We start from the raw sequence: 129,018 nt of genomic DNA on the forward strand, positions 1-129,018 counted from the left end.
AGGGTCTCTTTTAATCTAGAATTTTATTGACAAAGGCACCAGGGCAAATTCATCTCTGGCATAAGCTTGCTGAAGTGAATGGGCTGACACCTAGGACAAAGTTGAGCCATTGTATTGTGGGCACTGTGTTTTTAAAGCATTTGATTAACTTGGGACTTTTAAAATTACATTCCCTTTCTGCAAAATCTGTTCATTTTAGTTGGATCCAGGAACAAGAGCTTGCAAGCAAAGTCTGTCAGGGGGCTGATAACTGTCTGCAGTGGCAATGCTTTCAGGCTCTGCGTGTGTAGTGCTGGGACAGCTGAACAGGGTGATACCTCCCTCCTCCCTCCTGCTGCACTACTGCAGCCTCACTGACACAGACTTAAATGGGACTCTGCAAGTAGAAATCCTTCGTTCTTGCAAATGCCCCCGTTGTCTGAGGCTGAGGGTCTGACTGCTCACTCGGGCTGCCCTGCTGGGGAAGGCAGTGCTGAAGGGGATGGGTGGACCTGACATGCTGTTACCAGGCAGTGGGGAAAGCACGACGCTGGAGGGGACAGAGAGCTGTTTTGGGAAAACTCACAGCAAAGAGCCTGCTCTGAACGCTGGAGCCAAAAGGCAGGGATCAGCATGCTGAGGGAGCTGGCACCTTCCCTAGAACACTGGGAGCTGGCAGGAACACATCCCTCCCTGCATGAAAGGGGCTCTGTGTTTTATGGTTTCAAACACTGCACAGGTTAAAAATAGGCTAGCCTGGGAACAGAGCAACTTAAAGACAATGATATGGTTTAGGGAAGGGAGAGACAATTCTTTTCTCTACAACGTTAGGACAGAAGGCATTGCTGCTATTTTCTGAGCAAGCACAAGAGCAGCTTTAGCAGCAGCTCTGCAGCCATGGTCCTGTTTGTGGAGCTGCAAAGGCTGCAAGGAGTGCGGGTGAGACATGGTCATCTTGCAAACATAGAGGCAAAAAGCAGAGGCACTAGCCATAAAAATGACACTAGCTGTTTTATGGAGATGGAGGGCAGAAGTGGGAGACGTGTCTGCATCCTGCTGCTCTGCAGCTGTGCCAGGATCAGTGTACATCTCCCATAGGCAGCTGGAAACATCAGCACTTCTACCTGGAGGTCACCTCTGTGTGGGAGTTAGCCCTCAGACCTGTGCTGAGGGCATAACATGAGTGTTCTCTCCCTTCAAAATCTCCCAGGCTATACTGTTTAAAATTAAATTGTGTGCTTGGAACAATTTGAGGGAGCTCTGAGAAACCATTCCCCAAATCAACAAATGGGGCTGGAAACCTCCAACAGGGGGTGGTAGCAAGCAGCTGGGCACTGGTGGCTTGTGGATGGGGCAACAGCTGCCTGCAGAGCAGACACCTACTGTTGTCTGCAGAGGCTGCAAAAAGGACATGAGGTGGTAGCTTTGATGCAGCATAAGGATTGGTATATTGCCATAGTTGGCCTCCTTTAAAAGAGACTTGCCTTGCTGAAAAATGGTTATGATGATGGTGATAAGAAACCTGTAATGCAATTACCAGCGTTGGGGGTATCAGAGAGGGATTCTCTCTTCTGGTGTCACTGAAATAAGTTCAATCTCACAAGGTATTTTTGAGCCTGAGGGAACATCTAATACAGTTTACCTTTTAATTAGCAGACTAATAAATTCTAGTATCAGCAGTGATAAACTGTGTTGCTCAGATCTGGATCATACTCGTTACTTCAGAGGTGCTAATTCTGGGTCCCTGAAACACAGCTCACCCAAAACCAAGCTGTGCAGGTGTGCTAACTTATTAATGACACTCCTGCTTTTTCAGATCTGAAATCTCCTTAATGTTAAGGATAAGGCCTCAGAGTAAGAGTAGATATGCCTTAGATACCAAGAGGTACAAAGTACAGCATATGGGCAACACTGAGGCTAGACATCATTTTGAAGTGATGCATATTGGCCTTATAAATTAACAGTTTGCAGACAGAAACAGTAATACTGTTAAACTGTTCATAAAGTAAAACAGTTAAACTGTTCATAAGTTTCTGTCCTGGTAAAGGGAAGGAAGGAAACAGGTTTGTTTTTTTTTTCTCTGTGTGTGTGTAAATGGAATGGTAGAAGTCAACCTGAGAAAGAGATAGCAAGGAAGGACATCAGATAGAAATGTTCAATAGCTAGGAAAATGTACAGTGTGTTAGAAGCAACATATAAGTTATTTACTGCAGCTTTTGGAATTATTCTTGTCTAAACTTGTCGTCATAGTGGAAGGGTGGTGTTCCTGAGGTTCCCTCTAGCAATAAGGTGGCAGATTATGGATTATGAATTGCAGATTATGGAACTGAGAGGTTTTGTTCATCCTGTTCTAGTTTCCTACTCATGTGATATCTGAATCTCGTACTGCAGTCAGTGGTGTCCTGCATGATGGCGGAGAAGGAGAGGAGCATTTACTGGGTTCCTGTACCTGCATGAGGTCAGCAGCAGCGAGGTGCTTGGTACTTTGTGTGGGATTGCAGATAACTTATAGTGTTCACTTGGGACTCAGAGGGGTTTTGTTCACTGCTAAACATGGATTAGAGTGTAGAGAGAATCACCTTGCAGTGTCAGACCTTCATAACAGAAGTAAAAACCTTACAAACCAGGACAATAGAAAAGAGCCAACTGCTTTTTAGCGTATCAGTCAGTTCAACCTCTGGGCTGTGCCTTTGCCCCACGCCCCTTCTCCCAGGATGCTTTCCCTTTCCACTGATGCCAAAGGTGACCATGGTAATGTGAACATGAGCAGAGCAGTGATAAGCTGTCACATTAAAAGAAAAAAAAAATATATATATATAAAAAAAACAAAAATCCTGTTCTCCTGTTTTCTGTCTCATGCCCCCATGTATCACTGTACAGGCTCTGAGCAGACAAGCCCACTATTACAATGTTGTCAGGACCCTGCTAGTTTTCTAGTTCAAATCCTTGTTCATGCTGTTTGCTAAGTACTTGTTCACTGTGACAGCTTTCAGCCAAACAGAACACACTGAATGCTTCTTTCCAAACAGCTCTGTCCTGCTGGGCTTCAAGTGAAACAAGCCCTTCAGACTCCATCATGTGAACTTTTCATAAGGAACAATCTCCTTTAGACAATTCCTTTCAGAGATACTATCCGTGAAACTGGGACTTGGGGATGAGGTGACATCACAGCCTTCTTCCTCTGGCCAGGGTCATGGCCACCAAAGTTGTATTTGTCAGGAGGCCTCCACATGGCATGGTGCATGATTTTCTTAATTACCTCATGTTTCCCCATTTAAAAAAGAAATCTACAACAACTTTAAAGTGAGTTTTAATATGTTTTCTGCTGAAAGAAAAGCACATGTCTTCATGCAGATAGTCAAAGCCTGGGTTGTAAAATCAGCACTGATTAGTGAAAATGTAACTCACATGGAGTTAGATCTCACGGATAGCTGTGCCAAAGCTGGTGGACCAAAGCGGAGGGTTCTCTGCTATTTCAGTTGGTATCTGTACCATTCCCCTCTGTCAGTGCTCCTCTTGGTATGAGTCATACACAGAATTAACAGGAGGTTTGAGGTTTGGTGGACCAGGCAAGGTGTTGTCACCATCAAGTTAACTGAGGCAAAATGGGATGTGCTAGAGAGCCTGGGATAGCTTGTGTGCACTTCAGTGGCAAGGACTTAGCTCCTTGGGTCTCCTCCCACCCCATTGCTGAGAGACCTTAGGAAGGTACCACCACCTTTCCAGGAGGTGGAGGTTGAACCCAACTGACCATGACCCCAAGCATCTGCCATTCCTGGTCAGGAGAGAAACAGTAGCGTGGCAAAGCACAAGGCACAGACATATAGAGAAAGCTGATGGAGAAGAAGTTTGCAGGGGTATGGTTTGGAGTCCAAAACTGTACAGCGTGCATGTGGCCAGTGATGAATGGAGTATTTATGTGGACTTATGCTTTTTTCTCTCTTTGGTTTGGTAAGTTACAATTCAAAAACCCCACATGAATGACTTGATGTATTCTACTGCTATTTTTTTTTATTGGCATATTATTAAAGAGTCGTCCTTGTGCACTGCTATGTTAAAATAAATATATAAGTACATATATCCTCAAACTGCATTGGGAAAGCATTGGCCTGAAATATCTTAAATATCTACTGGAAAACAAATGCAAAGAAACGTCTTTCACACCCAAATGGTGTCTGGTTCTTCATGAAAGCCAGTTTAGCTCCCCACAGTTGAAATTGATAACAGGAAATGCTGCTTCTCCCACCTTCCTTGATGCAGTTGTGAGCTCCAGAGGGCCTCTTTTCTGTACCATCGTTGTATATGAGGCTGCTTTCTAGTAATGGGTATAAATGCTAGGAGTTCAAAGAGAAAGGAGTCTGACGTGCACGTGAGAATTGTTCATTAGAAGGTTCTGAAATCTCAGTGAAAATTTGGTATTGGAGCACAACATTTATGTCACTTTGCTCTCAGCTAAGGTGTTTGGAGAAGACATCAGCTCAGGGCTGTGAAGGACGTGCACAGGCCTTCAGGTGTCTCTGATGGTTGCTCCTTAAATGGAACATTTTCCCTCTGGGCTTCTGTAAATGCTAGTTTGTGAGCAAGGCTTTATTTATTCAGCTGACAGAGTCTTTCTGTGGGTCAGACAAAGGAAAAGTGGTTTAGATTAAAATTTAGTCTTCAGTGTGTGCTCTTCAGGATATTTTCTGTTTATTTTATTTATTTTTTATTTTTTGTAAGTTCGCTGAGAAATTTTGCTTTTTTAAGCTCAGAAGTAGCAATTTGGTTATTCTGACTTGTAAGTTATCACCCCTTTTCAGTCAGATCATGGAACTGCACCCACTGATATGAACCTGGCCAATAATTCAGCACTTTGTGATACCTGCTGTGAAGAAGACAGAGACAGCTGCCAGGATGTGGTTCAGCAATGACATCTCTGTAGGAAAGCCCAGAGCGTGGGTTTGCAGATACTATGGGTGTGGAGACAGGCAAACCCTTGCTATAGCATGTTCATACTGTTCCTTTTATTCCTTTCCCTGAGGAATCTGGACTGTCCCAGATCCACTCAGTTCTAGATCAAATTAGTAAGAGATTGGAGTTTGCAGTAACTTCACACACCTGTGTAAATGAGTGCACAAGAAGGGTTTTCCTGTTGCTGTTCCCTATTGTGGAAGCTCCTCTTTAAGACTATGTGCTATCTTAACAAGATCACTGCCACCTGCAGCTTCATGGCTATTGCCATGCCCAAATAACAAATGAAACTTTAAGGCCAATTTTTAAAGACACTGACCAGATGATTACTGTTACATTTTGTGAATTCCTCATTGACAGAAGATAAGAGACCATCTGTAGCTTCAATTGTTCATTTCTGTTTCTTTCCACAACTTTGGACCACGATGCTGCACAATTGCCATGAGGATACTGGGAGCTTTCCATATGCTTTAATTTTGTAGGACCTCATTAATAACAACCACTTTCTGCATGTTCTTTGCCTTTTCAATTCATGTAAGTTCTTAAGTATACCCAGAGGAAAGGAGAATAAGAGGAGGGATGAACTCCAGATAGAAGGACTTGAATGTAGAGAGAATTAACTACAATCCTGTATTGTATTTGTTTATGCTGCTTAGAGGAACGTAACTTCTTTGCTTAACTATTTTTCCTTCAGAAGTACGTATCACAGATTTCAAGTGCAGGCTGTGATAAATGCCAACAAACGCTGTATTCATTCTGCCGTGGTTCTCTCCCGTCCGCTCCTCTCCATTCTCTCCTCACTCTCATAAATGAGAAATGCACGTTTCCAAGTGGAGGGGGAGTGAGGGGGCACTGGGATTGAGCTTCTTCTATGCAACCCTTGCTTTTTCACGATTCATTAAACCTTTTCTCCCTCGCGTGTAATTGGACCCCTCTCATTTACATGCATGGGGGATGCATAATTCTGAAGGTGGCATGGTCCAAAGAGGGGGAAACAGGAGATGGGGAGATGGTCCCTGGGCTGGGATGCAGGAGACAAACTGTGAGAGTGAGCTGTGTAGCAGTACTGCGTGTCTGGAGTGGGTGAGCTGGGCATGGTGTGCAGCTTGCAAGGCAAGTCTGCGCTCACCTCGGCACCAGGATTTGAATGCTGGCCATTGGAGCTGAGACCCTCCTTTCTCTTTCCCTGCACTGTGGAAAATAGCTCTCTGTATTATTGTTATTACTGTTACTTTTTACCTCGCAATGCTGTCAGATTTAATAGCAAAGTCCCTCCTATTTGTGGGAGAAAGCATCCTGGCAGAAGGTGAAATATTTGAGTTGATTTTGTGCTAAATTTATTGAGTTTAGAAAGCTGTATCCCATGCATGGCACAACTGCTTCTCACTGCCTTCACATGGGCTGTGTTGCTCAACCCTATGCAGCTCTTGAAGTTGCTGGGCCCTTGCTGGGCTCTGTGAAACGCAGCCACACTTTGTGTCTCCCACCAGTAATCTATCAGTCACACAGGGACATACTCCACGATGAGCAAAATCCTCAATAACAAAGCTTATTTTTAAGCTCTGGTTTTGAATACCAGCACTGTTTGCTGACTGATGCTATGGATAAAGTATTTCATGTTTTGGGCACACGTGTTGCTGGAGGATCTGCATGGAACCTGAGGGATTCACTTCTGGAGAGAGCTGTTTCCCTTATGTGTCTGAGAAGATGGAGCTTTGTGGTGGTCACAATTTGGTTATATTCAAATCCTTAAAAAGAAAAAAAAAAAAGAAAAAGTGAAATATTATAATGTGGTGTATGGCATGGGCTTGTGTCTGTTGTTAGGTGTTAAAACAAGCTTCAGATTTATTTAAATATATATTTTTTTCTAATTACTCTTTGTAAACTGTGCACATCTGATGGGAGAAAATACTTAAAAACTCTCATGTGTAATGTTGGGAAAAGTTTTAAAGGAATGAAATTAGAAAAAAAAAAAGCACGCATATAAATATATTAATGAGTGTTTCTGCTAAGCTCTCACTTGATATGCTCCAGCCCATCTTTTAGCTTAACTTCTTTTTAGAAAGTTGAAAGAGGCTCGGAAATCCCCACCGAGAGCGGCCAGCCACACTTCTGCATCTCAATGCCTCCTCCTGCAGCAGCGCCTTTGATTTTAAATGGAAACGTTGTTGCTTTAATCGGGAGACAATCCTATATATGAGTTGTACTTGCTTATAATTGTAGGAGCTAAATGATACACAAAACTGGGTACACATCTTTGCATGCCGATTAATGGGGAGGACTGAAAGCAAAAGCAAACACAAACCTTGCAAAATAAAAGAAGTTAAGAGATAAGTGTTAAGGATCTTTTCCTCTTTTTTTTTTATGAGAATAAAACAAGATTTAGTAGCTTTCCACTTAATTTAAATGAAAAGAATCGCTACCTTACATATTGCAGTGATAATGTGAGGGAGAGTGGAAACAAAACCCTCTTTGTGGCACTGACACCTCCTATAGTTGTTGTGAAGAAACTTTTCCCCTCGGTATCTGCTCACCAATTCTAATTAATGCTGCACATTCCTCCACTGAAATCATTTAATGCATAACAAGGGGTGGAAGGAAAAAAAGGGAGAGAGAAGGAGGGGGGAGGTGGAGAGAGAGGGAGAGAGAGAGAGAGAGAGAAGAGAAATTCTCAATGCTCACGATTGCCCTGTTCGAATTATGGGAGTGAAAGCCCGGGCCCCCTAACCTACTGTCTATAAAGCAGAGCTTTGAAAGAGAGCTGCAACCTACAAAAGCTGTCAATCTTCCTTGCCCCGAAAGCCTGGGTTCACATGGCTTCAAGTGACAGCCCTCCTCCCCCGCGCACAAAGCATCAATCTGGCTCTCCCCCGAGCACCCACAGCCCATTGTGCGGCCGCAGGTGCCTCACACAGCACCCACAGCCCCCAGCACCGGCACAAAGGCAGAGGCAGGAGGGTGGGTGCCAGAGCACTCACCGCACCGATTCCTGTGCTTTTCAGCCTCTTTTTTTTCCTGCGGAGTGTTTCTGCTTCAGAGCCTCCTTGGTGGTTAGAGCAGGCTGGGGGGGGTTGGCGCTTAGTTCCTGGAGGATTGAAGTGTCCCAGGTTCTCTGCAGAGCTCGGGTAATCTGCCTTGTCACTTGGCGCCTCGGTTGCCTCTGTAAAATGGAGTGATGGTTTTTCTCCTCTACCCACACCTCTCCTTTTTTCAGAGGAACTGCATGTCTGAGCAGATGGAGATGTGTTTGTCTGACGCCCCATGCCCAGCACGGGGTGACATTTCTGTCATCAAACAAACTAGTGGTAATGGTAACGAAGGGGGAAGATACAGATTATATATTAGATATTAGGAGGAAGTTATTTACTCAGAGGATGGTGAGGACCTGGAACTGCTGCCCAGAGAGCTGTGGGTGCCCCATCCCTGCAGATGCTCAGGGCCAGGTGGGATGTGGCCCTGGTCAGCCTGAGCTGGTGGGGGCAGCCAGCCCACAGCATGGAATGGGGCTGGATGGGCTTCAGATCCCTTCCAACACAACCATTCTGTGATTCTATGCTGTGCCACATCATGCAGTTCTGAAAGTGGCACTTTTCATCTCATGCCATTTCTCATATCTCAGTTGTGAATCAGATCAGCAGAACTGAGTTGTGTTTGGAAAATCTAGAAGGCAGCTATAGAATTTATGGCATCAGGAGATCACACAAGGAAACTGGATGTGAAGAAGAGGAGGCTCACCCATCCACCCGTCAACAGAAGTGCTGTGTAACTGGCTATTGCTATTAATTCTTTTCCAACACTTATACCATAGCTCTTCTATTTCAATCTCTTTCAGCAGAAGTGCATCGTTTGGTGCAGGGCAAGCCAAGAAGCCTTGTGAGCTCACAAGTCTGTCAATAGCCTTATTTTTACTGAGTTAAGATTCCACAAAACGAGCTTCTTTCAACTTCCCTTTATGCGTCATATCAAAAACAAACAAACGAGCTCCTTCACCGATCATTTCTGCTCCTTAAGGTCTCAGCAAGACTCCCTTCGTCACTGCAGTGACACAGCTATGCTACTTCAAAGCTGCACCCCAACCTGCAGGCCCTGCTGGGCTCTGTGGCTGGGATGCTGCTGCAGCACAGAGCTGAGCACAGGCTAATTGCAGGAGGATTCCCTTTGCTTTTGGGGAGGTTTTGCTTCAGTGGCTGCAAATTAAAGTGACACAGCAATTGAAGTCAGCGCAATGAAATGATGCACTCGGCGCTTTGATCTTGGTCCTCAGATCGCTCCTTAAGAACAATAATAATAAAAAAGGAACTGCTGACTAATTTGGTACTAAGCATTGGTAGGAGATGGAAAATCAAAGCACAGAGCATGCTTGTAGACGTGCTGATAACACCTGTAGGAGAAAGCTTGTAGAAATTGTATGTTCCACTTTTCTCTGTTTTGTTTCATATGGAAGTTTTAAGACACCAACCAGGGCTGAGAGCATCATAGAATCATTAAGGTTGGAAAAGGCCTCTTAGATCACCCAGTTACAAAAAAAAAAACACAAAAAAACAAAACCAACAACAACAAACTTTTATTTTGAGCTCATTTAAGGAGAAATCGCAGCTGCAGAATGCCAGCTCTGCAGCAGTGAAGCACAAAGCTGAGCATATGAAAGGAAGCAGTTTCATTGCTGTTGGCTTTCTCTCTGTTCAAGTGACAGAGCACCTTTGGGCAGAATTTGAGCCTCCTCCCAAAATGTCTGAGAAAAGCAAATTCAAACTGGCATTGGCTTCTTGCAGCAGTTTCTCACAGTATGTGAGCAAATTATTGTCTTATGTTACTTGTGGTTCTCTTCAGTCACCTGGAAGACAAGACAGAATGAGTGGGTTGTCCAGTGCACCAGCACATGGGAAGGCTCAGCTGTTCCAAGCCTGGTTTCCTCTACTACTGATTCCTGCAGTTGTCAGTAACAAAAATTGTCCAATTTCTGGTGTAGGATCAAGTCATTAAATTAGAGGCTTACGGCAATTCTCATCTTTTAGGGAGTGTTGCTCTCAAGTAGCAGCTTTTGCTTCCTTCTCAGGGCTGAGTCAGTCCCAAAAGACTTTAAATATATGCCATGCACAGGAAATGGCAGTCTAAATAAGGCAGCTCTTACTGAAGGTAGCTGTCATCAGCGAACAATAAATAAAAAGATATCTAGGGCAGCATATAGGGTATATCTATATGCTTCTTTCTTTATGTGAGCAATTTTCCAAATGCACACAAATGATATAATGTAAACACTTGCCCTTAAAAATCAAGCCACCAGCCTGGGAGCTGAGATGAGTTTAACTCATGTGAGATATAATTTGTAGTAACCAAACTGGAACTGAACTATGGAAGTGATTCATTAGCAGTATGTTCAGCTCCACCACAGTGTTGCAGACAGTTATGCTGGGCCTTAATTGCTTCTGTTAACATCATATTCTAGAGCTCATTAGTGACAAACAGTGTGTATTAATATAATTCAGACAAGAACTAAAGATTAACGTGGAAATCCATTTGCTGTGATAGCCATTAGTCAATGCAGAGCTGTGAACGGTGCTTGAAAATCTGAGCTGGGGGAGTCGATATTTCATCGGGCAGACTCCCTCACATTCTTGTGAGAAGTTCTTTGTCTAAAAAAGTTACTTAGTGAAAAATGCAGCTGGGAAGGGATGTGGAAAGCAATGTCCTTTTGGTGTACTAAACGAAGTAAATTATGAAGTACGGATGGAGCCGATGTGGGGGTTGACAGAAGTATGTCCACCTCAGGACAACTGTGCTGCTTGTCACAATGGTACATTTGGCTCAGTCTTGAGAACTTCAGTGTTTTACAATGTAGAAACCTCTTGGCTTCAGTTTTGTTTGCTGGCTCTGGGCAGGTTGCTAGTTCTTTAAATAAGCATGGGAACTCTCCAGATGTGTCTGACTGACAGCACAATTAATTCCTTCTTGTTCTTAACTCATAATAGTGATGCCACATGAATGGCTCAGTTTCAGGTGCGTGATGTGAGATGTGCCAGTTCACACTGCTGTGAAGTTCACCTACTCACTTCCCACAACATTTCTTCTCCTCTGTGTTCCCAAGGGCCAAAAAATGTCCATTTCTCTTTATAACATTGCTTTGAATGTATATTTCTTTGGGATATAGAAGCCATAGGTTGCAATCTCCCTACTAAAAATAATTTCTTCTACATTTTCAGAGTAGAAATGATCAAAATCTCCAACAGTACCCAAGGAAGTAACGGAAGTTGGCAGAGAAAGCTGTGCAGTGCACAAAGAGCAGCACCACTGAGGAAGGAGGGACTTGGTTTGGGCAAGGAGGAATGCTCAAAGCAAAGGAACTCTCCAGATGGCTGTACCTGTCTCCTTGGCATGTGGACTTCAGCAAAGCTTAATAGCTGCCAATATCAAATAGGAGTTCTGTTTCCCAAAAATGCCATTTCCAAGGGAAGAAAGTAAGTAAATAGTACTGAATAGATGTGATAGTTTCTCCAAATATGTTACTGCTTTGACTCCAACAGTCATTCCCCTACATTGAGACCATACAAATTAGAACCTGGTTTTGCTTTGCCTTCCTTCTTAATCATATTGTCCCACAAATGTTAGCTACTCTCTGCAGATGATAGCCTGAAAGATGATAACTTAAAGATGTTTCCACTTTTTGGTTTGATTTTGCTTTCCATCTGCTTTTTTCCTGCTGTGCAGAGGTGTGCTTGGGGGTCATCGATGCTTTCTGCTCTGTACTGCTGCAGATGGCAGCCCTGTGGCAGCACATCCAAAGGGTGGGAGGCTGCGTGTGAACTCAAGTGAATGGCTCTGCCATGAACACATCTGCACGTGATTTGTCAGCAGAGTGCTATCACCAAGCTGCAATATCTTAGTTAAAAAATATAAAATAAAATCAAGTAAAGGTGGCAGTGCCTTATATATTTCAATTGGAGCCCAGTTGTACAAATTTATGGATCTTGAACACCCTGAGTGCCCAGTAGAGTTTAACATCTGGAAGCAGAAACTAGCTACATCCAGTGCAGGTGAATATCTTGCTTGGATGAGCTCAATAGACAGTCACTGTTTGGAATGCATCTCCAAGATAGATTTAATTTAATTTCTGGGGAAAAAAAAAAAATTGTAATTGATCTTTGGAGGAGGTTTGAACAGACTGACCTCATGTTATCCCTCAGAGCATAAATTTCTATGAAAAGTGGAAAAATACAAGGAAATCAGCTGGATATATCTGTGCAAAACTGCACATGACTTTTCTTGATGAGTTTCAAATATATATTCCATGTCTGTCACCAAATAAACTTCAATTTCTTCCACTTCTTTTTTTCTTTTTTTGTTGTTGTTCACCTGAAAGAAATGACTCCAGCCCACACCTGAGGAGTCACATAAAGGTTTCGGTTATAACAGGTCACCAATTCCCCATGCTGAATGCCTGAAGTGATGCTTAAGGTGGTAATTGCTAATGACAGCACAATGATCCCATGTTCAGCTGCATTTCGTATTTATCCTCTGGTGCATTCATTTCTCCCTCTTTTCAGAGAAATGAAGAGGGCATTTCAGTTTACAGCAGGCAGCACAGCCGATCTGTTGGCTGTAGTTGCCAAGCCCCAGACTTTTCAGGACACAAAATGCCTGAAGTTTACCCTTTTCATATTGCTGTCCAAAAGGCTCTGGGTGTCCAATACCCACTGCTAATCCTGCTTTTATTTCTCTCAGCTGAGACTTGGACCCAGCCTGTGGCTTCCGTAGGAATAACAGAACAGCGAGGGGCTCCTCGCTGCAGCTGGGAAGAAAGGAAAACACTTTTGCCCAGTTTCTGGTCTTTAGCATGCACCCAGGGACTGCCTCTGTTGTATTGGCATGGGGTGGTGGTTGGACTAAATGATCTGATTGGTATTTCTTTCCAATCCTAATAAGGCGTTGATTCTCTGATTTGTAGATGGGGAGCGCCACCTGCTGCGGGCAGCGCACTGAGCGATCCTTCAACATCATCATAACTGCACTGAGGGACAATGAGGACCAAAGCTGTGCTACTTTGTACCCTAAGCTATCCATCAGTCATTCCAGCAGGTAGAGAGCAGCTGATCACCACTGTCAATCAGAAGAAAATCTTAACTGACACCACTTGAAGATATTAATTTTCTGTTTAAAAATATGAATGGCAAAAACTGACCTGTTACAAATGATCTGTTCTGGGAGCTGGGAACCCCTCGACAGTGTGCGACCTTGCAGACTTGTTAGACCAATGACTTTCAGAGCCCTGGGGCCACTAATGGCCTTAAACAGCCCCACCTGTGGCCATTAGCAACTCTACTCCAGCCCTGGAGACACTTGTTGCTGTCTTGGTGTAAGGATCAGAGTGTGCTTTGTCTCTGGAACAGCATCGATTGAACTGGCACAAGGTAAGGCACTGTTGTGTGGGTTTTATGGTGTGGAGCTGTATTTTTTTTACCCTTTTGGATTTCTTCCGTCTGATGCTGGGTAACATAGATATGTTTTTCATGTTGTGAATGCTTGAAGTAGAGCTTATCTCTCTGAGCGCTTAGGACTCTTGTGTGGACCTCTTTTATTTTACAAAGATTTCGCTTGAAGCTGGTTTGGTGCCTTTGGAATTTCTTACCTATGAGGTAAGAAACCATACATAAGCTGTAAGCTGCCTGAGGAAAAGTGTTGTTCTGTTATGTGAGTACAGCTCCTGGGCTTTTAAAGCTATTGTTTTATAGGGAGGGAAAATATCCACTCCCCCTCCAGTTCAAACCAAGCCTGCTCAACACCTCTGCCAATAGGAAGGATGTGCAGAGATTCTGTTGCAGAACTGTGTTCAGAGGCTGATCTGGAACAGATGGGTCCATGGTGTAACGCGTGTTGGAAGGGACCTCTGAAGGTGACCTCTCCCACTGCATGCACAGCAGGTTCGGCTCTTGTCAGGTGACTAAGGGCCTCATGCCACTGAACTTCCAGCTGTCTCATGCTATGAAATATTGGGACCTTTCTTTATGTTGTTGCAGCTGCATGAAGGTTAATGGGTTCTGCATGATATCTGGGTTATGTGATGGTGCAAGGTGAGTCCTTCTGCATGAAGAAATAAAACCATGTCCCTGTGCAGATGCTACAGAGGTGCTGCCTTATAGTGTCACACCTTCTCTTTACCATTCTGATTTTCTGGTGTGGCCTGGTGTTCTGAGAAGCGAGAACTGCTCTTGATCTGCAGGTGAAAACAAGTGCCTTCCCTATCTATAGCAGGTATTTTAAAAGCAGGTCTTTGATTTTTCTGCCATCGTGTGGCTGACAGAAGACTGCAGGGCTGGTTATGCTGTGTGGTAAGGACCTGATTCCTTAACCAGTTAACAGCTGAATGAATAGAAGATCTCATAAGGGCTAGTTATGAATGTTGTTCCTTTCCTCAGTTTTTTAGCAGGGAAAAGGAGATTTTCAACACTTGAATAACTCTCCAATCCCTGCTAGGGTGGAGGAGTCGTGGGAGGGGCTGCTTGTCCTGGGAAGAAGAACACTGGGGCCCTGTCCTACCAAAAGTCTTTGGCGCAGGGCGCCCACTGGCTCACAGAGTACTGTGTGTGTGTAAGTGACTTGTTAGGCAAATGTGCCAGGTTCTCCCTGGACTCTGCTGCAGTGATTGTGAGAGAGCAGGGCTGTACTGTCCCCTACAGCCAGTGCCCACCACATTCAGCCCATTTGTTTTATGTAGCCATTGTTGAGGCCACTCTGGGATGCTGATATGGCAGCTTTTGGGGAAGGGAACTGCAAGCAGGGCACTTAGATCCTCAACTCTGATGAGGGCTGTTTCCAGGCTCCAAAAGATGGATTTGCGTGACTGAGCACTAGCTGCTTCCTCCTGCCACTCCTACAAGGAACTAAAGCAGAGTCTTCAATTTGCAGTATTTATTTGTATTAAAGGAGTGATGTATGGATTTGCAAATAGAAGCTGTTAATTTTAATATAGAAGTGATGAAAGTAATAACTCTGGTTGAAGGATGGAGTAAGGTCATACAATAATGTGATTTGTAAAGGGAGTGGGAGGGAGGGAAGGAAGAAACAGTGGGAAGACGTTTCTTTCCCCTGATGTGATGCACTGAAAGGAGAGGAGCAATGCAGCTGAGAGAGGAATGTGGTTGGCAGCTGCCACCTCTTGGCTGTGGCAGCACAGCAGTGTGATCTTCCACCAAGGACCTGAGTGAAAAGCAGGGCATGTCCTACCCGTAAACGTTCACTTTTGTTGTTTTGCTTAAAACACAAGGATCAGTTTCATCTGGGACAGCGTAATGCCATAGAATCATAAAATATCTCAAGTTGTAAAGGTCCGTAGGGATCACAGAGTTTAACTCCTGGTAATAATAATGTGGTAAGTCTTTAAATAGAAGATATCCATGATTAGCTAAGAACAGAGAGTGACTTGGGGACAGATTTTGGTCCTTTCTGCTCTATGCAACATATTGATTGCACCATAGGTACAGGACACGTTATAGAAAGCTTTGCAGTCTCATTCTGGCAGAACTCAGCCTGCAGCTAGTACTACAGGCTGCAGCAGCTGAGCTGGACATGAGCGTGGAGGCTCATGACAGAACACAAGGACAGCTCGTGCATCCTTTACATGCTCTCAGTAGAGGCCAGTGAGACATACCTTAAGAAATGCAAGTATTGAGCATACTAGCTCAATAGAGCCTACTGGCTGAATAGCAGCTTAAGAAATTCTTCCTGTGTCCCAAGGTGTCCAAATTATCTTTTCACGTTTCTCTACCTTGAAACTTTCACGTCAGAAAGGGAAAAAAATCACCAACCTTGCTCCAGCTGGAATACCTCTCACCTAACCCAGGTGCTCCTTTTAATTTAATGATGCGTAGTGTGGTGAGAGCCCTGGGACGTAATCTACATCCACAGGGTAAAATACAGGGAGGGTATGACATTGTTTTCCCAGAGAGGTTGTGGATGTTTCATCCCTGGAGGTGTTCAAGCCCAGGTTAGATGTGGCCCTGCTCAGCCTGATCTGGTGCCTGATTTAGTGGTTGGCAACCCTGCTGTGGCAGGGGGCTGGAACTAGATATTCTCTGATGTTCTTCTAACCTGAGCCGTTAAATATTTCTGTGACTTACAACCAGCTGATGGTACCCTCATGCCAAGCTTTTAACACCTCTTCAGCCCTCTGCTGCTAATCAGTGTATTGTCCATATAAATGCATTTATATGGACCCATCTGTTCTGGGCACAAAACAAACACTGCAGAGCTATATCCATAAAAGCTCATTCCCCTGTTGGAGAGTTGTAACAGCAAGGTACAAGACATGATGCATGTTGCTGTGTGTTACTTTTCCTTACCCTCTCCCTTCTTCTCACTTCGAGGACATTTCTTTCTCAGTAGACTAAATATACCTATTTTCCTCATGGTCCTTCTTTCCTGACCTGGAAACTGAGACCTCTTGCATTTCCATACTTGAATTCGTGTACTTGTGGCACAAAAAGCCAGAGGTACTGCACTGTGCCTGTTATCCTTATGGAGTCATAGAGTTGTTTGAGTTGGAAGTGACCCCAGAAGGCCATCACTCCGACCCCCCTGCAATGATCAGGGATACCTACAGCTCCATCAGGTTCTCTGAGCCTCATCCAGACTGACCTTGGGTGTCTCCAGGGATGGGGTATCTGCCACTTCTCTGGACAACCTGTGCCAGTGCCTCACCTCCCTGATTGTAAAAAAAAAAACAAAACCAAAACACAAACACAAACTTCATCCAATTGAAATCTCCCATCTTTTAGTTTGAGACTATTTCCCCTTGTCCTATCACAACAGACTTTCCCCTCCTTTCTCGAAGCTCTCTGAGGCAGCAGTTCTCAGTAATTCAACTACTCAAAATGAGACTCTATAATCTATTCCTGTGACTTGCTGAAGGATATAGAGCAAAGGGGTGAGTCTGGATTTCCTAATGGCAAGTCCACAATACACCACAGAGCAGGCTGTCATTCATCCCATCCTACCTCTGGGGTACTGTCTTTGTTTTAGTGATCAGTGCCTTTCCTTTGCTCACATACTCAGGTAACTTTCAGAGATGGCTTCCATGGTCCCAAGGTCACCATAACTCAGCAAACAGATCTAAGTTACAGCAAGGGGAATCTAATCTACATAATCAAAGCACAAGACAGAAAAAAAAAATCAAATTGCCAGTTTAGACCCCCCCCAGTGGAGTAATTCCAGCACAAATACAACAGTCTGCTCTGATGCAGCTCTCAGAGAAGGGTCCTGTGGATCTGGAAGGCCCATTCCCTTATTAACCAAATGACTACTGATGGCAGGTGGGATTATCCAACACCCAGCATTGATGTCCTGAAACAAATGGACATCCCTTTTCCGAGTATGGCTGTTTGTAACCTCAGCTGATTTCAAGAAAATGCAGCAGTGTGGATTTCAAAGTGCACTTGGTATATTACCTACATTGCTGCAGTCACGTTCCCTCAGCTCTGACACTTGGGATGTATCTGCGTGAACCACAGTGTTGCTGTGGTGGATAAACCCACTGTGGATGAGAGAGAACAATCAGCAAGGATGAAACTTTGCTCTGTTTTTCAGTTGAAAAGGAAGTCTGGGATGTTGGAAGGCTGTTTTTGTTAAAAGCTGTATAATATGTCAGGGAAAAAAAAAAAGAAGAAAAAAGAGAATGAGCTTTTTGCATGTGATTCATGTCTAAAAACACCCACGCAGCTCTTCCCATTGACCTCAAAAGACAGAAATGCTGCAGCAAGCCACTTCCAGAGAGGGAATTCATGGGCACAAAACCACAGTGAACAAAGAGCTGATGAATTATCAGCTCTTCAGAGTTAATCTGCTGAGCAAATATTAATACAATTAGTGTTAATCCCTGAGCCTCATAGTTTTCAAGTTATGCTTCATTTTTTAAAGTATGGAAGCTTATCGTTAGCTTCAGATGGAAGAATAAATGAGAAGAAATGGGTGAATCAAGAAACCTAGAAACCATTTCTTCTCTCTCCCTGTAAGCAAGCAGCAACTGGGCGTGACCAGAATGGCAGAGATAATGTTCAATGTGGCTCTCATCTGGTTGTTCCAGAAATAGTGCTCTGCTGGCTTTCCAGCAGTGGGATGTGCTCAGGGCTGCCTGCTGCCGTCCCCACCCACCATGTATTGAGCAGGGAGGGTCAGAGCTGAGATGTATCCCCCAGCCAGGTCAGTCAGCACCTAACCACCCCCTCTAGTCTGCTCATACATACTCTTGCTATGGGTGCACAGGTGTGCTATTGGAGTAGGTACTAGGGAGCAGAATAGATAATGGAATTCTGAATAATAATAATAACAAAATTAAGTCCTTTGGTGGATTGATAGACCTTCTCCCTACAAGTTATCTCAAGATAAGACATTTCAAAGGCATTGTTTTTGACACTTGCTCATGGAAAAACAATTTAAAAATAGCAGAATTTCCTTTGATACGTAAAATCCATCTCCTGCTCAGTGGTGGTGTTGAACAAGCACATTCCGCAGTGCTTTTCCTCTATTGTTTCTTCCCAGAGATGAGCTCAGCGCTGTCCCCTTTCCAGGTGATGGTTGTTACCAGTGAGAGGATGTGACAGGCAGTTTAGAAGTTTCCTTTTTCGCCTACTCAAGAAAGAAGAGCTCGGAAGCTTGCAGCAGTGAAGTGATTTCTTGCCATTTCTCTCTCTGTGCTTAGCTGCAGGTTTCCACCTCTGGTCTGCAGCACCTCAGGGAAAATACATACTCCTTGTAAGCTGTCAAGACAAGGTAACTCACTGAAGAAAATTATAATCAGGAGGCTTAAATTATCCATACAAGGGCTGTGGCTTCACTGGCAAATACTTAGGTGCTGCATACTGATAGGAATTGAAAGCGGAGAAGGAAGTCCTGGATGCTGTGGTTGGCAGAGAAGCAGTATTTCTTCCTCTCTCTCCCATGACCTGGCAAAGTGCTGTTCTTATCTTTTAATTTATGCACATTTTCCATCTCTCTCATTTTAACCAGAGCAGCACAGACACTTTCCTCTTTGCATTTTTTCTTCCTTCTTCTCATTTTCCCCTTTTCTTTGCTCCAAAGGGCTCTCTTGCATGAAAGATGGCAGCCACCTGCTTCTATTGTGGGGCTGCAAATGCAAACAGCCACTCACTGAGCACGACTGCCGTTGGGCAGGAGAGGGCCCAGCTGGGACTGGGATCTACAAGTGGACTATTAGCAGCCAAGTAGTGGACTGAAGCTGGTTATTTTTATTGCTGCCCCGAGGAGATAGGTCAGACAAGGCAAAACATTAGTATAACCAGCAAAGTGTAAGCATCTGAAGGTTTCTGCAGGCTCTGAGATGCCTGTATGATGCATTTTTGCACAGTGCTAGTTGACAGCAAGATGTTTTTTTCATGATAATGTTTGTATCAAAAAACCTATTGAAGGAAAAGCATAAAGTGCACTTGACTAATTTCTCAGTGTCTCAGTTCTAAAAGCCAGTTCTGCATTTTTCTTTGCTTGATAAGTCATCGGTGCTGACCTTATGCATGAGGGGGGATTGTGGAGTGTGCTGAGCCCACACCTCCAGAACTGCCCAAAGATGTCCTGAATCACCCAGATGTCCATCCTCTGCCAGAGGAAAAGGAAAGAAAGTGGCCATGTTTTCTTACACCACTTTGGGCATCAGCAACACCAACCAGCACTGATGCTTGGCAGTGCTGGGCCGCCCTGTGGGGTGAGAACATAAGACGGAGGCAGATGTTGTGTTACAGAAATAGCCTTAAGCAGTGGATATGTCAGCACAAAACCACCATGCCTGCTGCAGCCACTGCCCTCAGCCAGACACAGGCTGTGCTTTATTGTTGGAAGTGGGACAGTAGCTACAGAACTGAACCCGCTTGCCTGAATTCTCCACACGCCGTTACGACAGCTCGTCAGGCCGCAGCGACGTCCCGCGTGGTGCCAGCGCGGCAGCTGAGCTCCCAGAATAGATGCACATAATTTTTTAAAAATCTGGTGTGATGTCAGAAAGCTTCCCTTTTTAGCTCTTGCCTCATCTATCAGCTATAACTCGCTTACGGGTGCTGAGCCATAAACGTAGGCTGGCAGTTAATGTAGGCTCAGATTTACAAAATCATTTGAGGAAGATCAGTAAGGGGGAGTCAGGATCTCCAGTGTGGCTTTTATGGCCGTGACCTTACGGCACGATGAAAGCAGGAAAGTGGGATGGAGATACAAAACACTGAATTGCAATGCAGAGATGCCATTCTGATGCACTTGCTATCCATCATCAGCAAACAGTTAAGACAGGAGTGGATAAATATTTTGCTTGGGCTATAAAAATCAAAGGCAGAGAAAAGGGACAGGCAGAAGGATTTCTACGTTACTCCTAGGGCTCACCATGTCTTTCCCTGCAGAAATAAACACTCCTCGAAGTGCTTATTTTTCTCTAAGGCCGATAAACAATTTTCACATGGAAACATCCAAAGTGAAACAAGAGATTGCATTCTGCCCTCTGGGACCTTCAGAGGCTGTGCCAATTGGCCTGGCACTGACTGTTCATCTTCCCAGAAAGAACCCACCTCGCTTCCCAAAAACCTAAAGCACTGAACATTTCTTTTGCCACTGCCAACAAATCAAAGGCATCATAAAGTCCAAACAGCAACGTGAACGTGTCTGAACGGTTGCTGCAGATGTCGTGTACTTAAACCAGAAGTGTTTGCTGTTCTTTCTTCCTGCAAAAATACCACAAGGCAAGAGCATGTGTTGTATGCATGACATAAATACAGGAGGAGAAAACGAAAGTCGGCTAGCAAATCCTGACGCACCTTATGGAAAACTCTTGCACACAGCAAGCACGTTTCTTCAGCACAGGTGCAGGGCACTGTGCTGCATCACAGGAAACAGCGAAGGTCAGAGTCAGATGGGGGCTAAGACAGGATTGTTTATTTTTTTAAATTGGTTTGTCAATGGCACATATCGATCACTTCCAGCTTCATTTCTTTCTTTGGAGCTGCAGCCTTCCCTCTCTAAGATCTACAGTTAAAGACAGGTTTACTCTTCTACCACTGTATATTTAGTACCTTTAACGGCAAAACTCTTCTTTTTTTGTCTGATGATCATATTCCTTCCCTCCATCCTGTTTTTTTTTTTTTTTTAATTTCTCTTTCACCAAACAGCTGAGGTTGCCAGGCTACTTCTTGCTCTCTCACTCCGTTTCCAGCCATATTTCCCTGGGAACCCTTTGTAAGAACACAAAGTCATGAATCTGCAGTGTGCTGCACAGTTACTTGCTTCTAGTTGCTATGATGCAATTAACCATCAACAAAATGATTTGACGCAAATCAAACTACACTGCATCAATCAACAGTGCGTGATAGGGGTTCTTGGAAGATTTCAATTTCAGATTGAGTATTTGTGAACTTCCCATCAGTTGACAATACAGAAAGTTTGCAGGTGATGTGTGTAAGGGCACAGAGTGTTTGAGGGCTGAGCTATCTTAATCTAGTAGTTTATTATTATCATTTTTAATAAATGAGGGCCATACATCTTAGAAATGCTCAGATGTACAGCTTCATTGGCAGACAGATTGAAACCTGAATGTCAGTACGTTTACTTATCTATTGCCCTTCAATAGGAGCTTTGCCAATTGCAGATTAAACCGGTATATAGATAAGGTCAAAGATGGTGCATTAGCACATTCAGAGCCCCTGGGAAGCTCTCTCTCTTCAATCTATCCCAAATTATTTTTCAGATAATTTATAGGATATTAATCTTCTGTAATTTGTTTGCTGCCTTCAAGCTATATTTTGCAAGAGGCTGTAACAACAAGGGAGCCGTGGGCTGTAAAACAAGTGTGTGTAATCCCTTTCACACGGAGATTTGGTGCTGAGTTTATGGGAAGCCAACAGCTAATGGAAAGAATAATTCCAGATGAGTCAGTGGATGGAAAACAAAAACAAAAACAAAAAAAACAGAGAGAATAATGAGCTATGAGATTCTATCATGCAACCTTCTGAGATAGTGTTTTAGGACTTCAGTTCTCAAGTTCTGCCACTAGAGGGTAATAAAAACTAAAATACTGGAATTCACATAGCATTAGCACCACCACCGACCTCAGGCCACAGGAGGGTCCCTGCACTGAACCACCTGTAATAGGGCAGCATCATTTAGAGTCAAAATGAGATGAAGTTACCTTGGACAGAACCAGAGCCGTGGCAGCATGGCTAGCAACCAAACTTGCCATCTGTAGGGAACCTCAGGGTGCTCTGACTAAACAATGTTTACCTGAACACTGCTTTTTAAAACTCTGGGTTCTTATAGAAAATTACTAGATTTGGGCATAAAAGGCCTAAAAGCCATGAGAAGCTCAAAGCCACTTCACAAGCCTTCTTTCATCACTTCATCACTAGTGGAACAATTGCTTTAGTGTTGATGCCCAGGTGGATGCACCTGGTTTGTCTTCCTCCTCCCGGGACCACCGTAGCACATTTCCACCAGCTATCCCCTATGGCCCATTCCTGGGATTCTCCTTCCATTTGTACCTTCTGGCAGGGGAGATATTTGCCTTCCCTCCCACGGAAGGTCTCCAGGAGCTTCCCTCTCGAGCTGGAGTACATAGCCAGGCAGGACCTCCACCTACTGCCACTCCCACAGAGATCACCATCTCCCTTTATCAACTTAAGCACTCTGGAAGGAAACTCTGAAGTAGAAGATTTAAAACACTGCAATAAGTGGGACTGCTCGAAGCACCGTGCTGCTTGGAAGGTGTCAGGAGCTAAATTATTCTGGAAGCACCGAACCATATGCTGTCAAGAATAATCCTATGTTAGCAACAAGAAGATGGACAAAGCATCCTGATAGATCCCTTCTTTCCAGCCTAGCATCTATAATTTCTCTGTTAATGACTTGTAATCACAACCTACATGTCAGGGCACATTTTGATTCCTTGCTTGATAAAGCACCGAGGCCAGGAAGATCATTCAATTAAGTGCATGGTCCAGTGCCTCCTCCAGTGCCAAAGCCTCCCATCCCACATCAGCCAACACTGTCCTCACATGTTTCTGCAAGGGCCCAGGGGGAAAGGAGCAGAGCAGGCAGAAACAGTCATTTTCCTCATTTAAAAATATAGAACACATTCAGGACCACATGTAATAATGTTGTAAGTCTTATTTCCATAAAGCATCTCCGGGGCTAATTCACAAGACGTTAATCATATTCCATCTTCTCCCAGCTGTTAACTCATCTGTATGGTTTTTAATAAAAGATTTTGTGTGCATTTTCAAGAGACAAAACTGTACCAACAAGGGCTGGTCTACTCAGGGCAGCGGTTTCTGTGGTCTGGAGGAACAAAGGCCACCAAGCAGACTCCAGAGCTTGCACAGCAGGTCCTGGCCCCAAGCTGAGCCCTCACAGTGCCGGTCAGGGTTACCTCACCACCATTCAATGACACCCTATGGTGATGAGGTTTGGCTAGGGGACAGGCAGTAATATATTTCCAGGTCACTTCCTTCAAGTGCCATGTGATTTATTCCCAGTCAATTCATTGGCGTCGTTCAGTGGCAGAAGCTTTAATTATTCTTTTAAATCTCATTTCCAACTCCAGGCACCTTCCATCTCCCTTGTCTCCCGGGTGCAGCTTCTTTTTGCCACACCTGTCAGAATGATGGTCTTTCCAGGAAAGGCTTAATTTCATCTCCACGTTGTGCCGAGGGGGTGGCAGTCAGGAGCTCTGGGTTCTGTTGTTCCAAGGACCAGAAAACATGATTGTCCTTAACCAGAGAATGCCACACTGAAGAGCTGCACCTCTTTAAAAAGCTGCACATAAAAGTCTTCCTTGGCAAGACAGAAAGAGACTGTTAGCAGAAGCAGAGAGGTGATTGACTGGGCCTTGGTATTTTGCATTGCAAAGTCTGCTCAACACCCTCCTCCACTCACATCCCAATGGACGGCCCCACTGAACACCCCATGGCTCTCTGCAAGTTGATCACTTTTTGCTCCTTGATTAAGCAGTCTCTCAGACTGACAGACTTGTGCCTCCCCATTAAAATCCATGCTTTTTTCCTCCTGGCTGCACTCCTATAACCAGCCATGCAGCAGGCTTGCCCTCAGCCCCTTCTTCCCCAGGCTTTTTTCTATATGTAAAGCCAGATTTGAGAGGATTGCATTGTCTTAACTTCATCCCTTAAATCAGCTTGCTGGCAAATCCTGTTTTAAGTGTACACCTTTAGGGAAACATCATTGTGGCTGAAGAAGCCCCTCTCTTGGGGCAGAATAACATTAACAGAAGCCTCAAACTCCAGGAGTCCAGGTAGCAAGGGGAAAGTATCAGAGGTTTTCCAAAAGCTGTTTCCTCTCCATTGTGAAGGCTATAAAAATTAAAGGCCAGGAACCAGATGCTTTCATCAAAAAGGGAAGAGCTAAGTGTCTTGATAGGACAAGAGGAAAAGGTTTCAAACTAAAAGCGAGGGGATTTAGATTGGACATAAGGAAGAAGTTTTTTACAGTAAGAGTGGGTGGCACTGGCAGAGGTTGCCCAGAGAGCTGGTGGGTACCCCATCCCTGGGACACTCAAGGTCAGGCTGGATGGGGCTCTGAGCACCTGATAGAGCTGTAGGTTTCCCTGATCATAGCAGGGGAGTTGGAGTGATGGCCTTCTGGGATCCCTTGCAACTCAAATGATTCTGATGAAAATCAGCAAGTTTGCATCAATTCCTCAAACTATGTCTTTAGAAAAAGGAGGAAGTAACAGCAAAAAAAAAAAAAAAGAAAGAAAATTACTGTCCTTATTAAATCTAGGGAAACCTGTATTCCATTACAGGACACAGGTAATAGAAAGCTAGATTAAGCATAAGTGGGACTGAATTGGATTTGGACAAAGCCATAGAGTAATGAGAAATGTGCCTTAGTGTGTACTGGAGGAGTAAAGTCCTAAAAGTGTTGGAATACTTGTTGGTGGGCAAATACAGGCTCTACGTTTCAGCTTGTACTGCTTTCCTTGCAGCTTTCCCTTAAAGACCAGCTCCTACCTCCTAATCATGAGCAGTTGTGCTATTAGTGCCCTTATCAACTTCAGTAACACAACCTTCCCTTGATCCTGAATGACCAGCATCCACCCTGAGCTTCTCTCCTATCTGCTGTGCCAATTTGGAGAACTCCAATGGCTGGCATAAGGCTAATGGGGTCCTCTGCATTGGCACTGGCACAGCCAATGGTCTTAGCAGCCTCATTTCTTGCTCCATCCTGCAGCTCTCTCCTCTGGAGAGCTTCCGTAGTCACTCCTTTCCTTTCTCTTCACCTGTCCTTCTTTCTTCCTGGGAGCCCACAGAGGTGACAGCCCAATCCTCTCACTATTACAGATAAGCCATTCTCCAAAAAGAGGAGAACATTTTTCCATTATTCGAAGCCTCTCTCCGACTGATTCATTGCCCTCCGTGCTCCAGGTCTCATCCTTCCCTCTTTTTACATCTCAGCTTAATCTTTAACATCATAAAACAATGTTCCAGGAATAAGCCATTAAATAGAGGAAAAACCTCAAGTGTGGGCCATCTAGCACCCTGACCCTATCATGGCTTGCAAGTAACACAGTAATAAGAAGTAACAAAATAATAAAAAAATAAATATCAACAATTCCAGTTCCTTTCCCCTTTGTTTGTAAAAGATGGTACTTTTGTTTTAGTATTTCTGTAGGTTCCCCACTGCCCCACATACCCTTTTGCTATGAGAAAATTGTCTTTCCACATCATTACCAGACAACCTTGTTCACACTCTAAATTGTTTTCAACATTTCACTTTGGAAATTACCACTCGTACCACTGCTATTATCTGTGTGCTTCTTTTGAATCATAATAAAGCCCACACCAAGTGCTGTTAAGCCTGTACCAGCAGTTATCTTCACATTTTCCATGCAATGGAGTGCCTGTACTTCCTTCCTTCCTGCCCCCACTGAAGGACTAATCCTCCTCCCCAAAAGCCCCAGTGCACCACACAGTTGGCAGCTAGCAATAATATTTCAGAGCCCCATAGCAGCAGCTGCCCAGAACCACCATGAGCTCTGTGAGCAGCTTAATTTGGTCATCTTGAATAATCTATTTGTTTTCTTAGCGTTATGTGGTTTAAATTGATTTTGCTATTATTTTCAGCTCCACAGGAAGGAAAATTGGTAAATAACTTCTTTTTTTTTTTTTTTTTTTTTTAAATTGTGACAATCATTAACTGTCAACAGACCATTGGACAATCAAACTGCTGCCAGCAGAGATCACTCTGTAGGTGGAAAAAGACCATAAGCTCCATAGGCACTTTCAGGCCAGGTTTTAGGCAGAGTTGGCACTTAGTAAACAAAGCAAAACCAGACAATGCTCCCACTTCATGCCCCACACAGCCACAGAAATCTGGTTTTCATCTGTGAAAAGAGACATTATGGGCCTGCGCATCTGCAACACATCCTTACACCTCTGGTCAAATTCCAGGCACGCAAAGGACATAGCTCTGAACATGATCCATTCATCCTCCTCCAAGAGCTCAGGATCTACCTGGCCACATCCTGCACCCAGGCATGCAGTGGGCTGCCTGCCCGCTGCCCTGCTTGGTTATTGGTGCCCACCTTCATCCCCTCAGAAACACAACTCTGAGAACTGCAGGAAAATCAAAGCCACCCCCAGCTGTGATCTCCATACTTAAGCTTACAGCCAAATCCAACTTTCCTTTTCCCCAAGCCACTTCTTTCATTTTCTTCTATGTTTTTTTTCTTTTTCCATCTCTCCACCTTCCTGAAATCCCAAGGATAACTTTAGCAGCAGTCCTGCATCTTCTGATCCTCATCTGGAATTCGTCACTAAATGCTCGTGCTCCAACTCAGCCTATAGCCAATAACACAACACAGCACACAGTTACCTGAAAGGCTGCACCAAACCACCTAACTCTCCAAAGCCCACCACCAGCCTAACCCCCTTCCTAAAGCAGGCCCTTTCTGGTGAGCTTTGCCCCTTAAGCTCAGCCGGCTGTAGCACAGGGCTGATAGAGCTGAGCAGCAGCAGGGTGGTGGACAGCCCTGTTGTAGGTGAGGCTCCTCAAGCACGGAGTGGCACAACCAAACACCATCTTTTTTTTCCTCCAAATCTGAGATTTTAGGAAGTCAGGGGGAAGTGCATCTCCTATTTAGAGAGTACTGTTCATATAGAAGTATGGCAGGGCTTGATACTCCTCCACAGAGCGTCTGCAGGTATGATACAGTAAAGCTCCTCCTGCTGCCTGTTCCCAGAATTAACATAGTTGGGGGACCGGGACGTAACTCTCCTAGCAACAAATATCTTCCTCCAGTTCCTAATCTGTGCGTTGTCAAAGCTACCTGCCATCTCCTGTCCTTAAGAAGCAATCCACCCTCCATTTCGCTCCAGCCAATCTACCCATTTCCTAGCTCAGAAGCGCACAGCCCTTGACTTGCTGTTGCAATCTGCAGCACAGCTGAACCAAGGGCAATGTTCTTCATTTCCCTGAAGACTGTATGAAGTCTTTAACCAGGCCAAATACTTTAAATAACCGTTTGAAGACGTGTTCCCATTCTGGGAATTCTTCAACACAGATGGATTGATAGATGCAGTAGATTAGTTTGGGTACAATGTGATCCAGTGTGATACTCAAGTGATTCAAGCAGGGGAACCACATGCAAAGCACTGCTTCAAGAAAAATAATATATATTCTTGTCAAGAGCATCACAACATTCTGATGCCAACCCTCCCCCTTGGATACACTTCCCATAGAAATATGCCCTGCTTTCATCCGTGGCCAGATGGTCACAAATCCCTTGGTGTTTCTTTAAGTGAACTTCATGGGGCAAATTTTATTTCCATCTACCCTGAATTTGTGATTCTGGGAATCACTGAAGTGGAGCATCTCCAGTGAGGTCAGCAGAGGACTGACTTCACAATCAACTGATCAAGGGGAGATTTGGAAGCCAGGCAGAAAGGAGAAGCAGCAGATATGAAGGCTTACTTTTTATGTAGGTTGCTCCAAAAGTAATGCCTCCTATGGAAACTGTAACAGATATGAAGAGCACAATAACACTCTTTCATAGAACAAAGCAATATTTTTCAGCGCGGCCACCACCATTAGCTATGCTTTTTTGCTTGCAAAACAAGAGCCTGCACACTGCACTAGTAGAAGTCTGCACCAATGGAAGTGACACAATATTTCACAGCTGCTATGATAGCGTCATTGCTGAAAAACACCACCCACCCCCTCACTGTGCTCACATCCACTGTTTGGTCTCCATAAACATTCACCAAGCTTCAATGAATGTCAGTCAGTACCATTTTTTCCACATGGAGGAATTCAATTCCAATTCCACGTCAAATAGTATTTGTCAGACTGCCCCTCTGCTGCCGTCTGTCACACAGCAACAAAATGTAGTTGAATCTTGGTGGTAAGGTTCAGTCTCTATTGCCAAATTACCACCATCCACCTCTGACACGGCAGGCCTACATAATAAAATAGGAATCGTTATTTTCAGAGCAGCCACTGTATGTCCAGTCAGGTTTCTAAGGTCCCATGCACAGCAGTTCAACTGACTTCATAAAGATGGAGGGGGTAAGACCTCACAGACCCGAGTGCTTGACCGTGAGCCTACAAGCAGCTGATGGAAAACTGTGTTTCCAGGGTGCAGCTCAACTCTGGTGAAAACCTCTGGTAAACTCCTACAACTTTCAGTAACATGCACAGAGAAATTCAGAAACACCAGGAGCTGTGTTGATGTAGCTTGATGGATTTGTCAAACACATTTTTGCAGTCTTACGGTGTTTTTATGCAGTGCAGAATCATGAGCTTTTTCTGTGTTTGATATAGCTTTAATGTCTTGAATCGCTTATAATGGAAACCTGACCTTTAGCGTGCTGGTGCTGTATCGCAGCACATTGAGGCAGGGAGTTGGAGGCAGCATGTGCCAAGGTTAGCAAGAGAGCAGTTTGCCACAGTGGGAATGCACAGTCCATGGCAAGGAGGTGGCTGCCTGGACACAGTGTGGGACAAACGCATCTTGCTCTGCCTGGGAAATTGGGTGCATGCTGGGATGGGAGGAAATGTATTAGCAGCTCTGTGGGTGAGATGCTGATCCCCTGGGTCCTGTCTCTGCTGGAGAGAGAAGTCCTGCACAGAGCGTAACTCAGGGTTTGATCCCTCTTGGGAGGGATTTCTTCCAACTTCTGCCTCTCCCTTTGCAGCGGGTAAGGGCTTCTTGGCCACTGATGTATTTCATGACTTAGTTGAAGAAACCCACTTTCCACCTGCCAGCCTTCAGAAGAGTCCTACTTGGAGCACTTGTGACTTTTCCCCTTAAAGTAAGACTGTGACAGCAGCTGTTCCACTGCCGCTGAGAAGTGGTAAGGAGTGTGGGGCTGAACGTGCAAGGAAAGCAGAAGGAACAGCAGCAGAGAGCAGCAGCATTGCAATGGCTGTTAGTTTTGACATCAGCTGAACTGGAAATGCATATTGTCCGTGCTCACATAGCGGGAGCTGTTAGCTGGGGACAGTCAGTGATGCCCAGGACTAGCTTAGAGTTGGAGACTCCTTCCCACCACACAGAGCCTTTTGGCTGCTCCCAGCCAGCGACCATCTGTGGCCTTGTTAATACTTGGTGGAAAGCACAAGAGGTGGAGGAGGCGTGGGTGCTCCATGGGCATCAGTGCAGGAGCTGGGCCTGCAGGAACTCACACATGCTCATTTGAAGCTCAGCCCTGGTTGTTGGACTCAGTGCAAGCAGCCTCAGACAACAGGTACACTGACAAGTGGGCTTTAATGGTCCCCAGCAGGCAGCCTCAGCCCTTCCAGGCTCCCGCAGCACAGCTAGGAAGATCAAAGCTGTCACATGCAAGTGCCAACCTGACTGATGGTGACATAGGGGAACTGGGCTCTGCTGAGGATCTGATCCACTCCCCTGACATCAGTGGGAGTTCAGAGAGCAGCTGCTGTTGACTGATGGCATGTCCTGGGTCGGGAAGGATGAGGAGAACACAGGAAAGGAGCTGATCCCAGCACACTGTGGTCCTTTCCAGCCCCTCATCAGCAGCCTGAGAGGGGGATGGGGAATTTCCCTGCGGTGATCCCTCTTCTGATGCTGACTTTGTAACAGACGCTTATCATGAATTAATTATGCATTATTAGCATCCATTATTCATTCCTATTATGTGTACATACATGTGTGGCACTGAATAATAAGGGAATTATGCCAAACAATGAAGTGGCCCTCCACCGAGAAGCAGCGTGGGGAGGAGGGAGTGCATCACAACAGAGTGGGTTTGCTGAGGGCCGGCATCAACTGGGGAAACAGACCGTGCTGGCCGAAAGCCAGGGCAGAAGGCAAGGAGCTGGAAGAGATGGATGAATTACATCTGGGTGCACAGACTATTTCTCGTCTGAGTGGCTGAACATAAAGCAGTTCAGAGGAAATTTGGGTCAACATTTTTGGCAAAACAAAATAAGGCCCTGAATATCGCTAAAGTCAAGAACCACTTAAGTGGAATAGAAACAGGAATCGAAAAGGAATAGCAAAGTTCTGTTATCTAGTCTGGTTTTTAATCTTGGGCTAAACAAAATTTGCATTGGTTTTGAATTCTCAAAAAAAGGCCATTTCAAAACATTCCAGCCTGATGTCAAAACAAAAAATGTTTCAACATGTCCTGCCTGCTTTCAGATGAATCTCTTTGTGGAGTTGACCCAAATTCACACACAGGTTATGCCTACCTCGAAAATGCAATTTTTTCAGCAATTTGGCATATTTGTTCTGATTATTCATGCCATGGTGGGGAGGGGAGAGAAAGGACTCACTCGGTGCTCAGAGGATAAGGCACTGCCAAGAGATGCACTCTGTGCACAGAGCACCAGTGCTGCAGCTGAACCAGAGGGAGGGAGCTCATGTTTTCAGAATCCATCTCAATTGATGGAGATAATTACAAGTGCCACATTCCCAATTTCTTCTTCCGGGAATTCTCTTCTTTAATAAACTCATTTTAACTAATTGATCACAGCCTCTCCGGTGCTCTGCACATATCAAAGCCATTTATGAGATTGAAGAGAACACTCTGGGTGAAAAATAGGAACCAGTGCCAGAGATCTCAGTCTACCTTCAGCTATAATACAATTGAATTAACTCACTCTCCTTGTATGCCCACTATTTAATATGGTATTGGGTGTTTGCATCTGAGCTTTGATCAGTGCTGAACGTGGAGTCTGAAGATCTCAGGAGAGGCAAGGAGTGGTGGGACTTGCCCCGTGGTGAGCACAGAGTTACGTGCTGTGGTCACCAACCCAGTGCAGGATGGAAACTTCCTGGCTTCAGTAGGCTGAGCACAGCAGAGCAGGTGCCTTCATGTACACCTGATGGAGGGCTCTGGTAGAGGACTGCTTGGTTGGGTCTTGGGTACTTCTCCTGGTCCTTTCCAGATCTAGATGGTCAGTAGAGTGTTTGTATAGCATAATATTAGTGACATAACAAGACAAAGAGAAACTTTTTCATGGAAGCATCCAACGCACTGAAGGCTTGGTGTTCTAAGACAATATAATTAAACCAGCTTCGAAAAGGAAGTCAACAAATACCCAAATGTACTTTGAACCTAAGCTTTTAGGTGCATTTCATTAGACCTATGCAAATATTGTAAGGATGCCCTTATTTCCTATTGCAGTTTAGTGTAAATCCATGTAGAAAACATTAAATTAACTATCTTGCCTCCAAGAGAAGCACTTCTTAACTCATACTGAGAGCATCTAGGCAGGCATTGTCCACTTGAACAGCTATCTGGGTAAGGGGTGCAGACAGACCGTAAGCTAGATGAAGCTTTGCTGACCATATGAAGAGCTATGATGCAGCCAGCTATGTAACCTGGCCCAAGCTCTTGTAACAGCCCACAAGTTGCTAACATGAAGCACAGTACAGAAGTATGCAACCTACTGTTGCATACTTCCCTACAGGAATACTCCCCTACTTGGAACCTGCTTTGGCAGCATGTTGGACTTGATGTCTCCAGAAGTCCCTTCCAACCCCTGTGATTCTGTATGCTGGTGACCAGATGAAGCAGTGCTCTGTCTAGCATGGACTTCCCCTTCACCCTATACATCAAGTTGGAGGCAAGAAGTTTCTGTGCTTTCCTCAAGGAGTCTGCAGAAGAGCAGCTGAGGTGTGCAATAAAAGTAATGAGTTTCAGGGAGAGAAATCCAAGGCCCAGAATGGCACCTCCGTCTGCTGCAGCTGCAGCTGGGTTTTGTCATAGTCATATCCCATGGGGAGGCTGAAATTGCATTTCCTCAAGATGCAGGAGCTGTTTTTCTGCTGCTGACATTCCCAGAGCAATGAGGCAGAGATCCCACCTTCCCCTTGTGCTCTCCAGAAGCTGAATCTTCCCTGTACCCTTTCTATGCAGGCACAGCAAGTTGCATCATTTACATAACAGGGGGTTGCAGCCAGCACAGACACCTGCATAAACCCTGTGTGCAGATCCTGAAGCACCTCGTCCTGCTTCCCAGTGATGACATCTCTAGTCTCATAGCAAGCCCAGGAAGGGGAACAGCAGCCTCAAAATCCCCCCTTTGCTGTCCTACCTCCCATGGCAGCGAGGCTCAGACCAACGTAAACATGGAGCCAGGAGTGACCCCTGCTAGGTGGCTAAAGCAGCAACACTGGCCTTGCAGGGGGCTTTGTAAGCTCCAGGAGTGTGAAACCACATTAATAAGTGGAGAGATGGATGCAGAGACGAGGCACAACGCCAGCCACCATCCCCACAAGCCCCTGGCTGGCAGCAGCCCAGCTCTGCGGGCAGGTGCAGGCAGACTGGGGAGCAGTGTGCATCCAGCAGCCAACCACAGCTTATCAGCAAGATGCTTCTTGGGGCATCCCACTGAGACATCAGGCCTTTGTGCAGATAGCAACGGTGCTTTGCAGACCTGGGACTGCAGAACTGAGCTGCTGGCAGATTGCTCGTGCCCAAAGGGATTTTGCAGAGAGCTGGGTGGGTGGCTGGCAGCCTGGGAAAGGAGCCACTCAGAAGCAGAGGGAAATAATTTTTTCCAGTTCAGGTGTGATTTAGATGTTTCATATGGATTTTTTGTTCATCCAGAATGGGGATGAAAATTTCAAATGGAAAAAAGCCTTAAAATGAACCAAATATACACATTTGAGCTGTGGAAGATATTGTCCCAGTAATTTTTGTGTTTCATTTCCCCGTTGATCTTTTAAATGCTGTGCATTTTGAGCTACGAGTTGAGATTCATTTATGGAAACATATTTGGTGTTTTTATTTAGAGCATGGCTAAGTAGGTTTTTTATGCATATTTTTTGAAAATACATAATTTATTGAGACCTTCCCTCTCCCACATCTACTTTCGGCTTTACAAAAGGCTTTTCTTCTTTTGGTCGCTAAAAAAAGAAAGAAAATGTTTTATCAAGCCATTCACAACCCCTCTCTGGATTCTTAGCAAGGCAAGGCCATAGCTGCATTCATACATTCCAAGCTTAAGAGCAGGAGGGAGAGCAACTTTTTACACAGCCTTAGAGTGATAGAATAAGGGGGGGTGGCTTTAAACTAAATGAGATTTAGGTTAAATACTAGGGGAAAATTCTTAACTCGGAGGGCAATGAGGCCCTGGCACTGCTGACCAGAAATCTGTGAGTGCCCCATCCCTGGAGGTGCTCGGGGAGAGATGGGATGGGGATCTGGGCAGCCTGAGCTGGTGGGGAACAGCCAGCCCATGGCAGGGTGTTGAGACTGGTTAGACTTTGAGGTCCTTCCAAACTCAGCCATTCTGTTATTGTTCTTCCCACTCTGCATCCTCCTTCTCAGGCCCCAGAGGACTGGATGGGGATTGTCACCTTTCTGATAAACCCCACAGGAGCCTCCAGTAAGGGTGAGCATGCAGCTGTGCCACTTCCCTTCCAACCTTGGTGCACTTTCATTTCTGTCTGGAGAGATGGGACAGGGGGAATTTCATTGTGCTGCTTGAAGTGCATGCGGGCTCATCAGCAAAGAGAACATTGCTGTGGTCATTAAAAGCAAACAGAGCATGCTGACTCCCAGCATCAACCCCGCTGCGGAGTGAGAAGGTGAGAGCCAGCAGATCTCTCAGAGAGGCTGGGACTTATCCCAGGTGGGAAGAGTGGGTCTGTTTGACTAAAGCAAAGGCACTCACAGACTGGGATCTGGATAAGGAGCCCCCTCTGACCCCAGCCAAGCTGGCCAGATATCCTCAGCCTTACCAACAGGAGAGAGTCAGAAAGCTTCCCCAAAGAAGAGCAAACCCAGGAGCTGGTAGGGGCTCTCCTACACCCCCAGCTCCAGCTCACAGCCCCAAAGCAGTGGATCTGTTACGTCAGAGATAGAGCAAGGTTGCACTGTGGTGTGGCAAGGTCCCAAATTAGCAATGTGTTAACGACAAAGCACTAGCACCATGCAGGGTCAAGCAAGAAAGGTCAAATCTATTATGACAGCTTCTATTTTGGCTGAAAATATATTCCCTTTTAGCACTAAAAAATGTTTCTCCTGGGGTTTGTGTTTTTGTGGCTTTTATGAGAGAAGCAGACTACCACTGTCTTGCTTTTCAGGAATATTTTTGGATTTTTAATGCTCCTAGGGTGTCCAGTGCTAAAAATAAAATTCAGACTCTTGGTCATTACTGCTGTCAGAAATAAATCAAACTAAATCCCCAAATGAATCCCATCAGGGGAAGTTTAAAGATCAATTTAACGTCCCTGGAAGATGCATCATTACAAGGAACCTGGCCTGGAGCTCTGCAGCCCCCCCCTCCCTGCCTGCACACTGCCTTGCCCTAGTGCCCACCAGAGCTGGGCAGCAGGGATAGCAAATAACAAAACAGCATTTGTGAATGAGGTGAGCACCTGGAGGAAAGCTGGCAGTAGGGAGGGACGAGGCACAGTGGTGGAGAGGAGCTGTGGAAGCTGTGATGGGACATCCCAAGTTCTCCTTGACGATCTGTTATATGCAGTGAAAGTCATTATGATAATTCCAAGTCTAATTCACATCCTTGAAACTATCATCATAAGGGAAAAGGTTAGACTTTTTTTGTGTGTGTTTGTTTTCTTAAGTGGGCACCTCCGATTACAGCTGACACCAGAAGGATGAGCACTGAATCTGGGGCTAAATATTTCATTGCCACAGATGCTGGCATCAAGTTGGTTTTCCTTTGTTGGTTTTGTTTTGTTTTGTTCTGTTTTTGTTGTTGTTGTTTTTGGGTTTTTTGTTTGTTTGTTTGTTTTTCCCAGGCTTTAATGTTATTTATTTATTTCATTTTACACAACTTTCTGCTAAGTATTAATTTGGATGAGGGAAAAGGTTGGATGGGATCCTGGGCAGCCCAATGTTCTGGTTGGCAGGCAGCTCATAGCAGGGGTTTGGAACTGGATGATCCGTAAGGTGTGCTCCAACCTAAGCCATTCTATGATTCTGTGAAAAGATAATGGAGTTCAGAAGAATCATCTTGGAACTGGAAGGTGCCTAGTTACAAGAAAAAAAAAAAGAAATAGACTGATGAGATAAAACTTCATTGTCTCTGCCTTTCTTGCAGTTTTCATCTACTCAGCTGATCTGCCTCATGCAAAGATCAAGGACAGCTTTTGCCCTAATTCATGTCGAGAAAGATATTTTTTCTTGAGTATCACAAGAAATAGAACTCCCATTTAGACAGAAGGGAGTGTGAACAGGGTCATGGTAGGCCTTTCAGTTTGTCATTCCCTGTCCATGACTTACATGGTTGACGTCAGAGAGCCTGCCCAGGACATGCTGGACTTCCACAATCCCAGGGATGTGCTCCTTTGTGTACTGCACCATACATAACATCTTGTTTCTGGTACAATCAGCAATGGAAAAGAAGTGATGTTAAGGAACAACAGTTTCCTTTTGTTACGTTTCGGAGGTTCACAATAAAACTTCACATGGGAAATCATGTTTATGCTTCAGTGCAGTGAACAAAAGCATCCCATTTCCCTTTTCTGCCATTCAGGCTAAATTCAGCTCTCCCTGACACTGGTATCTTTGGAATACATCCACTGAACTTATTCTGCCTTTCCACAGCGGCATCTGGGAGCAAAATGTGGATCCTTACTTATTTATCAAGGCTATATGCATTTGAGACTTGCTATTGCAGGAGGAAACTTCCTTAACATTTCTTCCTGCTCAGCTGCAGAGGATTCAGAGCTGGGCGTAAAGCAGCAGCATCCAGAGGAACAGAGCCAATTAGCAGAGAGAGGGCTGCAGCCGTCTGCACTCCGCAGTCCTCCCATGCCAGCTTCCAGGAGAGCTGAGCGGGGTCTTTCCTGGCTGAGCAGCCTTTGACGTCGGCGCTGACACTGAGGCAAGGGAGACACAGGTGGATTAAAATAGCACAGCTTTTATCAGCTTTGCGCAAAATTCTGCTTCAATTTAAATTCATTTGCTAGGAGAACAAGGAAAGTGACATTTTCTTTGAGCGGTTGTTCTCCCCATTGGCTTCTGAAGAACCTCAGAGCCAGCAACAGCCAAGTCCAAGGCCTCACAATAGAGGCATCATTTGGCTCCTGGGCGTGCTCCCAACTTCTTTCTAAACAGAACCGAGTGCTGGTGCTCAAGCTGAATGAACCATTGGGTAGCAGTGAGACACAAGAGCCAACCCATCCTACTGCCCCAGTTACTGCTGAGTTAAGGAACCAGCCCACACAAGGAGAAGTCCTATGGGCCTGCTGTGGTTAGAAGATAATCACCGAGCCAGGAACTGCAGTTCCACTTTCTCCTTCATTTTGGGAAAAGATCTTCCCTGCCTTTTCCATCCCAAGTTGTGGCAGCTGTTAACAGCACTCCTCACTTTGCAAAAAGTGTCTCTCTGAATGCAATTCTCTGTGTTTGTGTAGGATGGGGATGCTTTCAGGTTGGTCTTTAAATTACAGAATCACAGAATCATTGAACCATGTAGACTAATAATATCATCTAGTTGAACCATCAACTGTCATCACTATGCCCACTAACCATTTCCTTTGGTGCCACATCTCCACGTTTCTTTAACACCCCCAGGGACAGTGACTCCACCACATCCCTGGGCAGCCTGTTCCAGTGCCTCACAACTCCTTCTTACAATCAACGTTTCCCTAATATGCAACCTGAATCTTCCGTGGTGCAGCTTAAGACCATTATCTGCTGTCCTATCAATCACTGTTACCTGGGAAAAGAGGCTTACCCCCACCTGGCAACAGTCCCTTACAGGTACTGTGTACTATGGAGCTTGAGGACATCCAGTGGAACACTCTACCTGTACGTTGGTCTAGCCCATATCAGTGACCCCAGTGTAGTCTCCTCTTCCCTGCTCTGTCCTCTGTTCCTGTTCTGGAGGCCAAAGGGAAACAAGAACTTTATGCACAATGACAACTTTCCTGGTATTACCCCCTACCTCATTGCATGGGGCTTTTTTTCTAGCCCCAATACCTGCTCTGTCTGATTGTAAGCATTGGTTGTGTCACCCCAAACACACATGCACTCCCATGCCAGAGTCACCTTGCTGGATTGCAGGTGTGCTCTGGATCTCAGCTCTCCATTGAAAAGCATAACCCCTTGTCAAAGTGCTATGATGGGCACAAGCAGAAGGTGACTGAGGAGGAGCATTCAGCTGCCTTAAAGATGAATTCAGCAGATGGCAATGTTTTTATGCAGCTCCTCATCAATCGTGGTCACAGCTTTCTGCAGAGCAGAGCTAACGATGCAAGTTTTTGTGTCAGAATAGCTGCGTTTGCCCATGATGGCACTTAGCTCCTCTCTTTTTGTGTGCCAGTGCTTCAGTGTCCTTGAGTCTTGACCCCACCATAGAGCTGGTTCCTGCTGGGTGTTTAAGTGTGATGCAAAGTAGCGCAGAAGGGCATGGGTTGAACTGGCTCCATCATTACCTGCAGTGAATCTATGTTCAGAATTCTTCCCCATACACCACCTTGTGCAAGAACAAGTCTCCAACCTATGTTCTTTTATGTATTCACTCAGGTAACCCAAGCAGGATTTCCCCCTTCCACACACAAGAAGCATCACTGTGGCTGTAGGCAATGTTATTGTGTTAATGGCTGTACTACATCTACTCCATGAATACCAGCCATGGGCTGCTAGTTGTTTGTATGAGAGTGTATGTGGAAAGATCATTGTGATGGCTCTTGGCTGCCCTCTCCGAAAATTAGGGGACATCTTTGACCAACCCATCTTGTTCAATCAAATCCCAGAGTTTTTGTCCAGATGGAGACTGAAAAGTAACCAGAGAGGAAAGCAGGGCAACTGCAGCCCTTTGGAAAGACTCATTCCCCCTGAAAGGAAAGTTAGGGAAGCTTTGGAGGAATTGCCCACATAATTTTGTTTTGGCATTTCTCACCTCCCTCCCTCGTCTGAAATCCTTGGGCCTGCCACACCTTCCACACTGGAAACAAAGCTTTAGAATAAATTAGAGCAGAAAAGGAAGAGAAATCACACTGATCTCCCAATTAGCATGGAGTACTTAAGCAGTCAGATCTTTGCATTTTAATTGTAATCACTCCAAACACAAAAAGCTGAAGTGACAAACCCCACAGCTAATTCCTGCTGATTAAGTCACCCTTTAGTCCCCATTCCATCTATGTGGTTTCTGTTTTAAACCCTTGGCCTCTGGACACAGGCAGCTGATAAAGGCAGTGCTTTATTTTTACTCTCTTCCCTTCAACTCATTTTGCTTCACTGAATCCTGTTCCAGAGCTACATTTGCATAGCCAGGTTCTTTGCCCTGGCCTGACACATGCCCACGGGTCTTGTGGTGCTGGGACAGCCCACACCAAAGGACAGCAAGGCTAAAGCCAGCATAGGGTTCACAACATCATAGAAACACAGGTAGGAATGGAGTTCTGCAAGTCCAGTCTGCCACCAAAGCAGGACTACCTGGGAAGCTGACTTAGAAGTTCTGGGCTGTCCTGCCAAATAATGAATATTTCCAGGTGCAGAGGCCCCACAGCCTACCAGAGACTATGTTCTGATGACCGGATGCTTTCTCAATGGGAATGTTTTCCTTTTATCTAATGGAATTTCCTCTGTTGCCATTCTGCCTCTCATCCTATTACTGTGAAAATTAATTAGGACCAAATTAAATCAGAGAGGGAATATGCTGACCTAAGAAGCGCTCTCAATCCTCTGCAATAAGCAGAGTGCACAGCACAAACTCAGCTTTGAGCTGATTCAAACAATGACTTAGAGGCACGCTCCCTGGAGATTTAGCTCTGGATGAAGACGTGTGCTCTAACAGACATGACTCTCCACAACATACCCCTCTACTGAATGGGCTCCTGACCCCAGTATTCTGTGTAGGCACAGAAACGGTTACTGAGAAATAAATGAGGTCATGATGGTGATGGGCTGGTGGTTAGACTAGATGTTCTTAGAGGTCTTTTCCAATCTTAATGATTCTATGATTCTGTGATTGAGAAGAAAAAGAACTAGGAAAACCGTGAAAGATTAGAACAGAGGCTTGAAATGTATTTATTAAAGAAGAAAATAAAAAAGCAGGTAGGAGATATAAATCTAATGAGACATTACATGGGAAACTCCTTCTGAAGAGGAGTGTGAAGGGCAGAACAAGTTACCCCAGTGCTTCATGGCAGGACGCTGTTCTGCATTACCCATGGCCCAACTCAGGAGAACTGCTTGTTGAAGGATCCACAGCACTGAAGGTCCACATGAACTCAGCTGGCCTCCATTATTCCTGTTGCTTCAGCACAGGAGCCAGCAAGAAATGTCAAGTTGGTCTTTTGAGCTTAGTAGCAATGAGGGGCTGCGATTGTTGTGCAAAACTCAAAGCAGAGTTTTCTTTGCTTACTGTTGCTTTGTAAATAAGCTCTTTTAATCGAAAGCAGGAGTGTTCTTTACCTAAGAGCAATTCTTGGAAGCAGAAATATAAGTAGATTTGAGGGCTTAGTTCTCCTCAAGCACATCCCACTCCTATCAGGTCTTGCAGCCAGGTGCAGAGGGCCAGCACAGCATGGAAGCCAGTGAGTGAGGGAAAAGCAGTGTCTTCTCTCTGGTCATTGCTGCCCCATAGAACAAGAGATGCACAGTATCACCTCAGCTCTGCCAGTTCACTTCTGTAGTTGCTCTTTCTCACTCAGGATTATGCCTCACGTATTTGAATATGCATCTCAGTTATATCCCCCTCTCTGTAGAAGGGGTGGCTCAGACTCTTCTATTTGTATATTGTGTTCAAGAACATGAAAGCACAAAAATGTGGGTGATGCTGAAGTCTCATTTTTTCCTTTATTAGAGCTATGCATGCACAAGCCCACTATTTTATTATCAATCAAATTAAGGAAATTCTCAAAGAAGGGTGGGAAAAAATTGTATGGCATTACACTGAATCAGACATTCCATACAGAAAGCTTAATTCTTTTTTTAGCCCTTTAGGAAGAAAAATGGAGAAACTTGCAAGTGGTGGACGGCATCCCAGGTTCTTGCCAGGTCCTTTTCTGCATATGTTCATATACCAAACAAAGCAGACATACCAGAGGAGAAAGGACAGGACATGAAGAGTCCAGGAGCATGTTCTGCAGCTTTGTGCCTAGGAACAAACTTATACATGGTAGGAAGCAGGCAAGCTCTACACTGTCTCTATTATTCAGTTGCCTATCTTCAAGGCCTTTCTGGCTGTGTATTACAGGTGAATTCTTCACCTCAGGGAACCTGGTTAACCATCCCCAGCACCAAGCTCTTGCAGAGCTACTCTCACTCTACCTTTCTTCCTTTCCTTTCTTTCTTACTACCTCCTTTCTATTTTTGCTTTCTTCCTTTCTTCATTCCTTCCTTCCTTTTCTTTTCTTTCTTTTTTCCTTTCCTTTTCTGCCCCATGTCGTATTTTTCCTCCTCTGATGACTATGCATCTGCTCTTTGTTTCATTCATACTCCTAAGAGCCTTTCTCTTTTCTCATATTTATATCTCTTCTGTGTTTTGTTACTGTATAATGTATCCTGTCTTCTCCATTTGCCTTCTGGCTGAAAAGTTTGCTGAGGTTTCTCTCTCCTAAGGTTCCCCCTCCTCCTTGAAAGCCTACACAAGTGCTGAGGCTGCAAACTGCAGGAAGGTGCACATAGCACGTAGGGTTGCTGTTCTGGGACTGTGTGGGGAATCTCAGGTTAATTTGTGAAATTAACTTCAGGCTCAGCAGCAGTTGCTGCTGTTAGTACTTGAGAGAAGTAAAATGCTGATAGTAACATCTGCCTCTGTGATTTATGAGTGGTATAGGAATGTCTAGCAAGCTCCAGAGAGCTGTACATGGAAGGGGATTTTCTTGTGAATGACTTTCTCTGAGAAAAGTCACATGGCACACATTTGAGGGGAAATTCTAAGAGTCCCACAGCAGTAAGCAGTTTCTTCTTTCTTTTGCCTATGTATCAACCCTTGCCCACTGTAAGCAGTTGTGAGACAGCAGTGATCTGAAGACATATTTAGGAATAGAATCCTCTTCTGTAAAACATTATTTACTCAACACTAAGGTTCGTGAGAAGATCCTTTTCTTCGTCCTAATTTCTACATGATCTGTGGAAAGTGAAAAAGTATCTGTGCAAATACAATTGGGAAGTGAGAAAATGGATGAAACATCCTCTTCTGTTTTGCCCTCCTTGACATCATTCTGTGGATAGCTCACACGAATGCAGGTCTCACGCTGTTACAATAGGTTGTTGTAGGAGTTTCTCCCTAACTCGCATAGCAGACACTTTATCCCATCTCCTCAGAAGCGCACTGCTTCCACCTGCTCCAGCTGGACAGCTTCACCAGGAAAGAACAGATTGACGAGATGGCAGGCCTATCTCTTCTTCCCACACTACCACTGAAGGGGGAGTAGGCTCTTTTATGTATCACAGTCCTTACGAACTCCCCAGTGAGACCAGAAATCCTCTCTGATTCTGTTATGCACCAGTGGTTACAGCACTGCGCCAGGGAATCAGAGACCTGAACTCCATGTTTCTAATTTTCTTGTTTATACCGTTCCTGGGTGCTCCCTCTTGCTCTGCTTACATACCTCCCGAGGCATTCACGTGATCCTGCAGTGTGAGTCATCACTGCTGTTTCATAACTTGAAGCCAGGTGGAAACTTCGTCCAATAGAAATATAAAAATGCACAAGTGTGCACTTCTCTGCCACCCTTGCTTCTCCTTGCTTCATTTCCTTGTCCAGCAAAGCTGAGCAGAAGTGTTGTTCAGAGATCTCGGATGAGAAAGTTAAGTTCTGTGGATTGTGTACACATATGCATTACATTGCAGTGGAAAGAAGTGTGGGAGATTTTGGAATAGAATAGAATAGAATCATTAAAGTGGAAAGATCAATTTCAACCACCAACCCAACCCACATGCCCACTATACCACGTCCCTCAGAGCCACATCAACCCTTTCCTTGAACACATCCAGTGATGGTGACTTCACCACCTCCCTGAGCAGCATGTTCCTCTGCATCACCACTCTTTCTGAGAAGAAGTTTTTCCTAATAGCTAACCTGAGCCTTCCCTGGTAATAGAACAGAATGGAGTAGAAAATAGAATAGAATAGAAAATAGAATGGTTGAGTTGGATGGAACCTTGAAACATCATCTAGTTCAAATATCGGACTGTGTATGAGCTAACCAAAAGTTGAAGTACAGTACTGAGGGAACTGTCGAAATGCCACTCAAACAGTGACAGTCATGAGTCTGTACCTTCAGGAACAGGTACAGAAATGCTCCTAGACACATAATCGGTACTTATTAGCTATTTGCCTTTTCACTTCCTGAAAATTTTGATTTTGAGCTAAAATTACATTGTTAATAAACATTTATTGTCAGATTTCTTTAATTTACCTTCTAATAACAGGCTCCAACTGTCATATTTGTGAGGGATTTTCTCCATGACAGAAACTTGCTTCTTGTTTTTAATTGCAAACACAGCCTTGGATGTATTCCCATGAATCAAAGAACATGTTGTTGTTTTTTTGAAGAAGAACTTAGAACTAGGCTCATGATTAATTCACCAAATTAAATTAAACCAGTTGGCAACTCTGATTTAAAGCTGGCTCATTTTCACCCATCTGACTTCAAAATGGCAGAACGGATTTTTATCAAACTTCAAAAGAAAAAAAGACAAGTTTGCCTTTGGAAAAAGGAACAAAGACCAGAAATAGAAATAGGAAACAGCAATAGTATTTGTGTATCCTCCTTGGCCATTCAGTGTTACATATGAGAACCAGTGGCTGCTGGTGTTGTCTGTGACTGCTTGGCACTGATGGGATGCCACTTTCAGAGGATGACATCCAGGTGCAGAAATGAGGCACTAGAGTGATTCTTCATCCAGCAAGAGTGCAACTGGAGCAGCTCAGCAGTGCTAACTTTCTGACCATCTCGTAAGATGAGGCTTCAGCTGTACATGTAGTTCCCACATACAAACTGGGCAGCAGTTCCTGTTGTGATCTTCACAGCTCCCCGAGGAGGGTGCTTGATTGCATAGCAACTGAAGGATGAATCCAGTTGAAAATGTGTCATTCACCAATAAACCCACAGTGAGAGAATATACAGTGTGAGGATGTGGGTGGGTGAAGATGGATCTACCCTGTGGGATCGGGTACACGGTAGTTGGGCCATCTCAAAGCGGTATTTCTGTGAGCTCTGCATCATGCCATGAGGGGTTTTGTTCCAGTCAAGATGCTGAATTTTTCTACATGCAGCAAGTTAGAATCATAGAATCAACTGCTTGAGTTGGAATGGACACTTAAAGCCCATCACTCCAACTCCCCTGCAATGATCAGAGACACCTACAGCTCCATCAGTGCTCAGAGCCCCATCCAGCCTGACCTTGAGTGTCTCCAGGGATGGGGCACCCACTACATCTCTGGGCAACCTGTGCCAGTGCTACACTGCCCTTATTGTAAAAATCTTCCTTATATGCAGCCTAAACCTTCCCTCTTCTAGTTTGAAGCCATACCCCCTTGTCTTGTCACAATAGACCCAGCTGAAGATTCTGTTCTCTTCTTTCTCATAAGCCTCTATTTAAGTACTGAAAGGTTTATACAGCAGTGATTTTTAGACCACAAGCATGGAAAGGACAGTCTTCTATCTGCTATATCTGCTGATATTGCTTCTCATTTCAATGAATGATTTTTCTAATTGGTCTTGCATGTTTACATGATAACATCTCCTAAGACAGTGTGTGAGGGATGAAGCTGAATTATTTTATCGTCACACACTGCAAGTACAGGGGAAAGGGACAGGAAAACCTTTCTACCATATAATGATCTACCATATAAAAGATCTTTCCACTTTAATTATTCTACCATATAATGGGTACAGGTTGAAGTTAGGATCTTCCTTGATACAATGCAAGGAGCTTTAAGGAAGCTCTTCTAAATCCTGATTTAGGGCCTGTAAGCACACAACATGAATGAGAGTGACATATAACATCCAGTTTATCAGAGCAGAGTTTTAATTCCTCAGACTGAGGTGATCATCCAAAACCAGCACCAAGAACAGCTAACATAAATCACTTCTTAAACCAGGAGCTCCTCTGGAGAATTTTTTGAGCTACAAACCTTGCTATCACTATTTGTGTCTTTGTTATTGCAGTGCCAGACTCCTGCATCGTGCTTAGCATGATGCCAAAGCTTCAGGGAACCCATCAGCCAAAGCTGGTGCAGACCCTGACGTTGCACTTGGCAGCTGTGTGTTGCTGGCAAGTTTGATCCTGTCAACCGTACTTACAGTAGCTGCCTTGTTTGGGTTTTGTTTGTTTCTGGACAAGATGTCAGAAGTCCCAAACCTACCTGTATGTGAGGGAGCACATTCCCACCTCCACGGAGGAGATGCCTTCAGCCCTCCAACAGACACACCATGGGATGCTGAGTTTCTTTTACCTCATATCTGCAGCAGCCTGCCCAGGAAAACCCCACAGTCACAGGAGAGGCCTCCTTCCTACACAGCATCTTTGGTATAAGGAGCAAGGTGACAGAGTTGGCTGTGGAAGGCTGTGCAAGTTATCTCCTGGCTGTTTGCAACAGAACAGCTCTGCTTGGGGGAAGAAGTCCATGCGAGGTATGTGAGTCCATGCTTCAGTGTCACCCTCTTTTGGAGAAATATTTAGGGGAAAGCCATATGACCCAAACAGCCAGCACAAAACATCCAGGCTCCTTCAGTCTGCATGGCTGGGCTGCAGCTGGGTCACCTCTGCTCTTTCTGCCCAGATAGAGAGTGACTTCCACTGGTCTCTCAGCACAGGGTCTATTAGATCAGACTTTACAAGGCAACTGTCTGGACAACGTTTTTGACTTTTTCCTGTTGTTTTTTCCCTTCAAAAATTCTAAAAAAAGTGAAGTTGTGGTGACTCCAATGCTTTTCAGCTGCCTGAAAAGTAAATTCTTCAAGTTCAGTAACCGTTTTGCTCTCAGTATTTCTGAATTTCCCTCTTTCCTTTGCCTGCCTGAAATTTTGCAATGCATATTTTGTTGCTACGACTCAGAACATAATTTATTCTTGGACATGAATGCTCTAAAAATGTGTCAACAAAAGCTGAAACCTTCTTGACACTGACAATTTCACGTGTTCAAGAAATTAGTCTGAAATTTCTAAATCAACTCTTTTTTTTGAATCTCTTCTTTCTCCAATTTAAGAGGGCATGTGTTGACTTTAATTCATGGTAGCTGGCAGAGCAATGCACTGAGCTCTGCCCTCTTGCTAACTCCCAAACTTTTTGAGGTTGACCTGCAGTTGCATTTCCTGTAAATGTGTTAATGTCTTCTAAACTTTTGGATAATTTTATGATGTTATTTAAGTGCCCAAACCATTGAAAACTTAGAGACGTATTGAGTTTAATGGGGTGTTTGACTGCTGCTGTAAAGCTGCCTTATCAGGACTTCCAGGAAAGTTGGGTGTGGCTTACTGTGGACAAGGATAAATATAGTACAACTGGTAGAATTCTAATCTAGACAAAATATTCCCCATAACAGAGTAGAGGATAGGTATCTAGGGCAGTTGTGACCCATGTCTATGGTTATGAAGGGTTTATTAGCATCTTCTGTTGAACCACAACTGGAAGAAAACATTAAATGCTTTTCCCTGTTGCAGCGTGATATCTTGCCATGGAAACCCAGGGTACAATAGATTTAACAGAAAAGGAAGGCAAGGTGAGATTAACAGAACTAAAATCTCACTTCAAATTAAATGAGACAAGAAGATGAAGTAGTTTTTCCAACAGCTAAATGTATGCACTCTTTAATAAAATGAAGGCAGGAGGAAAAAAGCATCACAGAACCACTCCAGAGTGGCAGATTAGCAGGAACTGTAATGCACCACAGCTAAAAAAAAAATTATGTTGTGCTGCTTCCTTCTGCTTCATTCTCCCATTGTTTAATTACCAACTCTGCAGACACTACCCACTTGCCATTTCTCTTTTAAATCAGTCAAGTAGTTGGTTGTTGCGTTCCTTATTGGGTGGGAAGTTCCTCTAGCTTGAGCTGTCCATCTTTGATTTTGGTGAGCAAACCACAGAAGGCTGAGCCCCTCAACTGTTTGGACCCATGAGACTGAGGGCTGGTTGTTTAGCTTCAAAGAGCTTCAGCTTTAAGGAAATATGGGGACAGTGGGAAGAGAGTTTCCACAGCCCTGAGAGACAAGTTGTAGCACCTTGGCCTCTCTACACATACTTATCTGTGCATCCAAATCTTCTTGGTGACTTCAAGAGACCAACTATTTTAAACTAAGACTTTCAAACTAATCCTATTGCCTTGCATCAGTCAGTTCTGAAAATGAGAGTCTCAGCTACTTTTGGTTACCATGAAAAGCTCCAGCAATGCTTGAGTACTTCATTCGCTTATGTAAATAAGAGCTTATCTTTTTTACTCCTCAAAATCAAAGTAAGTTACTCACCTCAGAGTAGAAAAATAAGACTCAGGATTTATTCTGTTTTCCCCCTTTTCTCTAGGCGACATCATAGAGCTTGTGTGCATCCAACTTTTGATACCACCCAGTAGGATACTTGGATATGTAGAAAACTTTGCTTGAGTCATGGCAAAGTCCTTTGGACACACATTTTAAATGACATAACAAGAGTTCTGTTGTGAAGTTCAGGACGAGTTTGAGTGCTCTGGATGGTAAGTACATCTGTTTTTTCATAGCCCAGTAACATGAGTTTGGCCTAAAGACAGTGCCTTAAAAATGGAAACCTCTCTTATTCAAACCAGCAGAGAAAAAGTTCTCCTTTAAGGTTCATATTTGCTATGTGTTACTTTTGTTCTGGGTGGGAAAAAAGAAAGCAAACCCAAAAGACCAAGAAAGATTCCTAACCAATTGATAATTAACTTTCAAGTACATTTATGTCCACATACATCATTTGTTTAAAAAAAAAAGAGAAATATTTTTAGTGCTTGAACACTTTTTTTTTTTTCAAAAAAGAAAAAAGGAAAAAAGAGAAAAGAAAGAGAAGAAAGCGATGTACACATTACATTATTTTGGCACTGGTATGGATCATTTTAAAAAACATTTGTTGTTAATATTTATAATGGTTTGTACAAAATTGTAAACTATTTTCAAGTTTGCTTTTACTTTTGTTCGTCATCACCTTTCAAAAACTGTCACTGGAGGAACAGAAATACCCCAAACTAAACCCCAGAATGAAAGCAGGGCAACTCCCCTTGGCCCTGCCCATCCTTCCCCCTGCCCTCCTGCCCACTCTACCTACAAGAAGATGGAAGGAGACAGTTTTTGAAAGCAGCCAGCAGTAATTGGTGAGCACGCTCGTCCTGAGAGCGCTCCCATGGTACAGCATGGGCTCCAGCTCCTCTCCGTCTGGCACAGGACGGCTATGAGAGCAGAGACTGCCACCCACCAATCACACCATCCCACCTCTAGAGTAGACAAAGATGGCTCTTTAGGTCATTTTATTTTATTTCTTTGTTGTTTTTTCCCTTTTTTTCTCCTCCCCACCCCCCCCCCCTTTTTTTACAAAAATTTCTACATCTAAATCACTTTGCTATAGAAACATTATTTTCTTTTTTTTTACATTAGTTAAAGCAGAATCTGCTTTTGTGAAAAAAGACAAGGATCAAGGTCTTATTTCATGCAGAAAATGCAAATTAAAGAACATAAAAAATGGGTGGTTTGTTCTTTTTTTTCCTTTTTTTTCTTCTGTTTGTTTTTTAATGCTGTACAGGATGCAACGCAGCCACTCAGAGTATGTCAAGATGGTTCACAGCAGTCCCTTTGATAATGCATATTGACATTGCCATTGATCTCCCTGTTCTGTTGTCACTGTTAGGATTTTTTTTGAAATTCTGGCCACAAAAGACACCCCCAGTTAGAGAAGATGTTGCCACTTCCTCATCTTTGAAGGGAAGATGGATGAGTGCAGTTTGAAAGGATGATAGATTGGCATAAATGGTCTAGCCTTTCCTGGGAAGGATGCCCCAGATTTAGAGGTCTTATCTTGCTTGCTTTCATACCTTTTTTCTTAACATCCCTGTGGTAAGCACATCATGAGTGGGCATTTGTTCTTCAGAAAACAGTTGCACCTTTGAAAGGGGATGTGATTTCACACAAAGACACAATATTATGACATGCCAGGCAACGGAGAGAAAAAATACTGTAGATCAGACAATGGTCATTCTACTAGGGTCATGAGTACTTGCCAACAGGTGATATTTTTTGGTAACTCTTGAGTCTCTCTGTTCTCAGATTTCCCATTTTCTTCTCTAGTACCTGGCTATTCATCCTTCTAAGTGTTAGAAACTCTCCTCTGTGACATTTGCTGACCCTTTCTAGGGATTTGCTCATCTCTTTTGGTCTGTCAAGAAGATCGGCCCCAACGCTGTGAAGCTGTCAGATCCAGGTATGATTTTAAACAGATGAGTAGTCATCAGGACTGATCCTGTGCTCAGAGGTGAGCACAGGATTGGGCTTTGCTGGATTGAGGCACTGTGTGGGTTTGGTCCTACCCCATTCCTCTACTCTGCCCTTCCCTTCTTGATTCAATGCTTTTGAAATGTGGGAAGGAAAAATCTGGGGCAACCTCATCTCTCCCATGCCAAACACTTTCTTCTACTGCACCTACCTTTGAGCTGAATCTCAGATTTATACCTACTATCTCCCTGAGAGATGCTCTGGGATGTATCTCCTCCATTTCCACCTCCATATTTGTGGAGCCTGAGGTTGGTGAGATCTCTAACAGCCTGGAAACTGCACTAGCAAAAGACTAACTCCTATTCAAAACATCCCTGAGTACTCAGCTGTCCCTGTAGCATGTGGCACAATGCCCAGAACTCCGGGCCTGTTGTCCTCCATCTTTGAAGAAATAAAGTTAAGCATCACCAGCCACAACAGCACAAGTTCTCTCACAAGGTGTGCCTCCTCTTTGGAGTGCCACCTGACATGTCATGATATTGTGTGGCAGTAACTGTTGCAGCAAGGAATCACCACTGGACCTCACTGGGCTCACTAGGTCTCATTGGGAATGGCCATTACCTTGGCAAGGCTTGGTGCTGCAGCAGCACAGGCCCCACAGCCCTGGGCACAGCCAGAGGCTGATGACGAGAAAGGAAAGACCAACAAAGCACATAATTCTCTGATGGAACTCATAACAAGGATCTGCTCAAGGACTGAGGACTCTGCCCCACTGGGACAGAGCATCTGTCAAAGAAGAGGCAGTGCCAGTTCCCTTCTCTGCAGAGACAAGAGGGGATTAACCACAGAGAGAAATGCCTCTGCCAGCCTGAGCCAGTGCATTCCTCATGCTGAAAAACAGGCCATTGCCTGTCTCACTCCCCAAACGCTATCTACATGACACCAAAGGCAATCATGTTTTCCTCCCTTGCTGACCTGGCTTCACCCAGCCTGTCAGTCCCCAAATCCTCCTCGCTTGGCTCAACAACACTCAGGGCTGTTCTGCACTGCTGTTCTGTGCAGCTGGGAAGTGGGAGCTGCATGACAAGCTACCCAGAGAAGCACACTGCAGTCAAAGACTCTGGCACTGGCAAGCTGTGGCTATCTCAGATGGTAGCAGGGCAACCCTCAGCACAGAGCTGAGAACATGAGGTGCTGGATGGCAGGTTCAGTGTCTCCAGAGTGGGATGATGGTGGCAGACCTTCTTGGATGGAGCCATTCTTTTCCCCATTATTTTCTATTGTAGAGTGCAGTGTGGTGCAGGAACTCATACTCACACAACTTCTACTTGCTTTGTCTCGGCAAAACACCTGTCCCTGTGTACCCACAAATCCTGCCTGCACTGTTCACCAGCGGGAATGACTGAGTCAGGGCTGTGTGGCCTGCATCATACTGATGCACTCTAGCTGGAGTGGCAGTTGCAGTGGAGAGCAGCCTTACTGTTGAAGAATGGCCATTCCTAAGAGAATCAAGACTTCCCTACAGTCCACCTTCCAAAGATTTTTCTTTTATCATCACTGCAGTAATACAAACAATATATTTGTTGGCTACAGAAACCACACTCTTCCCACACAGGAAAGACTGTCCTCTGTTTTCCCAAAACACTAAGATAAAACAGACAAGCGGTTTCTCATCTTGTTTTTCACCCTTGGCATTCTTCCCAGCCCAGACAAAGATTGGTTATAATACAGAGGGTTACCTATAGGTCTCAGACCAACTACCATTACAATCTATGGCATTCCCCTATCACTCATTTCTGCTAACTGGAAGCTGCATGGAAACCAAACGCCCCTTGGTCCAAAATCTGTCAATGCCATAAACTTCAGCCTGCTTATTTGCACTTCTGACCTTCAGTGCTTCTTCTGCTGAAGAATTTTTCTCCGCAAGTCCAATAGCCACTAAAACAGATAGCTAAACTTAACTCAAGGTCTCTGCTTTGCACTCTCTCTCTTCCAAATCCATCCTTCACCATCTCTTTCCAAACAACTAGGAACTTGCAGGCAAAGGTCTACTGAATTGCAAAGGCTCTTAAGAGAAATCTGTCAACACTGACGTCTTTCTTTGTAACTCTTCTCAGCAGCTGGGCTCTTCCTAACACTTGTAACCCTAGACCAAATCACAAGGCAGAAAGCAGCTTCAGCAATGACAGTTTCTCCAAGACTGTTCAGGCTCATACTGCCTTTACTCCACATGCATTATTTCATTATGCAAGTGATATCTGATATAATTTTCATCCCTTCACTACTACATCCCAGGATACAGTAAGGCATAGTACAGTTTGGCTCTCCAGGAAGAGCCCACATGTGCAAGAGATTAGGGTCTAATACACAGCCTCCTCTCAATGACCTCAGGGATGGTGGGATCAAACACTGAATAGTTACTTACATAACATAACTTCCACCACTACTGCCCACCTCTTCCTTACTGCTCTTGGAGGTGGATTGGGGAGCCAGCCCTGAGGTCACCATCTTGGTGGGCTGCACTTCTGTGCAGGCACAGGCACAGGCACAGGCACAGGCACAGGCTCACCCTCCAGTCCCTGTGGGAAAGTCTGGGAAATTGTATTGTCATATCAACCTGGAGGACAGTGCTTCTTTATTACACTTGTCACCTTTCAGCTGTTCTTTACTTCTGAATGTACAGAACCATTTTTATTTGGTTTACATCAAGACATTAGAAACCAAACATTTATTTTTCAAAAATAAAAATAAAAATCCTCAACGAAACCAACCAACCAATCAAACAAAATAAAACCAAATGAAAAAGAATAAAAACCAAGCCCCAATGCTATATACATTTTCTTGTTCCCGGTCTCCACTCCCCTCCCTCCCTCTTTCCCACCCCTCCTCCCTCCCTCCCTCCCAGCATCTGCGTTAAGTCCTGCTTCCAACACATAGGTTTCACATCTCTCACCCAACCCATACCCCCAACCCAGTTTCCATGCCTACTGCAAAGACATCCCACCCTGCTTGATAAGCCCAGTCTCATCTCCAAGAAAGCGTTTGGTAACCTGCACAGCATTTCTTGCCTGGTTATCTCTTATCTCTGACATCAGGGCAGAGCCCAGGCATTGCCCCAGCTTGGGACAGCGGTAGCTCCTCTGCGTATCCCAGCCCAGCTCCTGCAACATTGTCCAGATGCAAATGATTGTCCCTGCCTAGAGGGACTAAGCTCATTCTGAAGGCAGAGCACCATGAGCCTCCCTCTATTTCCAAGTTCCTGACTTCACCAGCTCCCAGAGTCTGCATTCTCTGTGCACCAGAGGCTGCTGCCACGGCTGGGTTTCCTTGAGTGCTGCCTGCAGCTGCACCCAGCCCATCTGGCTCACTGCAGGTCCCCAGTTTCCAGTGCTCTAGACTTTTCAAACCTATTGTATTGCACATATATTTTCACTTCCTCTCTCCTATTCACCTCTGAAGTTCTAGCTTGTTCTCACCAACCACCTCTTCCTCATCCCATCCTCTCCACTAGGATTTCACTAACTACTGTCCTTTGGTCTGCACAGCTCCAGAGGTTTCACTTCTGCTTGATAACAGTTCAGAGATTTAAAACCCCTTCACCCTCGCCATAAAAAGGAAAACAAAACCAATTCCCTCCCCCACCCCTTATCTCCTCACACCAGAGCCTCTGGAGCAGATCTGGTCAAACAGACCGGCCCAATCAGGTCCTCACGTGGCTCTGTTTCTGGGAAGTGGATGTGCTGTCCATTGGACAGAGGAAGCGCCAAGCCTTGGCAGGTTCCCTACTTATTTGCAAGACATAAGCTGCTGGCATGGTGTCAGATGTGCATGCAAGAAAGCTGGATGCCAGTTAAGACCTATAGTCCTGTTTGTTTCATGCACTGTGAACTTATCCTATATACACTATGGGCTGGTTTATGCTTGAAGACATTAAATATAAAGGTATACATTTTCCTTTTATCTTAGTAACCAAAGCTTTACTTTCACCCATGGAATAGCAGGGGTTTGCTACCAGGGCTCTTATTTTCCTCTTCTGCTCTTTCTCTCTTCAGTTCTCAATTCTGAAGGTGAAGGGGGGATAGGAGGGGGACAGGTAGGATTACAGTCCCAAGGTCCTAGTTCCTAAAGGTCCCTGAGTGACAGCACTATACAGTATCAGAATATGAAGCAATAGGGTTGTGTTGGCCATTTATATCCTGAGAGAGATTTCAATTCTATTTCTCCTTTTCCTCCTCCTCCTCCACATGCCTGTGTTGGGCTGTTACGCATGGGAGAGGTGCAAAACATTCTCCTCTAGCCCAGCCCCCTCAGGCAGCCCAGAGTTTCCCTCATGCTCAGCTTACATTCTCTGACAAATAAAAAAAACAAGACCCAACAAACAGCAACCCTGTCTCAAGCAACAAAAAGCCAAGCTCCATTCCAAATTGCCTCCTGCACCACTGCAGCAAAAGCCAGATGCAGCTCCATTTTGGAATAGCACTCACACTTTTTTCTTTCCACTGCTCTCCCTTCATGAAGAGAAGGTGGACAGCAGCATGCACACAAGCTACAGAGTGGAAATCTCCTCCAGCTTCCCAACATTATCTTTGTACCCATCCCATTAAAGGCTCATGCCTTTCCTTATGCTTGTGATGGCTTGAAACCTCTCAGCCTTGAGTTTGATCAAAACTCTTTTTTACTCCACTGTCTCCCTTCTGAATCACTGGACCCCAAAACAACCCTTGGATTTGTTGCCTTTCTTAGGGTGGACACGGATTGCTATGGAGGGGGGAAATGGAGGTGCCACCTCGGTCCTGGGGGAGAGCATTTCTAAAGGCCTCCAGCATTCTTCCCTCTCCCCTGTCCAGGACCACATTTTCTATTTCTCATCTGACTTACAGGACTTGATTGTTCTCCATCCTGCCATGTCACCAGAAATTGTAAGGCAGTTCCTGAACTGTGAGAAGTCCTGACCGTACACTCTTTGGCAAAGATTATTGTGTAGGACTGAGAAGTCCAGATGTCTGGATATACGAAGACAGACTCTATGAAATAAAACTGGCCTGGCAAGGACAGGTCAGAAACATTCAGAGAGAAACAAGGATGACTCCTGATAAGAAAGAGAACCCAGCCAACAGAGAACCGGGGCAATAGCAAGAGTCTGGCTCCAAATCCCAGCAAGTGAAGAAATCATCTGAGCAGTGCTTTTTCCCTGGAAAGCTTTTGGATTGTCGCTATGAAAATCTGGGCTCAATCTCTGATTGAAGCCTTGAAAAGTAAAAACAGACCCCCTGCCCTGTGTCTGATCTCCAGTTGCTGGAGGCCCTGGGCTGTACCTGCTGTGATGGACGGGGTTGGTCAGTGACCAGCAGGGACCCCTTCCATGCAGGGCTCACTGCCCAAGAAGCAAAGAGCAGTGGTGGGTTTTTCATCATATCTGTGTGCTGATGCCAGTGCTGGCCCTTGGGAGCAGCTGAGAGCACTCTTGTGCTCCCACCACAGACTTGTCAGGCTTCTACTACAGCTAGCAAATTGCTGGAGTTCCTGAGTCATCTCCCTCAGCTTCATCATTTCTTTCCACGTGGCTATTTGTTCTCCCTCCAGTCTTAACAAGCTTCTTACAACTGCCTCTTTTTTTTTCCCTTCTGTCATTCTGACCACCCTTTATATTGCAATCCCATATATAAAGAGTGTTTTGATATTGTATTTACTGATCAATCAGCTGGTTAGAAATCCTTCCCTGAAAGGATCAACCTGCTGATAGGCAGCCTCCCTCTGGAATGCCTACTACCACCACATTATACTGCCGATGTCATAAAATACAACTTTATGACTTCCACTACAACTTTTAAAAGCCTTTTCCAAATTGAATCCCACTAGAAAGTGTAACAGTCTCCTCTGGACAACCTTTAACTTCCTGCACATCAGCCACAAGAAGCTACCTGATTCAGCACTAGTCCTACCATCCAGTTCTGTTCACTCTTCAGTCTTACTGCTGAACAGATCCATGTCGAACTGCAGCATCAAGAAAACCTGTTCTCAGCAGCATCACTCCTGACTGTGGAAACCAGCAAGAGACTGTTCTGCAGGGCAGCTGGGAAGCTAAGCTTGATTTAACAATTGTGCTAAAACCTTGGTGAGCCCAGCGAGTCCTGGACTGAATGTGCATGCATGAATATGGGAGAGGGAGACAGAGATTGGGGGTGAGTGAGAAGGATGGATGCTCTCTGTTTATGTTTAGGAGTCTACCAGTACAAAATGCATAAAGCGCATTACTGATAAAAAAATAACAATACTTATCACTCTGATGAGCCCTGATCCTGCTTCCTCCAAGCCAAAGCAAAACTTTCCATGACTTCGGTATTTCTAGGTCAGGTCTATGGTAATTCACATTTTCATAGCACAGACACAAATCAGTAAATGAAAAGATGTGCATTAGATGCATATGTTCTTTGAAAAACAGGAGTTTCCCTGGTCTCAGAGAATCACTTTGCTCTCCCAAACAATTGGAAATTAAGAAAAAGGAAGAGGATGCTAGCAGGAAAATAAAGGGGTGTTTGGATTCAAGGCAGTGTGTGTGTGTGGCTGATATGTGAAAACCTCCATCAGGTAAGAAAAAGGTTCTCATAATTACTTCATGAATGGCAGAATGACCCAAGGGTTAAAGTTTTGCACTTGTGAATTTATTATTTTCATGGCTTTTATTAACATTATAAGGGAGATTATCAATCATCAGTGATTGCCCAAGTGGCCTATGTGATTTTTCTGAAAGTCACTGGCTCCTTTGGAAAAGGAGTACCCTTTTGTACCTTAATAACATGTGCCTGCAGATGGAAGCTGCTACAGATTTAAGAGCTTCCACAAGCACTGATAAGCTGAGCACTTTCACTGCAACCTTCATCCTGCCCAGTCTTTGAAGACCACTGTCTTCCAGAGGGATGATGCTCCATAGAACTCTACTGCATCCTTAGTTGCATCTTCTGCAGGAAGGGACACAAGGTGCTCTTCTCTGCATGGTTTAACAGACACAAAGCAAGGCCAGATAAAAGCAGAACATATCAGAGGGTGGTAATCACCGTTTGCTTCTAAGCTCTTAGGAAAGGGAATAATTATCATTTCTGGATATTTTCATCCTGAAATACAACAGAGTTAAAAAACCTCCACCCATTCCTGCACCTTGTTGTAGGCTATGGTCATTTGGTGGGCTGGAGTGTGAAGTCCCTTGTCTGGCACAAAGAGCAGGCAGAGAGAGGAAATGGCTGAGTTTTCAGAGTCCTGTAACTGCTTTTCTCCTGAAACTCAGTAAGAAAGATGCAGGGTGGAAATGATTAGGAACAAGCCCTCATTTCAGGACTAAACCAGCTTAGATCAGATGCCAGCAGTGGACAATGGCATCGTCCCATTGCTGATCCCCAAAGCCCTCTCTCTCCTCAGCAAGTGTATTTGCACAATTTATTGTCCCCAGCCCTGTGTCTCTAGTACAAGCTAGGACTCCAAGTTCGCAAAGTTGCAATGAGCAAACAAAACCCTGCTATCCCCCCCCAAACATTGCCAGTTAAATGTCATCTGTGTTCTCTTTCTACAAAAGACATTACAAAACCCCCCTCCCCTGCTCCCCTCCCCAGAAAACATGCTTGCACACACTCATCCACATCTACATACACACACGCTCCCAGATGTGTCCCACACACACATTCATTCACACAGGAAAAACAGCTTGCAAACTCCTGAAGGTGGAAAAAGGCAACTTGCAAATGTGCCTTTAGGATAAGCTCCCTCCTCCCACCCCCCCATGCCCCACATTGCCCCTTCCCTCCCAAATAATTGCCCTGTCCTCCCCCCTTCCCAGCTCTTCCAAAATAAATATTCTTTTTATTTGTTGGTTTAAAAGATTCTTTTAGGCTTGTAAGCAAGAGAGAGGGAGAGAGAAAAAGAAAAGAGAAATCTCATAGTATGAGAATGAAACCCCACTATCTCATGAATCCATGAAGGAATAAACATGGAGAGGTTAAGAACAGTGACAGAAGAAAGATTAAAAAAATATAATATTGAGAAGAGAAAGATGAAATTATGAAATTCAGTAGTGAAATGGAAGTGAGTGCATTAGTGAGCACAGCCAAAGATAACCTATCCCCCCACACCAGGTTTTGACTCAGTTTCTTTATATCTCCCTCCCCCCCTTTTTTTTATACTTTTTCTTTTTTTTTTTCCTTTTTTTTTGTTATTTTTTTTCTATCCTTTTTCTTTTTTTTAACTCTTTTTTTTTTTTTTTACAATGGTTTAAGTCCTTCGGCAGGAAACCAAAATCAAGACGAACACATCCCTCCCTGAAACCAAATCCCCTCCCGTATACCTTTCTTTCCCTTCCCCCCCCCAACACTCCATGGTTCTATATGTGCTGAAAAGAGAAGAGTAAGCTTAGAATAAATCTAATGAATCAAAGGAATAAATGATAACGATAGTAAAGAATAAAACCCAAACCCAAAAGACCACAACACTCCTGTGTTGTCATTGTCTGAGTGTCTGTCCCTATCTCTCTCGGAGGCTGCAGGCATCAATTTACATAGTACAACCAGTAAACAAGGTTGAAGAATCCAAAGGTGATTGGAAAAATGATTCTTGACCACTTGTCAATGGTGCTGACATCTGTTAGGTCTGGGATTTTGAGCTTCAGCTTAGATGACCGCCGACGGAGACGGCAGTTGGCGCGGTTGCGCGCTGCGGCATGGTGGGTCAGCGAGACATGGCGGTCCAGGGTTGGGTGGTGACCAAATCCATCCCGGGAGGCCAGCTGCTTGCGGAACTGGATTCCTGAGCCTTCAAAGGACATGACAGAGTTTCGAGAGTCGCCAACGCTGCTCATCATGTCCGTGGCCAGAAGCTCATTGTTCATCTCCAGAGTGCTGAGGAGGATGTTACCATAAGGGTCAACCTAGAACAGGGGAGACAGAGAGAAAGCTAGCAAGGATGTTTTGTGCACTGTGTGTGCAGCTATGCCACCAGGGATGATTTTGAATTGCTTTCTGTGTATCAGTACTGCTCTTTGGGTTGTAAGTGGGCTCTGAACCCAGACTTGTGCATTTGCAAAGGTCCATTAATGTTGGTTGCCCACAGGCTGGAGCCTGTGTTTGCAGCAAACTTGTGAGTGGAGTAACGTGTGTCTGCCAACAGAGAAGGACCAAAAGCTACAAGGGTACCTTAGGGTACACCTGCCCTTGCAGGAGGATGGTCCTGATACAGCTGGCTTGAGGAAGATGATCAAATGATCAAGGAGAAAAATTCCCAGTAAACACTGGGAAGAGGTCCTTCTTGGCATCCGTCTGCAAACTTCAGTACACCTATGTTTATCAGAGTTCCTTGTGGTGAAGAGATAGGATGCTCCACAGCTCATCCAGGACTGAATGAACAGTGGAGAGTTTGAATTCTCCTGCCACAATGAAAGAAGGGGACAAACCTGTTCTCTCACCCTCTTTTCTTCATAACGATGGCGCTCATTGTTGGCCTTGCTGATCCGTTCACTCTGTTTCTTCTGCTGCCGGGGGCCTCGTCCAAAGAATATGTAGTTGACAAAAGCATATTCCAGGAGTGCCAGGAACACAAAGACAAAGCAGCCCATGAGGTAAACATCAATAGCCTTGACATAAGGGATCTTAGGGAGAGTTTCCCGCAGATGAGTGTTGATGGTAGTCATTGTGAGTACCGTGGTGACCCCTGTAAGAAGAGGGTAGATATTCTGTTATCAAGGTGGGGTGGTTTTCTGAAATGCCAATCTTAGCTTCCCCATCCCTTCTCCCATCTGGACTGAACCTCAGAAGGGTTGGAAGCAGCAAAACTGCGAAGAAAATTGTCATTATTCTAAGATTAACTGCCCATTGCAGAAAATAAACAAGCTATCAATAGTGAGAGAAAATGTAAAAGCTCAGTAGCATCAGGACAATGTTGATCAATGTTCTCTGAATCTCAGTTCTCTGATTCCTCCCTGATCATCCTTCTTTCACTCACTGTGATAGGAAATACACAGTCTTGCTTTCAGTTTCTCAAATTTTCTCCTCCATATTTTTTACTTCATGAACTCAAAGGGCACTACTGAATGCCTCAGTATCCTTGACACGAATTTCTAATATACCGTGTCTTTCTAATTCCATAAATATAAGAAAGAGCTAAGAGACTCCCACTTCGTGAGTCTCTCTTCTTTTAACTGCCTCAAGGCTTCTATCTATTTCCTTGACTCCATCAATTCCTACCTTTTTCTCACCAGCTTTACCACTCACTACTTCAATTATCTGAGCTCCTTCCGTGGCTCTCATGTTCTCCTTTTTATGCCTACTCATATTTCCTGCATCTTAAATAAACATTTCTCACTCTCATTGACCACCTTTTTTTTTTTTTTTGACCATCTACTCAGTCTCCAAGAGCTTGGTGCTTCACAATTATACTCTCAGGTTCATTCCTTCAGTTTGTTCTCAGCCTCTGGCCTCATATTTGTCTCTTCAACAGTCTTCTACCAGCTTCAAAAAATGGCAATTGTACTTCATGATTCTTTTGGAGCAGTAACTTTGTCTGTTCCACCTAGTCTTCTTTTCCCTCTTCTCAGTCTCAGTGGTCATGTTTTTGCTACTATTTTGCTGATTTCCTCAAGTGTCCTTCCTCCTCTTCTCTGCTGGCAGCATTCCAGACCAAGTTCTTTGTCTGTACTTCTATTATTCAACATAACTTTAATTTGCTCCTCAATTTTCAGCCCTACCTCTACTGTGATTGTTCCCACATCTGTCTGTGCATCCTGGAGTTGTGCTTGTCCTGTTTCCCCCCCAACTTTATTGTTTTTAGTGTTTTTCCTGACAACAGACTTAGGGAGCTAATAGTGGTCAGATCACAGAAGAGCAGACAAGAGGGAAGATACAACGATAATTTTTGATTACCTGGAAGTCTGGTGGAAATAAAGGGGGAATAAAATGTTCTTCATGTCCACCAAAGACAGACGAACTACTATAGAGATTTAGAACAGAGGAAAAGAAGGAAATTCTGATTGTATGAGCAGGCAAATCCGGCGGTATAGTAGTTAGAGGAAGCTGCAGATTCTCCTTTGAAGGTTCTTAGAAACAAGTGAGATGGAGAGCTGTCAGGAATGGCTCATTGAGAGCTGTTCCAGTTCTGATCTACAATGTTTTTCTTCTGTTTTCTCCTTTGAATCCAGATATCAGCTGAAACTCAACAGCTGCGCATCTCACATCCACCCTTCTGCTTGTACTCTCCCTGTGAGAGTCTACTTTGTCTACTCTGGTCTCTTTTTATCCTCACTAATGATACTCTTGTCACTGCAACTTACCTTTTTAAATTACCATGTTCCTCTTTTCCCTTTCTTGCTCCATCCTCTCCAAACAAGCACAGACAGATCATTTCTTTTATATGTCTGTACAAACCACCACTCCTCTGCCTTCTCCTAAAGCTAATTTAAGCTCCCAGTCTTCTTTGTAAAACCCAAGCTTTACCTATGCTCATTCCTTCTCAGAGCCTTTTCCCCTCCACAGCTGAAATCTTCCCTCCTTGCCTCTCCTGTTTCCTCTGAACTTCCTATCATGTTTTATACCCCCATTCAGATATGCCAGCCACCCCACTTTTCTCCTGTTCCTTCCTCAAAATCCTCATCTGCAATCCACCCCCACTTCCCTTCTGTTGCTTAAAAGATCGCTTTTTTTCCTCTTGCAGGAAAACATCCCTATTTAGGGGAGCATATGTTTAAGAAAATCTTTTACTTCACTGTCCCACATTTGACTTGGTTATGAAGGTCTTCAGTCACAAACAAATGTCTGTATTGGGCCTAAAATATCATGAAATTGTGTAATCCCACTTTCTTTATTTTCTTAAACTTTTAGCCATTCACTCACCGGTCTTACTGGTCTTTGGCCATCCACTCTTAGCATTTATCATCCAACTAACCTGCTCTCAGCACACCTGTTAATCAAGAGATGCCCAGACTTATCTATTTAAGAAAACAGGTACAAACTGGAGTGAGGGAGCTGGTGGGTCCTTATCATGTCATAGTATCGTGCATCTGAGAAGCTGTGACCATTTATACCTTTGTTACAGAGAAACAAATTTCCCCCAGAAATCTATAATGCAACTTTTACTGATTCAAATAATACAGACTCAAACTTGGGAGATAACGATATTTCAAACAAAAAATGTAACACTTCAGGATGATAACTTGCAGTTTGTTCTCTGAGGAAATGTCATTCTTTTGGGATGACAAATTTGATAGAACTGTCTGTCTTGTTTAGATGCTACCTCATCGAGAAGAAGGTATTTTCTTTCTTAGAACCATCCTGTTTGATCTTCTTCAGATCTCACATTCTTCAGTGTATAATGAAAAGGTACCTACCCAGTGCCACTCGTGCAGCAGAAGCATCATAATTGATCCAGAAGGACACCCAGGACAGAATGGTGATGAGGATAGATGGCATGTAAGTCTGTAGGATGAAGTAACCAATGTTCCTCTTAATTCGGAAACTCAAAGATAAGCGCAGGTATGAACCTGTCAGTGAGATAGTAAAGGGAAATGTTGTGTGAGAGGAAGGCAAAGTTGTGTTTACAATAGGAGCTTTTACTGGGAAAATGTTCTCAAGAGGCACTGATGATGAGGAATCTCCCCTCCTTTTTTCCTTGTGTTTTACAAACTCATCAGAGGAGAGGGCCTCTTCAGAGTCTGCTCAATTGGCTTAGAATATTAGGAAGAAAGGAAGCTCTACACAAGTTACAGTATTATATCAGACATCATGGGAGAACGTCTGTTCAGTACTCAGTTGAAGCTGCTGTTATGGTATGTGCCAGTAAGATGTGGGCTTGCTCAGGAGAACAACCTATATCTGGATGCAATAAGATCTTTTTCCATTGTTTCATGTGCTAGTTTTTCCTCCAAACAGCAATGAAGATATGAATAGTATTTTCCCCATGCTGTTCTAAAACTGGGTTATGGTCAGACTGGGCAAATTTGTACACAAATAGAGTACCATTAGTTAATCTGTATATCTTTTTCCTTTTTCAAGCTCCTCCTAATCTTTTAGCAAATCTAACGAGGATAGTGACAACAATAAGTACTTTTACAGTTCTTCCACTGGAGTATGGTGATTTTGACAGGGACAAAGCAGCAACCATCTCATTGCTGTGAAACAAAGTCCAAGCCATTCCTCCTTTTCACCTCCTTCCCTAATCAACACAACAGGCTGAAATATGAGTGTAATTGTGGGTTGGCAGCTAAGCTAGCAAGAGAACAATCTTTAATGATCAGGGAGGAAGACTGGGAAAAGGTTATATTTTCTCATCACTGTGTACCATTTATGCAGTTTGAATGCAGTAATTCACCAGTCCTTTTTTTTAAGGTCATATCCATTCGGATTGCAGAGTTCTTTTGGAAGAGACACTGCTTCTTGTAGACATCTAGATTACTTCTGCAATGGGACCCTGCTCCTGGCTTGTCCCTCGAGGTGCCACAGTAACAACATCCCCATCTGCCACCCCCATGGACATACTTTGGCTGTTACTTCATGGCATTTCAAAAATCATCCCATTTAACATGCATGGCACACTGCTTAGGCAGTGAACGCCATACCAGATCAAAATGAAGTCAGCAATCAAAATCCAAACCCCTCCAACTTTCCAACTGGCAGTATCTGAATTGTCCTAGGTGTTCTCTCCAGATCTTGTAGTGTGCAGATGGGCCACAGACCACTTGCTTTTCAAGAGAAATATTCTACTGCTTACTGCTACACCTACATCGACTTTGAGAGACAGTTTGAAACCACATAAACACAAGATAAAGGCTGAGAACCTTCTAAGGAGGTTCTGCTTTGGATTCAGCTGGTGTTTCAGCTAAGAAATAAAAACAACTGCTGTAATAAAAATAAAAGTGATTCCACAAGTCTTCAAAGAGGCAAATTCAATGGGTACAGAAGATGGCTCTTTTTCAGATGAACAGGACCCTAAGCCTAGATCCTAATTTAATACCTCACCAACTACATCAGATGAGCAACCACACTGACTGAGATCAACAGAAGTTTTATGAGTTCCATCACATCTCTTGGGCAGAGACTCACCGGTGGTGAAGACCACTTCCCTGCTGACCAGTCTCTGCTCAATAATGGTGAACTGGGGCAGTTCTAGCACCTCCATCCCTGTGACAGCAGAATCATTTCCTTGCCAGAAGAAGACAATGTCATCAACCGTGTAACCATCTGCAGAGGTGGAAAAGCAGAGAGAGAAAACTGAGCTGACAAGCTGTAGCAAATGCCTACCCCATTTTCTCTAAGGTGATTTGGAAGAGGATCCAAAGGAAAGCCCACACCATTGGACAGAAAACGCAGCCCCTTCTTCCTGATATAATTTTCTTCAGCTGAGCTTGGCAGTACACTCCCCATGAGGAGAGGAGAAAATTGGTCAGAACCCCCCCTTCTGGCTAGGATTCAGGACAAAAAGGTGGGAAATGATCCATCAGGTCTTGACTCGTGCTGCATAATCTCCATGGCTAACATGATAGGGAGTTGTGCATTGGAAGCCGTTATCAAATGCACAAAACATGGCATTTTGCTTTTTAAAGCTGCCTCCTTTTACCAGAAGGGGGAGATCACAATACATTCTGATGTGGACCAGGTAAACAGAGCCTCCAAGTATTAAAAATTCCCAGGGAGAAAAAGATTTACAACAGTGTTGAGAAGAAAATTGAGCATCAGTACATCTCCCTCTTTTAAATATTCTCAGCCAAAATTTGGAAGCACACAGAGCCTCTGAGACTGGGGTCTGCCTTTGCCAAGCTCTGGCTGTAAAGAGCACTAAGGGAAGAAGAAAGTAGGGAAAATCCAGCTGGTGACAAATGCTCATTCCTTATTTTTCAGGGTAATGGATTTGTTCAGAGGTTAGCTCAACTGAGGGCACAGCCTTAAGCTTTTTAACCCTGAACAATACAGGGCAGGCAGGACTGTACAGGCTGCGGGTGCTGAGAAGCCCATAGCCATATCCCAGGTGCTTTGGCCTCATTTGGAGCAAGGCCCAGGGAATGAAAACATGCAGCTCCTCTCACATTAGTGTGAAGATCACAACCCTGCCCATTGCACTTGTGCGCAAGGATTGATCTCCACTTGCATATCGGTGCTGTTCGCAGCTAGGTAGGTTTTGCAGCACAACTGTTTTCATCCCTCCTGAGAAAAGTGTGGAGCTGCATGGGAACACTTCTGTGCTCAGACAAGCACTGTGATATGCACAGGCTTTGGTACGGCACCATAAAGCTTTGTTCAGAGCACGAGCTTCACTTATGCCCCCACAAAGCCTGTATTTACAACCTGCACTGCAGCATGGCAGTCAGCCTCAGCCACAAGCCCTGGCAGCAGTGGTGGTTGGCTAGCAACACCCAGCAAGGTCAACATCTGCTACAGAGAGCCGCCACCAATGCCAGCACTAGTTTGTTAGTGACAGCATGGGAATGAAGAGCTGTAGGATGCACCACAGAGGAGAAGGAATTATTCAAATTGGCCTCAGGGGCCAAGGATTCTCTCAGCTCATGGATGAACTTTTGAGGATGGTGTAATGCTGCAGCTCCTGGGTGGACAAAGTCCTGAGCAACCTGTTCTGGTCTCACAGCCAACCCTGCTTTGTGCTGGGGGCTGGACTGTCACACCCAGAGGTCCCTTCCAAACTGCATTATTTGATGACACTGTGGCCTCCAAGCCCACACCTTGTACTCTCAGTCATTACTGTGCTTATTCACTGTTGCTAAAAAAGTGGAAGATTGTTATCAAGTTCTATACCAGATCTGCTTTGTTATAAATCAACCAAGCCAGGCGTCTACCTTCTCCCTTGTGGCAGCTTCTGCTCCATGGATGACTGTGGTAAAGCACCCGGACCCATGAGCTCAGGGATTCAGAAGAACCCTGAAGTCACCTCACCCACTGCAGACACCGAAGTGGCACAGGTTGCTGCAGTGCCTCCTTACTCCAGCTTTGTGCACCTGTCCCATAGCAAGGCACTAAGAACAAAAGCTCCCATCAGCTGGCTCCAGTGGCTCAGACCCTTGCAGCTAACAGTGCATGTGAGTTTACATTTGAATCTATCTGACTCAGACCTTCAGACACCCGTGGCCACTCTTTGTTTTGCGACAGGGTTACAGAGCCCTTCCCACCTTCTGCAGAGGTGCACCCAGCCTGTAAACAAGTCACCTCCCCACCTCCCTTGCAGTAAACAAAGCAGGCTGAGCTATTTCAGTTCCTAACTGCAAAACATCTGCTCCAGCCCTTGAATGCTTTTTAGCATCTTTTTCTCAACCTCTTCTGATTTCTCAACTTCCTTTCTAAATTATGGAAACCAAAATTAGAAAGAGCCCCTTTCCCAGTCTCACCAGCGACACATGCAGAGGCCAATCGATTCCCTGCTCTGAGTCACTGCTCCCCTGGTTTATATAACCAAGGCTTGCTCCAGCCCTCCGTGCCAGAGCCTTGCTACAAAGCTTCCAGCAGCAATGCTCGGGGCTGCGATCACTCCATCGTTTCCCCGGGTCTGGGCTCGTGCAAGTCCCGTCCCTCAGTCTGGCAACCTGGCTCCTGCACCCAGCTGCATTTAGCTGCATTCAGATCTACTCAGGATGGATGTATTCAAATCGGGATGTATTCAGATGTGCAGCGAGCAGGCCACGCAGACTGCTATCTTCATCATCCACAAATTTAACAGCAGTGACTTCAAATTTACTTCCTGATCAGCAATGAAAATGTCAAGTTACAGTAACTAATTTTAGGAGATCTCACAGTTAACTAGCTCTCTCCCATTCATCCTATAACCTGCTGATACTGAGGACCAATCTTTTTTTCTAATGTTATTATGCAATACGAAATCAAACGTGTTTTTCAAGAAGCCATTTTTTTAAAGCAGTTTGAAAGGGAAAGGTTGCTCAGTCTAAAAATAAATGTTCCACTTTGATTTGCAGCTTCAGAAAAGAAAACCAAGTTTCCACTTCAACTTTAAAAAGAAAAACAACTTACTTTCAGAAAATCATTTCAACCTGAAATATCATGAAGTATTGATACAACGTCTTAAGATGCCAGATGAATGGCTGACCTCATCACTTTTTTATTGAGTCCTGGCACAAAATCAGGAGGGGGATCATGGAATGAGGGCTGGTTTGGGGGCAGGGGCTTGGATCAACAGGCAGCGTTAGCATGGGCTTATCCCCTGCAGGTAAGCTCAGTGCACTGCTATGGGAAGGAGACCCCAGCTGCACACTGCTGCTTTCTTCTCAGAAAGAGTGGTGATGCATGGGCACAGGCTGCCCAGGGAGGTGGTGGAGTCACCATCCCTGGAGATGCTCAGGAACTGTGGAGATGTGGCACTGAGGGATGCGGTTAGTGGGCAGTACTGGTGGAAGTTGGCCAGTTGGACTAGAGATTTTAGAGGTCTTTTTTGACCTTTATGATTCTATGATTCTACAAACCCAGCACTCCTGCACCACAACCTGTGGTGGGGGTTTCTGTTTGCTTTCATTCTGTTTTTTTTTTGAGCCAGGCATGAAATGAGCATTGTTCCAAAGTTGTGTGGATGCAGAAACAAACAAAATGGAGCCCCGCAGATTTCCAACATGCACGAATGTGAGAGATAAAGGCTCTTAGCAGTGAAACCACGAGTCTCTTCATCTCGGCGTGGATCTTAGAAATACTGTAAGGAAACGTAACTTCAACTAACAAATTGGCTTGACATATCCCATTAAGAACAAAATCGCAACATGGGGAACTGTGGGTAATTCTCTGCCTTCTGTTTTCTTGGCTGTACCGTGAACTATTCTCAAAATACGCAAGAGTGCCAGAAATGACATGCCGTTAGAGACTCCAGGAGGACCTCGTTTACATCCCATTACCCACCACGCCAAAAGCTGCTATCACTGAGCATCCCGAGCAGGACCGGGGCTGCCAGGCAGAAGAGGCTGGGGAGGCAGCGCCGTGCCTGCCGACTGCTGATGCCATGGGACCTCTTTTATGAAAAAAGCAATTCTCTGATAATCACCACTGAAGCTGCATCATCATTACTGTGAGATCTGCTGCTCTGGACCGCTCCTGCGGGGATACTGCAGTGCATTTTTATGAGGGAGAGCCAGACCTCCCTTGGCCGCAGTGGTCAGGGAGGCTTTTCATGGGCATCCAAGGAAAATCTAGGTGAGGAGGGGCTGTGGGCTCTGCTCCCATCTTCTGCATAAAGCAGGCTCAGCCACCACTGAGGGCACCTTCCCAGGGCTAACTTAGGGCTGAGAAAGGCTCCCAAAAGTGAGTGATTTTAGTGCCCAGCCTGCTGCCAGAGCTCCGTTTTCCTGAGCGTTCACCCTGGGGATGGAATTTGGATGAGGGAGCCCAGTCCTGCCCCAAGGGACATCCTTGTAAAGGGGTGGCCTTAAAAGCCCTGGGAGGCAGCCCAGGGGAGGGAGGGCTTGGTTTCGGTGGGTTGGCATTGCATGGTATACGCACAGCTCTCGATCTCCAGCGTGCAGTTCTGCTGGTCCAGCGGGTACCTCCGCAGGTCCATCATGCAGGCAGCCGTGGTGGTGATCCTGAAAGGAAGGGAGAAAAAATAATAATAACAATAATGATTATCTTTTTTTTTAAAAAAAGGAGAAATGAAAGGCAGATGTGAAAGTCAAGCAGCATTTGGGGCCGCTGTTTCCCTGGAAACCAGTGAGAGCCACGGTGGGAGGGAGGAGGGAGGTGTGTGGGGGGCTGGATGCAGCTCACCCTCAACTGCATGGCTTAAACCCTCCGTGACTCACGTCAGCAAGGCAGTATCTCTATTAGCAGGGTGGGGAGGGATTGGTGTTCCTCCCCTGTCTCTCCAGGAGAAAGACAAAGAAACTGGGAGTAGGCAGAGCTATGAGTGGAGCAGGGAGAGGAGAGACATGTCAGCTTGTAAAAGAGAGGTTGAGGGCACACATCCATAGCACAGAAAAGCATTGATTATATTGTCCTGCAATGGCCTCTTTTCTCCCCAGTTCCCCCAGGTACCCCACTGCAGCCCCCACCTATCTGTGCCCCCTTCATCGCACTCACTGCCCTCCTGCTCCTGCACTGTGGGATGCTGGCTCCACTAACAGATTCACTCCTGTGCAAGTGGCCAAGATTCACCTGGTGTGTGTGCACGTGTGCATCCCCTAGGAAAATAAATGTGGGGAAAGAAAGGGGGCTGGGATTGTTTTACGGGTGTCAGAGCCTGTGGAGGGTTCACATGCATGTGGGTGCATGTGTGTTACACAGTGCACACAAAGGGGCATTGCTCTTTGGGTTGGGGCATTTTGCAGTGGGGCAGGTGAGGTGCAGGCACAGGGCAGGGAGACAGCAATTCAGCTGCTAACTGCCAGCCCTGGAGGTAGCAGGCTGCCCCCATTTCTCAAATTTATTGCTCTCCTCACCCGTTAATGCAGTTGTCTTCCTGTGCAGTGTATGTGTGCAGAGTGCTGAAAAGGGGGGAGAGATTGGTGCATTCCCCCCCCTCTTTTTTTTCAATTAACCATCTGGAAGGCATTAATCAAGCTACACATTTTTTACTATGTAGGCATAACCAGTGAACTGTTAACAAGAAAGCTTTATCTTCTGAGCCCTGTGGATGGGAAGAGAGAGAAAAGAGGGGAAAAAGAGGAAAAAAAAAAGAGAAAACAAGAAAGCAGATAGGATGAGATGGCGAACCAGCAAAAAAAAAGAAGCAAAAAGGAAAAAGCATCAATGAAAGAAAAAGAGAGCAGAAAGGGGGTGGGTGAGTGAAGCTGGACAGAAAATCAGATGGGGCGGTGGGGGGAAGGGGGGTGCGGATGCCCATGGGAGAGCACAGTCCTGGGGGACACAGGGGTGGGGGCTGAGTGGGGCGGGCACGTGGCCCCGCAGAGCTGCTGGCTCTTTAAGAAATCTCGTGTGCTAAATTTATCTCTCTGCTGTCTGTGAAGACTGTTTGTAGGAGATGAAGCCTTGAGGAGAGCCTTTGCCACTGCCTGCCGTGCTATAAATAGATCCGAAGAGACGGAGGGAATTTATATATATCCTCGCTGGGTCTAGATACAACACTGCAACTGCCCTCTCTCAGAGCAGGGGGCCCAAGTGAGCTCTTAACCCTTTTATCCGTAATGCAGTTGAGGTGGAGGAGAAAGCGCAGAGGGGAGGAAGGATGACAGAACAGGAGCCACTTACAAATGATCACCGCAGCTTTGGGACCGCGCATATGGCTTTTACAGCCACCGCATTTGGCCCCTCTGGGTGGATGGACAGAAACACAGTGCCTCTCACACCCTGACCCCAGAGCAGAGTGGGGGGGACAGGAGGCTGTGGTGTGGGAGCAGACCTGGAGCATACCTGGGGGTTGCAGCTTGTCAGGAGAGCCCCCTCCCGCAGGTGCAGAGTCCACCCTGGCCAGGCACTGAGACCAAAGAGTCACGAATGGCTATGACTCATCCCCCTGTGCCGCACACGGCATATACTGTATATATTGTACTGCACCCATGGGAAATAGCAGCTACAAATGCGCTCTCCTATTTTCCCTAACGTGTGAGATGCAAAAAAAAAAAAAAAAAAAAAAGAAAAGAAAAGAAAAGAAAAGAAAAATAAGAAAAAAAAAGGTATTACATGAAAATTTTCCACCCCATTTGTGTGACCCCGCAGGCTAAAACCTTTCCACAGTGTCCATCCCAAAATTGCGGCCCAGCTGGATCACTTGGCCACGTGAAGGACATCCAGGGGAAGCCTCTTCTGCTTTGAGAGGGACCCGCTCGCCTCTCGGCAGGATTTGCTTGTCACCTGCAGTGCTGGTTGGAAATGCAGAGCACGACACAGTGAGCTATGGCCACTGCACGCCATGCGCCAAACCCTGCTCGCACTAACAGCCAGCATAAATCCAGAGCCACTCCAATGATTTTTGCAAGATCACACCAATTTACATCAGCAGAGATTTACATCAGGGCAGAATTTAGCCCTGTAGATTCAGAAGAAGAGAACTTCGGAACCAACAGGACAAACAGGAGAAAAATGAGAAAAAGAGGGCATTAGTCCTCAAAAATGAGATAATTTCTCTTTCCCTCAAATTAAAGGGTGGGCAACCTCTGCAGCTCAGCATATTCCAGAGGTAAACCAGTGGGCTCAAGGTCCCAAACTCCTGGTGACGTGCCCATTGACACTGCTGAGACAGGCGAGAACAGGGGCTAAGCAGCATGCAGATCTTATTATTCTCTTTTTTTTTCTCAGAGCAGGTGTAGCAGTGACACTGGGCTGTAACCACCTGCATGTCTGGAGCATTTGCACTGCAGTATTGCACCCATGGCGAGGTGCTCCCAGCAAGCACAAACACCGCGGGGACTCCTGGATCTGGGCTCCTCCAGCATGATTAGAGGTGAGGGGCAGCTGGCCTCGGGCACTGGGTCCTATCCTGGGGTTTCCTAGACCTTAATAAACCTTCTTGGGATATAGAAAGTGACAACATCAAGGTGTTGGTAAGGCACTGGAACAGGCTGCCCAGGGAAGTAGTAGAGTCACCATCCCTGGAGGTAGGTCCTCAAGAAAAGGGTCAATGTGGCATTGAGGGTTGTGGTTAGTGGGCAGAGTGGTGATGTGCCAGTGGTTGGACTAAATTATCCCTGTGGTCTTTTCCAACCTTGATGATTCTTATGATGCTATGATGTTTAATTATTTTGACTTTCGACATCACAAAATGACCCTTTGCCATGCCCGAGCAACACTGAGGCATCCCAGTGACCTTATGGGGTCACTGTGCCTCTTCTTGAAGGCCACAGATTCAGTATCCACCTCAAGCTTTCATGATTTTAACATATTACTTTGATACACTCTGGGTTGCTGCGTAAAGAGATGTGCCACAGGACAGCGTGGGGAGAACTGGTCAGAGACATCTAGGGGGTGTTCACTGTTCTGGGTGACTCCACAGAACCAATGGGCAATGATGGAGGGGGGAGATTAAGAGGAAGGAAAGTGAGGAGAGGACAAAAGAGAGATGATGGCAGGAGTGGTGATGAGGGAGACAGGAGAAGAGATGAGAGACAGGAGGGCAAATAGTGCAGGACAGAAGATCACTGGGGTAAGGGAGCAGCAGAGAGGGCTCAGGGGAAGCAAGGGGTGAATGAGCCCAGGGATGGGGAGCTGGAGAAGAAAGAGAGGTTAAAAGAGAAAGCAGAGGAGTGGTTACTCACTCCGTGCAAAGGGAGATGAAGGGACAGAGAACAAACCATCACCCTGTAAACAGCTCTAGACAAAGCATGCTGCCCACAGAGATGTGACTAAAGAAGAAGGGAGCAGGGAGCACGGGGCTGCAGGGAACGCTGGGGAACAATGCCACCTTCCCCGTGGCATTGGCACAAGGCGCTGGCACCAGGCCAGGCTGTGTCTTCTCCCTCCCTCCCTCCCTCCCTCCCTCCCTCCCTCCCTCCCTCCCTCCCTCCCTCCCTCCCTCCATTCTTCCTCTCTCGCTTCTCTACCCTTCCCTCTCCTTCTAAATTCAAAATATTTGTGTGGTGTGAAATCTCATCTGCTTTGATGGCGATTCACGGTGACACTGCCCATCGCATCACATGATGCGCTCAGTGAAGCGGCCGAGCCTGGCCAGCACCACCCACCTCCTCCTTCCATCTCTGCCACCTCTGTCTGCCTCCAAGTCAGCTCCCTCTTGCCACCACCTTCTCACCTCCCTCCCCACAAATGAGATGTGTCTGTGCCCTTGCTCTAATCACTGCTTTTCAGGTCTGTGGGCAGCTGTGCTATCCAGCAGCCAAGTCCTCACTGCCCTGCTACTGCTGCACAGCTGGCAGGCAGACACAGTTCATCTGCGGGGAGACAGAGCTGTGGAGAAAACACTGTACATCTCAGAAAAGGAAAAAGAAAAAGAAAAAAAGGGGCACGCATTCATGAGATGTCAAGCAGCTCTGGCAGGCTGACGGACATCCCCTTTCTCTGCTAGCACCAGCAGATCCAAGCAGAAGCTGAGGTAGCACAGATACCTCACTCCAGAGAGTATTCTTCAGCCCCTGGGGAGGAATGGATCATTTCAAGAAGAGCGGCCAACAGCTCAAAGTCACACCAGGCAAGTGCTAAGTCTTCATTTGTTATGATGAGGAAGCTATGCCCACCTGGAGTTTGTACTGACAAAGCAGATTCTGGCATGGAAAGGGCAGTGCAGCCTCACTATGCTGTCCCTTCACCACTGCCTGCCCTGTGACATGAGCACAAGGGTGTCCCACCACTGTGGCTGCTCAAAGGGAGTGCTCAGTCTTTTGTTTGTCATCAGTCTTCCACGAGTTCTCCAACTTGAACACCATCAGACATTTCATTCTCTCTCTGATCCTCATCATTGCTGTTTACTTATTAATGGCTTCTTCTGTCTTATTTAGAATGATTATATAAGTGCACAGACAGCATAGAGCTCTGACCTGCTATTAAAACCATGGTTGAGTCTCTCCTCCATCTCCCTCTTACCCCACTGCTTGCCTCTACATTAGCTGCTTCTTCAGCTCCTGCCCAACTCTTATCTCCTCATACAAACTCTGAAGGCCCTCAGCCACCAGCCCATCCTCCAGGTCATCTCCAGGCTGCGAGAGGACCAAATGCATCAGCTGCAAGTGTAAAGGGCAAAAAATGACTTCCCTCAGATACCACTCAGGTTCAGAATGAGCAGGTCCAGACTCTGGAAGGAGGACTGAGAAGGAGAGATGGGAAGACTCTCGCCTCTGGGGTGTTCCTGTTGCAAGCAGGGTCCCGTTCCTCTTAAGCTCATCCTTACAAAATAAACTCTATGCATCGTATCTATGTGTACACCATGAAACTAAACATGCCTGGGGCTGCTTTCTAAGCCTAGAGCCAACTGGTATGGAACAGCCTATGCCTACACTTCTCGCCCTCCAGAGAAAGGGTCTGGCTGCATGTAGAACGAGAGGAATCAGCTTTTACTGTGCCCTAACTAGGAAATGTCCAGGAGACAGCTTGTGGACACAGACCAAACCCAGGAAAGTCTGACAGTGTGGATTACCCCTGTCCAGTGCCCCTGTCCAGTTTTTAAGTTGCTGACTGCAACTTTCTGTATTTCAGATTACCCGAGAAGTTCAAGATGTTGCTGTCCCCCAGCAATACAGACTCCCAGAGCTGAATTAGTGGCAATGAGAAGGTGTGGAAGCTGCTTAAGTTTTGCAGGACACGTGCAGAGCCCCCATGGGGCAAATCAGATTCATATAGGAATTCTGGTGACTAAGAAGAGAGAAAGGCAAAATTGCTGTTTTGCTGAACGAGGGAAAAAAAAAAGAAATCGAATTTTCACTCTGCACATTCTCAAAGTCAGTCATAAAATCATGCTGGCAAATGTCACCTTCTGCCTGGCAGTAAGCACAAACTTCCAAGGGCCTGGAGGGATTTATAAACCCGTGGTGAATTTTGCCATTCTTTTAACACGGTCTGATCTTTGCAGACTCCCGGAGGTCATGTTAGAACCAAGAGCAAGGCAAGGATATGGAATATTTTCCTCTTGTGTCTGTGTGCCTAAAACCAACTCCATAAGCCCTGGCACAATCCTGCTAAGGTCACTCTGTTTCCAAAAGCATCTGTGCTCGCATGGACCTCCTTTGATAAATAACAGCATGTGCTGCGTTCAGATTAGATGGAGAGAAAAAAAAACAAGCTCTTCTCCCACTCCCTAACACAGCACCATATCAGACACTATGGAATCATAGAACCACAGAATATCCTGAGTTGCAAGGAACCCACAGGGGTCATCAAGTCCAACTCCTGGCTCCAAAATCAACTCTGTCCCAGCAGAAACCAGGACACGGTCTGGGAGAAAATTGTTCAGTAATCTCAGTGCTGTGAAAGAGCTCCTCAGTTATAACCTGGCAGGACTCTACTTCATAGGGAACCAGATAACACCTACGGATTCACTCAGGTGTAAACTGCGAACATGGAGCTCTTTGAAGTATAATGACTCTCTCCCCTTTGCTTCAAGCACTGAATGAGCATTTACACCAATAGGGACCGTGGAGCTCTGCACCCCATCGGGCTCAGCACCCTGCAGTGCCTCAGCTCCCCTGTATCCACACTGCCTCATCTCCAGCACTCCTCCCTGCAGCGGCTCTCATGGGCAGGGATGTTAAAAAAATAAATAAAAAGCAAAGCAAAGCGAAACACACGCACACCCCACCACTACCACCTTCGCAGGAGGAGATCCCTCATTCTCCCTGCACAGGATTTAGTCTCCGTCATCAAATTCCTCTGCAGCTTTCATTGCTCAGTTCACACTGCCCGGGCTCCTCGCCAGCCCGGCGCTGCATCCTGCACAGGCCTGCAGCCCCATCCCCACAGAGCGCCCGTTCTGCTGGAATTCAGTTTTTCCCTTAATTGGAATGCAATCCAAGAGCTTCAAGATTTCCCCGAAAGACCTTTTTAAGCTGGTTTCAAACACGATTTCGCATTGCCGTGCGAGAATTTCAGCGTCGTTACAGTTGTTTCTATTTTTAGGCCTCTGAAAACAGACAGGAAAATGCTGATGACATCAGCATTTGATGAGTGTCAACTACCGAATGTTTCGCTACCAAATGGAAGCTGCACGGGCTAGAGAAGGAAATCTCACCCCGTTACATACAGCTTCTATGCGTGATAATGTAAAGCTTATTGAATATTACAGCAGGGGCCGAGCAGACAGCCTCCAGAGGTCCAGAGAATTGGTTTGATGACCCTCCTGTCCACGCCAGCAGTGGCAGTACCAGCAGCTTGAAATAGCGAGGGAAGCATCAACGGGAGCGAAACATTCTCTGCATAAAATCAGGAGTGAAACATTAACACCCTCTGAAGCACTTTTTCTAAAATGAAAAATCTCTCCCTAATTTCTTTCTTTTTTTTTTTTTTAATTGGATGAAGCCAATGTGATTTCTGACAAAAAGCCATTAGGAGGAAAAATGCATTAAATCCAGCCAGTCCTACCCAGCTCCCACTCACTATTTTAGTCACCTCTCTTCGTGACACCGATGAACTGCTTTGTCTTGGTGGGCAGTTCCCTTAAGCCTCACTTCGTACTGCAGACCTAATGTGTTGTTTTAGCACTTTCATGAAGTGTGCCCCAGGTGCCTGTGCTTCATGGGCACTTGTAACCCCTGCAAGATACACATGGGCCAGAGGAGCCCAGGCACAACCTCACCACTTCATGCTTCCTAAAACCCCACTAACTTCACAACCTCGTGCAGCAGACCTCAGCTGATAGGAGCATCCCTTGGGCTGGATCTGGGCTCCAGACCTCAGGATCTGGGCCACCTGCTAGCGTGGGGGGACGGAGCTGGGAAATACCCATGGCAGCCCTGCATCGCCTCCCAGCACAGCCTGTGGCTGTTTATACATTCCTTTTGTCGAAGACCTGGCAACCAGCTTTTAATCCTAGCCCAGTGTGAATTAATTTTGGAGTAAGCTTTTGTATCGAGCGCTTTCCTAAGATGTAGCTGTATTACATCTCCTGCTCTCCCTTCATCCACTAATTCGCTAATTCTATCAAAAACAAGCATATGCTTTTCTGACACACAGCTTCCACAATGAAACAGAGCAGTGGAATAAAGGGCTTCATTTACTCATGGAAACAAGTTATCTGAGGCTTGATCTTGTCCTCGCTGAGGTCAGAAACAAAATACCCATTGACTTCCACGTGAGCTAACTTGGACCTTGTGGTCTGCTCTGGGGTTTGAGCCTGATCCTGCCTGAATGCTCGCTGGAGCTGGGGCTGCCAGGGTGTCATCCTCCCCACTCTCTGACATCAGAGACTGCTGGAAAGAAAAATGACTTGTGCCACAAATAGCACGATTGAGTCACTTTGCTACAGGATCAGCTCAAAGGAGGGGGAAGTGGCTGGTGAGAAGGTGGAAGGAGAAGGAGCAGAGCTGTGCTATCGTGCTTGGGCAAAAACAAACAAGCGGGCTGACAAAGGTTAAAAAAAAGAACCAACAGAAATGGCCTCCTTCAGCTTTCTTCTATCAGGACAACTTCATTTTAAAATCATTCCAAAAATGCAAGAGAAGACAAGACTGGGCTTTACCCTACAGGAGGGACCTGCACTTCCCTTACTGTTTGCAGGGCAAGTGTAGGTGCACGTGTACAAAGATACAGAGAGCACAGGTGAATGTTCAGCTTGTTTTCTTACCTGCTCACACCTGCTGTGCACGTGGTTTTGTATTTTTGAATACGTTCACAATTCTTTGCACCTGCAAAACTGCACCCAGTGCTCCTGTGGTCAGCAAAACCACAGCTGCAGGAGTCAGTCCAGACTGTAATCCCTAAAGGAAGCATGGTCTGTAATACTATGAATAATTTTTGAGGGACTTCAGGCATTCAGGGTACCTGGCTTGTCCCCCAGTACCCCAGAGCCTTCAGGTCAGCCACCCTAGCCAGAGGCACAGCCCAAGAACAGCAGTTGCAATTGCTCGCTGTTTCATTTTTGCAGTCACAGTTTTCTCCAGGGGCAAGAGAGAAGCTTCCAGGAAAACCAGCCAAAAGTTAAAACAACACAGGCAGTTCTTACTATGGCCCTGGAAATAACAGGGGCAAACAGCTGTCATTTTCTTTCTTTGGGCCCGGATGTGGTTTTCCTCAGCTCACCCATTTACGCAGGTGCTGGGAGGGAGCCCAGCTCCCCTGCCCATGCTGCAGGGCCCTGCAGGAGGATAAGGGCAGGAACAGTGCTGGAGGTGCTCACGCAGCATCCTAGCCCTGCAAATCCTCTGTGGACTTCCACTGCTCATCACCTGTGCGGCAGGGTTCACACTGTTCACTCTTGGAGCTGATAAAAATATTCCAGATAACAGCATCTCTGCTTCTTTTGCTGTGCAGGTGCATGCTAAGGTTTCCTACCAGCCTGGGGGAGGCAGCTTTGCACTCAGGTGGGCTGGCTCAGCAGCTCCAATTTCACAGCACTCTGTGCCCCCTCCTTCACAACAGGATGGAGTTCATGCTCCTACATACCCTGAATCAAAGCATATCTTTGCCCACTCCACTCTTCATACTTAATTTAAAGAAACAGGAAAATGTGGGGTAGACAGCTGGGTGAGTGCTAAAATCCTTTTGGTGAGTGAGTAAAGTTCAAAGCAGTATCAGCCAAGCAACACCACTGGCCCAAGGTCAAGAGATGGATGCTCCTGGGAAAGGAGAGGTGGAATTGGTGGAGGCTCACAGTTGAACTTAGCCCATCTTTTGTTGCCTCAGAAGAGCAAGAGGCATCATCAGGACAGTAAAGTGCAAACATCACAACACCTACTCCAGCCTGCTCCTTACCACCAGCAGTCACTGCTTCTCTTTTGGCTTCACAGAGCCCTGCCATACAGAAACACTAGGTACAGTCACCCCATTGTCCCTAGTAGGACAATACTCTGCTTTGCTGTGCCCACACCCAGCCCCACTCTCTCAGAATCAGCCCTGCTACTTAAAAAGGAGGACATCATCATAAAAAAGTCAGACTTTGCCTCAAAGCACGAGGCAGTAGAAGAGCTGATACTGTAAATGGGGAGGGTGGGTGTACGCTCTTTGAAAGAGAAAGGTCCTTCCTCCCCCTCTGCTGCACTGGGATGTAAGCCCAGAGCTGCTATCACAATCATTTGTGAATGTGGAGGCAGGTCTAAAAGCCAGCTGTGAATTTCGGTAGTCAAAAAAGGAAAAAAGAAAAAGGAAAAAAAAAAAAAAAGAACCACAACAGAAAAAAAAAAAAAAACCCAGAAAAAAAACCCAACAACCATGCAACACAAAAAAAAACACCCACAAAAAACCAAAGTGAACAGCTCAAAGCAGACAAGTACAGGGTTGGGGAAGTCATTGCCTAGTTCTCAGCTACAGCATCCAGAACTGTGCCACACTTCTACTTACAGCTGCAGACTTCCCTTTTAGCCCCTACCTGCCCTGGCATCTCCACAGATCCAGGTAACACAGCAAGTCAGCCTTTGCCACCTTCGCTACACTCAATTCTGTGGACAGCCAACACAAATCTGTTTCAGACACCACAAAAAGCCTCCTCGATGACCATTCCCCTACTCAATATCAACGTTCAAAGCACAATCATCAAAATTGTTCTGATTAAGAGACCTTTGTTTAAAATGGTACAAAAACATTTCTTATATTTCATAGTCAAAAATGACTGAAGTGATTTGAGTCAAATGCTACAGAAGTTAGATACTGGGGTAAGGAATTCTCATCTCCTTAAGCCAAATTGATAGAAAATTATTAGCAACTGAAAACGAGTGTTTCAAATGGAAGTGAATGCACTGAATGACAGTAACCTGAAAAGCACAGAACCAACTCTTCCCATCTCCAACACTTGTCCATAGCAGTAAGGGGGAACTTTGGAGGTCTGAAGGAAACAATTTTCAGCTTAGAGAAAGAGCAGATGCTTAAACCTGTGCAGCACCTGAGTATGGTCTGGATCCCTGTCTGTTCCTAAAGAAAATACCAGAATATCATTCGAGTGGGGGAAATTTAGATGAGAAGTCATTCACAAACTCCACCACAATCCCCCTGGCACCTACCTCAGGCCGTACAGGACAGTCCCATCAGGATGGAGCCGAATCATGCGATTCTTCACTGTCACCCCATGCAGAAAGGACTTCTTGTCATTCAGGAAATAGGTGTCTGGCAGCCACAGCTGGTCAGCCACCCTGTTGTCCAGGGTCAGGTTGAGAGGAAGGTCATTATATGCCAGGCGTTTGTCCCGCCAGCTCTGCTGGAAGTACATGGTGATGGTGTAGTCCTAGGAGAGAAACATACAGGGACATAACTCAGACCCTCTCTGCTGCCACTGCTGGGTCTCCACCTTTGCTGTCATCCAGATGCTTCTTTCAGAGCCACCACCAGCTGGGGAAGGCTGTGTCTTCTTCTGGAAAAATGAAAACAAGGCAGTTGCTAAAAGCCACTTCCAGACTGAGCAGAAATTCAGGAGGTTCCCAAAGGGCACGTGGAAAATCTCACCTCTAGGCCAAGGATTCAAAGTCAGCCCAGGCCAACCGTGGCAAGCTATTAGCGCCTGCCTTGTTGTATGAGCAAAGTTGGGAGCTCATAGTGATTCTCAGAGAGGGACATATGTGGAGGAAATCTGTCACCAGTGGAGCATGATTGACTGGGTGAGGGGCAGTGCCCTAGCCATCCCCAGCCACCAAAATGCCATACACATCTCCTGCTCCTTTCCTCTCCAACTGCACAAAGCTGAAGCTTAAAACAGCAGCTCTGTTAAGATTTGTCTAAAGGGTAGGGAGAGATGTTTTGTGGCCCACAGCCGTAGCCTTGCAGAAATGACTTTGGGTGCTCCACAGTAACTGTATATGCTGGGGAGGCCCCGAGGCACCATGATCAGCTTATTCACCAAGACATACGCAGTATTGTGGCACTGTGCTGAAAGAATAATTATTTCCTTTCAGATAAATGAGTAGTACAGGAAGGGGTCTTGTATGAAATGACAAAATATTCTCTCAACAGCTCTTAAATAGGCCAGGAGCCAGATTTTTATGGGTAACCAGCTAACAAGATGTAGATTAGGAAGTGGGCAGGGGAAACCACGTGCACAATCTTACAGAAACCAGTAACTTTTCACAAGTCCCTAAATAAAAAGCATTCTGCAAATGCATGCAAATGAACTGCTGGGGTCAGAGAGATGTTTCTTCCTAAACAGATCCTGACAGCACCACAGGAACCCTCTGGTTCATGCAAGTTTGCATGAGGGGCATTTCTGCTCTGCAGGGGTGGGTGGGCTGGTGAGGACCTTGCTTCTGCACTGACATCTGAGCTGAGCGCAGAGGCATCCTGCCTGCCCAACTTCTCCCACTTATTTTACTCAAAGCCAAGTTTGATTAGCACCTCTGAAAACAAGCTCCAATGATCCCACTGATAGGCACGCTGGGGTTTGAGAGCCTAACTCTGATTCAGAAATCTAGACCCACATGCATATCCAAAGATCATGGAGTGAATTTGTGGTGTTTGGATACAAAAGCTATTTCTGCCACCTTTGTATTATATTTTAAGGAAGAAAAAAAAAATCAGTGCCAGCTTTCTGGCCTAGAATTGTTTTGCTTTGATTTTTAAAGGACTGAACTCTTGCTTCCCAATCCACCTCTCATTCTGATGAGACCCTGCTAAAAGAAAATGTCTCCCTGCTTACCTCTCCCCGTGGCTGAGGAAAGGCAAGACCTGTGTTGGAAGGAGCGTGCACCTGCCCAGCCACCCTGCAGCCTGGTGTCTGTCTGGGGAGGAGAGGCAAAAGAAGAGCAGCCTGCTCCTCATCAGAGGCTCAGTGCAAGTGGCACTGCAGATATCTTAGGAAACTGTTCAATGTGAATTTAGATTTCAGTTTTGGGAAAAGGCTAGCTGGCATGCAGGAACAGGGCTTCTGAAGGATATGTGTGTTCAGAAGTAAAATATCCTTCTCTTCCATCTGCAAGCCTCTCTACTCAGTTATCACAAGATCTCTTGGTTTGCCCACAAGTCCTGACATGATACAGCTCAGGTGCTGCCACAACCCTGTCACTTAGGAAGGACCCCTGTGCTGTCCACCCTGCCTCTCAAAGTGGACCTCACAGCCCAGCTGTGCTGGGCACTGCAGCTCCATCCCACCCTTCTCAAAGCTGAGGTGGTACCTGAGCTTGCTGAAAGCTTCTCAGCACCATCATCCCCATGGGACCCCCTTCACTTCCATCCACTCGCTCTGCTCGGCCTAGCTCCAGGCAAGCTGTCAGCCCTAAGCCCCCTCTCTCTCAAGCTTTGCAGAAGCTTTGCTCTCTCCATCTTCTCCCACTTCCCATGTAATGCACACACAAAGCAGAGGTGAGAGCAGCGTGTGGAGCTGGCGGACGTTCCAGAGCTGCCTCCCTGCAAGGAGGGCAGCACATGTTGAGGCCACCAAAAGCCCCAGAGAATGTAGAGGAGCTTATCTGAGGGCCTCACATGTTAAAATGACAGTGCATCCTACCAGCTAATGAGGACAGGGCTGTTGGTGTACATCTCCAGACAACAGAGTGGGACTGATAGCTCAACTTTTCTGATGCAGCAGAGACCTCAAACCAAAGACAATTTAAGAGGACTTGAACAGGAAAAGGCTGGAATGTGGAAACAGAAGGGTTAGGGGTGGAGGAAGGTATCTCCTGCAGAACCCGAGAGGTGACAAATGCAGAGAAGCATGAGGGTCTCCCAGTTTTCCCAGCTAATGAGTAATTGTAACCCTCCGCTACTTCAGTGCACAGAAATACACCCTCTTTTATAAACATAATGGTTACTGAGCAGTATACAAATAGCTAAATGAACAAAAGAAAAAAAAAAAAAGAACGCAGTAGAAAGGCTCTGACTGAAACAGGAAGCAGCAAGGGAGGAAAAATATTGCACAGATTAAATACTAAATACTAAACAGAGACTTACGATGACAGTATCTGATTTTCTGCAGCGGGTTACTGTAGATGAACAGACTGAAGGTGAAGTAATGAAAATAACTTTCCACAGAAGCGATGGAACTTGTTACAGAAGCACGAGGTCAGGTGCTTAATGGCATTTTGGAAGGCCCAGGCATGATGTGGAGAAAACAGTCCTCCAGGTCATAAAAGGGAGGGACTAACATACCAAGAAAGGAGAACAGCCCAAGGATACAAAGCAAGGCTGAAGATCCAGCTCCAACACACAGACACCACAAGCATCCCTCGTGGGCAGGCTGCTCATAAACCCTCAGCACAGCTCCTGGCAGATGTGGATCATTGGAAGGTTGGGTCAGATTGGTTTCCTCTGTGCTGTGACCTATACAGTCCCCAGTATAAAACCTGACCAGAGGCAAAAGTGTGCATTCTTGTTGCAGGCTACAGTAGACTCAAAAGCCAGAATTAGAAATTGAAGGAATACTACATGCAAAAGAGTCAAATCTTTGCTTAGAATACAGTATTTCTGGCAGTGTCTCCTGTGCCCTTCAGTGTCTGGTATCCTTCTGGGGGAGCTTTGAAAGCGAAGGCAACAATTCCAGACAGCCAGTGGAGGATACATTTCACCAAGAACTTGACAGGTACTGGAAGCAATGAGGGGAATAAAAGCCACTTACCTCCATCACTAGATGTGCCACTTAATTTTTGTCCCCCGATTCCACCCCTGACTCCTAACTTTGACAAAACACCTCCCTTTGGAGAAGTGACCAAATAAAAGTCCTACCCCATGTAAGTAAATGACATATGGTCTCCTTGTCCAAGATCATAAAAGAACATTAGGAAAGCCAAGATGCTCCAGAAAGAGAGAGAAAAATGGAACATCTGACTTAGTAAAAACCAAGCTGCCACTGCCAGAGACTAATGAACAGTTTGTTGGCTTCAACTTCTTTGATGATTAAACACCAGCTCCTGTTCCCATCATTCCTGGGAGAGAAATTAAAGGACAAAATAGTCTTCCAGTATATTTTATTTTAAGGAGAGGGTAGGGGAAGGAGACAATGTGCCTGCAATCTTTTGCAAAGAAACACAGCAGTGTAAAAAGCACAAGAAAATATATGAAGGACAGAGCAAGATGGCCACAGTTCTTAGCAAGCTTGTTGAAGAAAATTGCTTTGCCCTTACAATGGATTGTCCATTTCCATGCAGATAAGACAAATCGAAGGGTTCCACATCTTAAAAAGCACCAGTTAATCTGACATTAGTAAAGACATGATAGCAATCTTTCTTTCTCCGAGATAGTCTGTTTTAGACTCTCACCTTTGCCTAGGGCAGGGGGCAGCAGCTCTTGTACTTATTGTGCTTTTCATAGGAAGAGTATTCTGCCAAAATCCTGCTTTTAATTTATCTTCTGGTGCAAGCCAGTGCCCAATTTACAAGCCTGAATTTCTGCACGACAACTGCTATACATAAAGTGACGACTATTTTAGATATTGTCCTTCGCTCTGTTCTTCAGCTTAGAAGGTGAGAAATCGAAAATCTATTTCCATCACCCCTAATTTTGAATAACCAAATATTCCCAGATTTGGGTGACAGGAGGACCATGTTGTACCTGCAGTATCTCTGTCAATCATGCAAGAGAAATAATGTGTTTGCTTCTAGGACAGGCTCTGTGCACCTCTGTGCGGCAGGTCTTTGTGATCTTGAACTCATTTTTCTTAGGACCTTGGCAGAACTTTGCATGGAGATGTTTCCCCTCACCAATCTGATCTACTTTTGTAGTAATTTGCATGTGTTTAATTGCTGAATGCATGTCCAGAAACTGGGACATATCAGCTGTATTCTCAACAACTAGAGGTGTGCAAGTGAAGTGTCATCTTGTTGCCCTATTTCTCTCCTGTCACGCTCCATCTCTGTAGCACCTGTACTGGTGCTAGTCCTGCATTATGTTAGTATGCTACACACTGCTGCTCATTTTGCACACACACAACCAGCAGCAGTACAGCACTGGTGGCTGTATCCCATTTCTTCACCCGGCTTCCCCCAGCCCATCTACTTGTACTTCCTAGGCATCACCCTTACTACCTTGCAGCATGTCACCAGTGCCCTGCTGCATACACATTCAGGCATATCTAACACAGCCATTAAAGCTCAAATATATGTATTTAATAATCATTTGTATCCAATTAAATAACTAGCCTATTAAGCTAAATTGAATTTGAGCGAGACATTTAAAAGTGACTAGTGAAGGTACAGGTTTCTTAAGCCTCAGAAGGATGAGGGAAGAGCACTGGATTATGCCAAGGAAAAGGTGAAGCTGGAAGACCAGTGATGCTCCCTAAACTCTTTCAAAGGTGCTTCACAGCTTCTGCATGCACCTTCAGAGAATTTTCGTTTTACAGTGACTTTCTTACCTCTTGCTTGCTGAGAGCTGCTCTATTCAAGTGGTCAACACTCATTATGCTTTCTAGCAGGAACAACATGGTAGCAGTAAAATGCAATTTCACTAAAACATTCCCAGAACTCTTAATTCCTCTGGGCTATTACTTTTTAAAGAATTAATATTATTTTTAATGAAATGTCCTCTTCATTGTCTTGTCAAGAGTCTTATTGGACACCAATGTAGTCAACCCGTATTCCAGACAGGAGAGTTTCTGAAGGATTTCAGATAGATGCCAACTGCCAGAGACTATAGGGAGGGAAGGGAGGAATGGCAAGGAGAAAAGGATTCTTCTAAATCCTTCAAGGGACTAAGAAGCCCACTGGGATTAGGTACTCTAGAAAACACTTCTGTGTCTCTTTCATCTCAGTCAATGGTAATTCTGTAGGATACTTTGGATGCTTTAATCTGTGTCCCATTTTCTCTTGCCAATAAAATCAAGACAGTGATGCTAACTTGTCACCATGTTGCAGTTTGGGATCCTATATCTCTAGGCAAGTGCTAAGTGTGCAGTGCACAGAAACTGCTTTATTTTTTTTTCCCTGAGAAAATAAAACTTTGTGTTAAACAGAGTTTATAATTTGCTGGGGCATTCAAGACCAAAAGTACAGTTTAGGGCTGCATGGATAGGGAATCGTGGTATGAATGAAGGAATACTACTGCGTTTGTTACATGGCAGAATAAAATGTTGTATATATAGTTCTGAGCATCAAAACCATGGCTCTTTCTGCATTATCAAGGCATGCTGTGCTTGAAAGACAGTTTTAACTTAGAGAAAGAAGAGTTGTTATTCCATGGTCAAAAAAAAAAAAAAAAACTGCCGCAAAGATGTTATTTCCCTGGAGGTAGCTGGAAGCAAACAAATATTTTAAATGATGTAAGACAACTAGCATGTCCTGGGTGGAATAATTGCCACAACTCAGTTGGCAACTCGGTGCAGAGTGGCGTGACCAAAAGGTTCCAAGGTAGAGCTAATTTCATTTAGAAAGCACAAGAGTTTGATCACATAGAGAAGGTAACTGGGAGTAGGCAGAGATGATGTGGAATCAGACACAGAAGATGCAGAATATTTTTCTGGCAACATGGGTCAGTTAGGCAAAGTGGGGAGTATCCTAAAGGGAGAGGATGGCAGCCTGTAGTTTGAAAAACAAGGCTTGCTTTTCACCAGGCCCAAGAAAACTTTTGCAAATTATTGCACTCAAAACACCAGAACTTCTGCACACACAGGCCCATTTCTATATCTGGCATGATTTGACATGAGTACTCTTCTTAGCTGTATCTGTGACCTCTATGCTGGCAGATTGCCTAAGAAAAAAAAAGCTAGTAGTCACTTGTGGTGTGGGCAGAGAACTGTACAGTCACTGTGGGACAACTGCAAGGTAGAAGAATACCAACTGATAACCCATTCCTGGCAACATCTCGGGTGCTGACCAGATGGGGTATCACACCTCCAGCCCACCTTTGCTTCCAGTCATGCCCTTGATTGTGCCTGGGCAAAGCCAAAGGCACCAGGCTGACCATCAGCAGCACACATTATATGGCCTACGCTATCATTCTCTCACTTCAGCAATCCAAGTCCTGGCTGCAGGAGCATAAATCTGATGGATGGGTGCAGTGTAGTTAACTGACGATAGCCTTCAAAATGCAGCTTATGAAACACTCCTGATCCTGCTGAAAAAGTCAAGTTTATTACAGGATGCGTGAGGCAAAAAACAGATTTCAGCAGGCTATAGAGGTCTACAAGCAAGCAGACTTGGACTTCACGGCCAACTGGATGGCAAAGAACAAGCTGCAGTCCTTGTCCATGCTGAATGAGTGCTCTCTGCAGTACCAGGACCAACAGTCCTGGAGCCAAGGAGCTCTATTTGCAGAGCTGGCTGAAAGTTGTTGGCAGGGAGCCCATGTGAGCTCGGTAAATAAAGTATCCAGATAATAAAAATACCCAAAGGCACTGTTTAATTTTTCTGAGGGTTCTGATACAGCCAGCAATATTGTGAGGGAGCAGAAATCTTGCAGACAGGAACAGGAGCATAGGGCAAAGCCGACCTTCCAGAAGAGAGGAACAAAAGACACCTGGTTGATATGATGGCACTCAGCCTCTAGAGCTAAATTCCCATATTCATTTACAAGGGAGAAGAAGATCAGCATTCAGGAACTAAACTGGGACTCAGGAAAACCAGAATCATACTGGAGCTGGTGTGTTGGAGACTTTCAAGTCTGCTTGAACCTCAGTTGAAAACTCATGATGAATAAAAGGGTCAGTACTTTGTGTATCCATGACCTAGGAATGCAAAGTGTACAGGAAGGGAGATGAAAGGCACAAGCTGCTTTCTCCTGCAGTCACAATGACGTAAAAGGAGATTCTGTGGCAGCAGGTTGCTGCAGTGGAAGAAGGAGATGAAGTCCAACTTGCAAGATGTAAACAAGTTTGGGTTTGCTTTCCTTTTCACTTGAGCCTCAGGTGGGAGCTCACAGCATCCTGCAAAGATGGAAGTGAGAGATGTATAGGAGTGCACACCCCAGCCTGGTGTCCCACTGCTCCCTGGCAGAATGAAGGCAGCCAGCTGCATAAGCCCTGCAGGCAGTGGTGTGGAAGGCAGCAGAGGCTGTAGGGTCCCATCTTTCACTTCTTTCTCTACCAGTTTTCTGTCTGGAGATGCCCCATGAGTCTGCTTGTGCCAGGACAACAGAGACTGCCTGCATTTCATCCCACATGCATGCACTACCTCCTTTCCCATAATGATCCCTTTCATCTGACTAGAAGGCCTTTCTGGATCTACAAACAGCTCAGCAGATCCTTTCCCTTTCACCATCATTTTTCCTTGAATGTTCATTTTTCTCTGTAGCCTAGCAACTCTGCACAGACTCAGAATATTAACAGCTCCTGTCCCCACACACAATCTTCTCCAGAGGCCTGAAAAATGTGATAGCAGAAAGGCTGAGAGTGGTAGGAGAGAACACGAGAGATGCAGGGAGCACGCAGGGAGCCTATATCAGCATTCAGAAACAGCAAAGCTATTCAACTGTCGTATCTGCCACCTTCACTCAACATGTACATAACATATAGAGCTATATATAGCCCCATTTATTTACATATTCAAATAGCAATATGACACGCATGCCCTTGTATTCAGAGCTAGGTTCTATATCAAGGTGCTGGCACTCTAGCGCACGTACACTCTATTGCTGCATGCTATAAATATATATATATATGACAAGATGTCAGCAGGTCAGATCCTCAAGATCTAATACAGTTTTCAATCAACCAGATGAAGCTTTCGCTTGTGGGAAGATACTTCTGCAGCAATCTTCTCCAATGCTGCAGCACTGCTACTGAAACAGGTGGCCATTTGGAACATTGTTCTCAAATGCAGACAGCTTTTTTAATATATATAAATATATATAAAGGCTGTGGGAGTTCTGCTTGTAATATAAAAGCTGAAGCAGGAAAAAATCATCCGGGACAGCCTTCTGCATAAACAATTCTAACTACTACAGGAATGCCAGAGTGCAAGCTGAAGTGGTTCATACCACTGCCATACAACGCTGACATGTTCAGATCTAAAGATAACTTGGCTTGTTCAGGAACAGATGGAGCACTGCAATACATAGCACTGTTCAGCTGAAAGCATGCTGCAAACCATATAGCCATGGACTCTCATCCTCTCCAATATGATTTTTTTCCTGCTGTGGGGTGGAGTCATCTATGAAATGCAGAGTGAACACAAGTCCCTTCAGTGAGAGCACAAAATATTCTCATGCAGGAATCACCCATCGAGCCAGCCATCTGAACTCATTCTCAGTCCTGGAAGTGGGGTTGACTAAGCCCTCCTGAGGCTCAGACCTGTGATACTGGAGGACTTGCATCATGGAAAGATGCAGAGTGGGGATGTGTAAATGCTTATTCTCAATAAGCAGCACCACCACTTCTTATTAGTGCTGGAAATTCCAGGATTTGGTCTAGGAATCAACCAGTCCATCCAACTGCTTGCCCATATCCAAGCTATTCCAGTTGCACAGTTGCACAGATAACAGTCTTGCTGCATACCCTCCCATTAGTTTATCCTGTGAATGCTACAGAATTTCTAGGAGGAAATCAGCATGGTAGAATAGAAAGCCTCAGGGGGAAGGAGTCATACTCTTGCTCAGCAGCTCCCAGTTTTTCTTCAGCTGAGAGCTTATTTCAGCAAGTCTTCCACAGCTCATTATCAATTGATCTATGTCCATGGTAAAATCATGCAATTCAGCCAACAAAAGCATTTCATTGAAGAACATCATTAATGACCAAGATATTAGACCCTTTCAGCACAAACACAGGGGACTCCTTTCTAGGGGATGCTATAAAGCTTTCCCCCACTCACATGGGTACAGCTCCAGGCAGGACTGATGCTTCACCAGACCCCCCTCTGCTACACACACCTCAAATCCATGGGACCTCTGTCTCAGAAGGAGTTGCTGGCTCCCTGTGCAGGTCCTAGCTTTCTTCTAGCCATTGCATTTGAAAAAACAGCATGGTGATCTTTGGGTTGTTACTTAGCAACGTGACTCTGCGGTATAGTGAATTCACTGGGCTGTCTCTAGAGGTAGCCAACATCAAGGCCAAGGATGTGGGGAGAATTCTGTCACTGGAATAGGATAATTTTCAAAATATTATGGAAGATAGATGAGATTTTTCCCTTCTACGAGTTGCCATAAATACAGTAAATATTGACGTATGAGTCACACTGACCAATTTTCTAGTTTTTAACCCAGGCCAATCTCTTTGTACCCAATTTCATAACCAAAAATGTGGAGTATATCAGGCTTTTTCACAGTGGTTTGCTTTCTTCTTAACTACTTTGTGCAAGATCACCACCCTGTTGTGGGAGGATCGTGTTTTGGGGCAGGAATGGGAACACTAATTGTTTGAATTTCAGCAGTCACTCCCACATCTCATCACACAGAAGTCCCCTGAGACTCAATGCTTTACTTGCCTCCATGCACTAAGTTAGTCTAAGAGCTGCCCAAAAGGACTTGGGGGGTATTGGTGGATAGCAAGCTAGATGTGAGCCAGCAATGTCCAGAAAACCAACCATATCCTGGGCTGCATCAAAAGCAGCTCAGTGAGCAGGTTGAGGGAGGAAATCCTGTCCCTCTACTCTGCACTGTGAAACATCACCTGGAGTGCTGTTCAGATGTGGAATGCTCAGTACAGGAGAGATGTGGACCTCTTGGAGCATGTCCAGAGTAGGGCCACAAAAGAGATCTGAGGGATGGGACACCTCCCTGCAAGGACATGCTGAGAGCTGGGGCTGTGCAGCCTGCAGAAGAAAAGGCTCTGGGGAGACCCAAATGATTGTATTATTTAATTCCATGTCTTTCAGCACAATCAGTAGGATTTCTGTTAGAGTGTGGTGTGAGCAGATATCCATAAACAACTGCTGGCCTTTCAAACAGTATCAGTGCTGGTAAGTCACCTTGAGACCCAGCAGTCCATTATGGGATAACAGCTGGAAGAACAGGCAAAGCAACATAAGGTCTAGAAATAGCAGAGAAGATGGGTTCCTACTATGGACTAGATGTTTTCACTCCTCTTCTACAACTGTATTTCTTCAAGCAACTCACTGGCATTAGAAAAAAATCATCAGGGTGCTGCTGCTTCCTTTCAGCTAGCCACAGGGTTGTGTGTTTATGCAGAAGTTACTTTCTATTGTTGAAGAAACGTGAGAAAGCCACCCCGGTGACTGACAGCAGCCTGCACAGGATACCGCTCACAGGCATAGAGCAGGACCTTCCTTCTCATTCCCTTTTAACTCTTTCCTTCAGGAGAATACCATTTCATATGTACAGAACTGCCACTGTTTGATTTTCCAAGCAAGCAGCCACCCAGTGCATTACAGCCCTGCACGCAAGTGACAATTGCTGCATGACCTAAGTGGTACTGAGGCAATCTTTTGGCAGAGGAAGGCACAGATCATTGCCAGCTCTGAAGAAATCTACCATCTCAGCCACATGCTTGCAGTATCGCAGTTTAAATCACAGCACACAAAATCCCCTAGCACATGGAATAAAGCATAACTCCTATTTGTCCATACCAGCACAAAATCTGGGTACATCAGAGCTGTACCATTCTTATGCTACACTATAGGAATTTGGCCCTTTTTCAGCACCTCTGCATCCTTCAGCATCCTCTGCTAGGTGCAGCAGTACCATCCCAGGAGCCTACAGCAATCCAACAGGACTGCAGCCCCTGCAGTACTATTGCAGCACACCACTCATTAAGCTCAGCACCAAAGATGCACCTTTACTGTGTTTTGTCAGTCTTCAATATTCAGCAACCTTAAATACGAGGACGTAGCATACTCACACACTCATTTAGACATATGCGAAGAGAATAGGAAGTAGTATAACATACATAGTAGAAATCTCTCCTTAAAAACTTGAGTTTTAAAAGTCAAGACATCCGTATCAATGGAAAATCCTCTCCAGGTGTATATTGTGTTTCCTGCCTGCTATTGCAGATATACAGATAGTCCACTGGAAAGGGCTTAGACACCAAGAGGTGTGCCCATGTACTCAGTAGCCTACGAAGCTTCTGCCTTTCATACAAAGTCTATCCATCTACACACTGCCTTCTTTCAACAGCCATGCTTCAGCATACATCAGTATCAAACATGTATTAATGTGTGTGGGTTATATTGATATGGGATTAGCTAGGCTACAAAGCCAGGACAGATCCCTCTGAAATTCCTCTCCAAAAGCTATTTCAGACATGGCAGATAGGTTAAATATTTGACATTTTTGACCCTTGATGGTGGCATAATGTTGTAGGATGATCTTTTCTGGGCAAGAACAGCCTTACACAACTGTAGTGAAAATGCTAAATCACAGCTTGAATCAGTGGTGGAGCACCTGGTGGGAAGGCAGGACCAACACAGAGGAGCTCAGGTGCATGCAATAAACCCAAGTGAGTGGAAGGGGTGGGTCCAGCATCCATTCCTTCTCAGACCTCATTTAAAGGTTGGCAGTGGAGGTAAGGGTATCCCTTGCTGGATGTCTCTGTGTACCTATGTTATTCTGAAGGTAAGTAGCTACATTTTTTCCTCTTTTTTGTGTCTACAGCTGTTGTGTCTGAGTGAATTCTCACTTGCTGCAGCTTGGGATCCTGTTGCACTGCTGTCTTGTTGTGCTTTCCGTTGTGTTACAACACCCAATCCACATTCTTCTTGGGTTAAAAGGAAATTCAAAACACTTGCAGCTCGTAGCTTTCCAGGGGCACATATTACATTCCTCTTGACTGGGGGAACTTATTTTCCTAACAAGACAACTTGGTTTCTTAGATTTCAATTGATCTTCAAGAACTTGGGAGGAGGCATCATGTTTGCTATTTTCCTGTAATTCCCCAAGTAATCAACCAGATGCTGGCACTCCCTTCAAACAGCAGTGTGGCAAGAGGTAATGACAAAGGAGTAGGGAGTAGAGGGCAATGAAGTAAAATATTGAGGTTAGTATTGCCAAGCATCCTGCACCAACTGCTGACCTGTCTGCGCTGCAGACTATTGCCCAGCGAAATGTATCACCAATCCCACAAATGTCACTGCTTTAACACCTTGTATATCCCTGCGAACAGTTCTTCATGGAAGCCTTGCTTCTTATGCTAGCCCTCTACAATAATCCTCTTGTAACTTTTCAACTTGTCACCAGGTTTATAAAACTTTAAAGCTAGTGCTATAACAAACTGAAACAATGTTATTGCAGATGTAGGAGAGCATCTCAGGATGAATAAATTATAGGAGCCACAAAGAAATCATAACAACAGTGGCTGCATGCTCTGCAGATACACAGGGGGAGCAGGTTTAGGACTGTACAGTTCATAGGGCAGGAAAATTGAGGCATTGTGAAGGGTAACCATCTCTCCTAAATGCATGCAATGTTTCTGGTTGTTTTACTTACTGAAATAGTTCATGAATGCTTGAAGGGAGTATTAACTTTCTAGTACTAGGAAAAATACATCCCTGGAGATGAGTGAGGCAAGGTTGCAGGTGGAAATAACAGCCCCCACTCCCACCCTGCAGCAAGTGCTGCTTCCCAGAATAGGTCCCTTCTCAGCTGTGTGCTGGAAGGGCATGCAGGGGAAGGCTTCCAGCTCCTGGAGCAGTTGGTGCTTGATACCATCAGGGCTGGATCCAACCAAGTAGGTTGGCTGAGTGAGACCACTAAAACGATGATGACTTTGGCATTATGGCCACAAGGACAAGAGCCTGTGTGTTTTTTCTCCCTGCAGAGTGACTTGAGGTCCAGGCTGGCAGCATCCCCTTACTCTCCTGGTTCAGAAGTGCTGCTGCCTGCTCAGTGACTGAGGCACCAGAGGAGAGGAGCTGCACACAGCATTGTCCACATACCATAATACACCACCAACTGCACATTTGTTGCATACTTACTGTAATTCAACCACCTGTAGCAAAATGGCATTTGCAAGAGTTTCTCCAGCCCATTTCCTCAGAGAACAGCTAGGAAGGAAATACCATCCTGTTCTTAGCAGATCACTAAGCTACAGAACTCATTATGAAGGTATTTCTGTTTTCAGACTGCCTTTGAAGCCCTGACTTGCAAATTCAGACAGGATGTGACAATTCTCTGGCCAGGCCTTTCATCTTCATGGATCAGCGCTTCCCAGAGGGTCTGCCACTCAAAAATGCCCTCCCCAATACCTACTTGGCCTGGCCCCTGGCATCCTTTTCCAAGCATTTCAATTGATGCCACTGATCTTGGCTCAGCAAATAATCCTTCTAATCAATGACAAGAACAGAGACTGCAGCTCAGCATTGCTTAGCAGGGCTAAGAGGAGTACACAGTAATAAAGCATTACTTGATCAAGTGAGCTTGAAAATACAGCTGACCACACACAGGCAGCAGCTGTGGTGAATGAGATGCTGTTTGTCTAAAATGAGGACAAGAGTTTTGGTCCCTCATGATTAGGAGATCATTACAAAGCCAGTAGTGCACCTAGGAGCCTCCTTTAACCTAGCATGAGTCCATCTGTGCTGTGCTATGGGTGGAGACAGGGCATGGTCCTCTAGGAGGTGAAATGCATTGCCTTTGTATGACAAGGAGCTAGGAGACACTGGGCTTGTACATCAGTGTCTGGCAACTTGCAGTGTGAAGACACAGTTGTGTTGCCTTTGCTTAGCCCTGTAGCCTCCAGGATTGAAATGTCATTACATAATTATTTCAGCATTACCATTCCCATGGGAGTGGAAGCAAAGAGTGCCACTTAGATTGCGGGTGAAGCTGCATTCCTCCAAAGCACCACATCTAGCCAAACTCCTGAGCAAAACAACTTGAATCACGCCATGGCCAAGCACTGGCAGCACTTGTTCCCCACCATCGTGGAGCCAGTAAATGCCGGGAGTCCCAGGGACAGGCATGGGAGAGCTGGGGGTTCTCCTCAGCCTGCCCACCCCATTGTTCCAGAAAGGATGTCTGAGGATTAATTAATTATCCTACAAGGGGCAGTAAGTAATAACACTCCTTGTGGAACAATAGAAGCTATTTGGTTGCCGTGGCAACTCAGCTCCACTTGTGTGCCTTTAATTTATTCATTGCACAGTCCCTTCTCCAATCACACACAATGCCAAAAAATGCCTTGTTTTTCTTGCCAGTCACCATGTCCAGAGCAGGGGTAAGACACGGCCCTTTCCCCAGGGCATCTGGCACCCAAAATGATGCGTATAAATCTCTTTAGCCTGGAAAATTGCATCCCATGAGATTCTGCTCCCTACAGGTTTGATTTTGATTCTGATCTTTTAAGTCCTTTTCAAGCTGCTTCATTATGTTGCTTATAGATCTTGAGTAGGTTCTCCTGCAAACATATGCAGGAATGATGGCTAGGAGTTTGTACTTCTCAGCCTGTAAGGAGAGATGATCAGAAGTGATGTGCCACAGCAGTATCAATGGGAGCGTGGCATGGGCAGTGCCTAATGCTCTTTCTGGTTATAGCTATGCCACAACTATCAAAGTACTCAGTGTCCATCAGCAATGCAACGTGCAGATGAAGGTCCATGCAAGCCCAGCCTGCTCTTCCCCTGTGGGTTTCTATGCAGTCTCAATTGTACGCTTTTGTCACAGCAGTCTTTCTGCAGAGGAAATATAGTGTTCACCAGAAAGGGGAGAGCATTGTTCTCACAAGGAAGGGATTTAAAGTGTTGCTAAAAGAATGGCTGCTAGTATAGGATGCAGCATGCCTGACTACAGCAGGTGTATGGCAAAAGACTTGAGAAGACCTTACAGCCCATGGACACATCTCCAGCAGGAGCTTCATCTTGAACCTGCAGCACTTAGTTCTGAGTTCTGTACTGATATCTATAGAGGAAGATCAGGGTAATTGTAGCACACAAGCTGAGAATAAATCCTTCACTTCCTGCAGTTATGTTTGTGCAATATGGGGTCTTATGTGACATATTCAGACCCCAGATTTTTTCATCCTGACTATAGTGAAGAAGGTGACAGCTGCCATATATGAAAATTCAGGTCCAGCTTGGGAATGGGGGAGGAGGTGACTTAAAGTTGAGCTCTGTCCTGACAGGCAAGATAGATGGAACTGGGTTAAGCCATCTGCCTTTTCTAAGTTGAGCTTAAGCTCAAGCACAGTTACCCAGTGCAGTGGGACTGAGGGCTTTACCTGAATTTTTGTATGTACACGTTGCCCAGTGTCGCTATTAACACTGAAGTGTAATGTGCCATACAGACAATGTTAATAAAGGTTGGGTTAGAGAAAACAGGGCAGGGGAGTCCAGAATCAGTTAAATAGGACAGGAGCATTGGGAGACCAAGATTTTAACAGATTTGATCAGCATGAGCTCTAAGCTGGCATAGGAATCTCCTGCATGGGTCAGGACTGAGGAATAGTACAGCTGCTGCCAAATGGTTCCCATCCATCCTCATGGCAAACAGAAGGACTTGGAGGAAAAGAAAGTGAGGAGGAGGGAGGAAGGTAGGGCTAGCACCACGTAGTGGGGTGAAGTCTGTTCTCTGAGCAGAGAATACTTTTCTTCAGTGGTAGAAAAAGCTCCAGCCTATCAATGCCACCCCAAGCAAGTGGATTGCTATGAGATGCCTCCCTTTCCAGTATAGATCTCCAAAGAAATGACAGATTACCACCAGCCAGCATACAAAGCCACTGCTCATTTTTCAACTTAGCAGTCATTGGCTGACTGTAAAGCTACTCCTGCTTTTTGTGTCACTGGAAAAATACAAGCATCTGCTTTGAAGGCATAAGCATTAATGGCTAGAGGAGACAACTGGCACAAAATGGTAAGAGATGAGAGTCTGCTCTGGATAAGTTGTAACTAGCTCTAGAAATGCCTGCCAAGTTTCTCCATCCACACACTGACAGATGACACTCAGGATGCTTCTCTGAGCTCATGGATACTAACCTTACTAGAACTTATCAGGAAGCAAACTACAGTCCTTCAGTCACATCACAAATCCTGCCAGCAGAAGAAGGTGTGTTACCACAGAGGCCCATCACACCAGCCTTGTCTTGCAAGGGTTTAAATTCAGTATTGTTTTGGTATTGAGCTGGGCTGTTGGTTCAGTTGACAGGCAGTTCAAGTAACAAATCAGTGGGTGGAAAAGAGCAAGGCTCAGACTACAACCAGTATGCTGAGAAAGAACTTTGGAGACCTCATTTAGTACAGCCCAGTGATGTGTTGAACTTTTTTCCATCGCACTGCACATGAAGAAATCATGCTTGAATTCTTTATGCTTTAGTGATGAAGAACTGTCCCAAATCAGAGTACAATATCTCTCATAATCCTATGTCCAATGAAAAAGAAACATTTTGTACCAAACAATTGCTGCTTTTCCTCCAATGACTTCCCAGTGGTCATGGGTAATATCTGCAGGAGCCACTTAAGAAGCAAAGGTGCCTGGCCTTCTTTTCTTCAGGGCACCCTGAAAGCTTAGGTAACTCCAAGGAGACATTGCCTTGGATGAGTATCTCAATCAGGAAAAGGAAGAACAATTTATTAGCTGTTTGTTTTTCATCCCAAACTCACCATGTTGACTTCAGAGATCTGGTCAATGCTGGAGATATGGATGCTCATTCCCACTGTGACAGGGTTACCTGAAACACAAATGGACTGGATTAGGACTACATCCAGGCTCTTTCCTCCTGCCTACTATTACAGCATTGACTAGAAATGCAGGGATATGATTTGAAGCAGCCTCATGTTCCACAAGTACCCAGAATTTCTAAGTCACGTGTGCTCAGATTATTAGAGAAGAATAGATTTGTCTAACTCACAGCTTGATTCTTTAATTCTTGGAAGTTAATCACTCCCCCTAGTTATACAATTATCTTTGGTTATTCCAAATAACACCTTCAGAGACATCAGCAAGCTCCCAGGGGTCTTACAGAAGGTGTTATTGATTGACCATACACAGAACATAGCAATCAAACCCATGCAAGAAAGATGCTCCAGCTCACTTCTCCATCCTCCTGCTAGCTCTGCCTTACCAAACAAAGCCCAGATGAGTTTTAATACACAAGGCACCAGACAAGTACAGGAAACAGATCCATTAAGTAAGAAACCAGCACTTCTACAGTGGCTTTTCAGAGAAGTGAAGAGCAGTGCTGGGATTAGAGAACAAATTCCCCATTTTACCATTGGCGTGAGGGTATGCCATCCTTCACTTAAGCTGCATAAAATGATTTGCAGAGGGATACACATCTGTTGCTAAAACTAGCACAAGGTCTGCCTACTTGAGATGAGATTTCTGAGAGCTACCGCTCCCCATTGCTCCAAAGTCAAAGTACAAACTCAATCCCACCACAGCCAACACCCCTCTTCTCACATATGCCTGGTAGAAAATGTTTCCTTGTGATGTAGTGCAACAGAGAGGAAGGCAAGCAGCTCTGCCACTCAAGGTATTAACTCTTCCATGGACTCATTAGTAGATCTAAGCACTGAAATATTTACAGATAATCATGAAATGGCTTTGAAAGTAATTAGGAGATTGGGGTAGAGGGGAGAACCACACAACTGGAAATGAAGTGATTTTTTAATTATATGTTTCCAGAAGTAGGGAAGCAGTGTCATTAGGGCTGCCTTGTGATTGGGTGTACTGTTAACCAAGACCCTCTAATGCAAATTAAGCAGCATTATCCTTTAATGGAATATGAACAACACTGAAAACATCAGAATCAACAACTGTAATTAGACCCTGCTAAGCAAATCCCCTGAAAGAGGCAGTGCTCTTCTACAGCACTCCTGGCTCACTGTCAGTGGTGCCAGGGACAAGGGTGCTCAGGAGACCTTGCAGAGCCTCCAGAAATCCCCATGCAGGGCAGGCTCCCAGCCACACCTTGCATTGCTCTGCTCATCTATCACAAGGGTACCAGATGGGAAAATAGCCACAATTTATTCTGTGACAGCCAACCTCCTCACATCCTGAGCTGTGCCAGAGGCTGACAGCAGCACCAGTCAAGCTCTTCAGGAAGTCTCACTTCAAGTAGTTTGTCTTTTTTTTCCGCAATCAAGACCTTGTTGAGATAGCAGCCATAGCAGGAAATATCACTGCCCTGAAGACTTTACTGACTAATTGGTTGCAAGAGGAAAGGTGGAGCCATGTCAAGGCTGCAGCAGAGCGGGGAGAAGCCAGCTCCTGACTCGAGCCCCACTGCATGCTAGTGTTGTTTCCTTCTCCCTGCTGTCTTCTTTGCTTCCAGTTTGTCAACGCTGGTGAATGTGGTTGGGTGTCCTCTCCTTCCTTGGTGGGGTTAAAAAAAAGAAGTGTTTCTTCTCCCCTGCTGTGCAAGAGACCCACTGAAACAACAGGCCTGGGTGGCAATAGGAAGCACTGACAGTGGTGATATGCAAATATTTGTCAAATGCAGAGACTATCCAATCTAATCTATCTGTCTAGACATTTGTGCTGTGTTCATCACCATGGTATCTGAGTGCCTGGGGTCATGCAGTGACTCAGTGTCAGAGCTGTGGATAAGATCCAGACCTTCCAACTCCCAGCTCCAAGACAAGTGCTGGAGCAGAGATTGGTCTCGCTGCTCCCCATCAGTCTATGCTCACCCGCACCCAGTGCTTGTGCCCAGTCAGCAATGTTCCCAATGGCCACTCTGGGCACTGCCAAGACCTATACAACCCATCCATCACAGCAAGTAGGAGGCTCCACAGCTGCCTCCATCCCTGGGGTGTGGACCTGTCAACCCACTCTGGAGATGAAGATATGCAAAGTCCATACTGGATCTACTCTCAGCTTGACTGCCAGGAAACCATTTCACCTTCTCCATTCCAATTTGAAGACTGCCCTTTCACCTCCTCAAGACAGCAAATGAGCATACACAGCCAGCAGAAAATATTTGCCCTACCTCTTACCACAGCCCAGGGAGAAACTAGACCGGCTGGTGTCCAACGTTCAGGCTGTAAGTAGTACACAGAATAAACAAAGGACATCAATTCTGCCAATGTTAATAGCTTCAGGCAAGAGGGATACAAAAAGTAGGGTATTTAAAATACAGGATAACGTCATCCGAATTTGTTCAAAAGGCAGAGCTCTGCATCTGCGGATCTGAAAAGACGCAAAAGAAAACCTGATGTTAAAGATTTATGCTTTTATCTGCAAACTAGACCTTTACCCCTTAGAGAAAATGCTTATGCCTAGAAAAGGTTTGTAGGCAAGTTCACAAGTGAGGGAGTGTGAGAAGCTCTGCCACTTCCACCAGTGAACAGCACCGTCACGCATCTCCATTTCTCACCACCACTGGAGAAGTCACCAACATTTTGTTCTCAGAGCAGTTTGACGTCTGTGAAAAATGTTCTCAGGGGAAGTTGGAAGGAAAGCAGACAAAAGAGTTATAATAAAATCAGTCCTTTTTCTGCAAGTGATACTTGTCAAATACAAAAACAGCCAAGGTAGAGAACAAGTTGTGCTTATCTGCAATATTTTTCCAGCAACCAGTTACTACTTTCACATTTTATTTTATAATGTTTTAAAGCCTCAGAACTCAGCGTTGTGCTGCTACTGAAGCCATCCCTGTGGCACAACTGCAGAGGAAAGGTCGTGTTCCCAAGACTGTCTGCTTGCACTGCAGCCAGAGGTGACGGCATCCTAGATCAAGGCATTTCTTCCAGCTTTCAGCCTCCTAGTTCAGCTGCAGGAGTAAGCGACATCTATAGCAGAAAATTCAGTGTATGTAATGTGCCCCCAGACACAAGATGCTGAGTTGGGTGACTGGCCTGCACTGAGGTCCACACTCTTCACTCCTAACCCAGAAAGTTAAACTAAGGCGAGTTTGGATTTCTGTGCCATTAAATTTCCAACTGCGATATAGGAACAGTCAAAGACTCAAGAACAGTGGGCAGACAAAGAGAACTTATATTATTATCCACTAAAGCCAGATCACTTTTATAAACTGTAGCTAATGCTTTGAGGAGCCTGGTTCATGCATCTCTGAGCATGTGAACCTGGCAGTTCTGGCACAGCAAAGGCTTGCAGTTGCTAAGGGGCAGGCTTCAGCCTCAAGTCTACCCTCCAGCCCAAACTACAGGAACAAAGGGTTGACAGGGATCTTGGGAGGTTGCACAGCCCATACCCTCCACTGAAGCAGACTTGTGTACACTTAAAGCCTCTTTAGGGGAGGCTTTCTTTAAAACCATCAGCACCAGAAATTCCCTAGCTCTCCTGGACAATTTCCTGCATTTGACTGCACCAAGAAAGCTTTACTTGAATATCCAAATTAAACCTCTGCAGTGCAAGCGTAGTTGATTGTGTCTCATCATCTCCCACCCTCCCCCCACCAATGATAGTGAAAGAATAAATCAATCATCCTTCTTTGACAACAGCTTTTATGTACTGAGAAACCATGACATCCCTCTCCCTCCCCCACTAATACTGTCTTTCCTAGATTAAATGCACCTGAGTTCTCCAACCTCTCCTTGGAGGTCATGTTTTCTAAAGCTCTAACAATTAGTGCTGTTCTCCTCTGGCCTTTTGCCAATTTGTCTACATCTCTATTTTAAAGCACGGTAGCCAGACTTTGAAGTAAAGATGACGTGTCACCAGCACAGAGGGAAAAAAAAACAAACAACCTCCAATGTATAGCATTCCCCTAAACCACTTTAGGTGTATTGCTGCCCAGAAACCTCTCCTACCCATCCTGAGACCTGCTCACTTTGGGTAGTTCAGAGATACTAAATGGGGCAGCCCTGTTCTTAACATTCAAATGCATCACGTGTAGAGGAGAGGGAGTGCAGCACTGTCTTGGCTAAGAGTGAGGCTTATCCAGCACCGCTCTATGCATGAGTCCCAGTGTTCCCTGCTTGCACCCTGCCTGTGGCATTACTGGTCTCCAAAATTCCTTCAGTAGCATTAGAACTGCTTTAAAGTCTTCTGCTGAGTAAAAGCCAAGAAAAGTGAGTTTTCAGACACCAAATCTATGCAAAGGACAGGTCTGTGCCTCACCCTACAATGGGGCATCATGCTCTGTCCATAGATGGTGTCCAGAAGCCAGAGGACAGCAATGGCACTAGAGCCCAGAAGCAGTAAAGTCCCAGACAAGATGGCTCTGTGTTGGCTGGCAGAAATGTTTCCACAAAAGCAGGGCAGTTCAGGCAGACATGGAGAGGGCAAGGTTTCTTGTTACATGCAGCTATGGAACTGCAGTGCCTTACTTGCAATTTCAATTATTCCTCTGCTCCCACCTCCCCCACATCTCCCACCTCCAATTAGGATATTCTCAGGCTTGCCAAAGGCAAGGCCGGCACACAGACTAATTTCACTCCCAGGACTTTTTCCTTCAATGTGACTCCTGTTTTGCTGAATGAAGGTGATCTGTTCGGTATCTACTTGCTCTTTCTTCAGGAAAAGGCTCGCCCAAGACACTGCCCCTGCTTTGTTCTCAGCATTGGACCTCAGGGCAGCCTGGCTTTATGTTTACAACTTAAAACCATGGCCCACGTCACTGCTACGTGCAGCGAGGAGCTGGTTATACAAGGCTGACACACACTGTTAGTTAGAAGGGGAGAGCTACCAGGTAATCAGAGGCACAGAATGGGCCAGGGTCAGTACAGGCCTTGCTGCCGGGATCCAGCCATGCAGGCTCCCAAGAAATCCTCCTCTGTCCTATCCAGAACAAACACACTTGAACAGCCTTCAGCCCAAAGACCATTCCACAGTTTCTTTTAAATCTTCCCAGAAGATAATTCTGAGTCGTGTCTAGTGCCCAAACACTTTCACTACAGGGGAGTCACCAATAGTTACCACCTCCACCAGGGGAACAAAAGTGCTCCTTTTTTTAAGTTTGAAACCATTTCTCCTTGTCCTGACAGACAAGGGGATGCCATCCCAGCATGCAGCACATCAAAACATGAAGAAATTTCCAGTAATTTTCCCATTCTTTTCCTTTTTGCTTAGGTACAAATGCAGTAGGCACTTCTGCTATGAGGACAGGCTGAGAGAGCTGGTACTCTTCAGCATGGAGAAGAGAAGGCTCCAGGGAGACCTTATAGCAGCCTTCCAGTACCTGAAGGGGCCTACAGGGAAGGACTTTTTATAAGGACAGGTAGTGACAGGACAAGGGGAAATGACTTTAAACTGGAGGAAGGGAAGATTTAAATGAGATATTAGGAAGAAATTCTTCACTGCAAGGGTGATGAGATACTGGAGCAGGTTGCCCAGAGAGGATGCCTCCCCTTCGTGTTCAGAACCAGGCTGGATGGGGCTTTGAGTAACCTAGTATAGAGGCAGGAGTCCCTGCTTATAGCAGGGGGTTGGAACTAGATGATCTTAAAGGTCTCTTCCAACACAAACCATTCTATGATTCAGTAATCATTAATACTGCTGGATGAGCAAGGAAAGCTGACCACATATCATGAAAGCACAAATGTTTTGGGAGCAACTTACATCCAGCATCTCTGATTTGTGGTGACATCTGGAAGTGCCAAGATCAGCAGGGCCTCTTAAGCACCTACTTCAACTTTTCAAAAAAATCGAGGTTTAAATACCAACGAAACATCCTCCAAACATTTTTCTTTTTTTTAATTCTTATTCCTATGACTCACTGCTGACCTCTCCCCCATCCACATCCGATAGCTGCGCAGTGAGCTCGCCAGGATCAGCACAACGGCCAGAACTATCATGCATCCAGAGGCTGATATCAACTCTCCTGCTGCTCCTAGCACGTCAATCTTTGATATCTATTGGATGTACAAGAGAAAACTGTACCATGACCATAGCCTTTTAGCCAGCTTTGTGCTTTACCAGAGAGTCAGTCTTATGGCAAGTTAACAGCTACTACATGTGCTGCTCTGTAGGGAAATGGGAGAGGCTGAGGGACTCGCTGTGCTAAGGAATCTCCTTGTTTCATGTGAATGAAGAGGGGTACTCTGGAGCTGAAAGTCAGAGCCCTTGTGTCCAAAACATATAGATCTGTCCATGCCTGCTGCTTCCCCATGGATTTACTCTTCTGCAAAGTGAGAGGGATACCCACCACCACTGACTCATGGAGATCACCGCCACTCACGAAGTTAGGCCTGGCAGAAAACAGTTTCTTCTGCCTGACAGGCTCGCTGCATTTTGCCATGCTTCTTTAAGGACATGGCTTGGCACATTTTGAGCTTCCACACCAAACAAGATTGTGCCTAACCTTGCTAGGCTTCCATCCATCCAAATCAGATCAGGCACAGCAGAACCCTGTCTGAGGAGGCCAGTGAGGGTTTCCAGCCTGCACTGCTCTGCTCTCCTAGCATCCTGGATTTTCACCCCACCTGGTCAAATGACTGTAGAGCAAGTGATATTAAGGACAGCACACAAGTCTGATGGAACAGCGATGGGACAACCAAACTACATATTTTCCTAAGTCATATGGTCTCTTAACTATTAGCCTTTGAGCCAGGAGAGCTGGGCTAGTGTGTTTCCTGAATAGGTATTTGGTGTATCCAAACACTCAGCAAATCAAGGGCTTCAGTAAGAGACATGTTTAACTCCCAATAAGCACTGAAGCTTATCTTCCAGCAAAGAGCAAAGAGATGCAGCACTTGCAAAGCTTGAAGATCTGACCACTCAAGAACTATCCCATGATGCTCGCTGCAAACATGACAGTTAACCTTGATAATAACTGCCACATTTCCAGTATGTCATCAAATGAAACTGTCCCCGCAGACATGAGGGGAGAGAATATTTTCTCAAGCAAGCTGTGCCTGCTTGTGAGCCAGTGCTGAGGGATCCTTCTGGAGGAACAATACTTTCCCAGTGCAGATGTAACACTCATTCTGTGACTGTTCCAGGGAAAGCAGAGAGCTAAGGAGCACAATCAAGCACAATCTGTGAGGCACAGTGGATTACCTAATCTGTCTCATGAGTATTTTTAATGGATTAGTAGGTATTAGAGTGGGATATTGCAAATATCCCATGGAAATTTGGAAGTGAGAGACAACAATCAACTGGCTGCAAAAACAGTGTAAAGGTTGTCCCAGAGGTATCGAAGGATTACAGAGCAAGCTAAATCAAGGCTGACTTTAAAAGATGTTGCTAGACAGCTTCCCAAGCTGAATAAAAACAAGATCTCAATGTATAGGCTTAAAAATGGAACAAGAGAGTAGACATCAACCTTACAACACTTGTACTACTGGTAGACTCAGTTCAGCAAAGCACCTGTACATGCACACAGGGCTTTCAGCAATAAGATAATTCACTGACTTCTCAGAATATGATCTGGTTTGGATAGAGACCTGGTGCAGCATTCAGGAGACACTTTCAAAGCTACTTCTCCCTCAGTGAAAAGGACAGAATTATAGAATCACCAAGGTTGGAAAAGACCTACAAGATCATCTATCCCAACCATCCAAAGCCTTCCAAAGCCAGGCTTATCTCTTGCCTGCGTGATACACATTTGGTAAGTTTACAGAAAATTGACGGGATAACTTTTCAGGTTTATCACAAACTATATATTTGTTCTCATTTACAGCCCTACATGGCTGAATCATCTTACTAGATCTGATAGTTAACAACCTGAACCATCATCAGTGGAACTTGAGCAGTAAACTCTTAAAGAGCAATCTCACGAAGAACACCAGTTCCTATTCCTCAAAATAGGCAACACCCAGCCCAAACCACAGCCATTATTTCACAGGGATGCCACAGCCATTGGTTTCTTTGTTAGGTAGACTGCAGAAGACAGATCCAGCAATCAGGAGATAAGCGTGCAGCAGAACAAGGATAAGTCACCCATCCTCCCTGTCCAGGGCACATACACTCAGGCAGATCCCTGGCTTTGCATTCTACAGAGCAAATACTTTGTTTGAAGGATTTTGCTTTTACATCCAAACATTGCACTCGTTTACACTGAACTGGCTCTATAAAAAGCAAAGGTAATGAATTTCCCAGACTTCTTCAGCTCTTAAACCCCTCCAAAAGTGGTAGTGGGAGGGCAGCAGAGCTTCCCAAACAAGTATTTGTCGTAGACTGACAGCAGATCAACCAAAGCTTTTTTTCTCCAGTAGCAAGAACCATCAGACCCACACTGATTAGCCACCTCCACATTTCTCCACCTGATAAAGCTCCCTCCTACCTCTGCTAAGATGCTGGCAGGCAAGTGCATCTCCCTGAAGGCCTGCCAGCACAACAGCTGGGCACAGCTCTACTCACCTGGGGAAGCTGTGGAAGACTCAGGAGGAATCCATCTTTTCTGCTTTTGATCAGGCACTTATTGCTCCATCTACATTTCCAGTTGGGGTACCCCTTTTGCCCTCAGAGCCTCTGCTGCTTCCAGAACTACCCAATCCCCAATTCAGATAGGCTGGAAAGTCTTTGGCCCCCATCTCCTAGCCCACTGCTAGTTACTTTGTTTTCTTGGACTTGTAGAGAAGGGCAGAGCTTTAGAAAACATTGTTGATATTAAGTATTTTAAATTACACAAGAGGGAGCAGAGTGCTTATCTGCTGGGTTCAAGCCTAATATTGGATGTCTACCACACCATGACTCTCCTGCAGCAGCCTAACAGGCAGGAATACAGCACCAACCACTGTCCTCCTACCCGCAGCCAGAAGGGGTGCACTAAGTGGGCATCCCAACCCACCTCCTCCCATTGAGTAAGGCTGCCATGGTGGCACAAAGTTGAGGCCATTAAGCCATTTAGCGACCATACCAACTGGCAGCTGTAAGAAATTCTCCCACACTGCATATTAGTCTACCTTATACCTTATCTGACCTCTCCAAGCACAAAGGTCCTGACGCACCTCTTCAGCACTGAGCTTTTTAATGAACGTCTCCTACGTGGAGGAGGCTTGCTTTTGTGATGCCCTGGAAACATCATCCTCCAAACAACTACAGACCTGGGCTGTATTTGAGTATGTGACCTCTCTAGGAAAACGCTCTCATACATTACCAAATCCTGAGCCATCTAATCCCCTTAGCTGAAAATGAGCCGAACCAAATTAATTTAAATGGGTTAACACAAGCTTCTCCATTCATATCAAATCCATTACTCTATCTTGGAAGTATTTGTAACAGCAACAAAATATCTGGACTTGACATTTTTATCAAAGTGACAATAAGAAGGTGTTTTCCTTTTTCCCATTTTCAGTCATTAATGAGTCAGTCACACTTCCTCATCACTGTTATAGACTTGTGTCTTTAAAGGATATCACAGTCTCTAATTTCTGGGTGAATCCAGCAGGACATGCACAGCATGAGGAGCAAAAAATAAAAAGAAACACAATGCCCAGGTCAGGACACATCAGACTTCTGCAAAGAGCAAACTCAGGGCTGAGACCTCCAGTGACAGCGCTGCTGTGCCCCCTGCCATACCTGTAAGTGACTTCTTGGTAATGCTTCACCCCACAGTATGATGCAAATTCAATGGTTGGGGTCCCCATGGGAGAGATGGCCATTTTTTCCTTACTTCTGTCAAGTGTTTGATGGAGAAACAGCTTTTCTCAATTTCTAGCTCATCCATTCCAATACACTGCTATTAGGGCTTTTGCTAATGCTGACTTCAGACACTGCCCACCACCACCCCTCTGTATCACACACCTGATCCCTTCCCTCCCCTACCTTCCTGTGTATGTAGATCATCTTGGAGGTAGAGCTTTGGGGTCACACAGTGCCCAAGGCTTATGCTCAGTGGAGGTCAGGGCGATTTACAGTGCAAGTATTGCCAGTGAAAAAAGCGGTGAGTCAGGCCTGAAAATGTAATGGAATTCACATTGAAATCCTGAACCAGAGTTAGAAGTCGTGAGAAGCAAAGCACACACAAACAAACCTCCCTCATTCCAAATGTTAAATGTGGGATTGTGTGTATTTATCTCCTGGTTTTTTGGTCACTTGGATGTGCTTTGTTCAGGTTCTGCTTTTTCTCCAGCGTCAAGACAGGGAAAATATTAATACACAGTGATGGGTGAGAGCTACAAGACTGCTATAGGAAAAAGGATTCAAGTTTGTATGTTGGTCAGTTTTGAAACACTGATGCCCAGGCTGGTGTTTCCATCATTCTGCTAACTATCATTTGGCAAAAGCATCCCTGAGAATCATCAGGACCAAAGTTCCCAGGCCACCCTTCTCTTATTAAGAGATACAGCCACCATTTGTTCACCAAAATAATTGCTTTCACTCAGGATGCATGGATGAGCAAATCTTGCAGAGTTTTTACATATATATTCATCTCCAGCAATTCATCAACATAATAATCACGCATTATTAACTTGAGTACTCATCAATTTTTTTTCTTCAGCTTCAGATACGAGCAAGGAGCTAGTGTGCAACAGAGAAAAAAACATGTAGGGGAGCTTCTGATGAATGTTCTATTTTTTGAAATGAAAAGAGAATAAGAGGAAAAACTCAGATCATCACATACCCTCTCCCTCTCTTCTGAAAACGTCATGCCAACCTCAGACCCTGCCCCAGAATCCAGCAGGCTGGGCATTCCTGCAGACCTAACACACAGAGGTTTGCCTTGTGGAGCTTCCTCTCCCTGTCTGGAGGTTTCTTTCTTCATGTGACAGTGTTCCACCAGTAAGGTCCCACACATAAGCTAGGTGGCCTCCTGTTCTGGAGTGAAGCCTCTGGTGTTAGACCTGGAGCTTTAGCAACTGTGCATTCCCTGCTGAGCTGCTCAGTGCAGACCAGAATGCCTCTCCTGGACCTGCTCTTACCCAGAACATGAACTACTCTAAACCTGAAAGAAACTTCTGCTGTGGTCTCACTAATACAAAGCTGCTTCAGGAAAGAAGTCTGCAGATGGCTTGCCAGACTGAATCACAGAATTGTTACGTTTGAAACAGACCACTAAGATCATCTTGTCCAACCATCACCACTGCTCCAACCCTTAAGTGCCAATGCAGCCAACATGTAAGAGAAGAGCAAGAGAGCAAGATTATCAGGAAGCTGCCTGGTAGCTGAAAGGAGATGTGTTTGGAAAGATCCCTAAATGAGGAAGCTTTTCCTAGTTACGCAGCACTGCTGCAGTTATGATACATGGATGGGGAAAGGGCAGTTTGGGGTTTTCACTTCTCAGCTGCCTGATAAGCCTTGGTTCTTCTTGGTTCTGTGGTAGGAATTGGGTGAGATGCAGTACTCCTCGGTCATTGTTCTTGGTAGAAGTTGATCTCTGTAGCAGATAAAAGGTATTACTGCTTTCAAAGGTTGAGATAATCCTGCTGGCTCAGAGGGCTGAGACTTGCTCTGGGCAGAGAAGGGCAGGGTGTCTGCTCCTGCTGGCACTGATGGTTACAGAAGGACAGTAGAACAGTAGAGGCTGGAACTATTGCAAAATCTGGAACACCCTTCCCAGTTTCTCCAGTATATGGCACGATCACACCCAATGAGTCCATTATCTGCCACATGGCTTATTTTCCAAGTATTCAGCCAATGATTATTCAAAATCTTGTGTTTTCTGGAAAGGCTGTGGGGAATGCTCTCCTGTTCTATCCACCAGGAGAACTATCTGTGAACGAAATTAATACCCACTGCATGACAGAGCCTTTCCTCTTTCTTTACAGCAAGGGATGGGCATGTGTACCCGTCCCTCTGGAGGTTTTGCAGGCTATTTGGTGACCAAGCAGAGGACTGACAGTGCTAGGGTCTGCTCTTATGAATAAAGAGCAACATAGGGAAGCAGATCATCCCAGTTCCGTGCTGTGCTCTGCCACAGGTTTTGCTGTGCCACCCCCAACAGGCTGCCACCTCTTGGCGTCAGTAGCTGTACAGTGAAGCTAGCAGAAGCCCATCAGCCCACAGGTAGTGGGGAAGATGTGTTAGTGAGTGTTTGTACAGCGCAGAAACCTTGCTGCTATCTGTCACACAGAGCCCATAATACTACCTGAGAACAAATTATGTTCATGCATAATCAAAATCACATCCAGCTCAGCCCCGATCTGAGAATCCTTTTTGGCTGGTGATGATGTCCAGAGCAGAGAGAGCACAGCTTGATTTCCAGAGCCCAGGCTGAGCTGGCAGAGCTGGCAGGTAGAAATATCTTGTTTTGACTGGTAAACTGAGCAAATTTGACATGGAAACCACTGAGGGAGAATAAATATGGAACAACAAGATGTAATTTTTACAGAGGCTCTTTTCCAACCATAACTGTACTCCGAGCCATCCCAGACCTGAACTAAGAGGTCCTGAGGTCTGGGGAAGGAAACTCAAGCCATGGTAGGTTTGGCTGAGGCTCACCCCTGTCACAAGCACAGACATCTCTAAGTGCACAATTACTTAACGGCACTATTCCTTCAGGACTACAAAGAGCAGAAGAAATAGAAAGGAACAGAAAAGGGAGGGAGGGAAGATCAGAGAAGAAAAAGAGTTTTTAGCTCTGACACAGAACCAAGAATAAATGCCAGAATCAGAAGAATAGCCTATAGGAATTGCATGATCAGTGTTCTCCAAAGCAGCCTGAAATTCATACCCTGCTCAAAGCAAATAGCAGTGCTCCTACAGCCTGGGAAGAAGGGCTGACTGAGCTGAGCTCAGCTGCTTTCCATTTAATGGGAACAGGATCAGTCACTGGATCAACAGAATACCTGTTTATATGACCGATCTGTTCATGCCATGGGTCTCCCTCACCCAGCATTCTCCCTTTCTCATATACATGATGTGAATTCCTTTAATGGGCTTTTTGCCATCATTAAGCACATTATTTGCCTTGTCCGTGTTTCTAGCGATGTTTTTAACAAGTGCATGATATTTCACATGAAATATCAAGATATAAATAGACACTTAACGAACCCCACCAAGGGCTATCTGCGAGAATGGATCTTAGACTTCCACACCAAATGCTGTCACTACGGCTGAAGAACTGTTACATCAGTTCAGCCTGACACTTCAGTAGCCTCCTGATTATTTATTTTTGAACCAGTCACAGGTGAGAAATCTGACATGCACACACAGCCTGTGTTTTTTATTTTGTACTCTATGGGTTAAAAACATTCTTCAGCCTAACTGGGCTATTGGGATTCTTAAGAAATGAACAATACATATATGTGAAGCTGTTTTGTTGAACAGCTCTAGGGCTGTGGGAATAAATTTTGAGTAATCAAAAAGACTTATACTAATGAGTTTTGCACTCTTTTTACATTCTGTTTGCATGACAGTCCCTAGAAGGCAGGTTTACTAGCAGGAATAGTCTCAGAAATGGTTGGGTGTTACATAGATATTAATCAAGGAGGAAGATGGGTCCAGGTGAGATGGCAAACATCCTCCAGACTTGCTATAAACAACAACCTGCTTTTGGTCAGTTAATTAATTAAGAATCATTGAAGTTTTTATGCCAATCAGTAACTTGAATACAGTGTACTCTGTAATAAAAGAGAAAAAAAAACGTGACAAAGAAAAGAAGCAAAATTTCTGGAATTAATGCTTTGCAAAAAGGATGATGATATCTTTCTCTTAGAGACAGAGAGATCTCAAGAGCCCTTCAGCAGCCATGGTGGCTGTGTCAGGGTCCTGGGATGGAGTGGCACAGAAAGACCACACCAGCAAATCGGGACGAGGAAGGGGAGGGCAACTGAATGCAGTAATCCTACATGGAATTTGTCACAGGCAGAAGAATCAACGTCTGTTGCTGTGAAAGTATAGTGCTTTCATGGATGACAGTAAGCCTTCATGTCCTTCGCTGGATACTGAATCCAGCAAATAACACTTGGTGATACTGAGCACTGCTCTAGGGCAGGCATTCAGATTGCTCAGACACCCAAATCCAACCTTGCTTTGTTCAGAGAGTCAGGGGAACCCATCTCCATTGCTGTCTATGTCATACCACCAGGAGCTTCCTATCACTGAAGGCCGTTGTGGAGCCATGGATGAAAGCACAAATATATTCAGCATACAACAAGAAGTTTGCAAGATAGGTAACACTGGAGGGTGGGACTAAAAATTCTAAAGTATTGCTGCACCCAAAAAACAAAAGGGATGAAACACAAGTGGAAACGTGCCCACTGCTGACTAAATGTAATACAGGCAGTTCTTAAAGAGTCCTCAAGATACTTGTTCATTCCTCTTCCTTGTTCAATAGAGGATGGATTTGCTCTGAGGATGATGTAGGATTATATATGGGAGGACAGTGCTGTCAGCAGGGTCCCTGGATGCTTTGCTGAAAATCTGATAGCCATGCAGTGAGTAAGGAGGAGGCCTCCAGGAAAGGAAAGATGTTTGTGTAGCTGTGTCCTGTTCTCCAGTGTTGGACATGTCACAATCCTAAACCCAGATCTTACAGGTTTTCATGGACCTTGCCTGCCTACTGGGGCATGGGGATGAGCCCTCACAGCTGTGGCTGATATGAATAGGCACCATGCTTCGAGCATGTCACATGCTGAATACAGCACTGCTAAGCAGTCTGGAAAATCAGGTGTTTTGGCTGGGCACCCCACAGCAGGGGATACTTCTGACTCCTCAGTGGGGAAGTGTGAAGATGCTCACACTGTACTTACGTATTTGACAGCAGAAACTAAAACAATTAGTTCTATAGGAGCACATCTCAATATGGAGCAGTCAAGAAAGCATAAGCACAAGCACAATGCTTATTCCGAGGCTTTGCACCAGACGTGCAGCTCTCTCCAACCTCTCCTGTCTCTGTCTGTCCTAATCATTTGCCACGACCACCTCAGCTCATCCCTACTATCACGCTGGCAGCCTGTGCCCCTTTTGAGTGAGGGAAACACGAAGGAGCAGCTCCATGTGTAACAGCATCATCCCCTGGGTGCTCTGTGGAGGTGTGCATGAGGAAGCAGTTGGAGCTCTCCTGCAGGTGCACCCTCACAAGGAGAACAAATGCAGAGCCAGGAAGCAACCTCAACTGTGGCTCTTCTGAAGTCCTGAGTGTTTGACTTCACAACCTCAAAGTCCTTTTCACAGTATGCATTTCCTATAAAAAGAGCAAAGTGAAAAAAATAGAAATCCCATCATGTGGCAATGTGTTAACGTCCACATATGTCCCAAGAAGGACTGGATCCTTTCATTTCCTGCCACTTTGGCTAATGAAGTAAGACACAACAGCAGGAGGTTGTCATCTTCTTTCTGGATTAGCCCTAGAGAGGATGTGACCCATGGTCTGGAGCCAAAGTCACATACATGGGGGAGGAAGCAGGGGCCGAGCAGCTGCAGCCGATTTTAACCAACGACACACTTTTCTCAACAACCTTTCCTTAGGAAGAAGGGTGGGACTGCTGGTAGCCCTGGTGACTAATCCACCTTCACTTTGGCCCTGGTAGCACGGGGGTTTGCTAAATTTTCCAGACTTCTCCTTCCTCCATTTACTCCTTTTCTCCTATTCAGTCCCCTGTTTTCAAACCAAGAGCTACTCCCCTTGGGTAGAGGGAAGGAAAGGTGATATCTCCCACTGCAGTCAGGCTGCAAAGTAGCAGGTTAATGTGTGTTCAGCTCTGGACAGTCCCTCCCGCGGACAGTGAAGGATGGCCATGGAGGTGCCATCCTTCTGGGACCCAATTCTCTTCCCCAAAGCATGCAAAAGTATTGGCTGAAGTCATCTCAGAAACACTGAGGAAGTCAAATCTGGCCACTCTGGGAATTTAACATTTTTCTCACAGAAAGAGAAGGGAAGAGAGATGCAGAGCTGAGGACTAAGCCCTGGAAGGGCAGGGCTGCAGCTCCATCCTGCAAGGTGCTCTCTCCTTCCCTGCCTCACTGGGATGGCATCAAGATGCCAGAGTCACCGTGCTGGGGTGGTGGTCCTGGGCAGCAGCTGTGTGTGTACCAGGGCCAGCCCTGCTGAGGTGCTGCCAACTTCACCCCCAGCATTTTGAAAAACGGAAAAAACAACCATCACATATGTACCTCAGCTTGTTCTCAGAAATATCTGAATCGTTTTGCCTAAAATTTCCCCTTTCCTCAGAAAAGTGAAAGCAAGCTAGCTACATGGAAAAAAAAATCCACAAGAGCACAGTGGCCAAGCCTTATACGCAGTAGAAAACAGGAACACTTTCAGTGAGCCTTAGCACTATGCAACACTGCCAGCACTGCCTACATAAGCCACCAAATTCCCGTTCCTTCCAGTACAGTGCCACTGGGACCAGTTGTTTCTCAGCCGTGCACGGCTGGGGGGTCAGAGCTTGGCCCCACTGCCTCCTGCCGCATTGGTGCCAGCCAACACTGTCACTCCTGCCAGCCCTGCTGCTTTCTGAGCTCTTAACTACTGACAGTACTTCACTGCAACACTTTATGCATCAGCAATCGTTTGTTTTTGCAGTTCTGGGTTTAAAGCCATGTCGTTACACAGGGAATGGCTGAAGATTTTGTCCCCAGGTCCACAGAACTTGGGGTGGACTTTACTGCCCCTGAGGAAGTAGTGCTGGGGAACGAGAGGCATGGGGGAGGCTGGAACCACGGGACAATGCAGGTGAGATGGAGCAGAGAGGGATGAGGGCAGGAAGGACAAGGAGAAGTAGGGTGGGCAGCGGAAGGATGGGTTCATGTCTTAAAGGAGAGGGGTGAGATGGGGGCAAGGTTGATGGAAGCTGGGAAGCTAGACTCAGCAGACAAGGAGCAGAGCATGGGCTCTCCAAGAGCCCAAAGACTGGGTTCATTTGGATCCAAGACCCTTTACACCCTAATCCTTCCTAGGGAATTGTGAATAAAAACTGGAGTGGGAGGAGCTGCTGAACCCATGGTCATGGATAAATAGGAAACATGGAAACATATGTCATAATTCCCTTCTCACTACACATTTTCAGACACCATGTACATCACCCAGGAGCAACACTAGAAACCCTGCATTTCTAGATTGGCAGGGGACAAGGAGCAGGGGATAACATCCCCTTGTTTTTTGACTAAGGTCTGAAAAGATTCCATACAGGGTCCTCTTTCCATTAGCTCCTTGAAAGAAGAGAAAGTCTTGCAAAGTTTCAGGTTGGAAATGTTGCACCAACAGAGAGCAGCTGAGTCACTGAGCTCAAGCAGGATCCTCCTGCCATTCCTTCACTGGCTTCTCTACCCTCGGGCAAGAAAGTCTTCATTTACTTTGTCTTTTTTTTTTTTCTTGTATCTTTCTTTCTTTTTATTTTTTTTTCCTCCTATGGTACTAATGCTTCTGAAAGTGAGTGCCTAAGAGCACTTACAAGAACCAGGGTGCTGCTCTGAAAACTCTCCCTCTCCCCCAGCTGTAGCTTTGCAATGCTTCCCAGAACAGATCTGCAGCATCGTCCAGTTCTACATGGGGATTTGCTATATCCTGTTTGCTGTGCCATGGCCTGGCTTGTAACCCACCTGGAAGGAGGCACTGACCTCTGTGTCACTGATCCCCCAGGGCAGGGCCTATTGGATCCCTGCCACTGCCACTTGGTCTCCCTGTGAGCTGCCCTGTTCCCCCAGAGCTGAGCAGGCTCCATAGTACCTCCCTAAAAAGCTCCTTCCCTCCCTTCCACTGCCACTCTTGCAGCACCAAGGCAGAGATCTCCAGCAAACTGGCTTAATCTTTCTCCTGCCCTATGGATACTTCCCCCAAACCTGGTCTAGATCCTCACCACAGTTCTGGCCAAACCCCTTAGAGCTGTGTTGTGATGACACCTTGACCTTTCTCCTTGCTGAGCCCATGAAAACTGAGCATTGCTATCCCTCCACGTGTGCTGCTGTCCCACATCCCCTTGACCTGGCATGCTCTCCTAGGGTTTGGAAGACAGTATCTGGAAAGTAAGATGGAATGACCAGGGCTCACCAGGGCTGAAGGGTTTATCACCTGCACCCAAGGATGAGGATGTACCTGCTGTCCCCACAGCATCCACTTCAGTATCACCCACTCTACTTCTCCTGGCGTCTGACTCCTTGGGCAGCTTCTGCTAACCCAGGATGGCTTTCTGGAGGAGGTGCTCCTGGATTTTTCCATCACCCCTATATTGATCCAACTTTCCCCCCTTTTCCCATATTTCCTGCCATTCAGCTCGGCTCCCAGGTGAGCGTGTCACACTCGGTGCCACCACACCACCCCTGAGAGCCGACCTGCTCATCGGCCTAATGTGTTTCCAGGGGCTGGAGGGGAGGGGAGGAGAGTGAGTGGCTGATGCTTCTCAGCCACTCAGCTCGGCCCGGAGCTAACGAGGCATCTCAAAATTAAAAAGTGAACTGCAATCCCCAGCAGGCCTGTCCTCCTTTTGGCATTAGCCGGAGTTCTCATTCTCTTTCAAAAAAAAAAAAAAAAAAAAAAAGAGGACTTGGGAACTGTGAGTTGCATTTGGAGCTGTTAAAGCACCACATTCCAGGTGCAATGGGGGTGCTGGGACAAGGAGGACCCTTGGATGGAGACAGCAGCGCAAAGGTTTGTGGTGCTGCTGGAAATCCTTTCTCCAGGGAAAGGAGGGAAGCAGCATTCTTCACTTTGAGGCCAGTGGGCTGATTTCTGCAATCTTCTGCCTCAAAACTGAGCCTGGCACTACAGATGGACTGGGGTCAGATCATAGTTGTGGATAGAATAAAGGACCAAGGGTGTGAGGTTGAAAGTGGGGAATGTGTTCCTTTATGCCAGAAGGGGAGAGGAGCTGTTTTGCTTCCATCTCCCTGTCCAGCCAGAGACTTTGGTCACAGCTGTGTCAGCCCTAAGACATCCTTATGCTGTTCCTCTTGGGCCATAGCTCCAAACAAGACTTGCCATTCCACTAAGATGCCATCTCAGACATTCATAGCTCACCCTATATGGTCTTCTCAGAATCAGAGCTCAAGTGGGTGAAGAGTAATCACCTTCCCAAGCAGAGATGGCTTATACCCATCTTGCCCAGCATCCAAGGCACGGGCACTGTCCTGGAGAACAGCCCAGTCCTCAAGTCTTCTGGGTCCAGAAACCACTACAGGTTAAATGACTCTTGTTGTGATCTCTCTGGATTTATCCTAGCAATGGATTTGCCCCAAAACCTCAGAAAGCTGGTGAGCTTTAAGGACAGTGGTGGTGCTAGGAGACTTCCACTGTTTTTCCTTGGGTGTACAAACTAATGACCTCCAGTTTTCAGACCCACCTCTCAGCCCATCTTTTCCTTATTTATAGATGGCAATTTTTCCACAAAGAATCTTAGCCTCAAGAGCACAGAGCCAGACATGTTGAGAGTTAGGGTATTTCTGCACACTGAGCACTGAAGACACAATAGTGAGTACTGCCAGAGGGTTCTTTGCACTCCCGAGCACAGGGAGGGGCAAGAGAGGGTGAAAGGCAGCAGTGAGATGCGTACAGGAATTAAGTCTACTGCTTTCTTTCTCTTTCTCAGCTTGAGTGAGGAAAATGCACTTTGTACTTTGGGAATTCAAGGTAAAATCAAATAAACTGTGATGGTTTTTCAAAAACATCCATTTTACAGTCAGAATGGAGGCACTGCGTGCTCAGCCCAGCCCATGCAGTACGCAGAGAGCCAGCAGCATCACCAGTACCTGGACTGAAGAATGGGGTGGTGCATCCCAGGGGCAATATGGGTGTCCCAGGGATCTGGAGGTGCAGGACCTCCAAAGCTCCCCCCACCCCTCTGCTCTGTGCCCCCGTGGAGCCAGGTTACCTTCTGTTTTACTGTAACATAATAATCTCAGCAGCTTAGGATATGGTTTTCCTCGCTCTTTTTATGTCATCTCTGCAGTTCTCCCTTCCCCATAAAATGTGACTGCACCAATTCCTGTGATTGGGGCAGGTCAGCTAATAGGGGCATTTCATATTTCCCAGATAGACCCTTAAAACAATCCAGCCACATCTCACATCCAAAGGAGAGGAGGCAGAGGAAGGAACCCCGCCGTCTTGCATATGCTCACAAGGCCATACCCTACTGCACTGAAGCAACACCCAGCTGCACCATGGAGGAACAAGCATTGCCCCATCCCACAGCCCCCACAAGCCCTGGACCAACAGCACCTTGTGCTGCTCTCATATCACCAGGGTGACTTCAAAACCTGAAGAAATCCACAGCAATATTTCCCAGTAATGTTCACAGCAATATTCCACAGCAATGGTTTCAAGGAGATTTGGATCAGGAAAATTCCTCCCTTGCCCTCCATTGACCTGACTCTGGTAGCTGCTCCCTTCAAACGCCCATAAATGAATCTGCTTCCCAGCAGTTGTCTAGAGAACATCTGACCTCCTCAGACTTAAGCTCCCCCAGTCTCACACTCCTCCTCCTGAGGAGAAACTGGCATTGCCCAGAGAAGACTGAAAAAAGCCAAGCATGGTAGTTGAAGCCAGGAGTGCTCCAACACCCCCCCCACAACTTCTTGAGATGTTCTCTGACCACGCAGTCAGTGGTGGGATCTCCAGTGCCTGCATCTTTCCAACAGACAGACCTTAGCAGTGCCCTGCAGTATGACAATACCCAAGAATTATTTCATATTTCATCTCCACCAGGGCAACAAGAACAAACCCTTCCCATTTTCCTTTCTGCTCACAGAATACAAGAGAGGAATCGCAGATCTTTCCATCTTCTGCTGAACAACAATGAGGTCAGTGGCTCTCCAAGTAATATTTTATCCCACATTGTCATTAAGGGATACAGACCAACTGACAGCCTTGCCAATGGACATCTCAACCATCTGCAGGGAGAGTAGCTATAAAATCTGGCACCAGGAGCAGCAGAAGTTATGGAGACATGAACTGTGGTCCTTGAGAGAGGAAAGTTTAGGGTAGAGAAAATCCAGAACGTCTGCCTCAGCAAAATGTCCTCAGAAACATCCTACCATGAACAGTCCCCCATCTGTCTGCAGACACTGCAAATTCAGGATAGAGTTCCTCTTTTTTTCTACACTTCACATCTCCAGTGGCTCTCAGCAACATTGAACCTGCACTGAGAGCTGGCTCATGCCTGCAGAGCTCAGTGCTCAGCTGAGCCAGGGGCCAAAGCAGGCATTGGAGAGACCAAGGAGCCAGGGATGGGGAAGGATGAGGAAGAGCAGGGAGGAGAAGGTGGGAGGAGAGGAGGAGGGAAACCACAGAGAGGAAGAAAATGTGAGGGAGGCGGCAGGAGGGAGCATGTTGCAGGGTGGTACATGATGCAGGCAGGATCCCGTGCTCCACTCCCCGCAATCAGCCATCACCATACCTCCAAAGTCAGGCCTGAGGCGGACGTCATAGCCCTTCAGCAGTTTGTCCACAATCTCTTTCACCACAGAAATATTCCCAGTGGATGGGCTGAAACAAAAAGGAGAGAATCCTTGTCATCCTTTGTGCTCCCAGACCCGTACATGGGGATCCCAACCATCTAGCTCAACCACAGCATTCTTCATATCCCACAGCATCCCACAGGGCCCAGAGAGTCCCTCAGATTGCCCAGAGAGGTTGTGGATGCCTCATCCCTGCAGGCATTCAAGGCAAGACTGGAGGTCTTGCTCTCTGGGCAGCCTGGTTGGTGACCCTGCCCATGGCAGGGGGTTAAAACTAGTTGATCTTTGAGGTACTTTAAAACCCAGGCCATTCTATGATTCTGTGATGACTCCTTGCATCCCACAGGACCATGCAACCTGTGCTGCCTCCCAGTGCATGGCTGCATCCCAGCCATCCCACAGCCTGGTGCACCCTGGCCACCAACCCACCTTTCTGGACAACTTCCACCAATTTCACACTGCACAGAGTGGACACCCATGCACTGATGTTCCCACTGCACACCTGCCCCCAAACACACAGCCTGCACTGCCACAACCCAGTGCAAGCTCTGCCTCCCTGTGCACCCAGATTTGTGTTCATGCTATTGAAGGACAGGAAAAAGCAATGTCATAACACACAACCAATCTTTGGCATGTAAAAATTCATTTTCTGCCACTCAGCATCACCATGGCTTCTTAGCAACGCGAATCAGGAGGCAGAGATGGGAGGCAGGGTCCATCTTCTGCTATGTGTGCCAGGGCACGGCGCCTTGCCCTCCGGCCCCCTGACTGTCATGTCATGCAGGGCTGTCCCTGCTTCAGCAGTTTCAGCCCCCCCAGCCATCTCAGAGAGAAGAGTGCTCCCACTAAAAGAAGCCCGTGAGGCAAAGCAAAACCAAAGGTAGGAAACCAGAATGCAGATGATACTAAAAATATTGAATCTATTCCATGTTGTGGGGTATATAGGTTCTGTCACCTGGAACTCAGCCCCTGTGCCATCCTCCATCCCCTGCTCTGCATGAGAAATAGGGTCCCTGGTGGTAACAAGCACTGCTTCTTGCAGTCACCCACCAGAACAGCATGTCTCCCTGTCAGCACTGCCTCCCACATCCATCTAAGTCAAAGGAAAGCTGCACCATGGCACTACCTCTGCCAGCCAGCCTGTGCCTGGCCGGACACCAGCGTCTGTCCTGACATGTCTGTGTGTCTCCAGACACACACACACACAGGGCTGACTCTATGGGGTATGCATGGCCTCCTGCATGGCCACAGGGCCATGCAGACACAACAAAGCACTGGAGCTCAAGGCTACAGCTGTGACAGATGCGCAGAAACACATGCATGTGTGTGATGACATCCAGGTCTTCATGGAGGGGACTACAGGTGCTCTGATGGGTTGTGAGGAGAAGGTGGGATGTGGACATGGTTTCCTGCAAAGAAGCAGGAATTGATGGGTACCATGGGCTGGGGCCAGGTTCTCTGTACCCAAGTGGATGGAGGCATATGAGACTGGTGAGACTGGGCATGCAGTGAGGCTGTGGATGTGCAGGGATCTCTCAGCCAGTGATGTACAATGTGAGCCAGCACACCTCCCCAGCCCAGCTTTGGTGCAGGCACAAACCCTTCAGCACTTGTGCCAGGGTTGTTGCTGAGTGGCTGCCCTGACTGAGCACCTTACAAAGAGATATCCTTAGAGAGCGTTGTTTTAATCACTGTAAGAAGGCCAGAAGGGGCATGCAGGTGGATGTTTTCACAGTACTGTGCTTGTGCTTGCAAGGATATTTGCACCTGTGGATTTCTATGCAGGTATGCAAGTTTTTGCCATGTACTTTTGTATATATGTATTCACTGTATTAGTGTCCATCAGCATTTTTCGTCTCTAGATAGTCACTCCTGGGCACAAAGATTTTTATGTTCATAGATTTCCATATTCAGCATACAAAGTATGCATTTCTCAGTGGGGCTAGGCACTTCTACCTCACACAAGACATGAGCTCAGGAAGCTGTGTTACCCTTTCAGTATGGGCAAAGAAACCAAAGCAGAGACAGCAGCCAACATGCCAGGGTCCATGAAGTCAGGGGCAGAGGAGGGAAAGGGTTAGAGAGGCTCCTTCCTCCCCACCAGTTGGCCCCACAAGGTCAAAAATTGGCACTGTGATTAAGGACAAGGTCTCTTGTCTCTCAGTGCTCTTTTAGATCTCCAAAGCCACTTCTCTCGTGCTGAGCAGGCAACTTGTGCATTTGCCCAGCTGTGGGCGAGCAGCTGCATGTCAGTGCTATTCCTGGCAAATGTGGGTCTGCATCCGCTGAGGGAGCACGTCCATCCAGCTTGTGAGCTGAATTTGTGAATACTGTGTCCCTGGCTGCGTGGGTGTGCATGTGCTTTACATGTACACGCACACCTGCAGCCAAACATCCACATACATGCACACTGTGCTGCTGGCAGGGATGAGTGGGAGTAGCTGGAGGCATGTGCACATGGGAGAGCAGTTTGTCCCCAGGATGTGCAGAGATGTGCACTGAGACTGTAGGTGAATGTCTGTCCAGAGAAGACATATGTAAGCAGAAGAAATATACATATAAATACACATGCAAGGACGTGTCTGAGCACAGGCTGCTGCTGTGAGCATTGCTCTTTACATGCTTGCTTCTAAACATGTCTGTGTATGTGTCCATACACATTAGAATCATGCACAAATAGTGTGCAGAAGGTGGGCATGACTGCGCATGTGCATGCCTATAACTATGGGAACATAAATCTTTGTGTATACAGACATGCAAGCCCGTGCAGGGAGCTGCATATGTGTGAAGGGAATGCTCTGTTAGCATGCATGGCTGAGCACCGTAATGCACCAGCTCCCACCCCAGCACACGTACAAACCCACCTGCCTGCATCTGTCAGAAGGAGGGTGAGTAGGAGCGGGCAGCACTGCTCCTGTGTGTGCAGGCAGCAGGAATGCCTGTGTCAGAGCAAACAGGTGTGCTCCGTACACCTTGTCTAGGCTGGATGAGCGCCTGCACCTCTGGCTGCTGGGATTGCTCGGAGTGCTCAAGGCGTGCACCAGGAATAGCTGCAGCCTGGGCATGCAGGGAAGCAGTGCAAACATTGACATGGCTACACACAGAGCAGGTAAACCGCGCCGTGCTGTTGGTGCGTCGCCATGCACATGTGTGCAGCCAATCAGCACAGATGGATGCGTACATGCAGGGCTGTATCTGAGCCGGCTGCACCCCCAGATGATTATGTGGCATGCCATAAATCTGCGTGTAGGCACAGACGTAGGCATCGCCTCCTGTGCACTGCGGAGCTGGGCTCTGCGAACGGCACAGCACGCCTGGATGTGATGTGGCTGCGTGTGCACCGTGTGTGTGTGTGTGTGTGTGTGTGTGTGTGTGTGTGCAACACAGGCACAGCCAAGGCAGCCCTGTGCCGGGTGCGTATGCACGCAGCTCGGCTCCCACAGACACCATGTTTCCCAGCAAAGCGCTTCGTTTTGTTGTTTTCCCCCCAGGTTGAGCAGGAAGGGGTGGGGGGGGGGACACGCTGCAAGTGGGCTGCGAGGTGGGCTCTGTCTGCAGCACATTGCATGTATGAGCATCCCTCCTCCCCCTGGCATGACACGGGCTGGGAAATAACAACAACAGGCGGCTTTGGAAGCAATTTGGGGAAAGGACCCCCTCCCCTTTCCCACACGCAGATCGATGGAGAAAATCCCAAAGAAAGCAAACATCCCCTGTATCAGCCCCCCTGTCCCTGCAGCCTGGGATCGCAATCCTTACCTTTGCGCACAGCAGGCGACACAAAGAGCTGCTAAAGCAGAGACAATTCCACTCAATCTGTCTGCCTGAAATGTCCACATTTCCACAAAGACGAAGGATGAAAAAAAATCTTTGGAGGGGAGGGGAAAGAAGGATGGATCTCCTAAAATCCCCCTCCAAAGAAAGGGGGGGAGGGAAAAAAGAAACCGACCCCCCCCAATTAGTGATTTCCCGGAGAAAAAGAATAATGAGAAAAACTAAAAAATGTGGGGGAAAAATATTCCCCCCCCCCTCCTTCAGTGCCAGTCAAAGAATTCGTTTCTTCTTCCTTTCAGCATCCTCTCAACAAGAGACATCCTCTGGCAATGGAGAAAATCCCAAGAGAAAGAAAAATAAAATGCCCCAAAATGAGCTTAGCAAAATGTGAAATCGAATCTCACAGGTACGTGGAGAAGAAGGAGAAGAAGGGAAAAAAAGGAAAAAAAGGAAAAAAAAAAAAGGAAAAAAAAAAAAAGAAAAAAAGAACTCAGTGTCCCTTGAGCACTCCACTTGGATTATTTTTCCTCCTGCTCTTTTGCCATCCGGTTCTGCAGATGTTGCATGGCTCCTGCTACCCACCTTCAGAGAAGAGGAGGAGGAGAAAGAGAGTGGTGTGTGTGTGTCTGTGTGCGTGTGTGCAGTGTGTGTGTGTGAGGGGGAGGCGTGAGTTATTCAGCAATACGATTTTATTCTGGATTTTATCTACCTGCTCCCCCCTCCCTCTTTATTTTCTAAGGGGGAAGGGGAAGCAGTGCCACCCCACCGTGCTGCTATTTTATTTTATAGCTCATCACTTGGATGATTTGGGGCTTTTCTGAAAGGGTTAAAATAATACAAGGAGGAAAAAAAGGAAAAACAAATGCAACCCGATAAATAAATGAATGCATATATGCATGTGTAAAAAATAAATAAATCCCTGTCTGTGGAAGGAGCTGCTCTCTGAGGGAGGCTGGATGACTCCCTAGTGCTGTTGCCGCAGCTCCTGTGGAGTTTTGCTGCTCATTGCAAAGTCACAAGAGGAGGGGAGGAGAGAGGGAGTTTGGGGATGGGGAGGGGGACTCTCCGGGCAAACTGCGATCCTGACGTCATGGCTGACAGCATTAACCCCTGCTGGCTTGCAGAGGGGAGGGTTTTGCTTATTCCTGGGGAGGTGGGAGCAGAGGAGAGTATGGAGTGCTAGGCAGGGGGATGCTCCTGGACAAGAGTGGCTGAGCTGCAGGAGCTGATGGTTGCTGTGGTTGTCTGGAATGGTGATGAGCGAAGGCTGGACTTCTTCCTCCAGCCACAGAGATAAAGGAGAACGTGATGTGCTGCAAGTCCTTCTATGCTACAGGGCAGAGAGTGGCCTGGAGGCCTCATGGGGAGCTGGGGAAGACCTTCTGAGGGTTCTGGTCAGGGTGGGGGAATTTCCAGGCCAGGGAAGCCCAGGTCAATAGGGATGCTCAGTTTTCCCCAAGGAGTGTTATGCTATGGGTACAGCACAGTTTGAGTAAAGGGAGCCAAAACTGTCAGAAACACTGCTGAGGATCAGCTGCTGATGCTAGAGTTTTGCCCACTGAAATGGTAACAGTCATTGAAATCTTCAGTCAATCTCCTGTGTATCGGCTTCTGATCTTTATCTTAAAAAAGTAATATAATTAAGGAGCTCTACATCTCTAGATCAGGCATGGAGTGATGGATTTCCATGGAGGAATTTTTCCTGGAAAGAAGTAGTGCCACAGCAGCACTGTAAGCACAGAGCAGGGGCGGTATCCCTGGGAGGAACCATCCAGGCCCTCCTGCCAGCACCATCCGGGCAGGGGATGCACAGGGGGAGCAGACCTTGAAGCACGGTTCTCCCAGGCTGACACCTGTGTGTGGGGAATCTCCAAAGCCCTCTGGGCCTGAGGGCAGAGCAGATATGTGACTGCAGCTAAGTAGGGCAAGGCTCAGAACACTCCTGAAGAGGCACATGAGGCTGTGCAGGATGGCAGCTGGGCGACACCCTCAATTGCAGGTTGTCAGTCCTTGAACCTGGAGAGCATCCCTGAGCAGGCCCTCTCCCTGCTGCACCTACCAGCCCATTGGGGCTGCTCCTCTGCAAGCCCTTGGGAAGAGAAGCAACCCAAACTGATGCTCTCTGCATCAAAATGAGGGTTGAAGGACACCATCTTGGTGGTGGGACGGTCCTCCCTGTGCAGCTCTTGTCACAACAAATAGGTCCTGGAGGCAGCCACCATGCAAAACTCAGGGGGAAAAGGGGGATCCAGGAAGGTTTTGCCTCCACACAAAGGCGTTGCAAGAATGGGAGGGGAAAAGGTGTCACAACAACTGCTGATGCTGTTGGAAAATGATCCCCGCTCACATCTCATGATTCCCATGGCTTGGGGGCTCTTTCAAAGCAATAGGGTTTCCTTGCATGCCTGTTGCAGGGGAGGAACCAGTTCAGTAGATCTGAGCTTGTGCTTTGTCAGATTCAGCCCCAAGCCAAAGAGGCTATTCAAGCCAAGGATAGCCACTTCCACCATTCCCACACGGCAGGTTGTCTCCTGTGTGGTTGCTCATGTCTCATCTGGAGCGCCTGGCCTCGTGGTACAGGGCACAGGCAGTACTGGCATGGAGATATCAGGATCCATGTGCAAATGTGCCACCAGGGGCCTCAAGTGTGGGAGGCCCAGCTCCAGCTCCCCTCATTGCGTGCTGTCACAAAGGTGTGGCATTAGCTCCATCCACTGCTGCAGCAGTGCACAGGTCTCCTGGCAGCAGCATGTTTCTGAAACACTCACTCTGAATTAACTGCTGGGTACCAGAGAGGAGCTCCCGGGAGAGATGAGAAACCTCTGCCTCTCTCAAAGCTCCAGGCTCCAATGGCCCCATTAAGCCCCACCCTGGGCCATTCCAATACTGCCTTCTCTGGCCCGTTAGTATCATTTCATCCCCCCAGCCGTGATTGTATGTTACTGGCAAAAAGGTAAGTGGAAAGCAAATGTCAGAGGCATACATGAAGGGGAAAAATTATGCTCACAAATGGTGAAATTTGTGCTTGCAAGTTCACCCAGTCGGGAGCAGAAACCATATCACATGAATTATCTGACCATTCAGCCACAACATGGAACTTCAGAAAGCCAATTGCTTAGCAGCAAATGCATTCAAAGACACCATCGTGTGCTCTTGAATAATCTACCTGAAGCCATGTTCACGAATAAATGACTGCTCTGGAATTAGTCACCCCTCTCTGCTGAGTCTCATTAAGGCTGATGCACATTTAATATACAAAGATCCTCACTGAAGAGTTTGTTTCTTCTCCTCCAGAAGACAGGCAGCCTCGAGACCCCCAGAGCCCCAAGAGCTGGGTCTCCCTCCCCTCCTTGGGGGCTGCCTTCTCTCCAGAGAGAACCCAACCGTGTTTATTTCTGAAGTTCATGTTCCGAGCAAAAAAAAAGAAGCTGCTGGAGCTGGTATGCTGTGGCTGTAATCATCCTGAAGAGGCCATGGAGGAATTTGTTCATGGCTGTCCACTGTCCTATGTTATTAAATCATTCATTTGAACTACCCTCCCACTTGCTGCTCTGCTGCAAGCTCTACACCATAACCTTTGTCTCCTGTGGACAACCCTGTCTTCAGTCCCACAGACACAGTGTGATAGTGCCTCTACAGATCATGGCTTCTGGTCTATAGCTACCATAGTGCATGGTATCCAATGGTTCAGCACTTTCTAGGTGTTCATGTCTCCCATCTCCATCTTTGGGTTTGTGACACAGGAGGGAGAAACCAGTGCTATCCTGATGGGTCTGCACAAGTAAAGCAGCCAAGCAATGAATCAGATTGCATCTACCTCTCTGTAAAAACAGAAGAGAAGCAGGGCTTTGCCAGAACCAGGGCATGTTTTGGACCTCTTCTAGCACACAGATGCACTCAACAAACGGAACTTGGACAGATATTTCTGTAGAAAGTATCTCACATCAGTAAATGTCATAATTAAAACTAGCACTAGGGAGCATCCAAAATAAATCTCCACCAGCACCACTTAGCTGTGTCACCTCCAGCCCTGAGGAGCTGTTGAGGCGGGGGGAATAAGGAGCTCTTTCCCTTGCCATCACAGTTAACAGCTAAGTGCCACTTCTGTCCAGAGTTTGCCATCAAGGTGGAAAACCTTTCTCATCTCCACACACCACTAACAGGAGAGGACAGGGCTGGCTCTTCTGTCAAACCAGCAACTCCTTGAAGAACACAGTTATTCTTCCAATGCAGGAAAAAATAATCATCAATAACAGCAATAAAAAAAACAAACAAACCCAATCAACAGCAACAAAAGAAACAAGAAACAAACAACAAGAGAAGAGAAAGCAAAGCAAACTGGACACTAAACCAGAAGTGCTACTGATCTCCCTGCACAGAAGACGAAAAGCACCATGGAAATAAATTAAGTGTAGCTCATGATGTGAAAATAGGGAAAGGTAGAAGCAAGGGAATGTTTCCTTCCTTGTATAGGACATGCTCTTTTCTTCCTGCACTTGCTGCAGCTGCACCTAGGCCTGATCTCACCAAGACAGAAACCTTTGGCAGTTACATCTTGTGGGTTCCTAGCAGAAAAGGTTTTCTTCAAGATCTTCCACAGGACAAAGTTTCTACCAGCAATTACAGTGCCTCGTAATCACCTTCGGGCATCGGCCCTGGATGAGAAGACCACATGTCCTGATGTAGCTGACAGACACCAACAACTGCTTGAACAGCTGGGAGCATCGTTTTTTGGCAACTCTGTGTCCTTTAAGCCACAAATCCCTCCTCACATCATCCCCATGAGCTTGGACACACCATATGCTAGATACTTTATATTTCTAAGGAAATATCCCGAAGGCATAGTCTATATCCAGGGTTCCCCATCTTTGCTGAGTTAAAGATCCTTCATCTTGCACTTCTGCAAGATAGTGCAGAATTCTCAAGAGCGAGCGGAAATGTTTGCTATTTTTAGGAACTGTGAATGGGTGAACTGGTGAGCAGAGCTTTGCATGCAGCCGTGCATCTTGGCTGTGCTCAAATTTCTTTTACCAGAGGATGGAAACTGTGGTGGGAAGGCAGAATTAATTCTCAATGGAGATGAGTTCACATGTTGCCTCCCATTTCAGCTGACCTTTATTACAAACCCACAGACCAGTCTAGCTCGAGCTTTCATTCATTTGAAAAATGGTACAGCCAAGTGAAGGTCCTTCAGTTTTGGTTGCTGAAGTGCTGAGATAGTTGTAGTTATTTAGAAGCTTTAGTTCCTGTGTCTACGGCAAAAGAACAGCCCTGCACATGGTACTTTCCCCATGCCACAGCCTCTCCTGCCACGCAGACAGCTGCAGAGATAGTGACACTATCCTGCTCTGTGATAAAGGTCTACTCAGGTTTGAGCTTAGCACATCAAAGGCCCCACATTTAATTTCTCTTCACATTTCCACAACAGCAGTTAGGAATGGTAGCAATGCCCTTTGAGACTGGCATTTCTGATCAAATTATGACTGGTGGTGTGAAGGGCCCAAGGCAAGGACAAGGAGCTCCATCCCCTGCAGACAGTTAAGAAGTGCCAAAAAACATCTCCAAACTCATTACTGCTAAGGGTGGAGATCTGCTGTGATACAGTGCATTTATTGGGTGCACCTGTCTCATGAGGCTCCCCAGTTTTGGATGCTGTGGCACCCCTCAGTGCTATGGATGTTCCTTACCATTTACGTTGGCAGATAATTCCCCTTCAGAATCAAACCTCCTAGCTGCAGTCCTGGAGAGTACAAGGAGTAAGCGTGAAGAGGACTGCAAGGATCCCTCAATAAGCTTTCTGACTATACCAAGCTGGGAGCAAGTGTTGATCTGCCTGAGGTGATCAAGAAGAGGGCAGATGTGACTGAGGAACAGGGTTTAGTGAGCATGGTGGGGGTGAGCTGACAGTTGGACTACATGATCTTGGTCTTTTCCAATCTTAATGACTGCATGATTCCATGATCTAGATTTAAAAAGAGCCCCTGAACTCCATAGAGAGGGCTGAATAGCTTCAACACCTTTTCCCCCCTCTACTCATGAAAATTTATTGCTTTGAGGTCAGTTGAGCACCATTACCAAGGAGGAGGAGAAGACAACAAAGTCAGAACCTGGGCCCCAATAGCCACAGGAGCAGGGAGTTTCTGGAGCAAACCTTGAAAGTGCCACCTGAAGCTATCTCCTCTAACTTATATGTTGATGGGCTGAAGATCATGTGATAGAAGAGATTATTCCTGCACACTGTACGGGTAGTGGAAATGCTAAGTCATGGCTTGAAACAGTGACTGAGCACCTGGTGGGAAGGCAGGGCCAACCCAGCAGAGCTCAGGTGCATGCAATGTACTGAGTGATTGGAAGGGATGGAGCCAGGATCCACCCATTCCCAGACCTCATTTAAGGGTTGTCAGTAAAAGTAAGGGTATTTTGTTGGAGATCCCTATGTACTTGAGGTCTTCTTAAGGTAAGAAGCTTTTTTCCTTTGTTTCTGGGCCCATAGATGTTGTATTTAAGCAATTACTCACTTGTTGTAGCCTATGATCTTGCTGCTCTGCTGTCATTGCTTTGCTTTCCATTGCGTTGCAGCGGGGTACCTATTTTCCCATTCACCTGACGGTGATTTGAGTCCACATCTCATTCAGTCCAGACACGTAGGATTCTGCCTTTTCTCCCATGACAAAGCTCATGATGGTCTCCTTCGTTGGCAGTGACCCAGTGGTTAGAGCCAATTAGCCAGGAGATTGTTTATGCCTGCATCAGTTAAATGCTCTCCAGCTCCTACGTGTTCAGTCAGTTCCTATGCTAGAGAGGAGCCCAGCATGGAACTCAGGCTCCAGCAGGTGCTGTCCGGGCTACCAGCTTGGGGTTTGTTTGTGTGTACTGACTATGCATACAGGGCTTGTAAAGGTCAAGCAGGTTCAGACGTGTTCTGGAAACAACAGAGAAAGGTGACCTGCACTGTCACAGTATGAAAGACAATGGTAAGTGATAATATCGCAGGGGGAGTGCACAGAAGGTGCCTGAATAAGAGCCTTACTAAAGGGAGCTTCAGAACGACAACCAAATTCATAAAGCTTCCTGGCTGGAAGATGACAGACACAGGTGTCACACACATCAAGGTGTTCATCTTGCCTTTCTAATCTGAGCAGAGATAAAAGAGAGAACATAAAGCTGCTTTCAAACTTTCCAAGACTGCAGAAGGAACAGCCCTACTCCTCTGTGTGTAATAATTTTGTTTTTATTTTTCAAGTGGGAAATTGAGGCAGATATGTGCCTCCTCCATGACTGCTCCAGACTGGAATGGGGAATTTGTAAAATGTTCTCACTGGGCACATGATGTGTGCTCCTTGTTAACTCAGCATTTTATGTGAGATAATATTCATATGTACTTTCCCATGGCCTTCGGTCACTCTTGTGGCTGCAGGGGGCTTTGTCTGATGGCTCTAAAACAGGTGGCTGAGAGTGAGTGACTTTTACGACCTGAGAAGGGTGATAATGGTGCCAAAACTTGCTCTCAGGAGTGTTATATTGCTGTCATGAAATGCAATTTGTACATTGTCGGATGGAAGATGGTGTAATATGTATCTTGGTTCTGAAATAGGACTGACAGTCCATCAGCCTGCTGACAGCTAATAAGCTCTGGTCATGGCTCAACTTCTAACTCATTCGAGCATTCACTTTGCAAACATGAAAACAAAACTTCTCTGTAAGAGTACGAAGCCCCATATTTGTGTGTTAGGCATGTCGTGGAAGAGAAAACAAATGAGATGGGTTCTGTGTTCCCTCCTACACTGGTAAGAAACAGCCCTGAGCTGAACTAGATGACTCTAGATTTGCACCAGGCACAGCAAATGGTGACAGCTCAGCCCCTCATCGTCTTGGCTACACCAAACTAATGTCTATGAGGTTCCTCTCCCAGTGAGCAAGAGGAGAATCCCCTGTATATACATTTAATTTTGGAGATTGAGAGTGAAATGTGTGTGATGCTGTGTTGCCTGGCAACAGGCTGGGAGTGATGGAGCACACGGCAGGTCTTCTTGGGGGCTGTGCGGAGAGGAGCATCTCCAGCCTGTGCACATGGCAGAGGGAAGGGGTGAGTGCTCCAGCAGAGGGATGTGCTTGGAGCAAAGCAGAG

General features: G+C 45.8%; 1 protein-coding gene and 1 long non-coding RNA gene across 2 annotated transcripts; one reads left to right on the top strand and one right to left on the bottom strand.

Annotated features, from left to right (window-relative positions):
- Nucleotides 1-57,117: 57,117 nt before the first annotated feature.
- LOC136044288 (gamma-aminobutyric acid receptor subunit beta-4) lies at nucleotides 57,118-120,955 on the bottom strand. Its single transcript, XM_065729528.1, has 9 exons — nucleotides 120,876-120,955; nucleotides 117,056-117,144; nucleotides 95,597-95,664; nucleotides 78,263-78,483; nucleotides 67,221-67,303; nucleotides 62,823-62,960; nucleotides 61,112-61,264; nucleotides 58,187-58,443; nucleotides 57,118-57,664 (listed from the first exon to the last, which is right to left on the bottom strand). The coding sequence occupies exons 1-9, from the start codon at nucleotides 120,953-120,955 to the stop codon at nucleotides 57,287-57,289; spliced, it is 1,467 nt and encodes a 488-aa protein (XP_065585600.1). The 3' UTR covers nucleotides 57,118-57,286.
- LOC136044289 (uncharacterized) lies at nucleotides 64,347-69,318 on the top strand. The gene is made up of 4 exons (XR_010621801.1): nucleotides 64,347-64,807; nucleotides 66,271-66,914; nucleotides 68,299-68,496; nucleotides 68,684-69,318. It is a non-coding gene; the product is annotated as an uncharacterized LOC136044289 (long non-coding RNA).
- Nucleotides 120,956-129,018: the final 8,063 nt, after the last annotated feature.

Source organism: Cyrtonyx montezumae, unplaced genomic scaffold (genome assembly GCF_038088225.1).
Source record: "Cyrtonyx montezumae isolate F1298 unplaced genomic scaffold, pur_monq_1.0 scaffold_11, whole genome shotgun sequence".
Taxonomy (NCBI): Eukaryota; Metazoa; Chordata; class Aves; order Galliformes; family Odontophoridae; genus Cyrtonyx; species Cyrtonyx montezumae.

Coding starts and splice junctions, on each gene's coding strand:
- LOC136044288 (XM_065729528.1), bottom strand. CDS start 120,955: ATGTGGACATTTCAGGCAGACAGATTGAGTGGAATTGTCTCTGCTTTA. Junction 117,145..120,875: donor GTCGCCTGCTGTGCGCAAAG/GTAAGGATTGCG, acceptor TTTTTGTTTCAG/CCCATCCACTGGGAATATTT. Junction 62,961..67,220: donor CACGCTGGAGATCGAGAGCT/GTGCGTATACCA, acceptor CCACCTCTGCAG/ATGGTTACACGGTTGATGAC.